The sequence below is a fragment of the Budorcas taxicolor genome, chromosome 3 (genome assembly GCF_023091745.1).
Source record: "Budorcas taxicolor isolate Tak-1 chromosome 3, Takin1.1, whole genome shotgun sequence".
NCBI lineage: Eukaryota > Metazoa > Chordata > Mammalia > Artiodactyla > Bovidae > Budorcas > Budorcas taxicolor.
Window position 1 is genome coordinate 78051957 of NC_068912.1, and position 112446 is coordinate 78164402.

At 39.1% G+C, this 112446-nt stretch overlaps 1 protein-coding gene across 1 annotated transcript; it reads right to left on the reverse strand.

Moving 5' to 3' along the window:
* Positions 1–477: 477 nt before the first annotated feature.
* IL23R (interleukin 23 receptor) lies at positions 478–61526 on the reverse strand. Its single transcript, XM_052638176.1, has 10 exons — positions 61457–61526; positions 56916–57212; positions 49896–50019; positions 37760–37920; positions 32748–32893; positions 26492–26648; positions 13135–13224; positions 10222–10327; positions 4766–4856; positions 478–1119 (listed from the first exon to the last, which is right to left on the reverse strand). The coding sequence occupies exons 1-10, from the start codon at positions 61524–61526 to the stop codon at positions 478–480; spliced, it is 1884 nt and encodes a 627-aa protein (XP_052494136.1).
* Positions 61527–112446: the final 50920 nt, after the last annotated feature.

Sequence of the window (112446 nt, forward strand, 5' to 3'; positions counted from 1 at the left end):
GTCACATTCTTAATACCTGAATAGAAAGTAGTAGGAAAAAAACAACACAGTAAACATGTAATTAATTGTTCCTCTGTTTCCATCCCTTACTTGTTTTGCTGTTTATGGGCTATATTTTTATCTACTAAGTAATAAAATGAAAGTTAAACTTGTTTTTTCTCTTGTAAGCAAATAGTAATAGCTCAATTTTAAAAACTATTTTCAGCATTTATTTCATTACCATGTATTTTGCATTATTTATCCTTCATACAGAGATCTGATTAGTGCCTGCAATGAGGAAAATTTGATATAGTTGAAACATTTTTAAAAATATAGAAGTCTTCTCTAATATTTCTGCCACTTTTGTGGCCATGAAGTATGTTTCATCTTTGGATCTTAATTATCTAATAAAAAAAGTTGGGCAGAATTAAATTTGTGTTGAGAGAGAGAGCCCTCTTCAGATTTCAAGGCAGGTTTTGACTACACAAATCTACTTTTCTAAGAGTGAAATCGATTGAAGTGGCTTTCCAAAATATTTTGTGGAAAGTAAGAATTAATAGATGGCAACTCTTTGTTCATGCTCCCCAGACAGGAGACAAATTCATCAGGCAGCAGGGTTTGTTCTGGAATAGTTTCATTCAGTAATGCATCTTCCAGAAGCATGGCAGTTTCCCCCTCTATTGAGTTTTGCATGTCTGGAGGACTGCATTCTCCTTGATTTAAAATGAGGCTTAATTCTTCAAGAAATAGTGCGTTGCTTAGTGAATTTGTACTTGAGACAGGAAAAGCAAAATCAGGATATTTTTTAAACCTGGCATTGTTTCCCAAGTTTAAGGAATCAGCTGGTGGTTCCAGAATTGAGGAAGCTGTTTCATCATCATTCCTGAGATGGTTTCCCCCAGGGAGAAAACTTGAAATCTGGGGTTTATACCCAGTGTTGAGATCAGGAATATATACAACTGTAGTGTTGGTGAGTAGTGACTTCTCCAGGCTCTCTTTTCTCTCCAGGCATCCTGTATTGTTTTCTTTCTTGTAGCCCATGGGTTTTTCTTCTGGGAGAATGATTTCGATCTCTGTAATCACCGGATCAACATATAGGACCTGTTCGCTGGAATTGTTATTCATAAATTCATTTTTTTCCTAGGAAGAAAAGACACTTTTATTTCACAAAAGACATTTAAAGTAGCAAACTGGATAAATAAGGACTAGAATTTTGCTTTCCCTCAACTTTCCTTTCCCCTTTGCTTTTCTTCATAGTGTTTCTCTTCTCATATGATTTCCTACTTTTGTTACTCTGCTCCATTCCAAAGGTTTGTTAAATTCTCCCAGGAAGGGATTGAAGGAAAGGAGTAATAAAGATAATCCATGTTGTAAGCACATGTCTTTATTTATGAATTTTAAAGAGAAAGAAGCCTTTTGCTTGTTAACTTGCATATTATCTCAGTGCCTTTTAAAATTTTGGAATATTTTATAATATTATAGAGCTTTACTAGAAGAAAATACTTTGTTGCTTAAATGAAAGCCACCTGATGCGAAGAACTGACTCATTTGAAAAGACCCTGATGCTGGGAAAGATTGAAGGCAGGAGGAGAAGGGGACAACAGAGGATGAGATGGTTGGATGGCATCATCGACTCGATGGACATGCGTTTGAGTAAACGGGAGTTGGCAATGGACAGGGAGGCCTGGCATGCTGCAGTCCATGGGGTCGCAAAGTTTTGGACATGACTGAGCGACTGAACTGAACTGAAAAGGGTACAGAAAATCCTGTTTTGCTTCCATTTGAGAATAAAGCTGTGGTAAATGCTTTGACAATTCAGACATGTCTGTGGTGATCAGTCAGGAGGGTGGGTGAAGATAATTTTTATTTGTATAAAAGCCTGATGACTTTTCTGGTAAGAGAAGGGCTCATGGCCTTCCACCTGATGGCTGGCTTCCTTGGGCAAGTAACTCCCACCCAACACAGTTATAAAATTATAGCTGCCCACTATGGTGGAATGTTTGAGTCCTTCCAAAATTCATATGTTGAAGCCCTGGGATGATATTAGGAGGTGGGACCTTTGGGAGGTAATTAGGTCATGAGAGTGGAGCCCTCATAAATAGGATTATTGTTCTCATAAGAAGAGACACAAGAAAGCTGATGTCTTAGTTTGCCATCTGAGGCTATAGCAAGAAGACAGCTGTCTGTAAGAGAACTCTCACTGGAACCACATCTGCTTGTGTCTTGATCTTGGACTTCCCACTTAAGCTGCCCAGTGTGGTATTCCATTGAGTGTCCTGAACTGACTAGACTACCACTTCTTAGTCTTTTGGCAGAAAGCAAAACCTCATCTGAAGGAAATCCTAAGGTTCTTTTCTAATTCCAAGAGCTCAGGATGGGAAGCAAGCTTTGCAAAAGGAAGACCTTGAATAAAGCAGAGTGAAATATCATTAAAATTTTTTCAACTCAGCCTCCCCAGGGCCTTTGCTAGGTTTGTGTTGGGAAGGGCAGACATATAGTCATGGATCAGATGTAATCAAAGGAAGTAGATTTGCTATAGTAAACCAAGAGGAAGGAGGTTTTTTCCCCTCTTCAGGTTGGCAGCTGAATGGAGAAGTACATAGGGGACAGACCACAATGAAGGACACAAAGCAAGGGCTATTCCAGAGTGAGGACACTAAAGGAAGAGAAGAATCTGATCACAGTGAGGTCAGGGACAATTGTCTGAGCCACAGAATGTTCCCAGTTCCCCAGGATAACTAGTGGGGGAACAAGACAGAATGACTAAGTGGAATGAATATAAGACCACAGGATTTATCAGCTGTAGTTTACTGACTGTGTACTTGACCTTCAGCCAGTTGTTAACTATTTACTTTATTCTATGTATGGGTTCAGTTATTCCAGACCACCCCTCCATTATGTACAACATTACCTCCTTTAGAGTCAACCATGTCCACACTCTTTCCTTTTAGTATCCAGTGACAAGGATCCCTCCTCCTGCTCATGGTAGGCCTTTCCTCCTCAACCCTTCATAGTCTTGCTTGATCCCACCTCTGCCACCCCATACTAGTCTTCTCAAGCCCACCCAATTTAGTACAAATACAATTCTGAGTCCATACTGCTCTGAAGCTATTGTTATACATAGGTTGCATCAGTACCATCAGTACTGAGAGCATTTGACCATGTGTCAGCATAGCCCCTTTCTTACTTCTCTTCCAGTCTACACTCATCAAAAGATGTCTCCACATCCATCCCCATTTCTTTATCTTCTATTCACTTCTAACTGAACCCCTGGATGGACCACCAGTGACTCGCTCCTTGTCATTTTCCATAGGCACATTACACTCCTTATACGCCCTCTACAAAGTCAGCACTGAGGACTTCTTGCTTCTTGACACTTTGCCCACCCCTCACAATGCTGATTTCTCACAGTAGTTTTCAAACCTTTAACAGTGTTCTCAACACTGGCTGTATAATGGATTCACATGGGAAACTATGAAGATGCTGACACCTGGCTCTCCCCACATCAGCCCTCCACCCCAAGATCCTGGCCTCCCCCCAGAGATTGTGGCCTGGGAATCAGGATTCTAAAGTGCAATCAAGGCTGAGAACTACTGCCTTAAGAACTCATCTGGGGCTCTGAAAGGAGTTGATTAGTGGGCTCACTAGATCTCCAGATAGAGCCACTTTTACTTGTTTTACAATACTTCTCTACTTCAACATCAGTTGAGCAGAGGGTCCCTAGGCTAAAAATAAATTTAAGCTTGAAAACTGCTGGTTGGCAGAATGAAGTCTGAGTTCCATGACAAGGCCTCCTGTGCCCTGATCCCACTCTACGAGCAGTGCTTAGTCGCTTCAGTCATGTCTGACGCTGTATAACCACTCTGCATTCCCCCATTATTCCAGCCGCTCCTCGCATCAAATGTTTCCACAAAGCCACACCCAGCAGGCTGTTCTCACCTCTGTACCTTTGCTCATGTAGCCTCCCTATTTTGAATGTTCTCTGTCTCTCCTGAGCAATTCCTTCCCATCTCTTAATATAGTTCCTCTACATTCTCATCAGGTTTTGTCTCATTTCTTTCACTATACTACATTGCTGCATTTCAATGCTTAGATGATGTGTCTGTCCAATTAACTGAGTTTTGAGCCCCTTGACAGCCAGGCCAGAGAGCCAGAAAGTATAAGAGCACACATGGCAGATTCTTTCCTCTCCTTCATAACCAGCAGTTGCTCCTTCAAAACCTGCAAGATCCCCTATTGCCTCAGGATCTTCCTAGGACAACCTTCTATTCTTTCCTGAACTGGAGACCTGGTCTACCCCTGGTGACACCATCTGCCACAGTCTCCTCACATCCATCTTCTTGAATTCCACTGGGTCTCAGGAGCAAAGTAGTATCTTCTTTGGGCTCCACCTGCTTCTCCAACTCGTGTAAAACAGAAGCCCCTTTGTGTCTCTGAGGCTCCTTCTATTGAGATTTTATTCCCTGTCCCTTTGATCTCTGGAGACACCTACCAATTGTTTGGCCACCAAGTAGCTCTGGCACCTGCCTTACAATCTTCTTCTTCACTTTTCTCTTTTGAATAGGATTGCTTCTCTCTTCCATCTCTCTTTCCTTCCCCTAACCCATTCTCTCATCTCTCTTAAGTATTATCTGAAATATGTACAGTTTTATTTCTGCATATGTTTATACAGTTGTGCAAATATGCACACACATTTATTTATTTGAATGGAAATTCTACTTTAACTATTGGACTGTGCTCTTGGTCTCAGCTGCCATTTAGTTTGTACTTAATGGTGTTTGGTTACCTGAAGTATTTTCACAACTTTACTGTTTTCCAATTGAGGAATATCTTCATAGAGCCATTTTGGTATTAGCAATAAGATTCTTCTTTTAATTCTAAAAAAACAAAAAATGACAGAATAAGTATCTTACTGGAGGACTGGTGCAGGCAATCATCTTGGAGATTAAGAAATAAACTAGAATAGAATGCATAATAAAAATTAAAATTTCCAATGCAGGAACTAAGATTTCCATCTCTTTAAAACTTATATGGGAAGTTGATTCAGTATTTTTTCAGATTTTCCTCTTCTCCATATTGCTCTGCCTCCAAGGAGTCGGAACATTCCAAAGCACTCACGCTAGATTCAAGATAAGCGGGAGAACCACCCAGGAAGTGAAACTATACACGTGTTAAATATGGCAAAGCATTATAAGTGGAGATGTTAGTGTGGAAAAGTTTGTAAAACTTAAGGGATAAATGTAAAACTTTCCAAGGGGAGCATAACCATAAAGAAATATTAAAGAAGAGAATGTCATATAAGAAAACTATAATATTTGAGCTCCTCTAATTGTAATGATTCTAAATAAGGTTGAGAGAGAGTGGTAGCCACAAACTTTCCTTATGTGGTCAGAGTAGGAGCATTGTATGGCACGGAGAGAATACCAGTTTTTACTTCACTTGTGTACTTATTAAGTATCTCTGTGGTTGTGTGACAGAAGGAAGAGGGAGAAGCCATGAACACTCCACTTTTCCTCCAAAGCTACCCCTTGGCACTGCCACTGTGGTGAAAGCACTTTCTACATTTATGAAAACATTGCTTTGAGCAAAGAGGTTGTCTTGGGAGTTTAGCTTGGGCTTAGAAGAGACTATAGTGAGCTCTGGCACATGTTAACAATGCACCACACAAATTGGCTTGCTTATCTGCTTATGCAGCTTCTGTAAGAACTTCAAATAATTAACAATCAAAATGGCTGCACAGACTCTGCTAGCTCAACTTGACCTTGAACTGTAGCATAAAGTAGTTTCTTTACATATATTTATACGTTTTATGGTTCAGTTTCTTTTACCGTTTCATATTCCTTTAGCATACCTAAAATTAGAACAAATTGGTAAGTTCATGATACTGTAGAGAAGTTTTTATACAGCATGCTGATACAGTGAGAAAAAAAATTCATTCAATATCACGGTAATCCAAGTCCATGCCCCAACGAGTAATGCTGCAGAAGCTGAAGTTGAATAGTTCTATGAAGACCTACAAGACCTTTTAGAACTAACACCCCTAAAAGATATCCTTTTCATTATAGGGGACTGGAATGCAAAAGTAAGAAGCCAAGAAACACCTGGAGTAACAGGCAAATTTGGCCTTGCAGTACAGAATGAAGCAGGGAAAAGACTAATAGCATTCTGCCAAGAGAATGCACTGGTCAGAGCAAACACCCTTTTCCAACAACACAAGAGAAGACTCTACACATGGACATCACCAGATGGTCAACACCAAAATCAGATTGATAATATTCTTTGCAGCCAAAGATAGAGAAGCTCTATCCAGTCAGCAAAAACAAGACCAGGAGCTGACTGTGGCTCAGATCATGAACTCCTTATTGCCAAATTCAGACTGAAATTGAAGAAAGTGGGGAAAACCACGAGACCGTTCAGGTATGACCTAAATCAAATCCGTTATGACTATACAGTGGAAGTGAGAAACAGATTTAAGGGACTAGATCTGTTAGACAGAGTGCCTGATGAACTATGGATGGAGGTTCATGACACTGTACAGGAGACAGGAATCAAGACCATCCCCAAGAAAAAGAAATGCAAAAAAGTAAAATGGATGTCTGAGGAGGCTTTACAAATAGCTGTGAAAAGCAAAGGAGAAATGGAAAGATATTCCCATTTGAATGCACAGTTCCAAAGAATAGCAAGGAGAGATAAAAAAGCCTTCCTCAGCGACCATTGCAAAGAAATAGAGGAAAACAATAGAATGGGAAAGACTAGAGATCTCTTCAAGAAAATTAGAGATGCCAAGGGAACATTTCATGCAAAGATGGGCTCAATAAAGGACAGAAATGGTAGGGACCTAAGAAAAGCAGAAGATATTAAAAAGAGGTGGCACAAATACAAAGAAGAACTATACAAAAAAGATCTTCACGACCCAGATAATCATGATGGCATGATCACTCACACTCACCTAGAGCCAGACATCCTGGAATGTGAAGTCAAGTGGGCCTTAGGAAGCATCACTATGAAGAAAGCCAGTGGAGGTGATGGAATTTCAGTTGAGCTATTTCAAATCCTAAAAGATGATACTGTGAAAGTGCTGCACTCAATATGTAAGCAATATTGGGAAACTCAGCAGTGGCCACAGGACTGGAAAAGGTCAGTTTTCATTCCAATCCCAAAGAAAGGCAATGCCAAAGAATGCTCAAATTACCGCACAATTGCACTCATCTCACACGCTAGTAAAGTAATGCTCAAAATTCACCAAGCCAGGGTTCAGTAATACACGAACCGTGAAATTCCAGATGTTTAAACTGGATTTAGAAAAGGCAGAGGAACCGGAGATCAAATTGCCAACATCTGCTGGATCATCAAAAAAGCAAGAGAGTTCCAGAAAAACATCTATTTCTGCTTTATTGACTATGCTAAAGCCTTTGACTGTGTGGATCATAATAAACTGTGGAAAATTCTGAAAGAGATGGGAATACCAGACCACCTTACCTGCCTCTTGAAAAAAGCTGTATGCAGATCAGGAAGCAACAGTTAGAACTGGACATGGAGCAACAGACTGGTTCCAAATAGGAAAAGGAGTATGTCAAGGCTAAATATTGTCACCCTGCTTATTTAACTTATATGCAGAGTACATCATGAGAAATGCTGGGCTGGAGGAAGCACAGGCTGGAATCAAGATTGCCAGGAGAAATATCAAAAACCCCAGATATGAGATGGCTGGATGGCATCACCAGCTAGATGGATATGAGTTTGAGTGAATTCCGGGAGTTGGTGATGGACAGGGAGGCCTGGCATGCTGCAATTCTTGTGGTCACAAAGAGTCAGACACAACTGAGTGACTGAACTGATGCAGATGACACCACTCTTATGGCAGAAAGTAAAGAGGAACTAAAGAGCCTCTTGATGAAAGTGAAAGAGGAGAGTGAAAAAGTTGGCTTAAAGCTTAACATTCAGAAAACTAAGATCATGGCATCCGGTCCCATCACTTCCTGGCAAATAGATGGGGAAACAGTGGAAACAGTGGCTGACTTTATTTTGGGGGGCTTCAAAATCACTGCAGATGGTGATTGCAGCCATGAAATTAAAAGACACTTACTTCTTGGAAGAAAAGCTATGACCAACCTAGACAGCATATTAAAAAGCAGAGACATTACTTTGTCCACAAAGTCCATCTAGTCAAGGCTATGGTTTTTCCAGTAGTCATGTGTGGATGTGAGAGTTGGACTGTGGAGAAAGCTGAGCGCCAAAGAACTGATGTTTTTGAACTGTGATGTTGGAGAAGACTCTTGAGAGTCCCTTGGACTGCAAGGAGATCCAACCAGTCCATCCTAAAGGAGATCAGTCCTGGGTGTTCATTGGAAGGACTGATGTTAAAGCTGAAACTCCAATACTTTGGCCACCTGATGCGAAGAGCTGACTCATTTGAAAAGACCTTGATGCTGGGAAAGATTGAAGGCAGGAGGAGAAGGGGATGACAGAGGATGAGATGGTTGGATGGCATCACTGACTCAATGGACATGAGTATGATAAACTCCGGAAGTTGGTGATGGACAGGAAGGCCTGGCATCTGCAGTCCATGGGGTTGCAAAGAGTTGGACACGACTAAGTGACTGAACTGAACTGAAATGAACTGAAGGAAAATGGGCAATGGGGCTGCTAAAACACTAACACAATTGGTTCAAAGTGATGAATTCAGACACTGCCACACTTCTCTTCAGACTGATTCAGGGGATTTATTTGGGTAGAACTTGAAGCACCTCAGATATGCAGATGACACCACCCTTAAGGCAGAAAGTGAAGAGGAACTAAAAAGCCTTTTGATGAAAGTGAAAGAGGAGAGTGAAAAAATTGGCTTAAAGCTCAACATTCAGAAAACGAAGATCATGGCATCTGGTCCCATCACTTCATGGGAAATAGATGGGGAAACAGTGGAAACAGTGTCAGACTTTGTTTTTTGGGGCTCCAAAATCACTGTAGATGGTGACTGCAGCCATGAAATTAAAAGGCGCTTACTCCTTGGAAGAAAAGTTATGACCAACCTAGATAGCATATTCAAAAGCAGAAACATTACTTTGCCACAAAGGTTCGTCTAGTCTAGGCTATGGTTTTTCCTGTGGTCATGTATGGATGTGAGAGTTAGACTGTGATAAAAGCTGAGCGCTGAAGAATTGATGCTTTTGAACTGTGGTGTTGCAGAAGACTCTTGAGAGTCCTTTGGACTGCAAGGAGATCCAACCAGTCCATTCTGAAGGAGATCAGCTCTGGGATTTCTTTGGAAGGAATGATGCTAAAGCTGAAACTCCAGTACTTTGGCCACCTCATGGGAAGAGTTGACTCACTGGAAAAGACTCTGATGCTGGGAGGGATTGGGGGCAGGAGGAGAAGGGGATGACAGAGGAGGAGAAGGGGATGACAGAGGATGAGATGGCTGGATGGTATCACTGACTCAATGGACGTGAGTTTGAGTGAACTCCAGGAGTTGGTGATGGACAGGGAGGCCTGGTGTGCTGCAATTCATGGGGTCGCAAAGAATCGGACATGACTGTGGCACAGCAGACAGACTTGAGGCACATTGAGAAGACTGCATAGGGAAAGAAAGAACATGGGCTTAGATATCAGCTGCCTCTGGACTCCTGGCTTAGTGTTTGGTGACCTTGGTTTGAGCACTTACCCTCTCTATCACCTCATCTAAATCATCTGTAAAATAGGTCACTCAGCTTTTCTGGCAGGATCGTTGCAAGGATTAAATGAATGACATTTGTAAAGAGTTTGGCATGGATAGATTCCCTGATGCTCAGTTGGTAAAGAATCCACTTGCAATGCAGGGGACCCCAGTCTGATTCCTGGGTGCCAAAGATCCCCTGGAGAAGGGATAGGCTACCCACTCCAGTATTCTCGGTTTTCTTTTGTGGCTCAGCTGGTAAAGAACCTGCCTGCAATGCGGAAGACCTGTGTTTGATCTGTGGGTTGGGAAGATCCCCTGAAGAAGGGAAAGGCTACCCACTCCAATATTCTGGCCTGGAGAATTTCATGGACTGTATAGTCCTTGGGGTCCCAAAGTGTTGGACACAACTGAGCGACTTTCACTTTCACTTTTTGGCATGGATGCATACTCATTAAATACTGTTCCTTTTATTTTGCCTTTTTCTCAAAAAGTGTTGATGAATGTTTAAAATAAGTCACATAGTTGACTCTATTTTGATGGTACAAATATATGGTCTAAATGAGAAAACAAATTCAACAAAAACCTACCCAGTTCGAAGCGATCTGTTAAATATCCCAAACAAAGATAGAACTGACAGCATAACAGCAAAGAAGACCATTCCCAATAAAAGTCCAATGTCTTGTTTCCCGTTGTCTGAAAGGAAAGAAAAATAATTTTAGCTATAATTTCCATCTTGGCTACCTGATGCGAAGAACTGACTTATTGGAAAAGACCCTGATGTTGGGAAAGATTGAAGGCAGGCGGAGAAGTGGGTGACAGAGGATAAGATGGTTGGATGGCATCATTGACTCAATGGACATGAGTTTGAGCAGACTCCTGGAGATGGTGAGGGACAAGGAGGCCTGGAATGCTGCAGTCCATGGGGTCACAAAGAGTCGGACACAACTGAACAACATGTGATACCAGAATCACTCTTCTCTCTTTCTGCACCAAGTGAAGGTCATTAATCTCAATGGGAACAGGAAGAAGAAATAAAATTAACCTTCACCTTGGGCTGTAAAGTGACTGCCATTCCAAACTGCACAACAATATCTTTTGTTTGAGAAGATTGGGTTCCATGGATCTGAGGTCAGTGGGTTTCTGAGGTCAGTGAGTCTCTGGCAAATGTGGTCAGTGTTAGACATTTTTTAATGAGCTTGTGCTTGCATATTTTATATTTAAAAAAGTGTAGTGATGAACCTCATTTGGTTTGTCTGACACAAGTGAGAATTCCCAATTGCTTGTGACAGAGGCTAAAGCTGGCCACAATCACAACTGAGGGTTTTTTTGTTTTGTTTAACCTTTTGTACAAGACCGAAGTTATGTACAGTTTGTCACCATTCTTCAAAATTTATTGTTCATGAATTTCTTCCTGCTGAAAAAGGGCACTCTACTTAGAGCAATATATAAGAGAGAAATTCAAATTGTCTTATATTTTGCACTGATATTTTATTTTAGAAACAATGCTTCTTTTGAACTTTGAAGTAGAATTAATCACCTGAAATCTTTAAATAAATAATATATTCAATATGTATTACCTGCCAGGCCCATCACATTTTCTCCCTGCTGCTGCTGCTGCTAAGTGACTTCAGTCGTGTCCGACCCTATGTGACCCCATAGCCGGCAGCCCACCAGGCTCCCCCGTCCCTGGGATTCTCCAGGCAAGAACACTGGAGTGGGTTGCCATTTCCCTCTCCAATGCATGAAAGTGAAAAGTGAAAGTGAAGTCGCTCAGTCATGTCCGACTTTTAGCGACTGCATGGACTGCAGCCTACCAGGCTCCTCTGTCCATGGGATTTTCCAGACAAGAGTGCTGGAGTGGGTTGCCATTGCCTTCTCTGCATTTTCTCCCTAGTACATGAAAAACCCTATTTTCTGTTTTCAAATGTAGACTGTAATTGAGACATGATTTGTCATATGGGAGTTGTATCTAAGCCATGCTGTGTATTGTCTCCTTCCATCCTCCTTCTTCCTTTTGACAAATGTTTATCAGATACTTACTACATGACAGGCACTGAATTGGCCCTACTCTAGTTATTTCCCAGCTGCACCTAACGTACACTTGGGGGTCTCCAGGCTGTCCAGCCCCTCTCTTAAAGCCATCTGGTAGGCTAGGGTCAATGTGGCTTAGTTCACTCCTAGTCTCTGTGGGGTATGGAGTTAGTGTTTTCCTAGGACTAAAATACTGCTGCTGAGAATTTCAAGCCACTAATGGGAGGACTGACTGCCAGACATTAGAGCCTAGAAGATGATGGAGAATCCCTAAGTTAACATGGGATCAGGTAAAGGAGTGTGAGGAGTAGAGCAGAGTGACCAAAAGTACAAGCCGAGATACCCGGGTTCCAATTAGATACTGCCATTTATCAGCTCTGTAACCTCAGAGCATAAACAATGAACTTGCCAAAGCTCAAGTTTCCTCTTCTGTGAAATGATGTCTACCTAATAGAGCATCCATGAGTTCCTAGCCTCCACAGTTCCCACAGCAATACCAAGGTGCTGGTCTGTGTAGGCATCTGTAATTAGGGATCTTTTCTGAACCTAAGCACTTGGCTCATAATTGATTCACATAATACAAAATTTAGAGTACCCTTACATTGCTTCATTTTCATAACGCTTACTGCCACCTTACTTTTCTTGTTTTGTTTGTTGTCTACCTCCTCCCAACACACATTCATCTATCTAGAAAAGAAACTTCATGAAGACGGGCTTTGTTCATTTTTTTCACTGCCGATTCCCCAATACTCAAAATAGTGACTGGCACATAGAATATGTGCCTGGCAACACAGAATATTTTTTTAATAAATAAATAAAAGTCCAAAGAACATCAATATCACCTGCAAAAGTTTTTATACCGTTCCTGCCATATTTCTGTGCAAGGAAATAAATGCTCCACAACCTGATCTCATATCTTTTTATGCCTAAAACATTTTGGTGTGCTTATCAATGGAAAAGACCTAGTCATACTAACAAATAAAATGGGAGCTGGTTTGTGTAAGAGAAGGAGCACAATAGACTTCAGGATTTGGAAAATCGGATTTGAATTTTAGTCCAAACAAGTTCCTCAATGTCTCTGAGTTCCAGTTTTCCCATCTGTAAAATAGACTCATAACACTTACCTCAAGAAGTTATTTTGAAGATTGAAAAAGATGAAGTACATGAAACTTTTAGCACAAGGTAAACACTTAAATAATGATATTTTTTAGGAAGAATTTTTGAGGTCTTGAGCCCCAGCACCAATTGAAATGAACATGTTTCTAACCCAGAGCAAAAGCCGGCAGAATCTACTTAAAACACTCCTTAAAATCAATTTTAAGTGGATTTTTGTTGGTTATTTTCCTATGTAAATCATGTGGCATATCTTACTGTCAAGAACTTATGCCTAACATGTGATTTTTCAATATGGAGCATTCAAATGAATGATTGCTAAGACTACTCAACAAACCTAAGCAGGATTTTCTTACCAGAAGTAAGGTGTTTTTTAAAGATGGAAGCAATTAGAAGTCCAGAATTCTGAGTATCATGTTGGAATGATTTCACTGTGACCTGAGGAACTTAAACAAAAGGAAAATAGTGTAAGCTTTTCATTCTTTGCACTCAGGTTACCCAGTTTCCTAAGAGAGTTTCTTTACTTGTTTGGAGATGAATAAAGTAAACCACTAACTTTAATAGACTGGAAAGATGGAGTAAAAGCCTTCTAGTATGTGTGTCTTTTCTTCTTTTCATTAAATTGGATAAATCCCAAAGGAGGAAACATTCAAAGGACGATAAAAACTACCTGGAGTTTGTAAGACTTCAAGATGTGTCCACTAATTTTATGAGACTTCTAGGCAACAAATACCAAGGAGCTTTATTTCATTCACTGACCCAGAAGAAAATGCCCAACCGGTCTCTACTTGATTCCTTCCAATAGGTGATGCAATAAGGTTCAGGTTTCCTTAAGCGCCTCCAAGATGTGACACTTTTGCCTTTGCATAATCTTCAAGATGCTGTTGGCAAACAACATCTTGGCTCCATATAAGAAACCCAGTTTTGATTAGCAGACACTTTGAAGTTATAACATAAGGGTGGAATGCCATTAATGACTTCCCTCTGCTCCTTCCCTGCTGGCAAGGATCCTGGCCAGCCCTGTCTACTCATAAAGGCTCTCAGAACATTGCTAATGAAAGCTTCTGACCAGGGTGGGGTCATCTAGCTTTCTTGAGAGCTAACTCATTTTCAGTCTGAACTCAAGAGTCCTGGAGCTTCCTCATCCACCTCCTCCCTCCTGATAATTAAAAGCTTCCAGAGGTGATTTCAAGGACACGATTCTCCCAGTTGATGGAAGATGTTCCTGAAAGTGGTTCTAAGCTCTGGATCCCCAAGAGGGCCTCAAACCCTGTGTATTCAGTCATTCTGATTTTAGTGTTCAAATTCTTCTTTTAAAAGAATTACAGTGGGGGTCAGGGAGAGATCACAACTTGAGATGTCCTTAACTGCTACAGGGATATCACAGGCTTTTATAACAAGCTATGTGGCTGGGGCAACTCTTTTTGACAAAAATATCACAGAGTTCCAATAAAAAGGTCCCTATGGGTCTTTGGAAATGATTATAAAAGGCTGATCTGGTTGTAAACACAGGCTCAACTGAAGAGGAGTTTTCTAAGACCCATGGGTAGGGAATTTTAGGAGATGAAAACATCAGAAAAGCCAAAAGTTCTTTCTTGTGTTTTTATCTTGCTTCTCCCCAGCAAGAGGGGAATGTTTCACTCTGAACTGTGCACGCTGCATGCTCAGTCGCTTCCGTCGTGTCTGACTCTGTGCGACCCTCTGGACTGTAGCCGACCAGGCTCCTCTGTCCATGGGATTCTCCAGGCAAGAACACTGGAGTGGATTGACGTGTCCTCCTCCAGGGGATCTTCCCAACCCAGGGATCGAACTATCATCTTTTTATGTCTCCTGCATCGGCAGGTGGGTTCTTTACCACTAGTGCCTCTTGGGAAGCCCTACTCTGAATTGTGACAAATCAGAAACTCTTTTTGGCTCCTCAGTGCTTCTGTAAATCTCTCTTTTTCCCCTGAGTGTGTGGTTCCATCACCAATGGCCAACAGCCAAGATTATTCATCTAATTTAAAAAAATATATTACATTAAAATGTAATACAACTTTTAGTTTGGCAGAATCATAGGTTTATAGCATATGTTGCTGGATTATTTTCATTTTTATTATTTTTGAATTAGCATTTTATTTAAAAATAATATATAATGTTGCTAGCTTTTAAACACAGGTTAATATAATTCTGTTGCATAAACTACAGGTGGTTATTTGGCAATGAAACATAAGTTATTAATTTGCATCACCTAAAAATAATTTTTATATCTTACTAGGGCTTTATTAGCCCTAATAGAGAAGAAACATAATCTTCCTTTAGAGTCTTTTGTTATCATAATTTCGAACTGGCCAGGTTAGAGTAATGAAGCCATTTAAAAACTGTGCTTAATTGTGAGAAGGTAATTTCATAAAGAATCATGTATCTGAAGTAAAACAATTATAAGCAAAATTGTCAGAGAAGTAATCAAGTCAATGATAAAATTTTTAAGCATGGGACTAAAATGAAGTCATATAGACTATATATTCTTCACAGCATACTGCCACCAAGTGGCTAGGTCATTTCTTTTAAAATCACACTTAATATTTTTCATTATAAAAGCAATAACTGTAAAAAGAGAAAATAATTTTAAAAGAAAAATAAAAGAGAAGGGAAAAAAAATGCCCTAACCCTTAATCCAGCTTCCACGACTAAAAACATTGTTTATATCAACTCTGATGATCAGTGTATTGCCTAAAACGCTGGAAAAAAAAATCTCATGGTATTTTTGTTATTTGTTTAATGTCTGTGGTATTGTCTGTAAAGAGACAGTTCTGTCTCTGCAGCAGAACATTAAATTATGGTTATTACTCTCACAGCACATATTTGAGTATACTCAGAAACCCCAGATCATTTCTAATTTGGTAAAAATTTTTATATAATTTATACACACTGACATTGGACACTAGAGTTACTCTTAACAGAAGGGAACGTGTTTATAGGGAGTTGAGAATTTTTTTTTTTTTTAAGATGTAGTTTCTTATTCTTGGACAAAACTAGAAGCATAACTGCATTCTTTGGCCCACTGAATACCAGCTTAATTTAATCAGATCTACTCAAAAGGAATTAACTTTTGCAATAATGTATTCCATCTGTGCCTTACGGATAATGTCAAACCAGTCTCCTCAGCCTTTTCCTCCACGTCTACCATGGGGCAAAATGTGTTTTGTTACTCTTTGAAAGTGATGCTTTATTGAGCACTAAGTACATTCCAGATAATGCGCTACACTTTACGTGCTTTCTCTCCTTTAATCCTTACAACAACCCCATCAGGCAGGCAACACTGTTGTTCTCATTTAAAGACGAGGCAACAAAGGCACAATAAGGATAAATGACATATCCAAAGTCACCTAGGCAGAGATCCAAGAGTAGAAATTCCTACCTGTTTCTGGCATGTGATTTATGCTGGTCGCTGGCCCCATTAATTAACAATCTCACTTTCTATCAGGATGGCCGCAGGTGGGGCAGCTCAGCCAGCCCAGCAAGCAGAGTTCCCCTGCTGAGACTTAGCCATTGTCCCTAGGGGCTGGCCAGTGTGTTAGGGCTGCCTGGCCTTGTAGGGCTCAGGACCCACCTGAAAGGCCTATGGTTGGACTAACCCACTGAGCACTGATTCTTAGACTCTTCCAGCCTGGAGTTATTTTCTTCTGAACACCAACTATTTTATTCAAGCTACGGTGGCTCAGAAAGTAAAGAATCTGCCTGCAATGCAGGAGACCCAGGTTTAATTCTTGAGTCAGGAAGATCCCCTGGAGAAGGGAATGGCCTCCAGTATTCTTGCCTAGAGAATTCCATGGACTGGGGAGCCTGGAGGCCTACAGTCCACGTGGTTGCAAAGAGTCAGACACGACTGAACAAGTAACAAACACACATGCTAACTACAGGATGCTTGAAAAACATAGGAGAGTATGAAAAAGAAAACACAATTTTGTATTTGTTCAAAAACTAGAAACAATCATTTTTTTTATATATTTGTTAACAGTCTTTGGTGTATATCTATGCCCTAGTGGAGATTATGCTCTTTACTAAATGTTGTATCTGGGTTTTTTTATTCAATAATACACCATGAACATTGAAAAGTTTTATTAAAACTTGTTCACAATCATCATACTACTGGCAATTAAATATTTCATCATGTTTATACTGTGTTTATTCTATCACTGTCCCATTGAGAAACTGTATATCTTGGTGATTTCAAATAACAGCTTTGGATTTAGATGAAACTGTTCAAATCCTGGCTCCATCACCTGGAGTTGCATGACCCTGGCAAATTACTTAACTGCTTTGTGACTCAGTTTCTTCATTTGTCAAATTGGATAGTAATAATAATTCTTCATTGTGAGGTTTGATGAGATAGTTCATGTAAAGTGCTTAGTACCATGGCTTATACAAATTAAAAGCTTAGTAAGCACTAGCTATTGCTATTACTGGACTTATAGATTGTTTCCAAATTCTTATTTTATAATTAGCTTTTAAATAAATTTTGTGCATCAGACTTCTTTTCATATCTCTACTTATTTCCTAAGGCTAGATTTCTATAACTGGAATTGTTAGGCCAAAGGGCGTAGATATTTTTAAGGCAGCTTTATTTTTGTCCTTGCCAGTCTTGGTGTTAGAGCCACACTAACCAAGACCTGCATCTTAGAGCTTTGACCAGAGCTGGCACAGGGCCCTTTCTAGACCTTTCCTTCCGAAGTTTCTAGGTATTTTAGAAACAGAAGTCATACTAAAGGTGTGTTTTTCAAGTTAGTGAAGGTTTTTTCCCTGTCTTGTTTGTCTTAAAACATAAGCATCTCCTTGTGATTTCTTTATTTTTATTCTCCTTATTCTAATAATCTCAACTGTTTCACAGCATTTACCTGCTATCGTCCTAGGCCAGTTTAGTTTTATGGTTGGAATTCAACATTATTTGGGCCAAGGGTAAAGATTTGACTATAGTCATGTCAGATGGCAAAGCAAAAGACAGTAGGCAGAACTATCAAATAGTCACCAGAAGCCCTGGGCAGAGAAAAGGATACGTCAGAATAAACTCTACCACGCCTTGAAAAACAAGTTGAACCATGAATCATTTCATGAGTTACCATGTTATCCTCGTATATTAAGGATAGGAGGTCGTGCCTAGACATATTCAAGGGATTATTTTCATGCTTATATTCCTTACAGTTGAGGGAGAAGAAGGTAAGAAATCTGGGTATGGCGGTCATATCATTAAAGAGAAATTATAAGAGAAGGAAAAGGTTAAAAAAATGGCAGCCACCTAAACATTTTCTTGAGTGACATGGATCTCACAGAGGTGAGGATCTGATATCAAAGTGTAGCAAACTCTATGCACAAGCATGGGCAGCTTCCAATTTTACCTAGTGGTTCAGGATTCTTCAAAGGTGCAACCTGGCTATCAAGCCCAGCATGTACCTGTTCCTTAGTCTGAACAGTCTAGTGGACATTTGCCATTTTTCAGTTGCCCAGCTGCAGGACCTACTTCTTTGTGGGCATCCTAGAGGAGGTAGGAGGCAGGTGGGGTTTCCCACTGTGGTAGCCTCAGTGGAGCAGAGAAACCCTCTCCCTACCCCATCCCACCCCCTTCCCAGCCAGCAAGTAGCTGAAAGCAGATGACCTAAGCCTCACTCATCAGATGCCCTTCTTATCCACTCACACATGGCTCCAGGAAATTACTTAGAATCCAATGTAGATGCGATAGCTATATCCAGAGTCTGGTAACAGCAGCACCAGTGGAGTATCTGGGGCACAGGGAAGCAGTGGCAGAGAGCACAGTGCCAGGTGCAGAGTCCTCACAAGATCTTCCCCGGCTAAGATTTTGGCTGTGCTTCTGGCTGCCCCCATCCCTTGGATCCTATCTGTGACCATTTTACCAGCCTTTCTACTACTTTCCAGCTGTCGTTCCAATAATTAATTCCTTTTCTGCTTCAGAAAACCAGATTTTATTTCTTTTGCTTACACCCAATCACCATGAAAAATTCTGTAGTGGGTAAACATTGCAATTTTAGGTAGTGGGTGGTTAGGTGAGGAGACATGGTAGGACAAATATTGACCATGCAAAGATGTCCATGCTCTAATCCCTGGAATTTGTGGATAGATTACCTTATATGGCAAAAGGGATTTGAGATGGGGAGATTATCCTATATTCAGAAGTGAAATTTCAAGGGTCTTTATAAGGAGACAGGAGGATCAGAGTCTGAGAAAGAGATTGGCAGATGCTATGCTTCTGATTTTGAAGATGAAAAATGGGGCTGCAAGCCAAGAAATGCAGACAGCCTCTAGAATCTGGAAAATGCATGAAACTGACTCTGAGAGCCTTCAGAAGGAGCATAGTCCTGCCAATACCTTGGTTTTGGTGCAGTGATGCTTATTTTGGATTGCTCACCTCCAAAACTGCTAGAAAACACATTTGCATTGTTTTCAGTTACTGAATTTATTCTAACTTCTAATAGAAGTGATAGGAAACTATCACAGGAGATTACGACTTCCTCATGGAAAAGCATAATCTTTATTCTCTATTATTTGATTGCAGACCTCAGAGAGATTGTGAAACTCTTATGAATTGTTCTTTATTCTACAAAACCCTGGTGGTTTACTAAGGACAGGACCCAAAGAAGATTAAATAAATCCAGATGAAGGATCTAAAATCATAAGTATTTCAAAGAACATTGTGTATATATGTTTAACCCAGCTTAGTAACCACAAACCTACAAATTTATAATCCATCTTAATATGAATGAATCAGAAATCTCTTAATTACAAATAACAGAATTTTTACAAAGTACACTCTGTGTGCCACTTCTAATTTGCATTGTATTTATTATCACCTATATCTGGTTCCATTGATATAACATTTGTTTTTTCTTTTTGAACCACTAAAATCCTGAAAAATTAATGAGAATCTCTGAGTCACTGGTAATACAACCAATGGTATTTTGTGAGAACAAAGAACAATGTGGTTTAATATCTTGCTTATACTTGCCTTCCTCTGGAGAACCTCCAGAAAAAAAAAAAAAAAAAAAGACTATGATTTCTCTGGGAAACTTTTCTACTGCAAGTTGTAATTCAACCAAGTTAATTAGTCATTGTGAAATGTAACTGCCCTTCCCTCAGGCCTCTAACTTGTCATTAAAGGGGTTAGAAGGCCTGTAACTTTTCTTCATGACAAAAGGATCTGTATTACAACAGAACTGAAAAACACTCCTGCCTAGAAGTCCTCTTCTCACAGTTTTTCACATCAGTAGGAGTGAAATTAGGAAATTCACGTTCATATTTTCAGTGCAAGTTTTCTGTGCCAACAAACTATCTTTTCCCTTTTGGTGCTATTTCTGCACTGCTTAATGACTCCAAGAATTGTTGCAGTGAATATCCAGGTTGGTGGTCTAGAAGCTCCAGTTTCAGCAGCCCCTGGAAATTTTCAGTGCCTCTGCTGAAACCTCATATCCAGAGGCAGAGAGGGCTAGGCCGAGGGGATAATTTGGAACGTGATGGTTCACTGGAGCCATGGCCCTTCATCCTATACTTCTTGAGATCCTGGGGTGCTCAGGGACTGAGGAAGTGGTGGGCAGGAGGAAAAGGAGGCAGAGGTGGAACCAGATAATACTAGAGAGAATGGCCTGAGATTCTCATGTACCCACCCTTTTTTGCCCCCCAAAACCATGTTACTAAGGCAATGGCTTGGGCAATCAGTTCTGACCCTCTTTGACCACACACTTCTCCCTCTTAAAGGGTGTGTCCAACCTCCAGAACACACTGCAGAAATACCACTTGATAGATGCTGCAGAAATACCACTTGATAGATGCTGAGGAATTGTATTTTTAACTGGTACCCAAGCATTTCTAATGCAGATGATCCTCTGCGAAGCACTGCTTCCAAGACATTTTACTGAACCAAGTTCCAGCTGGAAAAACACACTGTGAATTTCCCTATGGTGCCTTGTCTTGGGCAAGGTCACCTTTTCCACTTGTACTTTGTCCTTGTCTCTGACTGCCCTATCCCATCCCAAGGTTCCTATGGATTCATTCTCATCACTTTAACACAAACCTGCTTCCACATCTGGTATTCATGCCACAGTGGAAACAGTTGATAGCATCTTATGGTTCCCTCTTCTCTCATGTATTTGCATTTCATAACAAACATTAAAAGAATTAAAAGAAGCTCCGTTGGCATATTAGCTAATGTGTAGAGGAGGATTTCGTTAGGTGATCCAGAGGAGGCTAACAAGGGACCCTCTTAGGAAGGAGACCAGCAGAACTACAGGGTAAGTGCTGGAATCCTGCAGCCTGACTCATGCCCAGGTCTACCATTTACCAGCTTTATAATGTTCAGCAAACTTCTTAACCTCCTTGAGCCTCGTCCTCCTCAGTACAATTGGAATAACAGTTTTATAGGGCTGCAGTGATGAGTAAAATTCTTATCACAGTGCCCAACACAGAATAAGCATCCAATAAATGTTAGCTGTATTATTTATTATCCTGAAGTCACCTGGATTCAGCCACTGAATTAGCCTCTTGTTATTATACCAGGATAGAAACATAGTAGCCTCTAATACAGGGAAATTTGTCCCATGAAGTCTGAAAGTATATTCTGAGATTGATTTATTTTTTCTTTTTTAGTCCCCTCTTATCATTATCCATGGTTTTGCTTTCCTCAGTCTGTTACCCTGGTCACCTGGATCCAAAACTATTAAATGGAAAATTCCAGAAATAAAGAATTTTTAAATTTTAAACTGTGCACTATTCTGAGTAGCATGATGAAATCTTGCATTGTCCAGCTCCATCCTACCCTGGATATGAATGATCCACGAATTGGGCCTGTCAGGCACTTAGTAGCCATCGTGGTTATCAAAACAACTTTTCTGTATTATGGTGCTTATCTTCAGGTGACTCTTATCTTACATAATAAGGGCCCAAAGAACAAGCATAGTGATGCTGGAAATTTGGATATGCTGAAGAGAAGCTGTAAAGTGCTTCCTTTAAGCGAAAAGATGAAAACTCTCAATAAGGAAAGAAAAATAGTTCTATGCCAAGCTGTATGGTAAGAATAAATCTTCTGTCCTTTAAATTATGAAGAAGTAAAAAGAAATTTATGCTAGTTTTGCTGTCATACCTCAAACTGCAAAAGTTATAGCCAGAGTGTGTGCTGAGTGCTTAGTTAAGATGCAAAAGGCATTAAATTTGCACAATAAGTATTTTGAAATCGAGAAAGAAACTACATTCACACAATGTATATTATGTGTATATTGCTATAGTTCTATTTTATTGCCAGTTATTGTTGTTAATCTCTTGCTGTGCCTAATTTAGAAATTAAACTTTATGTTTATTTACAGGAGAAAAACATAGTATATATAAGGTTCAGCACTATCCGTGGATTCAGGCCTCCACTGGGGGTCTTGGAATATATTCCCCACCCATATGGTTGGGGGGGCTACTGTGTAAGGCTTTGTTTTCCATTGAAGTCTAAATACTCTAAGGATGAAAAAGCGAGTATGTCATTTAACCCTTATTATAATTTGGTTATACTATAAAATGATTTAATTTGGTTTCTTTTGGAGACCAGGTTTTTAAAAGCCAAGGAAAGGCACTATCCAAGGGAAAGTGATACAGAAGAATGCTAGGGTCTGCAGGAAAGCCATACCTACGTCACGATTTGTCCTGCGGTGCCATCTGTGCAAAATTTTGAAAACGCATTGTTACAAGGATGAATCTATTTAGTGGTACACAAATAAGAATTTTAGAGCACCAAAACAGGAAATTCTTCCATGAAGGGAGGATTACTGCCTGGACTGTGTTTCTTCATACTTGATCTTAGCCAAAAGGCCAAAAAGTGATGTTTCTTCATAAATAAATAAATTACCAGGAAAGTTTGGCCCCAAACCCCACTACTAAGCAAGTTAATTAAAGTATTACAGAAACTATCTTTTTATTTTTTCCATTATGAAGCAATTCAGACTTCGGTGGTGAGGTTTAATTCTTACTGCTTTGATTTATTGTTTGTTTATAATGCTGTGTGCTTTTGGTTAGACTTTTGCTTTGTCTGTCTTTAGGATTAAGGGATCTTTGTCTCCTTCACTGACTGAAGTTATGCAAGTACCTAGCAAGTGCCTGATATGCAGTATAGGACAAATGAACATTTCATGAACAGCTTAAAGGAATGACTGTTTTCATGGATACCTTTTTTAAAAAGCAATTGATATTAAAGATTTACTGAAAAGCAATTTGGCAACTTGCATTAAGCATCTTAAAATATGCTCAACTCTTGATCCAATAAGACCTAAAGGCAGAAGGAGAATTTATATGCAAAGCTATTCAAAGAAGTTTATTGATAAAGGAAAAATGCAATAACCTAGATATTGTTTAACTAGAGAAATGATTAAATTATATTACATCCATAAACTGAAGTGCACCCATTAAATAGGTTTTTTAAACTCAACAAGGTAGATTAAGTAAGAAAATCAGGATATAAAACAGGACTTATACCACAGCACCAACCATTTAAAAAATATGTGTATGGGAAAAAACTAGTATTAAATCCATTAAAATGTAAACAATACTTATTTCTAGGTTGCAGATTATAATAGATTTGCATTGCTTCTACAAATAGAAAAAAAGAGATAATTTTTCAAAATGATTTTATGCTAGCACTTTCCCTAACACATTTTTCCTGTATCTTGTTTAATGTGTCTTAGAAAGGAATTTGTACCAAGAGAATAGTTTACAGTTCCTCTTAGCTAACATGTTAGTCCTGGACAGATGCAAGTTTTCAGAGAGATTTAATTTCAGCTGGCATTTTTGCCTCTTGAGTGATTATTTTTCCCTTAGGAAATAAAGACTTTAAATTTAGAATTGTAGGGTAGCTGTGATGTCCCCATTCTTTCTGTGTGTAGCTTACAACCTTTACTTTTAAAGGAGAACATCTGTGGTTTGTGGTCCTATACAGTTGTCCATCGGTATCCATGGAGGATTAGTTCCAGGACCCTCTTTGGATACCAAACTCAGGGAAAGCTTGAGTCCCTTAACTAAAATGGAGTTTGTATTTGCCCTTAACCCATGCACATCCTTCCATATACTTTAAATCATCTCTAGAGTACTTAAAATACTCAATACAATAAAATGCTATGTAAATAGTTGTAAATACAATGTAAATGCTATGGAAGTAGTTGCTGCTGTTGTTATCAGTTTCTCAGTCGTTGGGACCCCATGGACTGCAGCACGCCAGGCTTCCCTGTCCTTCACCATCTCCTGGAGTTTACTCAAACTCATGTCCATTGAGTCAGTGATGCCATCCAACCATCTCATCCTGTGTCTTCCCCTTCTCCTCCTGCCTTCAATCTTTCCCAGCATCAGAGTCTTTTCTAAGGAGTCAGCATCAGATGGTCAAAATATTGGCGCTTCAGCATCAGTCCTTCCAATGAACATTTAGGATTGATTGCCTTTAGGATATCAATGACTGTTTTGATGTCCTTGCAGTCCAAGGGACTCTCAAGAGTCTTCTCCAACACCACAGTTCAAAAGCATCAGTTCTTCGGCATTCATTCTTCTTCATGGCCCAAGTCTCAAGTCCATATGTGACTGCTGGAAAAACCATAGCTTTGACTATATGGACCTTTGTTGGCAAAGTAATGTCTCCACTTTTTAATATGCTGTCTAGGTTTTTCATTCCTTTCTTCCAAGGAAGTAGTTGCTGGTGTGAGGCAAATTGGTTTTGTTTTTCAAATTTTCTGGAATTTTTTTTCCAAATATTTTCTGCCCTTCGTTGGTTAAATCCATGAAGGTGGAACCCATGCATGTGAAGAGCTGACTGTACTTGGAGGATATTTCTGTAAGTTGTTCCACTTCGAGGTACAATTGACCCCTAACACAAGGGTTGGGGTGCTGACCCTCCACATAGCCAGAACTCCTCGTATAATTTATAGTTGACCCTCTTTATTTTTGGTTCCACTGTATCCTGTTCTGCACTGTGAGTTCAATCCACCACAGATTGTGTAGTGCTCTATTATTTATTGAGAAATATCTATGTATAAGTGAATCCACCCAGTTCAAACCCATATTGTTAAAGAGTCAACTGTAATTACTTAAAGAAAGAAATCAATGAGATTGCTAAGGGCTGGTGGTAAGAAAACCTGTATTCTGCTTTAACTGCTCTTTACTCACTAGCAAGGAAACAAATCATGCTACAGTTTCCTCATTTGTAAAATGATGCCAATTTCACTATTAAATTTGTCTGATGTAAGTTCAAACACACTTATGTATACTATAATAAATGGTAAGAAAATGTTAATTATCAATTTGAATAATCTTGCTAAGCAATTCTAGATTTCATTAAAATAACTGGATTATCTACTAAATTCTGACTGTTCTAAAATGGTATCAAAAGTCTTAGGAATTTTAACAATATCAATTTAAGTTGGAATACCTTAAATTAAAAACTTACTTAAAAAAAAGAGAGAGAACTGATAACCCATATTGCAAATGATTCCCTTAATAATGTGTACATAGAGGGCACCAAAAGAACTTTTTAACCTTATCTTTGGCTCTATGGCTCCCTCTGCTTACTTGGTAGTCATTAATATTTACAATGTATGTCAAAGTGCTTTGAAAACATAAAATAATTCCAAGATGTTATATTATGTAAGAATGACATTAACAATGCTGTGATTACAAATAAATCCTTCCGTTCTGAAAAGAACATTTTAAATCTAGTGTGTAAGCTACCCACAGTACAGAAACATCTTCCAGATAAAGACTGGGACCAGCATGGAGTATTTTGACAATTACGATAGGTTCATTTTATTATTTACTTACAATTAAAAATAAAATCTTAGCCAAATAGACTTTATTTCTTAATTTAATTTTTTTTTGGAGGGTTGTGCTTGCAACTTGTGGGATCTTAGTTCCCCAACCAGATGAATTTATGCCCTTGGCAATGAAAGAGCAGAGTCCTAGCCACTGGACCAACCGGGAATTCCCTGGCTAAGCTTTTACAGAATAATGTTTAAATGACTAGAAAATAAACAGAATAATATTAAGAGCAGAAAAATATCTAAAAATAAACAATAGCTCAGCTAGGTTATACTGAGAAGAGAATTAAAAAATCTCATGTTGAAGTGTTTTAATTTTTTGTGTTTACTTTTCATATAGTAAGTAATCAATCTTTATTGAATAATTTTGTTTCTCCTAAGGAGAATATATTTTATCAGAATGGCCTAAATAGTGTACTGTAACTCTTACTAAACTCTTTTTTAAAACAAGGGTTAGGGGGATTACATGCCTGACAGTTACCCAGGATATTTGACAGCCCCCATCCCCTCTACCTCAAATCATGGACTCAGACACTCTGGGAGCAGCCACAGTGAACATGCATACTAAACAAGCACCCCCAGCTGGTTGTTACATCTTGAAATATTTGAGAACCATTACATAAATTGTAGTCAGCCTTAACAAAATCAAAGCCAAATAACAATTTAAATGTTATCACCTGCCCTAGTCAGTTTTGGTGATGGATAGGGAAGCCTGGCGTGCTGCAGTCCATGGGGGTTGCAGAGTTGGACATGACTGAGCAACTGAACTTAACTGACCTGCCCTAGAATAGTTTTGTCAATTCTGATAGAAATCAGGGAGGAAAAAAAAAAAAAAAACTTGGAAGAGAGACAAAAGTCAAAAGAAAAGCCGAAGAGATAAATATAGAAATACACTCACCTATTTCAGGAGTTTTATGAAAAAAGGGTGAACTCCAGGGCTGCCAGTACCTTTTACCTGTTTCTTGACATCTCACTTGAAATACATATGTAGCATTTGGCTGCAAGTAGAATTCTGACTGTTGCTCATATGTAAAATTGGTATCAAATTCTTTAACCTAAAATAGATCAATAACCATAGTGAAGTACCATAAAGAAATGATGCAGTAGGCTTTTAAAACAAACAATTATTAGTAGAAACATATGGGGACATATTATGTTCCAGACCCTTCTCAACCCTGGGGAAACAGAAATAGAGTACTTTGTATAAAAGATAGTCATAAGTAATCAAATACATGTTATTTAACCTTAAAAGTCAAATACACATTGCTTAGTGTCTGACAACTCTCTCAAGCTTTTAAATCTCAAGAAATTCCAGCACGTAATATACTCTTAATTTTGACCCAGCTGATTTTAATAGGATAAGAGGAGGGGAGACCTGATAGCTACTGTTTGAATTCAGTCCTTCTTCCCTTCCCCATCTGTCTGTCTGTTCCTGTCTCTCTGCAGTTGGGTATTTAGATCAATAATTCTTTCTGAGTGATGAAATCATTTCACTTGCTAATGATGACTTTTAGAAAAAATTACCTACAAACTAAGCTGTTCAATTGCTGCTTATTGCAGATCTATGCATTCTATAAGGATATGTATGAAAACAAAACAAAACATTTAAGATCGTTGAACTGTGAAAATCCAATGGAAGATAAGCAAAAAAAAAAAAAAAAAAAGCTGAGGGATTAACTTAAAAGTCATGTTTCTGGGGCGCTACAACCTGCCATAAAATATAATGAAAAAGGATCCCCAGACAAGCTGGTTCAGAAGGGAGAGAGAAACCAAGGTACTCACACAGCACATTAGTGTGTTGTAATAAGTGGATCTACTGGAAAACAGTGAGGCACAATTGAAAGTTAAGCATGAAAAAAGTCTAGAAAAGCATTTATTTATTAACAGCAATTGGAAGAAAGCAATGACCATGAAAGAGAAAGTTAAAACTATCACGATTAAAACACACAAACATGTACACACACACAAAACAGGGTATTCACATCATTTAGAGATTCTTCTGTTAAAACCCACTCTTAATATGTCTTAAAACTTGCAATACATTTAAATTGTAAAAATTATATAAAGGTCTGTTTTGGGACATCATGTTCCCTGAAAGATATCATTCCGAGTTTCCATAAGCCACATTTTTACCCATGGCTCCTGAAATTTTCTGTTCTTTTAAATTTGAGTAGAGGCTCCTGGGCTCTCCTGAGATACAGGAGAGATTTGACTAGTGCCAAAAGTTTAGCTCCCATATGCACTATTCTCCCGTATGTCTCTTGCCATTATATTTGTAGACAAGTCCTCTAAGAAGAGAAATACCCTAAAGTTACAGCCAGAATTCTAAAATAGAAAAAATTTATGGAACTGTTAAAAGTTGTTTCTGCTAAGAAACAAACCAGGTGACTCTTTAGGGCCTTGCAAGCTCAAGATGGTACTTCAAAATAATACTTTCAGAGGCTAAAATAGGCATTGAGAGAGAGTTGGGCTTAATTGTGTTCCGATGCAGAGGGTATGATCTCAAGTGACAGAAATATAACTTCATTTTTATAGCAGCTAATTTCTTTTTAAAGCCTCAGTTCTCAAGGTGGGAGGCCTGGAAACTTAATCTCCATCATTTTGAGGTACTGCTTTTCTTAGATTTACACCTAAGTTTCTGGGAGCATCCTTGGGTGAAGGGAAGACTCTCACCCTATTCAGCATTCTATAAACTAACTGCCTCTGACCCCACAGCCTGGAGCATGGCACAGGCTGAGGGGTCCTGCTCATTAAACATCTGAGTCTATACGTTTTTTGTTCTTCCCCTGTACCAACCCATTTCCTCCTCTATCTGCTCAGAAGCCTCTTTTTTTCCCATATTTATTGATTTTCGGTTGTGCTGGGCCTTCGTTCCTGGATGGGCTTTTCTGTCGCTGGGGCGTGCGGGTGCTACTGTCTAGTTGCCGTGTGGAGGTTTCTCGCTGCGGCGGCTTCTCTTGTTGCAAAGCATGGGCTCCAGCACATGTGGGCTTCAGTAGTTGTGGCGTGTGGACTCAGTAGTTGCAGTTCCTGGGCTTTAGACACAGGATCAGTAGTTGTGGCACACGGGCTTAGTTGCTCTGAGGCATGTGGGATCCTCTTGGACCAGGGGTTGAACCCAAGCCTCCTGCATTGGCAGGTGGATTCTTTACCACTGAGCCCCCAGGGAAGCCCTTGGAGCCTTTAGCTAGTGTTTGGTATGAGAGGGAAGGGGGTTGGGGATTGAGAAATCTATTTGTGACTAATCATATGTTCTTTTTGTTTTGGTTTTTTGAACTTTTTATTTTGTGTTGGGGTATAACTGATTAACAGTAGTTGTGATAGTCTCAGGTGAGCAGTGAAGGGACTCAGGCATACATATACATGTATCCATTCTCCCCCAAACTCCCCTCCCATCCAGGCTTCCACATAACATTGAGCAGGGTTCCATGTGCTATACAATAGGTACTGGTTGGTGGCAAATCACATGTTCTTACAAGTTTTCTGTCCTATACAAGCACTTACACTTTTGAAATGTGAAGGCCAAGGATTTGACCCTTTGCTATCTGCCCGTTGTTCTATTAGCTATTCCAAGAAAACAGTGGATGCCTGGTTTTGGGCAGCCTAGGACTAAGAAGGGTTTTTACATTTTTTTAATGGTTGAAAGAAAGTCCAAAGAAGACTATTTTGATGATGCATGGAAATGTGTGCATAAGTAAATTTTACTGGTATGCAACAATGTCCATTTATTTACATATTGTCTATGGCTGCTTTCATGCTATAAATACAGAGTTGAATAGCTGAGAAAGAGATCTTATGGCCTGAAAAGCCTTAATTGTTTACTATTTGGCCCTTGAATAAAAAGTTTGCCAATACCCTGATCTAGCTTCATCAGAGACTTGAGTCACCGTTAATTCACTTACTTGAACTTATAGTCAAGATTTCCCTACTTTACTGTCACTGCTCTTGGCACCATTAAAGGCAGATAATCATACTAATAGTTGATGTGTCCAAATATTATCTGTGTGAAGTAGACATTATAAATATCAATGCAAATACAAAAATGATTATGGAACAGCCCTGTCTTCCAGGGGCTCACAGTTAAAAGATGAGGAAATACACATGTAAACTGAGCAAATACTCCTGAGATATGGGTGCATAGGAGTGTGCAAAGATCGCCATTGAGAATTGTGAGCTCAAATTTTTATGCAAGTTTAAGGTATCAGGAAGACAGCTGATGAAGATAACCAAAGCAGATATTCTCCCCATGGCATCAGCCTTGCAGGTTCACCTGAAGGACTGGCTAATACCTTATAATATGTATGCAGCTTAGCTAAAAACAGGTGAAAATATCCTCAGTGCACTGATTCTGATTTTCAGGTGGGCATGTTTGGCTCAGCCACACCTGCTATGTGGCTCTCCTGGAGGTTAAGATGAAGAGTGGCAGTAACAAACAGCATTTACTGAACATTAACTATATTCCAGGTTGTGGACTAGCTTCTCTCGTCATTTAATCATCCCCACAACCATATGAAGAAGGGCATGGCAATCCACTCCAGTACTCTTTCAGGAGAATACCGTGGACAAAGGAGACTGGTGGGCTTCAGTCCATACGGTTGCAAAGAGCTGGGCATGACTAAAGCGACTCAGCATGCATGCTCACATAGCATGCACAACCATATGAGGTGGGTGTTTACCTTAGTCTTCTTTTAAGTGTGGCAGTAATGATACTCAGAGAAGCTAAGGAACTTGCCCAAGGTTGTATCTAGAAAGTGTCATAGCCCGCTTTGAACTCTAGAGCCTGTGCACTTAGCCACAAGGCTTTCTGTGTAACTGCCCACCACTTTGAAGTAAAGAACTTCCTTCCAGCAATTATCTGATGGAGGCAGAGCTGAGGTGGTAGGGCAAATCCGTAGTCCTTTGTATCTGCCTATTCTTCATGACTCTCATTTCCCATCTCCTTACAAGGAGGTAACGGTAACATTTTATGCATGATCCAGATGAAATTGATGGGTAACACATGTGGAAAACAAAGCTTCATTCTGGCTGTTACCAACTGGACTTGGGTCATCTCTGTGAATGGTTACATTTGGAGAAATTATGGTAAAAGGGATAGGATACAGATTTTGGATTGAAACCGGTTCCTTCATTTTCCAAAAATTTTTTGTGCCCAAAGTAATGTAGGGTCTGTGAGAGGTTCTTAGTTACCGTACTAATACTGTAAGCTTGGAGAACCTGGCTTAAGCTCTTTCAAGCCCTATGTCTTCATTTCTGTGATGGAGCTGAGACTACCTATCACTAAATATTGTGATAGAGATTAAATGAGGTAACAAATATTCTTTCAGCTCCTTCATTTGCCTGCTTCTGATAAAGAGAACATTTTGAGGAGTTCAAATTTACCTCTAAGTTACCAAGTTTCACAGTGGCACATGAAGCACCACCAGGGGGAGCAGAGAACAAAAGTTTCAACCAAAAAACGGTTTCTGAAAATCTATTACAAGATACTGATACTACAGCACCTTTCTATTTCCTAAGCATTCTTATAGCTTATTACTTCCTCCTACTTGTGCCAAATAAGGGAATTTCATATTCTTATGTCATCCTATGACCATGACACTACCCATGTGTGTGTTCACAGTCACTTCAGTCATGTCCTACTCTCTGCGACCCTATGGACTGGACTGTAGCCCACCAGGCTCCTCTGTCCATGGGGATTCTCAGGCAAGAATACTGAAGTGGGTTGCCATGCCCTCCTCCAGGGGATCTTCCCAACCCAGGGATTGAACCCAGGTGTCTTATTAGAGTAAAGCCTCACTCACTCAAAGTCTAAGATGAGAATTTCATTTGGGTTGTTTTCTAATTTACCTAAATTCCACATATGCAAAAGATTGGCTGTGAATTTTTTTTATTTTGCTCATCCCAGGCTTTATGCTTGGAGTTGCTGTGAACACAAATGCCATAATTATGTAGTTAAGGAATCCAGCAGGATCTTTATTTGGGTATTTACCAAGTGATGCAGAACATGGACTTGCATCAAAGTGTAATCTAAACAACTAAAATGTCACATTTCTCATTTAAATGAACAAGGGTAAATAAGCAAGTTGGCATTGGGGATTTAGAGTAGTTGTTAGAGTATGCGGTAAAGTTAGTATAGTTTTACCCTCATTTTTTTGACACTGCCTAAACATACTGCTTTCTATAGCAAACCAAAAGTTCATTCATGTTCAGAATGATGAAGGCTTTGGAGTCATGCTAATCATCAGAGAATAAACGTGTATCATTTCACTTAACTCCCTGAAAACTGACAAATTAATATGTGATACATAACTCATAATTAAGCAAAGCCATAAACTCCATTCCCTAATTATTTTGACTAAACTAGCAGCTACAGTCCATGGGGTTGCAAAGAGTCTGACACGACTGAGCGTGCGCATGTGCACGTGTGCACACACACACACACACACACACACACAAATGGCAGTTTATTGTACTTGAAAGTAATAAAATGGCATTTCTTTTCAAATACACCAAAATTGGTACTTTTTCCTCAGATTATTGTTCCCCTATAGTTCAAAATAGTGAGCTTTTATTATAGTGGTCACAGGTGCTGCCATGTGATATGATTTTTATTAATGAAACTTGCACCTTTGCCTCTCCTAAGACACTAACTTGCTAACTTGCTGCTGGTGTTTAAGGATGATTGATTTGCCTAGACATTCACTTTTTTTTACCTTATGCTCATTTAAAACTAATATAGTAATAAATCTTACATTTTGAATTGTGCATTTTTTCATTTAAAAAGAGATACCCATAAATCTGAAGCTCTTTTTGAACAAATTGTATTTTCCTGAATGCCTGGTAAATTTCAGCATAGAATACTTACATTTATATTCATAATCACTGATATAAATTTCACCCTGAGACACTGAATTATAAGTAGCTAAATAGATGAATCCCTCCTAGTTGGACATTTGTCTATTTACTGGTTTACAAAAGGCAAGGGACCTTTTCAGGAAACTCACCTCTTTATTTGGAAGCATCATTATTAAAACTAGAGTAGTTTGAATATCACACAAACAGTCAGATAAAAACATGTAAAATAGATCATTGGTCATTGACTTGGCTGGCTTTTCTTTTACTCACTTACATGTAAAAGGAAAGTAAATTTAGCTTACGTTCCAAGTTTGGTTTGTTGTAGCTTTGTATCTCATTTCACAGGAAACTTTTTCAATTGATGTTTGACTATTCCAGTGGATTACAGTCTTGGACACTGTAGTATTTATATCCTCAGCCCTGGAAATAATGGATGCAGAAGGTATCACTAGAAAAAAACATAAACAGAAATCCAGTAACTTAAAACTGCTTAGGAAGAAATTGGTATTTTTTTCATCAATATATAGACATGTTAAAACTCAAAGAGCTAAACAAAAAAACTCATGATCTAATTAATAATTAATGAAATTGTTCTTGTTTTCTAATTTATTATGTAGGAGAAAACTGCTGTTATTAATTAAAAGTCCATTCCACCCATTCTCCATTTCTTTTAAATGGAACTTTAACAGTCTTGTCTTTTCCCACCTCATGCTGCCTTATATGCCTAACTCATGAAATCTGAAGCCTGGCCTATTAACATAAGAGTATAAAAAAGAGGTAAAGAAGATATCTCTTCTTTCCTGTGTATGTTTAGGGAGAAATTATGATTTGCATCCAAAATTTAGCTCAGAGAATAAGATTTGGCAAAATGTTGAGTTGAGATCTTTTACAATCGTATTGTTATTCTCCTGTGTCATAGGGAAACTTGTACAAATATTTGCTCACTTGTTTTGTTAGCTATTAAAGTAAATCTGTACTTCTAACTTGAACAAAGTGTCTCACAAGACTCTAAGATTTTATAAATTATTGCTGTGTTGTGTGATTATGATTTTCAAAGAAAAAGAAAGTGAAGTTGCTCAGTCATGTCCAACTCTTCGCGACCCATAGACTGCAGCCTGTCAGACTCCTCTGTCCATGGGTTTTCCAGGTGAGAATACTGGAGTGGGTTGCCATTTCCTTCTCCAGAGGATCTTCCTGATCCAGGGATCAAACCCATGTCTCCTGCATTGCAGGCAGACTCTTTACCGTCTGAGCCACCAGGGAAGATCAAAAGGAAACTAAAATTTTCCGTTGATTTTCAAAAGGAAACCGAAATTCTAATGGTTAATCTTACTATTTTTCATACTAGGAGGCATGGTGTACCTGGAATCTCTATATTTCTAATCTGCAAATTATTGTAAATTTGTTCGGTCTGAATAGAATACAATCATTGGCATTTCCCATTTCTCCTATATGCATAATAGAACAATGAAAACCTATGACTTTGTTAGATGTATTTATTTTGGGATTGGCTAAAAAGTTCATTCAGGGTTTTCTGTACGATGGTACAAACTCTTGGGCCAATCCAATACTGATTTAACAAATCAGTGTGCTTTTAGGGGCCATTATTAAACTTAATATTCTCTATGAATTAGTTTCCTTTTATTCTAAGTTATAAAGTATTCTTTGGGAAAAATTATTGTTTTATTTTCAATGAATAATAAAGTTATGTGCACAGGTACATTATTTATAGAAAAACAGAAAAATTAAAGATTTGCTTTCTAGTAACACTGACCTAAAATAAAATCCTTGGGCTTAACCTAGCATGGTGATTTAGTTGCTCAGTCGTGTGTGACTCTTTGTGACCCCATGGACTGTAGCCCACCAGGCTTCTCTATCCATGGAATTCTCCAGGCAAGAACACTGGAGTTGGTTGCCATTTCCTTCTCCATAACCTAGCATAGAATATAAGTAATAGTAGTAGAATTAATCTAATTAAAGAACTTATGGTACTAAACTTTTATCATCTGAATTCCAGAGTTGATTTCCTTTTTCTATTTTAAGCTCCTTGTAATAAGAATCAGAATTCAGAGATTTCTAGAGTCAGGGAAGTGGATCTCTAGGGCTCTGAAACCGTTTGCGAATACTTAAACCCCTCTCAAGGCTATAAATTACACCCCATCTCTGAGTATAGCCTGCTACAAATATAACAACGCAAGCATTGTGAGATCTTTTTCCAGAAAGAAATATTCTGGGGAGGAAGAAAAACTTTTCTTAGTCCTATGAGAAATGCAGATAGAACGGTAAGTGTGGTTAAGATAGAGGCTTAGCACAGAGTAAATCAATACAAGAGAGATCTAAGGCTTCGGGTTTGCATGAGCTTATATTTGTCAAGTAATTATGAAATATGTACTTGACCATTAGTTTGTTATACAAGACTCAAAATGTTGAATTTTTTCTATCATTGCTTACAGTTCAAACATTTCCATCGGATCTTATTTGTTTTTTTTTCTAATGTCAGTTCCATCATAAGTGCTGTATCTTTAGTTTCCACTTAAATTGAAATAAAGAACCGTATTATAGTTGTCTGGTATCTTTCTAACAATATGTATTTTCTTATAATTATTCGCTGGCGAGAACTAATGTTCAAAATGGCAGCCAGAAGGCATTGCATTTTCTTTATTGAAACTCATTTCTCTATAAGAGAAGTTTAAGCATTTCTTTCACATGTCATTTTGGCAGTGTTTCTACACTGTTAACTCAGTCCTGCCTTTCAGCATACCTCCCTAATTTAATTAAAGCCCAATCCCATAGCTGTTGTGTGGAAATTACTCCCAGGAGAGTCCTCTGCTTCAATTTTATAGAACAGTTAATTTATCTAATTTGCAGTGTCTCATTCTTAAAGTGCCATAAATCAACATAGCACATCCAGTAAGAATCTAGGGGCTCTGTTGGGAGGGGCCTCCTACATTGTCAACCTGTGTTTTTCAATCTGAGTTTCTTAGAATCCATTTTGAGAGACTGAGAAAGGAGGAGGAGGGGGTGGATGTGCAGAAACTCCAAACAAGAGGCTCCCTGGTTTAGTGTGAAAAGATTTGAAGGTGACAGTCAGAGGAGAGTTTGGAAGGTGGGGGTGATGGTTAACTACAGCAAGTGAGCAAGTCTGAGATGAAATCTGGCTCTCCTTCTTACTAGCTATGTGGTTTGAGGAAATTATTTTATCTCTTTCTTTGTCTAAAAAATGGGCATAATGGTATCATATATGATTATTTCCAGAATTAAGTGTAATGTGCATGTTAATTGCCTGGAACACTATAGGTGTTTAGTAAATAGATACACTAAGATTGTAATAACAATGATAATAATAGCAGTAATACTACTAATGTTAATCTAGTTCCTAATATTGAATACTGCCAAAATGATACTGAACATGATAACTTTTAACCATTATTAAACCATTGAGGAGAACCTGTTTTTAGGGCTTCCCAGGTAGCTCAGCAGGTAAAGAATCTGCTTGCAATGCAGGAGATGCAAGAGATATGGGTTTGATTCCTGGGATGCAGATACCCTGGAGGAGGGCATGACACTCCAGTATTCTAGCCTGGAGAATCCCATGGATGGAGGAGCCTGGCAGGCTACGGTCCATAGGGTCACAAAGAGTCGGACACAACTGACGCAACTGAGCACGCACATACTATGACTGTATACTACCTCAGAATGTAAACTTACAAAAACATGTAGATCATGGTCCAAAGAACTATAACTCCAAGAATATACAATGCAGTAGAGTTACTATTCATCTCCATAGTTAGCAGTGTTTGTTTTCAAAGCCAATATTCATAGCCTAAGGATAGATTTTTAGACCAATCCTGTTATCATAGTTGAGACATCGAGATATTAGTTCCAACAGAAGACCCCAGTAGTCCCCAAAGGATACTCATGCTGTATCCTGAGGGGCGCCACATCCCCTAAATCGTTAATCAGCAGGAAAGTTGTCACACACATTGCAATGTGCTTTTAAACAAAGACAGGTTAGGAGTTGAGGATCCTGGAACTAGAAGCTTCCTAGCTCTGCAGCCTCAACTTGCCTCATGCTTGGTTTCCTCATGTATAAATTACATTATCTTCTACAAAATAGGGTTGTCATAAGGATTAAACAAGATAATGTATGTAAAAGCAGTTAGTGCTGAAGAAGTGTGCCATAAGTGTTTGCTACTGAAATTATCTTTAATAATAAAAAACAGGGCTAACTGGCACTAGAATCTGCAACGAGAAGGGGATTCACACTTGGTGCTCTTTGGCTGAACTCTGGCTTTAGGATTAGAATGTAGATGTAAAAGGCTCAAGGGCAATTACTTTTTGAATTTATCTTAAGGAGAAAAACAACTACTATGTAAAAATTCAGCCTAAAAGTTGTCCATAGCAGTATAATTTATGATGGTGAAAAACTGAGAACAGTAATAAGGGATAATTAAAGATTTTAATTAAAAATAAGCTTGTAGATTAAATTAATAGAAATATTTATTCTATATTGTAATTTTTTAAAAAGGCAAGTTCTAAAATACCTGATTCAAAAAATATTAACATTTTAATCTGGCTGGTATACACAAAGATGTCTATATAATTCTCCACAATTTTCTATGTTTTTTGTAGAACTTTTCAAACAAAAACGTAACTTTATTTTTTATTTTATTTATTTATTTATTTTATTATTATTTTTTTAATTTTAAAATCTTTAATTCTTACTATCTTATATATACTATCATGTAAGAATTGAATCGCCAGTCTATGTCTGACGCAGGATACAGCATGCTTGGGGCTGGTGCATGGGGATGACCCACAGAGATGTTATGGGGAGGGAGGTGGGAGGGGGGTTCATGTTTGGGAACACATGTAAGAATTAAAAACGTAACTTTAAAAATAGTGTAATATAGCAGTATACTGTAATTCTCACAACATAAAACTCATCAGACTTTATTATAATCCTTATTCGTTTCCATCATCCCCAGTAGATTGCAAGCAAGTACCTTCTTTGTCTGTCTTATTTTCCCTAGCCCTGAGAACTATGCTTGAACATAAGAAATTCTCAATAAATATTGTGAAAAGACACAATTCTATTGTGTAGAAATAAGACTGAAAGGATATATAAAACAAAGGCAGCCTCACTTATCTTTGACTTGTCTCAGGCAGCGGGTTATGGGTAATGCTTATTTTCTTTATCATGATTTTTTGGGACCTTTAGGGGAACTCCTTTCAGATCTTGACTTCATTTGATTAGGTCAGTGCAAATTAGTTGTTTATTTGTAAAGACATTACAGAATTTTTTATTCTTTACCTATATCGTCCAGATGAATTTGTAGTTGTTTCGACTTTTCCATGCCCAGTACATTTGAAGCTTGGACCCAAACCAAATACTTCTTTCCCTTTTGCAATGAATCAGTGGAGATGTTAATGTAACTTGAAGTGAGATATTCTTGCTCTTCTTCTGTCTCTAAACTTAACAAAAAGAGAAAGATTATGATCACCAGTTATGTTGAAGAAATTATTCCTCAATTTTTTGATGCTGTCTTTTTAGCTTGCTTACAGAATGCACTTTCACTTTAAAATGAATCAAAATTTGTTTCAGTTTTGAAAACATAATCAAGACCATCCAGGGTCACGGTGTGACTTTCATGGGCCCTAAGCACCTTTACCTTCATAAACCCCTTTTGCAAGTAAGATTAAAAAGTTTGTATATGTGTAGGTATGTTTTTCATATATATATATATATATATATATATATATATATATATATAATGTTTATATTTATATATATATTGTATATATATATATATATGCAAGCTCCAGCCCATGGGGTCACAAAAAGTCATGACTGAGCAACTGAGCATGCATGAGCACTTATATGTATATATATATATATATATATATATATAAAAATTATGTTTTACAACTGTTGATACAAAAGTAAATATATTAATGTCACATGTTAAAACACTTTCTTTGGCCTAATGGTTCATTTTTTTCTTGTGATTTCAAGTGAAATTAAACATTTTCATAGACTTCTGAAGGTATGGCAGGCCCTGGGTGTGCCTATTGTGCCTCTTTGGGGAAGTCAGCACTGGACATGGTTTGAACTAAGGGAGCTCCCTCTGGGGAGGGGCATTGCATAGGAGTTCCATGCAAAGGCTTTGTAATAAGGAATGCTAACTTTTGTGTTAAATAAGTATTCAAATGTGAAAATAAGATAATGGCAACTGTGTAAGCAGTAAGTAGGGCATCTTTGAATATTTTTCAGTTAGAGAAAACCACATACATGTTCTTAATTGGTTTGTGGCTAATTCTTTCATCACACATATTGAGACCACAAGTCAAAATGGAAATGTATTCTCAGACTGACATTAACTATAGCTACTAGGTAATTTAATTCTTCTTTTAAAGTCTACCTTCATATTAGCACCTAGACCACAAAGGACTATTTTAGATGAAAAATCCAATCAAAATGACTGACTAAACTTTAGGACAGTTTTTGCATACAACTGTATAGTACAAAGTTTCAAAACGTCTTCTGTGTTTTTCCTGTGCTAATTAATATATATAGCAGATTATTTGTTGAAGGGGAATTAGTATGATTTATATTTTTCTGAAGTTTCCATTGCACCTAGTCGTCGCTGCAGTTAATAGATTTTCTGTAAACACTGCTGATTTATGGTGATAATGATAAATAGTATCTTTTAAAATTTAATCATTCATTCAAAAGTTATTTAACATTTAACACCCACTATATTCTAAGCACTACTTTAGACACTGGAGCTACCATAATGGACAAAAAAGGTAAAGTCTCAACCTTTGTAGAGCACACAAATACATATATAATATGTCTTGTGTTGATAAACATTCAGAGGGAAAAAGGAAGGGGGTTAGGAAATGCTAGGATTAAGGGTGAGGGGGGATCTTTTTAGGGAGGAAGATAAGGGAAGACATGTCTGAGAATCTGAGAAGGTAGTAGTGGAGCAGAACAGAATCAAGAATTATGCCTTTCTGGTGGAAGCACATTGTAGGTGATGTGCAAAGGTCCTGAGGCACGTCCTTGTCTGTCCTGTTCAAGAACAGTAAGGAGGTCATTAAGGTTTGATAGACTGAAGGAGATGGGAAGGGATGAGATGAGATCAGAGAGTCCTAGATGAGAGGAGACTTATAAGGCACTGTAATGTCACTAGAGCCGTGGAAGGATCTCTGAGTGAAACGGGAGACTGAACAGAAGAGTGACGTCTGCGATGTGTGTGTGGAAAGGATTACTCTGACTATTTGAGAATAATAGACTGTAGCAGGGCAAAGGCGGAGGCTAGAGCACCAGTTTACTGACCCAGGTGAGAGATGACGTGGCTTGGACGAGACAGTGAAAAGTTAGTTTTTTAAACATAGGTGCAATAAGTTTTTCTGTCAGTTGAATGGGGGCATAGTAGAAAGAAATCTAGGAGGACTCCAGTGATTTTAATTTGAATATTGCAAAGGATGGAGTTGTTATTTACTGAGATAGGGAACATGAGTCTGAGGAGAGGGAACTTAGTATTTGGTTTTAAAAATATTAGCTTTTGGACATTGAGAGGAAACACTGAGTATGAAGTTACGTTAAATTTGGCTGCGATTCAAGAGAGATATGGAGATATGGACTGGAGATACAGATTAGGGAGTTTTATACCATAAATTTTGTTGGGATCTTTTAGATAATGAATGTAGATAAATATAGTAAGAGGTCCTAGGACAGAGCTCTGGATCACTGTTCAGTTTAGTTCAGTCGCTCAGTCGTGTCTGACTATTTGCAACCCCATGAACCACAGCATGCCAGGCTTCCCTGTCCATCACCAACTCCTGGAGTCCACCCAAACCCATGTCTGTTGAGTTGATGATGACATCCAACCATCTCATCCTCTGTCATCCCCTTCTCCTCCTGCCCTCAATCTTTCCCAGCATCAGGGTCTTTGCAAATGAGTCAGCTCTTCTCATCAAGTGGCCAAAGTATTGGAGTTTCAGCTTCAACATCAGTCCTTCCAATGAGTAATCAAGGTTGATTTTAGGACTGGGTTGATCTCCATGCAGTCCAAGGGACTCTCAAGAGTATTCTCCAATACCACAGTTCAAAAGCATCAATTCTTTGGCATTCAGCTTTCTTTATAGTCCAACTCTCACATCCATACATGACTATTGGAAAAACCATAGCCTTGACTAAACGGACCTTTGTTGACAAAGTAATGTTTCTGCTTTTTAATATGCTGTCTAGATTGGTCGTAACTTTACTTCCAAGGAGTAAGTGTCTTTTAATTTCATGGCTGCAATCACCATCTGCAGTGATTTTGGAGCCACCAAAAAAAATAGCCACTGTTTCCCCATCTATTTGCCATGAAGTGATGGGACCGGATGCCATGATCTTCGTTTTCTGAATGTTGAGCTTTAAGCCAACTTTTTCACTCTTCTCTTACACTTTCATCAAGAGGCTCTTTAGTTCCTCTTTACTTTCTGCAAGAAGGGTGGTGTCATCTGCATATCTGAGGGTATTGATATTACTTTACTAGAATAAAGGAGAATTGGCAAAAGAAACTGAGAAAAAGCATCCAGGAAGAACCAAAAGGGAGTGCTGTCCTGGAAGATCAAAGAAGTAAGTAAAAAGTTAAGTTAAATGTTCTTGATAGTAAATCTGCTGCTGCTGCTGCTGCTGTGTCACTTCAGCCGTGTCCGACTCTGTGCAACCCCATAGACGGCAGCCCACCAGGCTCCCCTGTCTCTGGGATTCTCCAGGCAAGAACACTGGAGTGGGTTGCCATTGTCTTCTCCAATGCATGAAAGTGAAAAGTGAAAGTGAAGTCGCTCAGTCGTGTCTGACTCTTAGCGACCCCATGGACTGCAGCCTGCCAGGCTCCTCCGTCCATGGGATTTTCCAGGCAAGAGTACTGGAGTGGGGTGCCATTGCCTTCTCCGGATAGTGAATCTACCCTTCCTCAAAAGGAAGGTCGGAATTGAGAATAAACTGCTACATCTGGCAATGGGGACGTCATTAGCAACACTGGTCAGACCTGGAAGTGGAGGGCAAAAGCTTGACAAGATTAAAGAGAGGATGAAAAGAGAGGAAGTAGAGGTGGAAAGGAGAAGGTAATGGCAACCCACTCCAGTACTCTTGCCTGGAAAATCCCATGGATGGAGGAGCCTAGTGGGCTGCCGTCTATGGGGCTGCAGAGAGTCGGACACGACTGAAGCGACTTAGCAGCAGCAGCAGAAGTGGAAAGTATGAACAGCTCTTTTTGAAGAGTTTACCATATGAAGGAGCAGAAAAATAAATTAGTGGAAGGGGGTGCCTAGGGAAGGCAGACGCTACAGCATTTTGAAAGCTGATGAGGAGATCCAGTAAAGATAGAAAAGGTGATGATACAGAAGAAAGGAAGGAACATTGCTGGAGCTTTGTCCTCTAGCAGGCAGACAGAGAAAGATCTAGTCTATAGGTGAGAGCTGGCCTCAGGGCAGTGGTCGTTCATCCACAGTAATAGAAGGGAAGACCTAGTGTGGGGTACAGATGTCAGTGTATCAGCAGATGAGGGAGGTTGTGGTATTTCTTATTACTCTTATTTTCTCAATGAAATAGGAAGTTAGTCATCAACAGAGAGGAAGAAGGGGGAGAAGATGTTGGAAACCAGAGATGAAACAGTAACAAAATAATTGCCTGGTTAGTGGGGGAATGACTTGACCAGTGAAGTGCCACAGGACTACTGGGTAGCTATCTGGGCTCAGCTGAAGTGAGCAATCATGAACATAAAGTAATATCAGTCAGTAAATTTGTATTTGTCCCCAGCCACGATTAGCTCTCCAAGCACTGATGTAGAACCAGTGAGCAGATGGATTTTAATATATGAACTGATTTTTAAGTCCTAAAAGAACTCAGTAGAAATATAACATCACAGCCTTAAATATATTTGGAATTATACCTATGAACTCTGTCTGGCTATTATGAATATGAATATGGAGAGAAACATGTGGCAAAAGCAAGCAGGTCTTAGTAGAAGAGTAACAATTGATTTTAGGGGTCTTATTAAAACTAAAGACCCTATTGGTCTTGCATGGTACCTGAAAATATACTATTGGTATTTTTCTAAATAGTTTATAAACTTGTCATGCACAGAGATGTTGTCTATTTTTTAAAAGTTTTCTAGCATTTAACATAGTTCCAAGAAGGCGTGAAATTCTAAATAAGTATTTGTTAAATTGACTTGAATAAAATAGAATGAAGGGCCATCACACACTCATTTTCATTCAACAAGTATTTACTGAGTACCATGACAGATATTGCAAGAGCTTCCATGATAAAGAAAGAACGTATTTACATGAAGCTGTTGAGGGTAACAGGACAACAGTAAGCAGTGAAGGAGGAAACAGACAGAGCTGGACTCCATCTTAGGCCAGGCTGTGAACATCAGGCTACACGGATGGTCACCCTTCCAAAGGACTCTGAACTTTGTGCCCGGCGTCTACAGAAATGGCATACCAATGGAAAATCAGACCCCCGGATAAAAGAGCCTCAGGACTTGTACTTGGACTCTCCGTTGCCTAAAAGAATATGCTAATTATCTCTGTAACAGAACAAAGTCGTAAATTGCATTATGTTTATCAGGTATGACTAGTCCTATTGATAAATGTCCACTGTTTATCTAGTCTTGTGACACATGAACCATGGGTTAACTTTGATCATATCTCTCTTTTACCTTGTCCAGACTAGTTTCTAGGAATTTGGAGAGGTGGATTTGAGCAAGTACACTTAGGGTATATAAGGTTTTCACAAAAAATGGTCGGGGTCCTTGGCTAAGAGGAGACTCTGCCTTGGGCCTGCCGGAGTAATAAACTGCACTCCGCTATCTGCACTGTCCTTCTGAGTGAGTTTGTTTCCCTGAACGGGTGGCTACAACAGTAGATGCTTAATAGCAGAGGGTTTTTTGTTTGTTTGTTTGATTTGTTTTTTTTCCTGTCACTACCCATTGGTGCAATACTTAGCAAAATACAAAGGGGTTGAGAAGAGTATGTGAAAGGTCATGTTTGTGGGGTCACCACAGAAGTCCTGTGCAGAAAGAAGATTCTTGAAACAACATAGACACAATTCCTCTGCTTTACAACTTCAACCCCACACCATCTGGGGGCCCTGATGGCCCCAGTGCTCCCATGGAGGGAATGCCATCTTTCTGCCACTGTGGAAACAAGTAGGTGGGCTGAGGTGAAATGCCTCTCTCTGTACATGATTTTACTGGAAAATAGAACCACAGGAGTTGGAAGTGAAACTTTGCAAATGCTGATATCTATGCAACTGCCAAAGTAGAAAATACCCTGAGAACTTCTCAGGGTATTAAAAAGAAGAACCTTTTTAAATCTGATACTACCTCAACCAGAAAATTCATTATAAGTCATCTTTTTCCTAGGGGGGAAAGGCCTTAATCATTAGTTAGAAATGGATTTCTGTAATTTTTTTCAGTTCATGGATGTGTTTTTAATTAATTGTAAGATGAACAGATGTCTGTTTTCTTTTCCAACTTGTATGTGGTTACAGGATCTCATTCTTTGAATTTGCTAGAGGAATATAATGGCAACCCACTCCAATACTCTTGCCTGGAAAATTCCATGGATGGAGGAGCCTGGTAGGCTGCAGTCCATTGGGTCGCTAGGAGTCGGACACGACTGAGCAACTTCACTTTCACGCATTGGAGAAGAAAATGGCAACCCGCTCCAGTGTTCTTGCCTGGAGAATCCCAGGGATGGGGGAGCCTGGTGAGCTGTCGTCTATGGGGTCACACAGAGACGGGCACGACTGAAGTGACTTAGCAGCAGCAGTAGCAGCATATTAATTTTTATGCTATCACTTCACTTCCTTTATGTCCTTTTTAAGATACAATAAAATTCCACTAATCTGGGCTCAATTTATTTAGAATTTGGGTTAGATTTGCCTAAGCTTGGCTATAAATTACTCTCTGTTTCAGAACAGACAGTGAAAAAAATGCCTTTTTAATATATAGGACCTTGTGTTATTATTATTCAACTTGATTGTGAAGGGAGGATACAGGAAATGTCCACTTCTAGTTATGAGAATGATCACTCGACACATGTTTATTGAGCATTTTCTAGATGCCAGGCCTCATCCCAGGCTAAAGAAATATAGCAGCAAACAAAGCAAGCAAAAATTCTTGCCCACATGGAGTTTATGTTTCTAGTTTGAATGACTTTAAAATGAGTGACTTTACTATTGATGTATGTACACCAGCTTGAAAATTAGTCTTACTTATTAGACCACATTTGACATTCCTTCTAGATAGTCATCTGCCTAAAGTTATTGTTACTTGAAAAGAAAGTAAATAAAGTTATTGCTTACGATAGCCTGTAAATGATCATTTTATGGCTTTACATTCATCTTCTCTCCCAAATCAGTCAGGTTTTGATTTTAGAATGAATCAAAAAAGTCTAGAGAGTCAGTCTTGAGTTTCACCGTAATGTTCTAACACTCTAACGTCATCTTTTTGTCAATTTATAAGTATTTCCTATTTGTGAGCCTTTTCTTATAATTTGCTTTCTTATAAGTTTTATAATACTTAGTTTTGTATTACCTATACTCATTTCTCAGGAGGCTAGGTTTTTAGCAAAGCTAAACAAATTTTCCAAGGTCACTCAGCTAGCAACTGTGGCAGATACTGTTAGATTACTAAACAGCATCCACCGTACTCCTCTCCTGGGTTCCCATCCAGATAGAGCAGATGTGTAATTCAATTCTGGCCAATGAGATGCAAGTAGAAGTCAGTGGGAGAATTTCCTTTTCCCTTCACTACTTTCCTGCCTGAAACTTGGATGAGAAGCCTAGATGTGCAGCATCCAAGGACTAGGGTCAATGCTCTAAAGACTGCAAAGAAGAAAGATAGAAAGAGCCTGGGTCCTTGGAGTACAATTGAATTAACACACTAGCTCTGCACTACCTACCACCAATGGCTTGATATAAATAAAGCCTTGTCTGTTTGGGTCATTGCACTTGGGTTTTCAGATATTTGTACCATTAAAGTCTTCTAACTGATATGTCTGTGAACTGGAAATCAAACATTAAAGTCTAAAGCTTCTGCTCTTTCCAATGGATATTTCTGATATTTTACTCTTTAATAAACCTAGTCTTTAGACTTTCAAAGTGACTTTTTGAGTACCAAGAACAGTTTCAGTCCTCATAACTACTGTAAGTAAACCTTCACTTGATAAAGTAGACATGTCCCTCAAAAACCACCATGTATAAATAATTTAGACATATATAATTGTCAATGCATTAATGGCTTTTAAAGAGATGTATAATAGTCTTATAAAATTGTGAGAACATTTTAATGATACTAAATAGGAAATTATGGGTGGTCGACAAGTGTTTTTTAAGAAACATATTTTTTCAAATTGTGTTATGTCTATTTCAAGTTTACCACACAGTCTCATTGCTAGGAATCTGAGAAGGCATATTAGCAAGATTTGAGAGAAGTAACCCATGCTCACTATGGTGACAATAATCAACAAGAAAATAGCAAATATTGACAAGAATGTGGGGAGGTTGGAATCCCAGATGGGAATGTAATGGTGTGGCTTCTTTTTTAAAATAATTTTTTAAATTAACTAATTTATTTTAAGTGGAGTATAATTACTTTCCAATGTTGTAGGGGTTTTTGCTATACGTCTACATGAATGAGCCATGGGTGCACATATGTCCCCCATCCTGAACTCCCCTGATGTGACTTCTTTAGAAAACAGTATGGCAGTATAAAAATGGGCAGAAGACCTGAATAAACATTTTTCCAGAGAAGATATACAAGTAATCAACAGGCACATGAGTAAATGCTCAACATTGCTAGTCGTTGTGTGCATGCTCAGTCGCTAGGTCATGTCTGACTCTGTGATCTCATGAACTTTAGCCCACCAGGCTCTTCTGTCCAGTGGATTTCCCAGGCAAGAATACCAGAGTGGGTTGCCATTTCCTTCAAGGGGTCTTCCTAACCCAGGGATCGAGATTACATCTCCTACATTGGCAGGCAGATTCTTTACCACGGAGCCACCTGGGAAGCCCAATGCTAATAGAGAAATGCAATTCAAAACAATAATGAGAGGGAATGCCCTGTGGTGATTCCTTGGTTAGGAATCCACACTCTCTGCCAAGGGCCTGGGTTCGATCCCAGCACAGAGAACTAAAACCCCAAAAGCTACATGGCAAGATCAAAAAAGCCCAACAGCTCTCCCTTCCACCAAATACCAATGATATATCACACCTGTCAGAATGGTTATTACCAAAAACTCTACAAATAACAAATGTTGGCAAGGATATGAGTAAAAGGAAACCTTAGTATACTGTTGGTGGGATTGAAAATTGGTGTAGCCATTATAGAAAACAGTATGGAGTTTCCTCAAAACACTAAAACTAACATATCATTCAGGAATTCCACTGCTGAATATATATTGAAAGAAAATGAAAACACTCATTCAAAAAGAGACATGCATCCTGATGTCCATATATATACAATGGAATATTATTCAGACATAAAAAAGAAGGAAATTATGCCATTTGTAACAGTGTGGTTGGACCTAGAGAGTATTATGCTCAGTGAAATAAGTCAGACAAAGAGAAATCTCTATTTTCATTTATATGCAGAATCTAAAACAAATGTATATGACAAAAAAAGAGATAGACTCACAGATATAGAAATCAAACTAGTGGTTACCAGTGGGGAGAGGAGAGAGGGAAGGGGCAAGATAGGGGTATGAGATTAAGATACAAACTATTATCTATAACATAAATAGACATCAAAATATATTGTATAGCATAGGGAAATATAACAATTATTTTGTAATGACTTTAAATGGAGTATGACCTATAAAAATATTGAATCATTATGTGGTACACCTGAAACTAACAAAATATTATAAATCAGCTATACTTCAATTAAAAAACAGTGTGGCAGTTCCTCAAAAGTTTAAACTGACTTAGCATAGGACCTCACCTTCATGGATCACAGCCTTGTTGTGGCAAAGGGGCTTGCGTAACTCATTGAAGCAATGAGCCATGCAACGGAGGGCCATGTAAGACAGACAGGTCATAGTGCAGAGTTCTGACAAAACCTGGCCCACTGGAGTAGGGAATAGCAAACCACTCCAGTGTTCTTGCCTTGAGAACATATGAACAGTACGATAAGGCAAAAAGATATGGTATAGGAAGATGAGCCTGCCAGGTCAGTAGGTGCCCAATATGCTACTGAGGAAGGGCAGAAAAGTAGCTCCAGAAAGAATGAAGAGGTTGGACCAAAGCGGAAACCACGCTCAGCTGTGCATGTGTCTGGTGGTGAAAGTGAAATCCGATGCTGTAAAAAACCATATTGCATAAGAGTTGAAATTTTAGATCCATGAATCAAGGTAAGTTGGACGTGGTCAAGCAGGAGATGGCAAGAGTGAACGCTGACATTTTAGGAATCAGTGAACTAAAATCAACGGGAATGGCAAATTTAATTCAGATGACAATTATATCTACTACTGTGAGCAAGAACACCTTAGGAGAAATGGAGTAGCCCTCATAGTCAACAAAAGAGTTCAAAATGCAGTATTTGGATGCAATCTCAAAAACAACAGAATGATCTCAGTTCGTTTGCAAGGCAAACCATTCAACATCACAGTAATCCAAGTCTATGCCCCAAGCACTAACACCAAAGAAGCTGAAGTTGAATGGTTATATGAAGGCCTACAAGACCTTCTGGAACTAACACCAAAAAAAGATGTCCTTTTCATCATAGGGGCCTGCAATGCAAAAGTAACAAGTCAAAAGATAACTGAAGTAATAGGCAAGTTTGGCCTTGGAGTACAAAATGAAGCAGAGCAAAGGCTAGCAGAGTTTTGCCAAGAGAACACACTGGTTATAGCAAACACCCTCTTCCAAAAACACAAGAGATAACTCTACACATGGACATCACCTAACGGTCAATACTGGAATCAGACTAATTATATTATTTATAGCTGAAGATGGAGAAACTCTATACAGTCTGTAAAAACAAGACCAGGAGCTGACTGTCATATCATCAGGCTCATATCATCATTTCCTTATGGCAAAATTCAGGCTTAAATTGAAGAAAGTAGGGAAAACCCCTAGACCATTCAAATATGACCTAAATCAAATCCCTTATGGTTATACAGTAGAGGTGATAAATAGTCAAGGGATTAGATATGGTAGACAGAGCGCCTGAAGAACTATGGATAGAGGTTCGTGACATTGTACACAAGTTCAGTTCAGTCACTCAGTCGTGTCCGACTCTTTGTGACCTCAAGAATCACAGCACGCCAGGCCTCCCTGTCCATCACCAATTCCCGGAGTTTATTACTTTCATTCAATTATTGATTTCAGTTTTAAAGCTGAAAGTCCTGTGTCCTGATAGCTCCCAAGCCAGGGAAGATGGTTGGTATATATAGACACCAAATTTAAGATTTGGGGTTCATTATTAATACTATCTTCCATGAATTTAGCGCTAACTCTGGATCTGGTATTACTTTGCTGACAAAGTCAAAGGTATGGTTTTTCCATATGTGGAATATGGATATGAAAGTTGGACTATAAAGAAAGCTGAATGCCAAAGAATTGATGCTTTTGAACTGTGGTGTTGGAGAAGACTCTCGAGAGTCTCTTGTACTGCAAGGAGATCCAACCAGTCCATCCTAAAGGAAATCAGTCTTGAATACTCATTGGAAGGACTGATGCTGAAGCAGAAACTCCAATACTTTGGCAACCTGATGCGAAGAACTGACTCATTGGAAAAGACCCTGATGCTGGGAAAGATTGAAGGCAGGAGGAGAAGGGGAAGACAGAGGATGAGATGGTTGGATGGCATCACCAACTCAATAGACATGAGTTTGAGCAACTTCTGGCAGTTGGTGATGGACAGGGAAGCCTGGCATGCTGCAGTACACGGGGTCGTAGAGTCAGACACGACTGAGCGACTGAACTGTACTGATGGACCTGGCATGGTGATTCACACTTTAAAAGTCAAATTCCACTTAAACAGAATTAACCTATCCATTAGGTTCTATTTTCAAGCCTATTTTAAAGATAAAGAAATGACAATTTGGAGAGTTTAAGTGCCTAAATCCTAGAAGGAGGAGAGAGCTGAGATTCAAGCAAAGATCCTTTTAAAACTGTGCTGTATCACATTAGGTCCTTGCCCAGTCACCTCCAATGAGTAAAAACAGCATAAAGATTATGGAACATATTACCTCACAGGGTGAAAATATCAATGGCCTGAAAAGTGTTTTGGTGGATTCCTTGATCGATATTAGGGAGTTGGGGATAGTAAAGATGCATTTAACATTTGAGGCAGATTTCTTGGATCCCTGCTGGAGGCACAGCACTGGCTGAACTGGAGTGGAATTGCTCAGGACAGACTGTTGAGGAAGGAACCTACCTCTTCACGTACACCACATACTTTGTGTCTATGTAGGTGGGCCTCCCAGGGTTCCAGGTACAAGTCATGTTGCCTGAATATTCATAAATGACACAGGTTACTTGGTCAGGTACATCTGGTGGATCTGCAACAAAATATATCACTTAGGAGCCACCACAGAAACATCAAGGTTTTTTATAGTTAGTTGATAATCATTCCATTTTATTTGGAAAACCAGGTCAATCAGCACTTGCCCCATTCCACCCCTTCCAGCTCACATTCCAGCCCATTTTGCCCTGAAACGTTGCTGCTTTCCTTCACATACTTTACTATATTCCCTCTTTGGGGATACTAAGGTGATAAGTTCTTCCCATCCAAAAGAATTCCGCCCCAAATTCTCTTCCCTCAGCTGTCAGTATATCTTTCTCCTTTTCACAATAGCTTTTTTCATTTTTGAAGTCCATTATGAGCGACTGAACAGAACTGAACTGAACTGATACTGGTCTTTTTCCTCAGTTCCCATATACTTTTGAATCCCAAACAATCAAGATTCAGACCCACAATTCCACCAAAACCACTGTTGTTAAGGTCATCAATGCCTTTCTAATCCACAAATCCCATGATTTCTTTATGGTCATCATTGAACTTGAATCTGCAAAATTTGCTATTTTGGTCTTTCCCACCTTGAAATCCAACCAGTCCATTCTAAAGGAGATCAGTCATGGGTGTTCATTGGAAGGACTGATGCTAAAGCTGAAACTCCAACACTTTGGTCACCTCATGTGAAGAGTTGACTCATTGGAAAAGACTCTGATGCTGGGAGGGATTGGGGGCAGGAGGAGAAGGGGACGGCAGAGGATGAGATGGCTGGATGGCATCACCGACTCGATGGATATGAGTTTGAGTGAACTCCAGGATTTGGTGATGGACAGGGAGGCCTGGCATGCTGCGATTCATGGGGTCGCAAAGAGTCAGACACGACTGAGCGACTGAACTGAACTGAACTGAACCTTGAAATCTCTCTGCCTTTTGGCTGTTGTGAAAGTGCTCTCCATGTTTACCCTCTACTCTAGCATTCCAATGTAAGGGGAGCAGGTTTGATCCTGGGTCAGGGAACTAAGATCCCACATGCCTCAGGGTGAAGCCAAAAAGAAAAAAAAAGTTTGATAGTCATACATACATACTCAACCTTTAAAAGAAAGGAAATTCTGACCCATGCTACAACATAGATGAACTTCGAAGACATTATGCTAAATAAAATAAGCCAGCCACAAAAGGACAAACACTATATGACTCTATTTATAGGAGATGTCTAGAACAGTTGAACTCTCAGAGACTGAAAGTAGAATGGTGGTGGCCAAGGGTTGAGGAGTTGGGAGAAATGAAGGGTTGTTGTATTGGGTACAGAGTTTCGGTTTTGCAAGATGAAAAAAGTACTGGAAATGGATGGGGGTGATGGTTGCGCAATGAGGTCAATGTGTATATACATCACTGGCATTCATAGAACTGTACACTTAAGAATCTTTTAAAAAGTACATTTCACTACAGTAAAGAAAGATTAAAATTTTTTAGGCATTCACAGAATTCTATTTCTAGTTTCTTTTTCTCTCTTCTCCCATGCCTTCAACTCTTTCTCTGAATGGCCAAATTTTGGAGAATATTATTAATTTTTGACTGCTACCATCCTTCCTTTTAAGAACTGACATCTTCCTCATTCCTAACCTCATCCCCACTCCAACCCTGTGCCAAGGGTTGTGCCTTGACACACAGAACTGTGCCCTTGACCTAGTCTGCCTGATCGAGTATTTCCATTGGGAATGAACCCGTGACCCAAGACGAACCAATCAGAATTATCCAAGGAACTTTTTCTGGGGCTACTGTAGAAGATGTGCTTTCTCCCTGCCTTAATTTACTGTCTCTGAGTGTCATGTAAGCTATGGGCTGTTGATGGCCATCTTGCTGTCATAGTGAAACAGTCTATTTAACAATGAAGCCAGCACAGGGGAAAACAAAACCCAAGAGATGAGAAAAGATGAGAGAGTTCTGTTGGAGCCCTTGGAGCTTCTAAAGCCTATGAAACCCCAACAAATATAGAACAGCATCTGGAATTTTCAGATACATCATCCAGTAATAAATTACCAAGAATCAAGATCAAAAAAGAAGTATGGAAATACTAAGCATTTACCATATGCTCACTTTTTAGGGATGACTCTCTCAGCTTGTGCCTACTTGTGCAATACTGCCTGGGAAACTGATTACTCAAAAAATGATATGAAAAATGAAAGGATGAAACTAATACAACATTGTTAATCAGCTATAAAATAAAAATTAAACAAACCAAAAAATAAACCAATAATTCTGTCCTGTTAAGGAAAGAAGAAAAATGAAAGTATGGGGCCTCAGAACAAATAAAAATACAGACATTTATGCACCTGAAATTATACCCAAAGATTTAGCTTAAACATAGATATATTCCTGTACTTCATCTATAAATCATCTACCAAAAATAATACTTATAAAATAAGAAATACATATATGGAAAAAATTTATCTTCATTACAAACTGAACCAGTAATAGATGTCATTTAAAACTATCAAATTGGCAAGGTTTTTGAAAAATGGTCATCCTTAGTGTTGAAATGGACTCAAGGAATCCTCTAACACACTGCTGGTGGAAATGCAAATTGGAACAACCTTTATCATAATCTGTAAAGCAGGAGTAATATCTTGCAACCGAGCAATTTTACATCTAGGAAAATTTTAGCATCCTTACTAAAATGTTCATAGATACACAAAAATATTTGGCTAAATTTTAGCATCCTTACTAAAATGTTAATAGATACACAAAAATATTTGGCTAAATTTTAGCATCCTTACTGAAATGTTCATAGATACACAAAAATATTTGGCTAAAAGGGTTTGCCTCTTAAAGTGTTGTTCATAATAATGGAAGAATTGGAAACCAGCTTAATTTCCCAAAATACATTCCTGAAATACAACCAAAAACAAAGTTATTGAAGACAATATAAGTATCTGGCCTTGGAAGCAACTCAAAATATGTTTAATTAAATAAGTAAGAGCCATATGATAAAATGAAAAAATAAGTTACAAAATAGTATAGTATAGTGGTCTCATTTGAGAGACAGAGAGATAAAGGGGTAGCAAGAGAGAGAGAGACAGAGAAACAGAGAAAAGAGGCAGAGACACACACACAGAGAAAGAGACTGAAACTAGAAAGACATATTCCAAATTATTGAAGATGGAGTCTGCTAGTAGTAAGATTATAAGATTACAGAAATGATGGGTATTTCTTTTTTGTTGGTCCAAAATGTTAAATAAAAACATTCTACATGAATGCAGTTTGATTTAATGATTTAAAAACGTATTTTCAGACAGTAAGAACATACTAAAGTGCTTTAAAACATTTTGATGAGTTGTATCATCAAACTGCAGTGGGGGAGAAATTGGGCTCCAAGTAAGATAAAATAAATCTTTAAGTTTTGCTTGAGCCTTTAGGAGGTAGGTGTAGAAACATAAATTTAAATCATTTTGGATACTGACTGACTTGGGGTCCTTCAGTGATTTGTGCTAAAGTTATTTTTTCCCTCTAGTTTCACAGTATCTTTGATTTGGCCATCATAAAAGACAACTGTCAGTCTTTTGGGCTACGTTATTCCACAGCATTTTCTTTGAAGTGAATACTCAGGGTTATGTCTGGTAGCTAATTAACTTTGTAAAAGAGCAAATAGATTAAACACTTATGTGCAAATAAACATGCTATTTGTTAATATGAAGCTATGTAAAGATGGGAATGTGAATATAGATATAAAATAAGACCAAATTGTTTTTAGATTCCATTGTGTGTGCTTAGTCGCTTAGTCATGTTGGACTCTTTGCAACCCCATTGGACCGTAGCCCTCCAGGTTCCTCTGTCTGTGGGATCCTTGGGCAAGAATACTGGAATGGGCTGTCATTTCCTTCTCCAGGTATCTTCCCAATCCAGGGATTGAACCCTCATCTCCTGTATCTCTTGCATTGCAAGCAGATTCTTTACCTGCTGGGTTATTAAATGTCTGTGGGTAAAAACCTGCTGTACAGCCAGATACGAGAGAATACTCTGCTCTCTCCTGCCCATCACATATCTCCCCTCCTACTGGGTCCCTTACTATTCACAAGCCATGTTTCTTATTAATTCAAAGTTTAGCCAAGGATCGTTTTCAACTGAGGGCTTCTTGACAGCAGAGTCTGTGATCCCCTCCTCTCTGAATTGCTATCGTTTAACACATTTTTGGTGCATACTAACCACTAAGTAAAGTGTATTTCATGGCTTGATTGGTTTGATTAATAAAATGATAATGAAGAGAATTTAAAATGAAAAGAAAGACAATGCTTCTGGCAAAGATCTCTTCATAATTCCTTACCCAAAGAGTGCACAGACTGGCCTATTGTGTCACTAATAAGACTGAGTAGCAATGTTAAAGACGACTTTTCAGGGCCTTTTATTGGATAATAAGTCTACTTTCATCAGATGATAAGTAGAGATCAAAGATGATTAAAATTCAAGTTCGATATATTTAAACTTTTTAATGATTCAGTGGAAATATGACTGTTTCATGAATAGTTTAATTTGGTATTTTTAAAGGAATAGAGAAATCTTAAAGTGTTTTATTCCAGGACTGGTGTGACTCTGATAGAATACTTTTCATGATATGTGTACACTTACAGATAGCAATCTAAGAAGTCTAAGATTATGGCTAAAAATGAAACTGTGATAATAGTTTGTATTTCACAAATTACACATCAAAGTATGGAACTTTTAATGTTTGGATATCTTTTTAGGAAAAGCAACGACTCCTTTATCTTCTCTTTCTTTTGTATGATTTGTCTCCAGTCTAAAAAAATGCACATAATCATTTTGTTCAGAACAGTGATGATAAGTTGACACGGTAAAGCTCACAGGAAGAGTATCCTGTAATCAAAGTGATCCAGTGAAAGCAGTGTGATTTCTAGAATACCACAAAAACCCTCAAAAACCTCTACTTGACCTACTTCAATAGGAAGTTTTGTTTACTAAGAATGTAGAGCCCAAGAACATGGGGGTTCTTGAACTCAGGGCTTTGAGTAAATTCTTACATGGCAGTTACACTTTCACACTCATAACCAGAGATCTATGTAAAAAGTTCCCAAATCACAGAGTAAACAAGTGGAAAGGGTAATGTTCTTTCTAAGCAGCTGTCAGCAGAAAATGTAAGTGCTTCTAACGTGTTGTCCTAGAAGGGAGGAAAAGGCCATTCCCTGGCCCTGAAAGAGCCTGGTGGTTGTGTTTGGGGGCAGGAGGCCTCAGCCAACCCTGGAGAGTGGTTGGGCATCACTGGTCACTCAAACTGCAACACAGGGAAGGAGGCCACACTTCCGCCTCCTTTCTTACTCTGACTTAAAATTAAAACTAACCTTTCCCCACAACCATGACAGTTGCTCATTTGTTCTCCAGTGAAATATTCTCTCAACAACCCACCCCCCAACCATCAAGGATAAGTAGGAATGTAACTAAGCAAGAGGGTTACTCTTGTTTCCTGAGGATGCGGACAAGCTAAGAAGTCCTCAGACATCAGATAAGATGTCTACTTGTGGTTTCAGTTTCCACAATTTAGGGCAAGTTTAGCATGTTATTATTATTTTAAGGCCTAAATTTTTTCTTTAACTCCAAAACCTATTAATTTCCTTCCTCAGTTCACCTCTGCTACTTCCTACAGCTCTTCTTTGTTGAAGCAAGGAGGTCAAGTGCCCAGCAGGACAATGGCCTTACTTTAAAGAAAAAAGCCTCCTTCTCAGACACTCCCTTTAGGGACAGGTAGAGGTTGCCAGGTGGACTTGGTCTGTCTAGGTGAGGACTGGAGATGAGGAAGAACTCAGATTGGATTCTTGAAAGTATGGAGAAAGGGAACGTAGCAAAGCCCCAAAGCCCTCTATCTTTCACTAAAAATGGGCCCAGATGCTGTAGGGAATGAAACTCTAGATTAAACCAGTACTGAAGTTACTGATTTTTCTTTTGTAATAGTAGAACGAAGAATTAAGTGTATAATTATACAGGCCAGCCCATATTACTACAGTAACTTAAACACTTTCAGGATACTATGAACACACATTGAAGTTAGCAAATGTTTTTAAAATTAACAATTCATTTTTTTCTTAATAATTATAGCAACAAACACAATGATTCACAATTGGGGCAGTGGCATTAGGAGCAGGGAATTGTATCAAAATCACCCCATGTTTTATCAAAAGGCTCCATTTAAAAGGGCTCAGGCACATTAATATTATAGTTTAAAGTATATAATACACTTTTAAATAAGTTATTGAAATTTGATGTTTACCATGACCAATATGATTAGCTTCATTTTACAGACATGGAATTGAGGCACAGACTGGTTAAGCAACTTTCCTGAAGTCACACAGCTGGTAAGAAATATAGCAGAGATACAAAGCTAGTATCGCAACTGTTTTTTCCTTCCGAAATCTTAGCCTCAAAATTTCTCAATGAACTCTCCTTCAAGGTTGATATTAGTTTGGAAAACAATGTGAAGTGAAAAATAGTTGAACATAAAAACACTGAAAATCTGAGGGTGCTGCCTTTCACATACCTGAAAACCTGTGTTCGGCCACGCTAGTGTTAAAAAATTGTATTTTGAATATGTTGGCAACATTGAAAAGTTTGTAGAGTTCACATTGAAAATTTACACTTCTATCTTCTTTGGAAGAACCAAAAGATCTAAGAATACTGAATCCTCAGAGATGCTGAAGCTGGACACTGTGCTCAGTAAACTATCCATGTGTTTTCCTCTCTGCACAGATTCCACCAGCTTCTTAATGCAACATTTCACCAACCTGGCTCCTGGAGACATTCAAATTTGCAATACCTACATTAAACTAACAGAAGAAGTGAAGTATATTAATTTGCCTCCGTTTTTAGACAGTATTGGTAGTTACCAGTTAATTGTTAGGCTAACTTTCACTTGGCTTTTGAATGTACCCCAACACTTACATCCAGAAGAAATGTCTTTTCCACATATCAGTGTCTCTGGAAAATATCTGGAACATTCAGCAGTACAGTACACAAAGGCTTGTGGCTCCACAAAGTTGTTATACCAAAGGCGAGCTGTTGTTTTATTGATTCTTGTGATATGAAATCTTTCTTTGATGCCATTTTTATAAAAATAAAGTTTCCTTGGTTGGCAGTTCTTAATTGCTGCTTGGCAATATATAGAGATATTCATACCCATCTTAAAAATTGTGGCAGGTTCTACCCAGATGTGTCCAGAGCAGTTTATATTTGTAATCCCTGGAAAACAAATAGATAAAACAATTAATTCCATGTAAAACATTAAAACCAGATACACAGAAGAATATGCTTTGCATTTAAAATTGTTTTTGACTAATGGAAGAGTTAGACTGTGAAGAAGGCTGAGCGCCGAAGAATTGATGCTTTTGACCTGTGGTGTTGGAGAAGACTCTTGAGAGTCCCTTGACTGCAAGGAGATTCAACCAGTCCATTCTGAAGGAGATCAACCCTGGGATTTCTTTAGAAGGAATGATGCTAAAGCTGAAACTCCAATACTTTGGCCACCTCAGGCGAAGAGTTGACTCATTGGAAAAGACTCTGATGCTGGGAGGGATTGGGGGCAGGAGAAGAAGGGGACGACAGAGGACGAGATGGCTGGATGGCATCACTGACTCGATGGACACGAGTCTGAGTGAACTCCGGGAGTTGGTGATGGACAGGGAGGCCTGGCGTGCTGCGATTCATAGGGTCGCAAAGAGTCGGCTATGACTGAGCGACTGAACTAAACTGAACTGAATGGATTAATTAGTCAAATATTCCATTCAAAATAATCCAGTCAAAATAATTAGATTGCAGCCATGAAATTAAAGATGCTTACTCCTTGGAAGAAAAGTTATGACCAACCTAGACAGCATATTGAAAAGCAGAAACATTACTTTGCCAATAAAGGTCCATCTAGTCAAGGCTATGGTTTTTCCAGTGGTCATGTATGGATGTGAGAGTTGGACTATAAAGAAAGCTGAGTGCTGAAGAATTGATGCTTTTGAACTGTGATGTTGGAGAAGACTCTTGAGAGTCCCTTGGACTGCAAGGAGATCCAACCAGTCCATCTTAAAGGAGATCAGTCCTGGGTGCTCACTGGAAGGACTAATGTTGAAGCTGAAACTCCAATACTTTGGCCACCTGATGCAAAGTGCTGACTCATTTGCAAAGACCCTGATGCTGGGAAAGATTGAGGGCCGGAGGGGAAGGGGATGACAGAGGATGAGATGGTTGGATGGCATCACCGACTTGATGGACATGGGTTTGGGTGGACCCCGGTAGTTGGTGATGGACGGGGAGGTTTGGCGTGCTGCAGTTCATGGGGTTGCAAAGAGTTGGACACGTCTGAGCGACTAAACTGAACTGAATGGAATAATTTCCACTGGAAAAGAGTTTTAGGACTCAGTGTATCCTTTAATTGCTTAGCTTATCAGTGTATTTTTTATCATTAGGACTCAGTGTATCATTTAGTTGCTTAGCTAATCATTGGGTTTTTACCATGTTCTGTTGATGTTCGACAGCATTACACAAGCCTAGAGTTAGCTTTCAGCTTTTCAGCTTCTCTAGCAGTCTAAAGTGCAAATATAATTAGCTCTTCTATTTTGAAGGTGAGGAATGAGGCATTTTGAGGCTACCTTATGTTTCAAAGGTAATATTAGAAATAACAATTGGTAGTGAAGAATCCAAACCCCATTCTTCAGCTACTGTCTTTCCTTCTTTTATAGATAAGGGCTACTTTTATTAGAAAATTATGAGCTTAATGAGTGAAATCATACTCGTACTAGTTGCAAAAATTTATTGTTTGACCATCACTTAAAATTCATCATTAATTTAAAAATATGAGGAAATGTTCAGAATATATTTTTAAGTTGAAAAGCAAGTTGCAAAATAAAATATTTAATATATGCTCGATGTTAAGAATAAATAAATGAATTAAAGATACACTAAGATATTATCAATGATAATCTGTGTGTTAATTTTTATTTTTAATTGAATATTTCTGTGTTTTAAAAATTATATAATAATGTATTATTTTTATAGCCAAAAGACAATAAAGGCATTTTCATGAACTCAAATGACAATGTAATGCAATATCAATTAAGTTAAATTCACATCAAGGAAAATTCATTGTAGGGTTTTTCTAAATATTCTAAATTCTAAGCATTAGAATATCTTAAAACCTTATCAAAGTGATAATTAAAGGCCAGTATTTAATTGTAAAAGTCCTTATCTTTAGAATTCAAAGCTTAAAAATTAACTTTTATATTATAAATATAATTGAATATGTCCATTTATGTAGCATTCACATATAAATTATAAATATTCAAATGTTGAAGTAGTGATAAAAATAATTCCATCATTACCAATAGGAATTTGAAGCCAAAGACATGAAAAGAAGTTTTAAGAAAGGATCTGACTGCTTTGCCATGCTGAGTCACTGTCCAACTCTTTGTGACCCCATGGACTGTAGCCTGCCAGGCTCCTCTGTCCATAGATATCTCCAGGCAAGAATACTGGAGTAGTTTGCCTTGCCCTCCTCTGGGTGATCTTCCCAACCCAGGGATCAAACCCACATCTCTTATGTATCCTGCATTGACAGGCGTTCTTTACCACTAGCGCCACCTGGGAAGCCCCTACTGTTTTAAAGAAGTTCAACAATTCAAGTTCAGAGAAACTGTTTCTTCAGCACCTTAAAAAATATGTGAATACTATCATGAAACGTGAGTAGTGTTTAAGAATACACAGAAAATATTAAAAGTGTCAGAAGACTTCAAATTTGGATAAATGTTGTTTTGGTTTTAAAAAATAGAATAAAAAAGAACCCCAGAAACACCGGACTGCTAAGCTTCACAACATTTGGGAATGAATTAGTAAGTCAATGATTTTTCAGTACCTAGAAAAAGAAATCAGTAATCGGCAGGAGTCAACTTGGATAATGTAAGAATAAGTCATACAAAAGTATGTTAATTTCTCTTTTTAATATGTTAAAATAAGTCATACAAAATATGTTAATTTGGAGGGTATTGGTCAGAAAAATGCTAAACATAGTGTATATTTTTTTTAATTTCAGCAAAACTATTTAAAAGGGGGTAAAATATCATTCTAGTAGAAAATTTGGAAAAGATAGTAAAAATATTACAGCAGATTGAATAATTTCTAATGAACACCTGGAAAGTCTCTAATGCCATGTCATATGGACTTGTCTTATTTCTCTATACTTCATATTAATCACTCAGATGTATAAATGGGCTTCCCTGGTGGCTCAGATGGTAAAGAATCTGCCTGCAATGCAGGAGACCTGAGTTTGAACCCTGGATTGGGAAGATCCCCTTGAGAAGGGAATGACTACTCACTCTAGTATTCTTGCCTGGAGAATTCCATGTATAAACAGAAGTCTGACTTATCATTTGCATATTTCCAGAAGCTGGAAAAAGTAAATGATAAATGATGTCTTCTTTCTACGAAACCTTCTTGGATACTGTTGGTCTGACTCTGGAAGTGTCTGATATCTGCTGGAGGGATTCTAGTTCTCATGGTGGGACTACTATATGTCTAATATAAGTTTGTCCCAACCTGCAGAAGATAGTTTTGCTTTTGTCACTATTCTGAGTAAGTTGCATGATTTGCAAAGCTTTCTTCAAGATCTTGATGTTGCTTGTGTGTGCGTGCATGCTCAGTCACTCAGTCGTGTACAACTCTTTGCAACCCTATGGACTGTAGCCTGCCAGGTTGTCATGGCCTCCTCCAGGGAATCTTCCCTACCCAGGGATTGAACCAGCATCTCCTGCATCTCCTGCACTGACAGGCGAATTCTTTCACCACTGAGCCACATGGGAAGCCCGTGGTGTTGCTTATCTCTTAGTAAATGAGTCCCTCTTGCCTGTCCAGGATGCTATGCCCCCAATAGAAACTCTCAAGAGCCAATGGCTGTCCTGCCTGTACTTCTGATGATCTCCCACCTCCCACTCTTAAAAGCTGTGTATGCCTTTGTCATAATGCCAGCTGCTTGTGTGAATTACAAAATAAGAATAATAATAGCACATAATACTACTGCACAAAGTTGTTATGAGGAAGACAAGGCTTAGCACAGCACCTAATACAGAGTAATCATCAATAAGTTGTTTGTGGAATTGAATAAAATTCAAATGTTTGATGAGTTATATAAGTTAAAAATGTTCAAAGACAGATTATGCCAAACCAAAATAATAAACTCCTTGTGGAAATGTTGATATTAGAATTAGACCACTTCATGGAAATTTTGATGTAAGAATTAGACCTCTGTCAAGATGCTTGGTAAAGGAATCCTGCATTAGGAGGGAGGTTGGACTCACATTTCATTCCACATAATTTTATGTGCATATAATTTTTCCCAATATAATAATTTTTATCCTTCAGATATTCAAGCATAATGTCATGAACCTAATAAACACTCAGTATTTTATTTGAATAAAAAATAACAATAGGTACTCAAAATACTATACCTCCATGACACCAACTGAAGCATATGTAGAGAGCTATTACCACATCCCAATGAATTGTGACCTGGTTCATGCCTGAAAGCAGAAAAAATTCTTTGTCGCTCTCTAGAAAAATATGAAAAATGTTTAAACTGTAATATTTTAATAAAATACTAAAAGGCATAACATTTTTTCTAGCAGTTGTTTTTCATGAGAAACTTTAATTAGGAAGAAAGGAATGAAGGAAGAAAGGATGGGAAGGGAGAAGGAAACAGGGCAAAGAAGAGTCACTGGGGTGTGAAGAGGTATAATAAGGTGGAGGAGTAAAGCAAAAGAATGGAATCTTATACTCTTCAAAAATCAGTGTGAATTACCTTCATAGTACATTTTGACCCTTGATGAAATATAATTCCTCCTGATCTTGTCTCTCTCATCAGAAATCTCTTTCTGCTCTAACTCATGATCATCAAGCCTTCTCCTGACCAGGTTCACATGTCTATCAAGCTCCAGAAATATTAGTTTTTCAGGAAAACCCAAAAAGGTCAGAACTTCCAGAAAAGAAAAGCATTCAAAATGAAGAAAGAGGAAGTGAGACAAAACCTTATATGTTATCACCAGTTAGATTTATAGAAATCCCCTTTATCTGCAGAAAGTTCAAAAGAAGCACATTATAGAAATTCCAAACAATATTGCCATTAATTTACATCTGGAGTAACATTATTCAGTTAAACAGTTACATGCATTGTTAAATAATTAAGTTATTCAATATCAGCATTATTCAGTTATTTTTATCTGTTCAATTAAACCTGAGCCTTTCATATAAAACAACAAAAACTCATAACTCATCAAATGGCACACAATATTTCATTTTTAAAAACTGAGGTCCCCAATGACTTATGAATATAAAGATCCCTTTCATGATTTGTTAACAATAGTAGATCTTCTCTTTGTAAACAATAGGCAAAAGGAATTCTGAAATATTCCTAGTTAGGAGTTAACTACTCACCTAATATAATATACACAATAATATCATTTAAAGTGATATGATGTTAGATAATATCACAGATTCAGCTTCTATCATAACTCTGTATGAAATATCATAAAACTCATGAGAGAAGACAACTTGGCCCATGGATTTCCAAAAGGAAATATAGCTGTTTTTGAGTATTCAGAGATCATTATCTCTTTACCTTACGACCTGTTTGAAGCACATAATTCCCCCTCAGAGCCAGGCTGCTGCCCTCGTGTCGGCGTCACGTCTTCTTTCCTCACTGCTGCCTGTCAATGATCACTTCAGGTTTTCAGTGGTGAGGCAAATGGAAATATCTACAAAGCTCCGACCTACATTTCAGATTCTTGAAGAGGAACTCAAAACTGTCCAACTCAAAATGACTGGTTCTTATGTCATTAATTGGGAAAACCCAGATTACTGAAAGTGAACTACTTTGTCAGTACTTTTTTTTTTTTCCTCACCTTAATGTGAAATAATCTCATCCAAGAAACAGAACACATATTTATGTTTAATCTATCAAAATCTTTGACACCAAAGATACAATGTTTAGTTTTAATTTGCAACCAACATTGATATCCATTATAAATCCATTACTGAAGAAAAGAAAGTTTAAAAGCTACTATTGACCATTCATTTATTTAATAAGCATTTTTGAGCATCTCATATGTGCCAGGTATTGTTTGGGGCATTAAAGATATAAAGGTGATTAACTACAGAACAGCTGCTTTATATATTGCATTGTTTATAATGATAAAATTATAGATCAGTGGCTTTAAACTATTTATTCATGGTTTAACGGGATTCTAAAGTGAAAGTCCTTCAGTCATGTCCGACTGTTTGCAACCTCATGGACTATACAGTCCGTGGAATTCTCCAGGCCAGAATACTGGAGTGGGTAGTCTTTCCCTTCTCCAGGAGATCTTCCCAACCTGGGGATTGAACCCAGGTCTCCCACGCTGCAGGCAGATTCTATACCAGCTGAGCCACTAGGAAAGCCCTAACAGGATCCTAAGACCAAATTTAAAAAAAAGTATCAATTATGTGGTTAGTTTCTAGGAAGCATCACCAGGAGACCTTGTGGCACACCTTTTCTTCTCACCTCCTTATTTGTTCTACATGAGTATCTTTTCACTCTTCGTTCAGCTTTCTATTATAAATGACAGTTAATTTACTCATTTCCTCCACAGTGAATTTCTTGAAGTCAGAAACTCCATATTGTCTTTTTAGTTTTTGTATCTTTAGTCCGTAGCACATTAGAATATTCTGGGGGAATATTTAAACATTCCTATGCTCAAAATTATTGTACCCAATGAAATCAGAATTTCTGTAAGTGGAAGCTGAGCATCAATATTTTTTAAAAGCCTCTCCTGGTGATTATAACGAGCAGTCAGAGCTGGGGACCACCAGAATACACGAATAAGAGTGTCTTTGATTGTCAACTGGGTTTTAATGACTAGTAACAATTTTCTAAACTATGAAGAAGGGTATGGGAAAACATTTCACATACCAAGAACAGTGGTTTGGGACTGGCAAGTTGTTTCTGTAGGCTGAAGGATTTGAGCTGGAAAAATTAGATCAGTGGCAGAATATAATGGGCTTTGTATTCCTGTCCGTCCTCCACGCACTCAGGTGCACATCACCACCTGACTGTTGCTGGTCAGGCTGTTGTTCAGTTGGTCGGTTGTGTCCAAATCTTTGCGACCTCATGGACTGCAGCATGCCAGGCCTTCCTGTCCTTCACTATCTCCAGGAGTTTTGCTCAAACTTATGTCCATTGAATTGATGATGCCATCCAACCACTTCATCCTCTGTCACCCCTTTCTCCTCCTGCCCTCAATCTTTCCCAGCATCAGGGTCTTTTCCAATGAGTTGACTGTTTGCATCAGGTGGCCAAAATATTGGAGCTTCAACTTCAACGTCAGTCCTTCCAATGAACATTCAGTGTTGATTTCCTTTAAGGTTGACTAGTTTGATCTCCTTGCCCTCCAGGGGATGCTCAAGAATCTTCTCCAGCACCACAGTTTGAAAGCATCCATTCTTCAATGCTCAGCCTTCTTTATGATCCAACTCTCACATCCATACTTGACTGCTGGAAAAAACATAGCTTTGACTCTATGGACCTTTGTCAGCAAAATAATGTCTCTGCTTTTTAATATGCTGTCTAGGTTTGTCATAGCTTTCTTCCAAGAAGCAAGCATCTTTTAATTTCATGGCTGCAGTCACCGTCCACAGTGATTTTGGAGCCCAAGAAAATAAAGTCTGACACTGTTTCCATTATTGCCCCATCTATTTGTCATGCTCGGCAGGCTACACAGCTGAAAGAAACCAAACAACAACAACAACAACAAAACCCCAACTTCCTTTATCTGAAAGTGTCAGAGATAACAAAGGTTGTTAGGCAGAGAAATTCATAATCAAGTTGGATCTTAGAAAGATATTTCTAATTACTGCATGGAGAATTGGATGAGGATAAAGAATCCAGTTAGGAGGCTATGGAAGAGCAGAGGCTGATGAAGACCTAAGGCAAAGCAAAGGCAGTGAGAACTGAGAGGAGGAAACACACATGAGAGCTCCGGGAAGTCCCACTCAACAGGAGTTGTGCAATGAACAACCTGTGTGTGGGGCTAAGAATTCAGGAGCACAGGGCTTGACTCTGGTGGCCATTTTGCTGACTCAGTAAATAACAGTATTAACTGAGCACACAAAAGTGAGGGTGGGGAAGTAATGAATTTGGTTCTGATCATGCTGATTTGAAGGGGCCTCCAGCATGTTCAGAGAAGACTGTCTCGTAGGCTGTTGGAGACACTGGTAAACTTGAGAGAGAGGTTTGAGCTGGAGATCTAAATTTAGAAGATTTCAGCATGTCAGTAGTATTAAAGGTAAAATTAGAAAAAGAGAATTCAGAGAGAACATCCAGAGAGATAAGGGAAAGGAGCAGGAGGCCAGAACCAGAAAATCCTGACCAAAGGACAGAAGAGATACAGGAAGAAGTGCATGACGAGTATTAAATGGTCAGAGATTGAATATGACAGGAACTAAAAGGCAGCGTTGAATTTGACAACAGTCAGTACCCCCTGAGAGTAGTTTCAGAAAAGAAATGAAGGTAGAAAGAAGATTGAACTGAGTTAGAATAGAAAATAAAGGAGAGGGCATCATCTAGCATTTCAGGAATTGGGACAGTGGAAATGGGATTGATGGATGCGCACTGCAAATCAGTATCCACTTCTTTATTGTAATGGGGGCTGGTGGTGGTTCTCAACCCGCTTTTCAGATATTTTCCATGCATATCTTTGGTGAACAATCCATTCAAATCTCTCCTGTTTTTGTTGTTTAGTCACTAAGTTGTGTCTGACCTTTTGTGACACCATAGACTGTAGCCTGCCAGGCTCCTCTGACCGTGGGATTTCCCCAGGCAAGAATTATTGGAGTGTGTTGCCATTTCCTACTCCAGGTTCAAATCTTTAGTCCATTTATATTGGTTTATTGTTTTTCTTATTATTGAGCTCTGAGAATTCTTTACGTGGTTTGAAAACTAGCCCTTTATTGGACATGTGTTTTGGCCTAGTCTATGGCCAATTTTTTTCATTTTCTTACCAATATCTTTTGAAAGAAGTTTTTGATTTTAGTGAAATCCAATTCATTAATTGCTTTAATAATTTTTTCTTTTTTTGTCTTGTTAGCCTCTGCTTATATTTTCATCAGTGGATCAGTATATAGTCTTGACTTATGTGTGTTTCTGTTTAAAGACAATCTATATTGTTGACTAGCTAACATCAAACTCAGGGTCAGCAGCCGTATAACTCAAACCTGAACAAAGCTTACCTAACACAGATGTTCTTTATAATGTACATTGCAAACTTCTTGCACTTTAGAGCACTAGACAATACGTTAGGACTGTATTTGGGGGCCATGTTAAATAGTGAAATCATCAAAAAAGAAAATCACAAAATGTGAAAAATGTAGTACTGAATAGACTTGGGGCTTCCCAGGTGGCTCAGTGGTAAAGAATCCACCTGCAAATGCAGGAGATGCCAGTATGATCCCTGGGCCAGGAAGATCCCCTGGAGAAGGAAGGGCAAACCCACTCCAGTATTCTTGCCTGGAAAATTCCATGGACAGAGGAGCCTGGTGGGCTAACATCTATGGGTTTCAAAGAATCAGACACAACTGAACATACACACCAACACACATAGGTAATTATACACAATATTTTATTTTCAGAAGTTTTCTATTTTGGAAGGTGTCTTTTAACTGTCTCATAAGCCCACAAGTAATAAATCTGGTTTATTTCCTAAAAATCACACCATTTCAGGTTTTTCTCTAGCATTGGTAAAAGTTTGGAATGGTTGTTGGATAAGGGAATGAAAAGGATGATTGAGTGTCAAATGCATGATCTTGAAAACCACATATTAAATTAGTAAGTATATTTTGAGTTACATCACAGGGTAAATACATTATACAACATTTAGATTTTTTCCAACTTAAAAAAGTATTCTTTAGGGAATTTCAAAATGGAAGGAAACAACGTAGTCCTTATGCATTTGTGCTTTTCTATAAATTTACCTGCCTATTGTGGATTGAAAATATCCCCAGTTTCTGTGTGCATTGGCAACAAACATTGTCATAAACTAACTGACCACTATTAATAGAAGGAACTCCTTGAAGTGGATTGGTTAGGATCTTCCAGTTTAAGAAGTACATCTGGACCAAGACCTGAAATGTTAAGCTGTTGCCTAGCAACACTGACCCAGTAAGGAAGAGGCCTAGAGGAACCTATCTTGCCTCAGAACTCAGATGCCATATATGGGGGAATGAGAAGAACAAGGAATGGACTATTGATCCTTGAAATGGGAACTTAATGACTCTCTAACTCTGATTAGAGGTGGAAAACCTACCACCTCTGTATAGGGAAGTGATATGGCAGTCCCAGCATTTTTCAATGGGCCTGGCTTAGAGCAGATAATCTCATTAGAGAGGAAGACTAGGGAACTCTTGAATTTGTGCTTGCATAGCAGGTGCACTATTTCTACTTTGATTATTACATTTCTTTGAAGTGGCTTTAGTAGGGGAGAACCTCTGAATATTATCATGTGTAAAGCTCCTAAGCCATCCCTTTGAATGTACCACTAAATATGCAAATCTCATTAGGTAGACCTGATTTCAGTTCAGTTCAGTTGCTCAGTCGTGTCTGACTCTTTGCGACCCCATGAACTGCAGCACGCCAAGCCTCCCTGTCCATCACCAACTCTCGGAGTCCACCCAAACCCATGTCCATTGAGTCGGTGATGCCATCCAACTGTCTCACCCTCTCGTCCCCTTTTCCTCCTGCCCTCAATCTTTCCCAGCATCAGGGTCTTTGCAAATGAGTCAGCTCTTCACATCAGGTGGCCTAAGTACTGGAGTTTCAGCTTCAACATCAGTCCTTCCAGTGAGCACCCAGGACTGATCTCCTTTAAGATGGACTGGTTGGATCTCCTTGCAGTCCAAGGGACTCTCAAGAGTCTTCTCCAACACCACAGTTCAAAAGAATCAATTCTTCGGCACTCAGCTTTCTTCACAGTCCAACTCTCACATCCATACATGACCCCTGGAAAAACCATAGCCTTGACTAGATGGACCTTTGCTGGCAAAGTAATGTCTCTGCTTTTTAATATACTGTCTAGGCTTTGGCATAGTCAATAAAACATAACTTTTCTTCCAAGGAGTAAGCATCTTTTAATTTCATGGCTGCAATCACCATCTACAGTGATTTTGGAGCCCAGGAAAATAAAGTCAGCCACTGTTTCCACTGTTTCCTCATCTATTTGCCATGAAGTGATGGGACCAGATGCCATGATCTTGAGTTTTAATCCAACTTTTTCACTCTCCACTTTCACTTTCATCAAGAAGCTCTTTGGTTCTTCTTCAATTTCTGCCATAAGGGTGGTGTCATCTGCATATCTGAGGTTATTGATATTTCTCCCAGCAATCTTGGTTCCCACTTGTGCTTCCTGCAGCCCAGCATTTCTCATGATGTACTCTGCATATAAGTTAAATAAGCAGGGTGACAATATACAGCCTTGACGTACTCCTTTTCCTATTTGGAACCAGTCTGTTGTCCCATGTCCAATTCTAACTGTTGCTTCCTGACCTGCATACAGATTTATCAAGAGGCAGGTCAGGTGGTCTGGTATTCCCATCTCTTTCAGAATTTTCCACAGTTTATTGTGATCCACACAGTCAAAGGCTTTGGCATAGTCAATAAAGCAGAAATAGATGTTTTTCTGGAACTTTCTTGCTTTGGGAGGCTTAAAATTTGTGCCATAATAATCTAGCAGTTCTGTATGGAATAAGGAAATCAATGTCATGAAAGGATAGGGAGACTGATGGTTGGTGGGATGAACTGATTTTGAAGGAGAGAAGATGACAACAGCTACCCGCTCTTCAGAGGAAGTCCCCTAATTCATGGATATGCTCAGGGCAGATATTTGTACATATCTGCACAATTGTTGGTAGCTAGGATACAGTGGTATAGCCCAGTCTTTCTCTACACCTGGGTGGAAAACAGGTATCCCCATTTGAGAGGGCTTATCTCACTACAGTGACTAAAGTGTGACTGGATCCCTCCTCACTGTCTGCCTGGGGCAAGACACATATCCACCCTCCTCCTTGGGCAGTCACCAGTAAATCCAAGATGACAGGAGAGGGCCTGTAGAAACCGCAATACAAATATGAGATAAAACAGGAGGGCTTCTTTTTCCTTAAGCAAATAACAAGGGTTATGCTTAGAAACAGGCTTCCCCAGTGGCTCAGACGATAATGAATCTGACTGCAATGCAGGAGACCGGGGTTCAATCTCTGGGTCAGGAAGATCCCTTGAAGAATGGAACAGCAACCCACTTCAGTATTCTTGCCTGGAGAATCCCATGGACAGATGAGCCTGGCAGGCTACAGTCCATAGGGTCGCAAAGAGTTGGACACGACCAAAGGACTAACACTTATTTATTACTTACACTTTGAAACAATTTATCAATTCATGGTAGAATGAAAGTCTAATTGTTTAATAGATGTTTGGTTAGGTATGTGACTTCCTTCTCTCAACTCCTTCTCTAGACAACCAAAAAGGAGGCAACTGCATGGGTTGACCCCCTGAAATTAAGGGTGAGACAAGAAAAACCCACTGGGACTATGGACAAAGCTGTCCAGTAAGCCAATCCTCAGGCCTCTTTAAGGTTGTTTCTGTATATACTGCATTAAGGGGCTTGAAGTTTGGGTAAAGAACCCTTTTGTGTTCACCAGTGTACTGATATTTGTATGTGTAATTGAAGTGAAAAACTTATTTGGATAACTGACAGTGTTACCCTGCCCTTCTGTTGTTACAGGCCTAATAAAGGGACTACATGTTCCTTAAGTGCTTGTATGTGACATCATAGGCTGGCTAGGGGTTGTGACTACAGAAGAGGATATTAATGGCTTTCAAGGACCCTGAAGTAGGAAAGAAGATTGTGTTTAAAAGTTACCATAGAAAAGGATAAAATGGTAATAGAAAGATATAAAAGCAGGGGAGCAGAGAGGAATACACAGGAGCCTCAGGTTCACACTTCTGCAAGCTTCTACCCTGAATGCCAACTCTTATAGGGCAAAGTTTACCTGATCTGGGTCAATGACTCAGGCCCAGGTTCTCACCTGTTCCCTCCAGTTCGATCTTACACTTGTGACTCTCAACTAGATTTTATGGTACCAAATAACTCTGATTTCCCTGCAGATCATTAAATCTTTTGCCTTTTTATGGCACCAGCATGCCTCTTTCAACTGCCCCTACTGCTACCCCATCACTGTGCAGTGGGTTTGGACCATACCATATCACTTTGCTCCACCAGCAGTGCCCAGCTCATCTCTGGGTATGCTCTACTTTTTAGCACTCACAACTGAGTAATTACAAAAAGTACAATTTCAGGTCCACAGTTTTAATTTAAGAAGGTAACAGAAAATATTATTCATTTCAGAAAACTTTTTATCAAAACTGTTGAACTTGTTTTTCTAACTTCATGGTCTTGAGATTATGTTTTAATTATCTTGACAATACTTTTACCTGGAAAAACTCATTCTTCAAATATGCCAGAGAAAGGAGGTGTTATCACTTTATTAATTTTCTCAACTACTGAATTAATAGTGCCATTATTCATAAAGAGTTGTATAGATTCTTTGAAAAGAAATAAATACCATAAATCTTTTGACTCATCCAAAGGACAGTGCCTACATGCAACTGCTCGACATTTCTCAGTATCAAACACCTTATGGTTCATTCAGCTCTGTCAGAGGAATGGGTGCTACTGGCTGAATCATCACCATTTCCTGTGAGGTGTGCATTAAATGTCAACTCGACCTTATTTCCTATAAACTTTTTAGAGACTTAAGAATGCTCAGAAATGGAGGTGAACTCAAAACCTTCAAAGTACACACTGCTATATTCAAAATGGATAACCAACAAGGACCTACTGTATCACACATGGAACTCTACTCAATGTTTTATGCCAGCCTGGATGGGGTGGGGGTGGAATTTGGGGTAGAATGGATACAAATATATGTATGGCTGAGCCCCTTTGCTGTTCACCTGAAACTGTCACAACACTGTTAATCGGCTATACCCCAATACAAAATAAGAAGTTTAAAATTGAAGGGGAAATCCCACTGTCAATGTACAACTGTAGCTCTTGGAGACTTCACGCATACTTTTAAGATCAGTTTCAAGATTTTTAACTTCCTAATGTGCCTTTTCCTAAATCTGATTTCTCTGAGAATGAGCTGGATTCATAATAGTCACTCTTTCACTTCATAGAATGGTAGCGCTCCAGCCCAAATCTCGGCATTGTGCATGACCCTGGGTATAATTAATGCTAGGGTATTAAACAAACAGAGAAATGGGAGTACTGGTTTCAGGGAGAACTCTTTGAATAACTAATCAAGGCACTTTAAGCTCATAAGGTTTCTGATCTTTTCCTGCATTGCATACATATTTTAGAAAAGTGAAGCTTATTAAAATACCAGTATTTCAGCCCATGTTGACTTACTCTGAATTTTAGCCAATTTGGGATATTTGGGCCCATTTTTGGAATAGCCTGAATGCTGAACACCACATCCTCTTAAATGTAAATAAGATGCTTGATGGACTATGATTTTTTTCTAGATACATTGGATAAAATTCATGTGTAAAATTTTACTTGATTTATTTCAGATTTGCTGTACTTTATTGAAGGAAAAGAAGACTGATCACCAAAGAATTGATGCTTTCAAATTGTGGTGCTGGAGAAGACTCCTGAGAGTCCCTTGGACTGCAAGGATATCAAACCAGACAATCCTAAAGGAACTCAACCCTGAATATTCAGTGGAAGGACTAATGCTGAAGGTGAAGCTCCAATACTTTGGCCACTTGATGAGAAGAGCCAACTCATTGGAAGAGGCCTTGACACTGGGAAAGATTGAAGGCAAAAGGAGAAGAGGGCAGCAGAGGATTAGTTGGTTAGATAGCATGACCAACTCAATGGACATGAGTTTGAGCAAACTCCTGGAGACAGTGAAGGAGAGGGAAGCCTGGTGCACTGCAGTCCTTGGAGTCGCAAAGGATCGGATATGACTTAGCAACTGAACAAGAACAACAATTGAATAAGGTAGCTAAAGGTCGTGTTATCAGACTATATCATGGCATATTTGTTCCTACTCAGGCTTATCTTGCTTATTTCATCTTATAAAATGTTCAATAATTTCTATTGTCTATTTAAAAGGAAGTAAACTCTTTTCGACTTGTGTTTAATATTTCAGAGGTTCATTTAAAAATATGCAAAAGGGTACATAATTTTTAAAGTTTATTTTAAGGGTATTTAAGGAAAACATTTGTAAGACTACTATACTATTGTTCACCTGTGCTCAGTTCAGTTCAGTTCACTCGCTCAGTCATGTGTAACTCTTTGCGACCCCATGGACTGCAGCATGCCAGGTTTCCCTGTCCATCACATCTCCCAGAGCTTGCTCAAACTCATGTCCATTGAGTCAGTGATGCCATCCAACCATCTCATCCTCTGTTGTCCCCTTCTCCTCCTATCTTCAATTTTTCCCAGCGTCAGAGTCTTTTCCAAGGAGTCAGTTCTTCATATAGGTTACCAAAGTATTGGAGTTTCAGCTTCAGCATCAGTTCTTCCAATGAATATTCAGGACTGATTTACTTTAGGATTGACTTGTTTGATCTCCTTGCTGTCCACGGGACTCTCAAGAGTCTTCTGCAACAGTACCATTCAAAATCATCAATTCTTGAGTGCTCAGCTTTCTTTATAGTCCAACTCTCACATCCATACATGACTACTGGAAAAACTATTGCTTTAACTAGACAGACCTTTGTTGGCAAAGTAATGTCTCTGCTTTTTAATATGCTGCCTAGGTTGGTCATAGCTTTTCTTCCAAGGAGCAATCATCTTTTAATTTCATGGCTGCAGTCACCATCTGCAGTGATTTTGGAGCCCCCCAAAATAAAGTCTCTCACTGTTTACATTGTTTTCCCCTCTATTTGCCATACACTGATACTATACTAGCCAAACAAAATCCATATGTGGAAAAATACACTGAAAAGTGGTTTCTTTGGATTAGGAAATTATGGATACTTTTTCTTGCTTCTGCTTTTCTATAACTTCCTATTGTTTAGGATGTGCATATTATATATGATAATTTTTAAACATTGAAAAAATACTAACCACATTAAGAACTAGGAAGTCTTTAAAGGGAAAGATATAAAAAGGAGACTCTTTCCTAGTCACTTCTTAAAATATGAGGTAACTGGAGGGAATTATATGCCTACTGATAGGTAGATTTTATTATGGGAATACCAGACCACCTAACCTGCCTCTTGAGAAATCCGTATGCAGGTCAGGAAGCAACAGTTAGAACTGGACATGGAACAACAGACTGGTTCCAAATAGGAAAAGGAGTGCATCAAGGCTGTATATTCTCACCCTGCTTATTTAACTTCTATGCAGAGTACATCATGAGAAACGCTGGACTGGAAGAAACACAAGCTGGAATCAAGATTGCTGGGAGAAATATCAATCACCTCAGATATGCAGATGACACCACCCTTATGGCAGAAAGTGAAGAGGAACTAAAAAGCCTCTTGATGAAAGTGAAAGAGGAGAGTGAAAAAGTTGGCTTAAAGCTCAACATTCAGAAAACGAAGATCATGGCATCCAGTCCCATCACTTCATGGGAAATAGATGGGGAAACAGTGGAAACAGTGTCAGACTTTATTTTTGGGGCTCCAAAATCACTGCAGATGGTGACTGCAGCCATGAAATTAAAAGACTCTTACTCCTTGGAAGGAAAGTTATGACCAACCGAGATAGCATATTCAAAAGAAGAGACATTACTTTGCCGACTAAAGTCCATGTAGTCAAGGCTATGGTTTTTCCTGTGGTCATGTATGGATGTGAGAGTTGGACTGTGAAGAAAGCTGAGTGCTGAAGAATTGATGCTTTTGAACTGTGGTGTTGGAGAAGACTGTTGAGAGTCCCTTGGACTGCAAGGAGATCCAACCAGTCCATTCTGAAGGAGCTCAACCCTGGGATTTCTTTGGAGGGAATGATGCTAAAGCTGAAACTCCAGTACTTTAGCCACCTCATGGGAAGAGTTGACTCATTGGAAAAGACTCTGATGCTGGAAGGGATTGGAGGTAGGAGGAGAAGGGGACGACAGAGGATGAGATGGCTGGATGGTATCACTGACTCGATGGACGTGAGTCTGAGTGAACTCTGGGAGTTGGTGATGGACAGGGAGGCCTGGCGTGCTGCGATTCATGGGGTCGTGAAGAGTTGGACACGACTGAGCGACTGAACTGAACTGAAAGTGGAGGGGGAAGAGTTTTTATCCCATTAAATTCTCCTTCATTTTTCTATCATCTTCTTTAACAGACATCTTGAGACTTTAGTGACTCAAAGAAAAGAAGGCTGTACCAGAAATGCAGTAACAGTAAATATTTTCAAAATTGAGGTATAATTGACAAAATTGCATATAAAGTGTACAATGTGATGATTTAGTCTATGTATACATATGTTAAATGATCATCATAATTAAGCTAATCAGCACATTAATCACCTCACATAGTTATTCTTTTATCCTTCTTCTTTGTGTGTGTGTGAGTGTATGTGAGAACACTTCAGATCTAGTCTCTTAGCAAGTATGCAATATGGTATTATAAATATATTCACCATGCTGTACATTAGATCCTCAGAAATTCTTCATCTTATAAATAAATGTTTGCATCCTTGGATCAATATCTCCCCATTTCCTCCACCCCACAGCCCCTGGGGGGCTTCCCTGCTAGCTCAGTTGGTAAAGAATCTGCCTGCAATGCAGGAGACCCCAGTTCAATTCCTGGGCTGCGAAGATCTGCTGGAGAAAGTATAGGCTACCCACTCCAGTATTCTTGGGCTTCCCTTGTAGCTCAGCTGGTAAAGAATCTGCTTACAATGCTGGAGACCTGGGTTCCATCCCTGGACTGAGAAGATCCCCTGGAGTAGAGAAAGGCTACCCACTCCAGTATTCTGGCCTGGAGAATTCCATGGACTGTATAGTCCAAGAGGCTGCAAAGAGTTGGACAGGACTGAGCAACTTTCACTGTCACTTCACTTTCATAGCCCCTGGGAACTACCATTCTACTCTCTGTTTTAGGAGTTTCATTGTGTGTGTGTGTGTGTTTGATTCCTCATATAAGAGATACCCAACAGTATTTGTCTTACTTTGTCTGGTTTATTTCATTTTGCATAATGTCCTCCAGATTCATCCATGTTGTTGCAAATGGCAGGATTCTGTTCTTTCTCATGGCTGAATAATGTTCCATTGTATATACACATCACATCTTTTTTATCCATTCATCTTGACACATAGGTTGTTTTTGTATCTTGGTTATTGTATACATTGTGTATAAAGGCAATGAACATGGGGGTACAGTTATTTCAAGATACTGATTTCAGTTTCTTCAGATATATACCCAGGAATGCAATAGCTGGATCATATGGTAGTTCAATTTTTAATTTCTTAAGGAACCTCTATACTGTCTTCCCATTGTGCATTCCATCATCAGCAAGATGATCATTAACAATGAGCTGATGGCCTCCCTGGACCAGCTGATGCAGACAGCGGTGATGCGCCACATTGAGCCCACCACTCAGCAGAACCTGGCCCTGCAGCTGGCTGAGAAGCTGGTCAGCCTGGTGGAAAACAATGAGTGGTATTTGACCACAAGCATGGTGGGTACCTGTGGTCACTACTTCGGAGACCAGAAAGATGGCTACTGCAAAAACGAGGGCTACATGCACCAGGATGGCTACGGCCAACAGCAATCTCTGACAGCCTACTGACGGCTTAACTTCTGTCTATAATGCCCTAGATCATTCAATCTTTAAGTCCAGCTGCACCCAGCCATTAAAGGTCTATTTAGAGTTGCTACAGTTCCTGCTTGGCTGCATATCACCAGAGATGATTAGTTTATTTACTAATCATATTCTTAATTTTCTACCATGTGACAGTCACAAAGCTCACGATACAGGGATGGCTTGAACATATCCCTGACTTCAAAGAGCTTTCTGTTCTTTGACATTTGACAAAAAATTGTAATAACATGTGATAAGTTATAACAGTGTTGTTTTAAGGTAGTAGACATATTGAATAGGACTTCCCTGGTGGCTTAGCCTGTAATCCAGGAGACCCAGGTTCAATCCCTGGAAATCCCCTGGGGGAAAGGAATGGCAACTCACTCCAGTATTCTTGCCTGGAGAATTCCATGGACAGAGGAGCCTGACAGACTACAGTTCATGGGATCACAAAGAGTTGGACACAACTCACATACACACACACACACACACACACACACACTGTCTTCCATAAAGGCTGTACCATTTTACATTACTACCAGCAGTATTTAAGGCTTCCTTTTTCTTCACATCCTCCCTAATATTTGTTATTGTTTGTTTTTTTGATAAAAGTCATTCAGCAAGTATAAGGTAAAATCTCACTGTGGTTTTGATATACATTTCTCTCATGATTAGTGATGTTGAGTACCTTCTCATTTACCAGTTGGCCATTTGTGTATATTTTTTTGGAAAGATGTCTATTCAATTTCTCTGCCCATTTTTAAATCATATTGTTTTTCTGCTATTGAGTTCTATGAGTTCTTTATACATTTTAGATATTAGCCCCTTATCAGATATATAGTTTGCAATTATTTTCTCTCATTCCACATTTCTGCCTTTCCTTTGTGTTGATCATTTTCTTTGCTGTGCATAAGCTTTTCAGTTTAATGTAGTCCCACTTGATTATTTTTGATTTTGTTGTGTGTGCTTATGGTGTCATATCCAAAAAAATCATTACCAAGACCAATGTCAAGGAGATTTTTCCCTATGTTTTCTTCCAGGAATTTTATGGTTTCATGTCCTATATTTAAGTCCTTAATTAATTTCCATTAATTTTTTGAATGATGTAAGATAGAGGTCTAATGTCATTATTTTCCATGTGGATATCCAGATTTCTCAGCACCATTTATTGAAGAGACGTTACTTTCCCTATTGTGTATTCTTTGTCAAAGACTACTTGATCGCATATGTATGAGTTTATTTCTGGGATATTTCTTCTATTCCACTGGTCTGTCTGTTTTTATGCCAGTGGCACCATGTTGTTCTTTTTTTAATATTTAGTTATTTTTAATTTAAAAGGCATCATTTAGATACTCCTCTTCAATTTTTATGTTTATGTGCTCAGGGGGGATTTGCTGGTACATCCAAACAATGACTGTTGTTGTTCAATTACCAAGTCATGTTCTACTAACTTACACTTTTAGTTCAACCATTTTAATACTCCAGTACTCAACATCCATCAGCTTCTCAAAGTGACATTTCAACTTAGTGCTGGAAAGAATGCAGGAATGGACTTGAAAATTCAGTGTATAAGAAAACATACTATGTTCTATTGTCTAGTCTTCATGAAGCTTATATTCTAGCATGGGGAGACAGTAAGTAAAATCAATAAGTGAATTATAGTTTTAGATGGTGTTACCATTTGGAGAGAAATAAAGTAGGAAATGCAGACAGAGTTCAATGTGTTCAGAGAAGCTCTTGCTGGACTGGGATGTTTGAGCGAAGATCTGGTGGGCTTGAGTGAGGGACTGTGGGTTTAATTGAAGAAGTGTGCTTCAGACAGGAAGAACAGTGGAGGGGACAGATAGGGTAAGAAAAGAAGCTCTGGGCTGCTTTTGAGTACAAGTAAGGAAGCCAGTGTAGGAGGAGCTTAGTAAACAAGGGGAGATGAAAGTGGGAGATAAAATCAGAAGGAAATGAGGATAGAGAAGAAACTGTCATGAAGGGGGTTGGTGGGTGATAGTGTCAGGCTGCGTGGGCTTTCAGCTCTTCTGTCAGTTGAGATGAGAAGCTATTAGAGTGTTTTAAAGAGAAGAATGACCATGATTTGACTTCAACGATTCTGGCCTAAGCGACTAGAAAAGTTGGGTGAAATGGCCATTAGTTGAGATGGGATAAAATATCTTCTTCAAGAGGAAGATATTTTGCAGAGGAATGGGATAGGGAATTTGGAATTTATTCTAGGACATGGTAGCTTTAGAATGTCTATTAAGCATCCAGACAGGGATGTTGAATAGCCAGTTGGTCATATCAGTCTAAAATTCAGAGGAGGGATACAGATGAGATACAAACATTTTAGTGTCTTCTGCACATACAGAGAATTTAAAGCCACAGGCATGAGTGAGATTACCAAGAAAGTATATGTAAACTAGGGATAGAAAAGGGAAGAAGTTCCTAGGACTAAGCCTAGAACATTCCTATGTAAAGATACAAGGAAAAATAAACCAAGGCAGATTTTCTATCTTTAAGAAAGTTACCTGAAAAGTCATTTACCTATGACTGGAAAAAAGAATTAACTGTATATATCACAAAGCTAAAGAATCTTAAAGCTAAAATAAATCTTAATCCAAAGGATGATCAAATTCAACCTGTTGGCCTTTTGGCAACAAATATTTTGACCTTTAAAAAACTAGCTGACTCATTTGTTCAATTTAATTTAGGAGTTTAATTTCAGTCAAATGATGGAAAATGATTGAACTATGAACCTCCAGCATAAAGTAGGTGGATTAGAGTAAATATGGGCTAATTTTTATGAGAGAGGGGATCTAGTTTTAACTCAGGGGTTTGGGTGAGGTACCTCTTAATTCCACACATATTTACTGAGTGCCAATTATGTGTAATACTTGTAAGAGAATTATTGGGGAAATACAAATTTAATTAAAACACTGTCTTTGGGACTTCTCTGGTGTTGCAGTAGATAAGAATCTGTCTACCAATGCAGGGGACATGGGTTCGATCCCCGGTCTGAGAAGACTCCACATTCCTTGGAACAACTGAGCCCATGGGCCTTAACTACTGAGCCCAAGCTCTAGGCCTGAGAGCTGCAAATACTGGAGCCTGTGCACCTAGAGCTGCGCCCCGCAGCAAGAGAAGCTGCCGCAGTAAGAAGCCCACAGCCCAGAGCAGCCCCCACTCGCCACAGCTAGAGGAAGTCCCTGTGCAGCAGTGAAGACCCAGTGCAGCCAAAAAGAAACAAATAAGCACAAATTTTAAAAGGAGAGAGGCTGTCTTTTTCTTCAGAAAGATTACAACATAAAAGTGGAGAGTGAAGCAACTACAATAAGAGGCACAGAGAGGCAGAAATACTTTACGGAGGTTCAACTTAAAGAAAGTGATTCTCCATTAGGCTCCAGAGAGGACATGACATTTCAGATAGCCCCTGAATTATGGGAAGGATGAGATTTGACAGAAGATATAAAATAGGCAAGGACCTGGGGGTGGGAAAGTTCAGGAGTATGCTTCACTGGTGGGTATTTATGTCCTCAAACCGTTGTTATTCCATCCATATTTCTTTCATTTTTTTTTTCTTCCAAATGGAGAAGCAGAGATTACACATGTAAGTATGTTTGATTGCATTAAGAAAATCTGTGTATATTTCCACATCTATCTTCATGGCAGTATTATTCACAATAACCACGAGGTGGAAGCACTCTAAATGTCCATCAGTGGAAGAATGGATAAAGAAAATGTGGTAAATATATATAATGGAATATTATGCAGCCCTAAAAGGAGGAAATTCTCTCATATATGCCAAGGTGGATTAACTTTGAGGACATAATGCTGTGTAAAATAAGCCTGCCACAAAAAGACAATAATTCATAATTCCACGTTTGTTGTTCAGTCACTAAGTTGTGTCCCCACTCTTTGCCACCCCATAGACTGCAGCATGCCAGGCTTCCCTGTCCTTCACTATCTCCAGGAGTTTGCTCAAACTCATGTCCATTGCGTTGGTCATGCTATCTAACCATCACATCCTCTGCTGCCCTCTTCTCCTTTTGCTTCAATCTTCCCCAGCATCAGGGTCTTTTCCAATGAGTTAGTTCTACACATTAGGTGGCCAAAATATTGGAGTTTCAGCTTCAGCATCAGTCCTTCCAGTGAATATTCAGGGTTGATTTCCTTTAGGATTGACTGGTTTGATCTCCTTGCTGTCCAAGGGACTCTCAAGAGTCTTCTCCAGCACCTCAATTCAAAAGCAACAATTCTTTGGTACTCAGTCTTCTTTATGCTCCAACTCCCACATCCCTACATGACTACTGGAAAAACCATAGCTTTGACTATACAGATCTTTGTCGGCAAAGGGGTTTCTGCCTTATAATACACTATTTAGGTTTGTCATAGCTTTTCTTCCAAGGAGTTAGCATTTTTTAATTTTGTGTCTGCAGTCACCATTTGCAGTAATTTTGAAGCTCAAGAAAATAAATCAGTAACTCTTTCCACTTTTTTCTTTTCTAGTTGCCATGAAGTAATGGGACTGGATACCATGATTTTCCCTTTTTGAATGTTGAGTTTTAAGCCAGTTTACCATTCTCCTTTTTCACCTTCATCAGGAGGCTCTTTAGTTCCTGTTCACTTTCTGCCATTGTTGTGCTGTTGTTAGTCACTCATTCATGTCTGACTCTTTGCAACCCAATGGACTACAACATGCCAGGCTTCCCTGTCCTTTACCATCTCCAAGAGCTTGCTCAAACTCATGTCTATTGAGCTGGTGATGCTATCCAACCATCTCATCCTCTGTCATCCCATTCTCTTCCTGCCTTCAATCTTTCCCAGCATCAGGGTCTTTTCTAAAGAGTCAGCTCTTCACATCAGGTGGCCAAAGTGTTGGAGCTTCAGCTTCAGCATCAGTCCTTCCAATGGGTAGTCAAGGTTGATTTCTTTTAGGACTGGGTTGATCTCCATGCAGTCCAACGGATTCTCAAGACTCTTCTCCAATACCACAGTTCAAAAGCATCAATTCTTCACTGCTCAGCCTTCTTTATAGTACATTTCTCACATCCATACATGACTACTGGAAAAACCATAGCTTTGATTCTACGGACTTTTGCTGGCAAAGTAATGTCTCTGCTTTCTAATACACTGTCTAGGTTTGTCATAGCTTTTCTTCAAGGAATAAGCATCTCTTAAATTTCATGCCTGCAGTCATCATCTGCAGTGATTTTGAAGCCCAAGAAAATAAAGGCTGTCACTGTTTCCATTGTTTCTCCATCTATTTGTCATGAAGTGATGGGACCGGACACCATGAGCTTCATTTTTTGAATGTTGAGTTTTAAGCCAGTTTTTTCACTCTCCTCTTTCACTTTCCTCAAGAGGCTCTTTAGTGCCTCTTCACTTTCTGTCGTAAGGGTGGTGTCATCTGCATATCTGAGGTTACTGATATTTCTCCCGGCAATCTTGATTCTAGCTTGTGCTTCATTCAGCCTGGCATTTCGCATGATGTAATCTGCGTATAAGTTAAATAAGCAGGGTGACAATATACAGCCTTGATGTACTCCTTTCCCAATTTGGAACCAGTCCTTTGTTCCATGTCCAGAACTGTTGCTTCTTGACCTGCATACAGGTTTCTCAGGAGGCATGTCAGGTGGTCTGGTATTCCCATCTCTTTCAGAATTTTCCACACAGTTTGTTGTGATCCACACAATCGAAGGCTTTAGCATAATCAATGATGAAGAAGTAGATGTTTTTCTGGAACTCTCTTGCTTTTTCTATGATCCAATGGATGTTTTCAATTTGATCTCTGGTTCCTTTGCCTTTTCTAAATCCAGCTTGAACATCTCAAAGTTCTCAGTTCATGTATTGTTTAAGCCTGACTTGAAGAATTTTGAGCATTACTTTGCTAGCATGTGAAATGAATGCAATTGTGTGGTAGTTTGAGCATTCTGTGGCATTGCCTTTCTTTGGGATTGGATTGAAAACTGACTTTTCCAGTCCTGTGGCCACTGCTCAGTTTTCCAAATTTGCCAGCATATTGAGTGCAGCATTTTAACAGCATCATCTTTTAGGATTTTTAAATAGCTCAGCTGGAATTCCATCACCTCCACTAGCTTTGTTCTCAGTGATGCTTCCTAAGGCCCACTTAACTTTGCGCTCCAAGATGTCTGGTTCTAGGTGAATGATCACACCATTGTGGTTATCTGGGTCATGAAGATCTTTTTTGTATAGTTCTATATATTCTTGCTACCTCTTCTTAATATGTTCTGCTTCTGTAGGTCCATACCATTTCTGTCCTTGATTGTATCCATCTTTGCACAAAATGTTCCCTTGGTATCTCTAATTTTCTTGAAGACATCTTTAATCTCTCCCATTCTATCATTTTCCTCTATTTCTTTGCATTGATCACTTAGGAAGGCTTTGTTACCTCTCTTTGCTATTCTTTGGAACTCTGCATTCAGATGGGTATATCTTTCCTTTTCTCCTTTGCCTTTCACTTCTCTTCTTTTCTCAGCTATTTATAAGCCCTCCTCAGACAACCATTTTGCCTTTTTGCATTTCCTTTTCTTTGGAATGGTCTTGATCACTGCCTCCTGTACAGTGCCACGAACCTCCATCCATAGTTCTTCAGGCACTCTGTCAGATCTAATCCCTTGAATCTATTTGTCACCTCTACTCTATAATCATAAGGGATTTGATTTAGGTCATACCTGAGTGACTGAGTGATTTTCCCTAGTTTCTTAAATTTAAGTCTAAATTTTTCATTAAGGAGTTTATGATATGAGCCACAGTCAGCTACCAGTCTTGTTTTTTGCTGACTGTATAGAGCTTCTCCATCTTTGGCTGCAAAGAATACAATCAATCTGATCAGTATTGATCATCTGGTGATGTCCATGTGTAGAGTCATCTCTTGTGTTGTTGGAAGAGGGTGCTTTCTATGACCAGGGATTCTCTTTGCCAAATTCAGTTAACCTTTGCTCTTCTTCATTTTCTACTCCAAGGCCAAGCTTGCCGGTTACTCCAAATGTCTTTAACTTCCTACTTTGGCATTTGTCCCCTATGATGACATCTTTTTTTGGGTGTTAGTTCTGGAAGGTCTTGTAGGTCTTCACAGAACCATTCAGCTTCTTCAGAATTAGTGGCTGGGCATAGACTTGGATTACTGTGGTAATTAGATACATTAGAGAGTATCATCTGAATATCTGAGGTTGTTGATATTCCTTCCAGCAATCAGGATTCCAGTTTGTGAGTCTTCCAGTCCAGCATTTCGTGTGCCATACTCTGCATATAATTTAAATAAGCAGGGTGACAGTATACAGCCTTGATGTACTCCTCTCCCAGTTTTGAACCAGTCTGTTTTTCTGTGTACAGTTCTAAGTGTTCTTTCTTGACCTGCATACTAATTAAACTCAAAGAAACAGAAAGTGGAATAGTGGTTGTCAGAGAAAGGGGCAGTTGAAAAAGAATTGTTGTTCAGTGGATATAGAGTTTCAGTCTCAAAAGACTGAAAAGTTCTAGAGATCTGTTGCACAACAGTATGCAAATAGTTAACACTACTGTACTGGGTGAGCTTCCCTAGTGGCTCAGTGGTAAAGAACCCCCTGCAATGCAGGAGATGCAGGTTCAATCCCTGGGTTGGGAAGATCCCCTGGAGAAGGAGGGCTTCCCTGGTGGCTCAGACGGTAAAAGCATCTGCCTGCAATGTGGGAGACCTGGGTTTGATCCCCTGGGTTGGGAAGATCCCCTGGAAAAGGAAATGGCAACCCACTCCAGTACTCTTGTCTGAAAAATTCCATGGACAGAGGAGCCTTGTAAGCTACAGTCCGTGGGGTCGCAAAGAGTCAGGCACGACTGAGCGACTTCACTTCACTTCACTTCCTGGAGAAGGAAATGGCAACCCACTCTAGTATTCTTGCCTCAAGATTCCTCGTGGACAGAGGAGCCTGGAGGGTTACAGTCCATGGGGTTGCAAAGAGTCAGACATGACTGAGTGACTAAGCATGCACGCATTGTACCGCATACTTAAAAATGGTTAAGATGATAACTTTTACAAAATATGATTTTTCACCACAAGTTTTTTTAAAAAAGGAAAAGAAAATATGTGTATGGCCAATACTCATTCAATTGCAAGCCACTAAACTCCGCCAAAACAGCTTAGTTGAACAAAGGAGAATTACCAGTTCAGAGAGCCAAAGAATGTAGCAAGGCCTTAAAAACTGCAACCAGAAATTCTAAAGAGCCCCTAGGTGTCACTCTTCACCTCCTGACTCATCTTTCTCTCTGCAAACCTTTCTCTACAGGGTGGCCAACATAGCTAATTCCTAGGTTTTACACCTTGGACTTTCTGCCAGAGTGCAAACACACTCGCCCTCCCCCGCCCTCCCCACCACTGAATGTTCTCTTCCACGTTCAAAACACTGAGAAGAGCTGTAAGTAGCCCATTTGGCCTCTGGACCAACTATTGACAGGATCTTGTATGAAGATATTACAAGGGGTCAGATCTTATAAGAAGAACCTGGTAAGTTCTGTGGGAACAGTGTGCTTGGGAGTGGGAGGTAATTTGTTAGCCATTACTTAATGCTGTATACAAAGCACTGAAACAACCATCATTTATTTCCTCAGCTCTGCAAGTTGGTTGAGAAAGCTCTCCTTCAGGTAGTGGTGACTCGGGTGGCTACACTTTGGTCATCTACTTCTTGGGACAAGTAAGAGAGCCGGAGCACATGGGAGGCCTCTGAAGTTTAGTCTCTGAACCATCCTAACCCTGCCACTCCCGCTCACATGCCACTGATCAGTGCCAGCCACATGGTTAAACACTAAGGCAAGCACAGAGAAAAACTTACTGCCCAAGTGAAGCTACAGTCAGAGTTTGATGCAGAGAAGGGGAAAGGATGGGGCTAAATCATTTAATCTGTCACAAGGAGTGAATGTGAAAAACAGTTTCCAGAGGAAGATTGGATGATGGGCAAACAAGACAACAGGAGTCCTGTATAGTGTTATTGTTGTTGTTTTTGTTATTTAGTTGCCAGGTTGTGTCCCACTCTTTTGCAACCTCATGGACTGTAGTCCATCAGTCTCTTCTATCCATGGGATTCTCCAGGCAAGAGTACTAGAGCAGATTACCGTTTCCTTCTCCAGGGAATCTTTCCAACTCAGGGATTGAACCCAGGTCTCCTGCACTGCAGGCAGATTCTTTACCATCTGGGCAATCAGGGAAGCCCAGCAAATAAAGTAATATTAAATAGTAGATTTTATCAACCCCAAAATGCTAAAATAGAAAGCATGGGACGAGAACTAATTAGCCCTAACAATGTAACAAGGACTATACTAAGAATTTTATAGATATCATCTAAAAGGAAAAGCAATACAAAATGTTATTAACCTGAAACAATGTCATTTTGACCATAAACTCTGCTGCTGCTAAGTCACTTCAGTCGTGTTCAACTCTATGCGACCCAATGGATGGCAGCCCACCAGGCTCCCCCATCCCTGGGATTCTCCAGGCAAGAACATTGGAGTGGGTTGCCATTTGCTTCTCTAATGCATGAAAGTGAAAAGTGAAAGTGAAGTCGCTCAGTTGTGTCCGACTCTTAGCGACCCCATAGACTGTGGCCCACCAGGCTCCTCCGTCCATGGGATTTTCCAGGCAAGAGTGCTGGAGTGGGGTGCCATTGCCTTCTCCGATAAACTCTCCTAGGTTGCAAAGAAAGTGTCCTTGAGAATTCCAGGTTAATAACCACTTTTCCAGTTGGTGCTTCTTTAAGAGTAGGTCACACCTTATTAAATTTTCTATGAAGGCACCAGGATGGATGGATGGAAAAGAGAAATATTCTGGAGCCAGAGAAATCTAAGTTTAAATTCAAGTTTGGCCACTCATTAGTTGAATCACCTTAGACAAGTCACAAGACCATTTTCTGTTAGTTTTTTTCACTGTTAAATGTGGGTAATAATATATACCATATAGGATTTGGAGGAGAATTGAGTAAGATTGCATCTATAAATGTATATCACAGTGTCTGGCACATAATTGTCTGATCAATATTGGTTTCTTGGTTATGGTGATAACAAGTAGAATAAGGCAAGATTTCTGTCTTGAGTTCAATGCTGTGCGCCTTTCCACACTAAAATCAAATCAAATAGAATGGGAAAAGTCTCAAATAAAATGGAGCACAAGTTTACATAAGGAAAAACAAATTAAACATTGAGGTCATTAGTGCTATACTTGAAACCAGAATTCAATTAAAAAAAAGCAGTGTGTTTTGTTAACTATTTTTGCCAGGAGAATCTTCTGGCAATCTAATGGTGAGAGTTTCATATCTCAGTCAGTAATGGGGCACATATAGCATATTGTTTGTTTTTTTAGCCATGAGACATGTGGGATCTTTTTTCCCTGACCAGGGATCAAACCCACAACCCATACATTGGAATCCCGTAGTCCTAACCACTGGACCAACCAGGAAAGTCATTATTGTTAAATTGCTAGAGTACAGTGGCTTAAACACTGAAGAGTTTAACACATCTTTCAACCAATCACAAGTTACAGGTGTGATTCAATTTTTTTTAACTTAGGGAGAAATATTAACTTTGTCTTCAGTAGCTAACCGACTTTCTCCTTTAGGATATTTCTTCCTTGTGCTTCTTTTCTTTACAGTATTAGGAAATCAAAGTGTTCATACTGGTAAACACATTGTGAAAAGACAATTTATAGTATAAATTAGGTTGTCAATTTTCTACTTTCCTGTTTGATAGAGTATATCTTGGATGGTTAATTTAATCAGCTTGTCTTCTTTAGATAACTTTATATTTCCAGTTGCTGCAGCTTTGTTTACATGAACCTTTATATTTTGCTGAGATTTCCTTCTTAGGTTAATACTAATCAGTTGTTAAATAAAAGTATGATTTAATATGTTAGCATTAAACATTTGTGCATGTTTCATACTAGAAACCAGTAGAAAACTTCATTAATCCAGAGCACAGCATTACTCAATAGAAAAGAATTCTCAGAAAATTATAGAGATATTCTTTAAAAAAAAATTTCAAATTGGAGTTGCAAGAAAAAAATGACAAAACAGAGTAACTTTTAAAACGGTCATTGTACTCCAAGGAAGCATATATTTTCCATGATTTTTTCCCATTACAAAAAACTCTGCAAGTCTAATTTTCATTTCTTGAACAATTTGTTAACCTCATTAGATCAGATTGTAGCAACCACAAATTATATACTACAGCACATTATTTTCTTATTAGATAGCTATTTTAAAATGCTGCAACTTCAGCTCTTTTTACTCTATGTCATTTTCCCATTGTGAATATAAGGCAGATAAAAACAAGAAAAATATTTTGTATCATTTTGGTTTGCTTGTATTTGCAATAGTCAGAAATTTTTTTTTTAACTGTAACTGCTAGGAATCCAATTCAAACTATTTAAAATAAAAGTGGGAATTTGTGGGAAAAAGAATATAGCCCACTTGTGGAACTGATGGAATTTCTGTGAGGAGCAGTTAACTTCAGGTATCTCAAGGAGAGAAACTTCCAACTTAACACAACCAGGACTTTCTCTCTTTCACGCCATTCGTCTCTCATCTGCTTAATTCTTCTAGGCTTTATTTTCTCGAAATATTTTCCACATAGAATCCCCAGACTACAACTTTCTTATTCTGTACCTCAAGAAAGGAGTCGTTTCTTGAAGAAAATCTCTGAGAGGAACTCTGTCTGCCCTATCTTGGAGCCTATACTTAATCCTTTAGAACAGTCTCTTGTCCTAGAGAAAGGAGATACTGTGATTGACCAGAACAAGATCCCATTCTCATCCCTCTAGGCTAGAGTGGAATGATGTGCTACAGTTGACAATCCAATCACAACTCACTGGAAGGGGGTCAGGGCAGTTTCCCCAAGGAAAATGGCAGCTGTTAGCAAATGGAAGTGGGAGGAGATGAGTATTCTACACTTAAATAAATATATGAGTGAATAGCTTTAGTCTTAAGTCCACTAGGATCTGGGCTTGTCGAACCTCTTTGATTTCAGCCTTCTCTGGTCACGTCTGCAGGTCTGGTGGGATTCGCATTTTAGGCCCTGTGTACATCAAGCATCCTAATGCCTCTTCAGAGAAATTTTAATCCAAGGGAAGGGAATGTCACGGCACAGAAGTATGACTTAAGGACAGTGGACCAAGGATAAAGGAGGAGAAATGAATGTGAATTTAGCACTATTTCTATCTATCACTCAGATTATTTAGTGGCCCAGCCCCAGCGGATGTTTGGGGTGATCACTGTTTGACAGTGATCTTTGTAGGATGATGAAGTGCAGGAGATCAGCAGCATTCATGACAACTTCCACAGGGACCTGAGACTGCACGCCAGTGTAGACATCTGCACTCTCAACATCTAGTAGCAGCAACATTAGCAGAGGTGTCAGCAGGCACCGGTAACTGTGGCAAAGGTGTGGAAGGCAGCAGATTATCACTTTGCCATTGCACGCATAGGGGGCATGATCACATGAAGCTATAATAGCAGAGAAGGCGATGACTGAACTAAGCTGAAATGTTCTTTGGTCTGACATGATGATGACTGGAGCCACAGGTATCTGTGGTTCAGCTGATCTGGAACATCCAAGATGATTCATTCATGTAGGTGGCTGGCAGCTCATGCTGAATGGCATCTGGGAAATCGTCTCAGAGTATCACAGCCAGAGAATGCAATTTTGTGAATATTTCAATGATCTTGCATTCCCAGCAGGCTATCTAGGAATATCATTCACACATTCATGAACATATTAATTCATTCAGAAAATATTTTATTATTCAATATGTGCCAGACACTGTGCATGCATGGTAGGGAAGATACTAACATGAATATGACAGTTAGTAAAATAAACACAGATAGAGGGAAAATAGAGCTACCGTCCAATGGCATAAAGGCTAGAAAAGAGGGAGGCCATGGGAGCCCAAGATAGAGGTGATGGAATAAAGTGTCAGGCAAGATTTCTTCCTGAAAGGCAACAACTAAGTTGAATTTCACAAGATACATGAGAGAGGCACTCCCTGAAGGATCACCATATTCAGTTCAGTTCAGTTCAGTCGCTCAGTCGTGTCCAACTCTTTGCAACCCCATGAATCGCAGCATGCCAGGCCTCCCTGTCCATCACCAACTCCCGGAGTTTACTCAGACTCGCATCCATCGAGTCAGTGATGCCATCCAGCCATCTCATCCTCGGTTGTCCCCTTTTCCTCCTGCCCACAATCCCTCCCAACATCAAAGTCTTTTCCAGTGAGTCAACTCTTCACATGAGGTGGCCAAAGTACTGGAGTTTCAGCTTCAGCATCATTCCTTCCAAAGAAATCCCAGGGCTGATCTCCTTCAGAATGGACTGGTTGGATCTCCTTGCAGTCCAAGGGACTCTCAAGAGTCTTCTCCAACACCACAGTTCAAAAGCATCAATTCTTCACAGTCCAACTCTCACATCCATACATGACCACAGGAAAAACCATAGCCTTGACTAGACGGACCTTAGTCGGCAAAGTAATGTCTCTGCTTCTGAATATATTATCTAGGTTGGTCATAACTTTTCTTCCAAGGAGTAAGCATGTTTTAATTTCATGGCTGCAATCACCATCTACAGTGATTTTGGAGCCCCCCAAAATAAAGTCAGCCACTGTTTCCACTGTTTCCCCATCTATTTCCCATGGAGTGATGGGACCAGATGCCATGATCTTAGTTTTCTGAATGTTCAGCTTTAAGCCAGCTTTTTCACTCTCCTCTTTCACTTTCATCAAGAGGCTTTTTAGTTCCTCTTCACTTTCTGCCATAAGGGTGGTGTCATCTGCATATCTGAGGTGATTGATATTTCTCCCAGCAATCTTGATTCCAGCTTGTGTTTCTTCCAGTCCAGCGTTTCTCATGATGTACTCTGCATAGAAGTTAAATAAGCAGGGTGACAATATACAGCCTTGACGTACTCCTTTTCCTATTTGGAGCCAGTCTGTTGTTCCATGTCCAGTTCTCACTGTTGCTTCCTGACCTGCATACAGATTTCTCAAGAGGCAGGTCAGGTGGTCTGCTATTCCCATCTCTTTCAGAATATTCCACAGTTTATTGTGATCCACACAGTCAAAGGCTTTGGCATAGGCAATTAGGCAGAAATAGATGTTTTTCTGGAACTCTCTTGCTTTTTCCATGATCCAGCAGATGGTGGCAATTTGATCTCTGGTTCCTCTGCCTTTTCTAAAACCAGCTTGAACAACTGGAAGTTCACGGTTCACGTATTGCTGAAGCCTGGCTTGGAGAATTTTGAGAATTACTTTACTAGCATGTGAGATGAGTGCAATTGTGCAGTAGTTTGAGCATTCTTTGGCATTGCCTTTCTTTGGGATTGGAATGAAAACTGACCTTTTCCAGTCCTGTGGCCACTTGCTGAGTTTTCCAAATTTGCTGGCATATTGAGTGCAGCACTTTCACAGCATCATCTTTCAGGATTTGAAACAGCTCAACTGGAATTCTATCACCTCCACTAGCTTTGTTCGTAATGATGATTTCTAAGGCCCACTTGACTTCACATTCCAGGATGTCTGGCTCTAGATGAGTGATCACACCATCGTGATTATCCGGGTCATGAAGATCCTTTTTGTACAGTTCTTCTGTGTATTCTAGCCATCTCTTCTTAATATCTTCTGCTTCTGTTAGGTACATACCATTTCTGTCCTTTATCAAGCCCGTTAGAAAGCAGAATAAAGGGCATCTGGGGACCTGGATGAATTGAATATACGGTTGAAGGAGTGGCCAGTGAGATGTTATTGAGCTTATCAAGGATTTTGTAGCCCATGCTGAGAAGACTGGCTGTTATCTCTTGGGGAATGGGAAGCCACTTAAAAATGTTAAGAAATAACAGAGTATTAATACATTATTTTAAAAGGGTCAACCCAGCTGGCACAGTAGAGTGTGGATTGAAGGTGGTTGAAGATGGAGGCAAGAAGATGAGTTATTTAGAAAGCTATAGGAGCTGTCCCAATTAAAGAAACAATGAGAGTTTAGCCTAAGGCACTATGGAAAGAACTGAGAGGAAGAAGAATTAAGGAGGAATGAAACAATTTGGTAATTGATCCATCAGATGTGAACAGTGAAGGAGAATAGAGGCATTTATTGGCATATGGCTTGTATCAGTCAGGATAGGCTAGGATCCACAGTGATAACAGCAAACTCTGAAATCTCTGGAACTTACCACATTTTCCCTTAATGATACGGATTATGTAGCTGTGCCATCTGGAATTCATGGCCACAACTGAGGGGAAATAAAAGACTGAGAACACAACTTCTTTAAGTGCCTTATCTTGGAAGAGACATACATAATTTTCATTCCCATTTCATTGTGCAGAGCTGGACAGATGATCCCAACCTAGTGGCAAGGGAAGTAAGAACATGTTTAGAAACATGTATACTTGGTACTGCTCCTGTTAAGTGTGAGTTAGTGGTATGGACTCTGAAAACACACTGCCTAGGTTTACGTCTCAGTTCTACTCACTAGCTACGTAGCTGTAGGAAAGTCTGTTTCCTCACTTGTAAAATGGTTTCGTGATAGTACTTACCTCATAGGCTTGTTTTGAATATTAAATAAGGTTGATGCATATAAATGGGCTTCCCAGGTGGCACTAGTGGTTAAGTGTCACCTGCCCGTGCATGAGACATAAGAGACATGGGTTCAGGCCCTGGGTTGGGAAGATTCCCTGGAAGAGAGCATGGCAACCCACTCCAGTATTCTTGTCTGGAGAATCCCATGGACAGAGGAGCCTGGAGGGCTACATATAGTCCACGGGGTTGCAAAGAGTTGGACATGGCTGAAGTGACTTAGCATACATGCATGCATATAAAAGACTCAGAACTTAATTAATGATTTTAATTATTATTATTATTCATATTAAAATTACTCCAATATTTCATTTTCACTGACCAAGTGCAAGGGCAGAAGGGTGTGAGACAGAACAAATTTAGGAAGGGACATAATTAACGAGTAGACATGTTGAATTTGCAGTGTTTGTGGGGCCTCCAGTGGAAATGTTTAATAGGCCATCACAAAATGAATGGAGTTTCAGAAGAGATGGGGCTGGGGAGATAAACCTAGGAATCATCGGTAAATAAGAGATGACTTAAACTTTGGAGATGGACGAGATGCTTAGGAGAAGTGACTAGGGTAAGAGAAAAGAGCAGTGTGAAGACAGAACCCTGGATAACACTAACGTTTAAGAAGTGAGAGGGAAAAGAAGAGCCTGGACAGGAATGATCAAATCAGCAGGAGGAAGCCAAAAGGAAGTAGAAGGGAGTTTGAGAGAGTGTTAGTTCTTTTAGAATTATAACAATTTGTCAATGTTTAACTTAACATTTAGTTCAAAGAATAAAATGGTATTTGATATAAACTATTAAATTTAATTATTAGAGTTTTAAGTAAATCATTATAAGTAGCTTAAGAAGAAATGTAAGTATAACACAAGAAGTAAATATATAAGAATTTTCATAATTATCAACTTTTATAATGATTTTTTGTCAGCATTTTGATTAGAAAGACAACTCTTAATAAAAGGAAGATCTTCCTGTTTCAATAAGGAATGTCAATGTAAGGAGACAAATCAGACCTTGGTGGCAGCAAAAAGTAAAGAGAAAGTGGTTGAAACATTAATTCAATAGTTTCACTGCATTATAATCGTAATTTCTTTACTCTATAGTAGGTATAAAAATGGGCAGGGGCTGAAGGAGAAGGGACACATTGCAGAAAGAATCTTTCTCAAAAACCTACAGTGTAGTCACAGTAGCTTAATCTCCAACTGGAAAACAGCACATTTTGGGGAAATTGTTTTGCAGCCCTTATCATGAGATATTTCGTGTCATTTCAAGTCATTATAACTGTTTTTTGTTTGTTTTTTTTTAAAGAAAACTTTGGTATACTGCCATCAAGTGGTAAAAGGGTATGTGAAGTAAGGGAATATCATTTTTCTCTTCATTTTATTCTTTTGAATCGATGGCTCAACAGGTAAAGAATCCTCCTGCAATGCAGGAGACACCGGAGATGCAGGCTTGATTCCTGGGTCGGGAAGGTCCCTTGGAGGAGGACATGAAAACCCACTCCAGCATTCTTGCCTGGGAAACCCCATGGAGAGAGGGGCCTGGTGGGCTACAGTCCACAGGGTCTCAAAGAGTTGGACACGACTGAGCTCATGGCCAGGAACCTACTTTATTATTTACTGGTCCCTGCGGCTGACTCTGGTGATGCATGCATGCTAAGTCATTTCAGTTGTGTCCAACTCTTTGCAACCTCATGGACCATAGCCCGCCAGGCTCCTCTGTCCATGGAATTCTCCAGGCAAGAATACTAGAGTGGGTTGCCATGCCCTCCTCCAGGGGATCTTTCTGACCCAGGGGTCAAACCCAAGTCTCTTATGTCTCCTACACTGGCAGGTGGGTTCTTTACCCCTTGTGCCACCTGGATGCTATTATCCTATTTTGAATTTTTCACACCATTATAAAGAATGTTATACCAACAACATTGTTCCTAATTTTTTGTGCATTTCTATGATTAATTTCTAAATATAAATTCTTACAAATGAAGTTGCTGAATCAAAGTTTATATATATTTTGAAAAATGTCCTACAAATTGTAAATCAACATTCTAACAAATCATACTTCCACTGGTAGAGCATAGGTGTGCAAGTTTCTCTTTCTTTCCCCAAATTGCCAATATGATAAGGGGAAAGTTATATTTTGTAGGCTTAATGTATGTGGCTCTGAATATTTTGTTGATAATTAAAAATATAATTAATAGTTATTTGTAGGTGTTTTGCAAATGAACTGTTTAAAATCAATGCATTTTCTTTTCCATTATTGTGTTTGTCCTGTTCTTAATGATGCTTAAGATTTTTGAGATACCTTCTGTTTATACATGTTGGGTAATTTTCCAAGTTTAACATGTTTTGATGGTTTTGGACATGCAGAAATTTTAAATATTTATAAAGTTAGATTTTATAATCTTTTACTTTAAAAACTGTGCTTTTACCTGTAAATCAAGCAAAACATTTTAAGATATTATACAAAAGAATATGTTTAAGGTTGTGTTCTATTATACAGAGTGAAGTAAGCCAGAAAGAAAAACACCAATACAGTATACTAACACATATATATATGGAATTTAGAAAGATGGTAACGATAACCCTGTATGTGAGATAGCAAAAGAGACACAGATGTATAGAACAGTCCTTTGGACTCTGGAAAAAAAAAAAAGTTGTGTTCTTTAATAGGAAGAAAAGACTTATAGGGAAAAATAATTTAAATATTTGAGAATATGTGCTTTCTTAGTACTATAAAATCAAGTTCAGGTAGCAATTTTTAATTGTGTTGTATGGACTTTGTGGGGATAGGGAGAGGGCTGGGGGGAAGAAACATAATGAAAGTGTTGAATATCTGTTTTTGCTTGGCATCGGGCCTGGTGCTTCAGATGGGTAAATGATTTAATTCTCAGACCAGCCCTATGAGATCATTAATCTACCTATTTTACAGTTTCCGTTCACTTGACAAATATTTGTAGAGCTCAGTATCAATTTTTAGATATCCTTTCATAGGAAGTGAAAAAAATAAGCCCAAACTTCTCTGTGCACAAAGAGGATTTATTTTATTATGAAAAAGCCTGACAGTAGTTGTAACTTCCATGGTAGCTTAACTGGGGTCCCTAACTGGTCTCTCATGAGTCACGTGCGTCTCCCTAAACCAATCACTGTGGTCAGGGGGTTGTGGTCAGTAGTCTCATTGGCATAGCATAAACAACATGTTTCCCCTTTGGAAACTTGGAGTTGAGTGAGTTCTTAACAAGTGCTGAGGGAGCAGTATGAACCCCAAGGCACAAAGATATGAAAACCTGAAACATCTGAAAAATTTACATGAACTGATAAGGTTGTCATTTTGTGTGCCAGGGGTTGGCCCAAATTTTAAAAAAATCAGAGCTCTATTCAGCATAAATGACTCAGATGGTAGATATTTCCATATCCATATTCTACACTGTGTAATTTGGGCTGTGTTCTGAGGGCAATATCAAGGCCAGGAAGGGAACTGAAACTGCACAGATGAGACACTGACCCAGCCAAAACTCAGAATGGGACTTGCGCCCACAAGTTGGGACTCGAACCTACTGTCTTTTGATTGAGATTGCACACTAGGTTCCAGGACTTAATGAAGCTCTGGTTCTTTATGTCAGTGCAGAAGGAATTTAGTGAGAGGCAAAGTGATAGGTAAGAAGTGGATTTATTTAGAGAGATACACATTCTACAGACAGAATGCAGTTCATCTCAAAAGGTGAGAGCAGCCATTTTAAATATGGCAGGTTAGTTTTTATGAGCTGCGTAATTTCATAGGCTATCAAGTGTATGGGTTGTTCCAACTGTTTTGGGAAAAGAGGGGATTTCCAGAAATTGAACCATTACCATCTTTGTGGGCTTTATGGTCAGCCTTGTAACTGTCCTGGCACCAGCTGTTGTGTCATTTGAGCATATTACAATGAGCATATAATGATGGCTAAACATCTACTGAAAGTCATCTGAAAGTCATCTTCTGCCATCTTGGGCCTAATTGGTTCTAACCAGTTATGTTGTCTCCCTAATGGCTATGCCATTCTTTTAAAAGTTGTGCCCTGTCTCCTTCCCTCTTGTCTTAGAACAAAAGGAGATTAAAAACAGGAAAGAATCTCAGGGTAGAATAATACTTGAGGAGAGAGCAGAGGAATGGGAGTTCACAAAAGAGGGTAATAAGAATATTCTCAGTGAGGCAAGGGAAGTAGAAAAGAGTAGCAGCCCTTGAGGCTAAGGGAAGGGAATATTTCAAGGAGCCAGAAGTCAACAATGTCAAATTCAGAACTGAAGTCAAATAACATCGGGTCTGAAAGATGTCCATTGGATTTGCAAATGAGAGTGAGGAAACTAAGGGGCCAAAGAGTTCATTATCTAGAAGTAAGAGAGGTGATGGGCTAAAGGAATGAGAGTTTGTGATCTAGGACAAACTGGTAAAGCTTAAGATTTCAGAGTTACAGTTTTATTGGACAATGAAGTAAAAAAGCTTTAATCTAGGAGGTGAATGAAAGAGTGTTGAGGTGAATGAGTGTTAAGTTGAGACACTGATTCATAAATTTAATATGAAGACTGAGAAAGATCTCAATTCCATAAACGTAAGAGATTTGTTAATAAGTTGGTGTGGAGAGATAGTTGAACCTCATAAAAGAAGGCCTTTCCTAAAGAAGAAGAAAAATAAAGGTGTGAGGGGGATGATAGGCAAGTTGAAGAATACTGACACTTCTCCCAGGCCTCATGGTTTGTGTGGGGCAAGAAAAGAGATGCTCCCATTCCAGAGAGGAAAGAAGGTGGGGATGGGAAAGCAAAGGATTTCACCATTTTTAAATGGCTAAATAAATATCTGGATATTATTTAAACAAAATATAGTCAATATTTAGTAAAGACTATATAATAAAGAATCTCTTGCCCAAAGAGAAACTCTGGACTTTGTTCTTGGCTTCTGGGAGGTTATCTCTGGGTCCTAGTATTGTGCCTGATAGAGTGTCTTTGTTTGCCTGGGGGCCCTGTGTCACACTGGATAATCCAACAATGTGATTCAGGGTGGAGGGCTGTCTACTCCTGCATAGTCTTGTGGGGGCTGACCACTTAGTCTAGTGGGGGATGACCACTCTAGAGAGAACAACAATGTGACTTAAGGTAGGGGCTCTGGATCAGTCAACCAATTGAGATTAACTATGGGGGGAAAGGAGTCAATCATGCTTATATGATGAACGTTTAAAAGCTAAAAACTCTGGACACAAAGCTCAGATGAGCTTCCCTGGTTGGCCGTGTTCCTTATATATTATCATACATCAGTACTGGAAGAGCAACCTCTTTCTGACCCCAGGAGAAGAACAAAAGAATCTCTGCATGCGGCACTTCTCCTGGACTCTGTCCTGTGTGCTTTTCCTTTGGTTGATTTTAACTTGTATCCTTTCCCTATAGTCAACCCTAATCCTGACAATAATGGCTTTCAGTGAGTTCTTTGAGTCCTTCTGCTAATTATTGAAGCTGAGGGTTCAAACTTGGTGTCAGAAGTGAGGGTGGTCTTGGAGAAGATGCCCTCTAACTTTATGGATGGCCTAAACACCTTGCAGTAGGAAAAAGTCTGCAGATATCACTTTCTTTGCTTTCTTATAGAATACAGTTTATGTTCTAAGACATTGCATACTTTTAAAATAACGCATTTATTATATTCCTTTACCCAATATTTATCTATAATAAGTTCATGAACTCATTCAGTAAATACCTGTTGAATTTAACTGAGAGTAATTAAGGAAGTAATTAAGGAAGTTAGGAAAGAATCCATTTAAATTGTTTCTGGTGTACATTTTACCAAATGTTTTTTTATTAAAGAGAAAATACTTTCTGCTATATTATTAATACTTAGTTCAGTTCAGTTCAGTCACTCAGTCGTGTCCAGTTCCTTGCGACCCCATGGACTGCAGCACACCAGGCCTCCTTATCCATTGCCAACTCCTGGAATCTACCTAAATCTACCTCAATGTCCACTGAGCCAGTGATGCCATCCAACCATCTCATCCTCTGTCATCCCCTTCTTCTCCTGCCTTCAATCTTTCCCAGCACCAGGGTTTTCTCAAATGAGTCAGCTCTTCACATCAGGTGGCCAAAGTATTCGAGTTTCAGCTTCAACATCAGTCCTACCAATGAACACCCAGGACTGATCTCCTTTAGGATGGACTGGCTGGATCTCCTTGCAGTCCAAGGGACTCTGAAGAGTCTTCTCCAACACCACAGTTCAAAAGCATCAATTCTTCAGTGCTCAGCTTTCTTTATAGTCCAACTCTCACATCCACACATGACTACTGGAAAAACCATAGCCTTGACTAGATGGATCTTTGTTGGCAAAGTAACGTCTCTGCTTTTTAATGTGCTGTCTAGGTTGGTCATAACTTTTCTTCCAAGGAGTAAGCATCTTTTAATTTCATGGCTGCAGTCACCATCTGCAATGATTTTGGAACCCAAAAAGATAAAGTCTGCCACTGTTTCCACTGTTTCCCCACCTATTTGAATAATTGTATAATTTTGGGCAAATCACATGATTTCTTTGAGTTTGATCATTTCTAAAATTGAAGATAATACCTTTCCCATACATACTAATTAAAGATTGAGGATTAATGAAAGAGGAAGGATAGAATGAGAGATGTTACTAAAAATTTCTAGTCTACTATCTGGCACATAGTTTGTATTCCATAAATATTAACTGATATAATGATAATATTCCAAGAATTTTATATGATTCATGCTTTATAAATTTCATTGACTAAAAATTGTTAAGTAGCTAACATTTCTGAATTCAATTTTCCTTTTTTTAAGACACTAATTTCATCTTTGTGCAAATTTGAGGTGAAGGGATTACAACAATATTAGTCAAATGTTCACTAGAAACTAGTTACCAATCCCATAATCATTGCACTTCATGAATATGGTTTATGAAATATGATAGAATTAAACTACCTTGTATCTTTTATCATTGAAAATCTTGTATTTAAATAAATCGATTCCAATGTTTTCATACATTGGTGGTGAATAACAATTTCTAGCTGTCTTTTGATTACTACATAATCAAAACTATATTTATTTTTGTGAAGTTCTGTCATTGCCACTAGCATGGACTTGTGATGATTAATGCTGTTTTCTAAAGCTTTTGCTTCCATTTTGATTTGCATCAGTTAAGGCACATTCCTGAAATACTTTTCAACACAATTCATGACTAAAAAGTTAATCATTGTTGTAGAAAGTTTTCACCATTCTTGATCAAATCAAGAATGTTTTCAAGTCAGTCATTTTTAAAGTATGATTCTGTTGTGTGTGTGAATAGGGTAGTGTGTGTGTGTGTGTGTGTGTGTGTGTGTGTGTGTGTAGCCAAATCTGCTACACAACCTGTAAAATACAAGGGTGATTTTACCAATAACATGGGCAGTTTCATGGCCTTAGGAATAAGAATGAGTTTTTTTTTTTTAAGTAAGAAGTCATGAAAAAGCAATCTTTCATCAAGTATTCAAAACAGGCTGTCAACTTCCATTCAGAGTTGCAAAGTGCAAGGAGGAAACTTTCTTTTTGAACTGTGACATTTCCAGAAGGAAATAAAGAGAAGCAGAGTCATTGTCCCCAGTTCTTTGTACTTCTCTCCTTTCCTTAACCTCTCTCTCCTTCCACTCTTCAGCATAATAGCTTTTATATCCTTAAGGATTTGGTGAGTCACTTTGGATCTTAGTTACAAAAGTATGTGGGCAAAATCCCTTGAAGGCAGAGACCTTTTCAAGGCTAGGAAAGCTCAGGAAACTGTTTCTATGGACACAGGACGCATAGCCAAGGGCCTGAATCCGGCAGAAAACAGTTACCGGAGCCAGAAGAGAAAAGCAAATAGGTGCGGTTTGGGGAGGCGGAGGCGTTGCAAGTTTGAAAGCTAAAATTTGTATGGAGATGGAAAGCGAAATAAGAAACGCATGCTTTTAGGTCTTAGGCCCTTTCCCTCCCCAGCCGATAACAGAGCTTTCTCCGCCCCGCCGCTCCCCCAGGATCTGGCTGGGGAGGGACTGGGCGCGAGGCGTCCCTATCACGCTGGGCGGCGGAGTTGCTCCCAGCACAGCTTCCCAGGTGAGTGTGGGACACAGGTGGGAGGCAGGCCTCAGGGGCTTCTCCCAGCTTCCTTGAAAGGACTTTTGCCTCTTCTATACTTAATTTTAAGGAGTTTCCTCAATCACAACATCTTTGATATTTTGGTTTGCTATTAAAGGACCACAGGCAGAGAGTATTTGCGAAGGGCTCCCTGATTTCCAGGTACCCGTGAGCCTCTTCGCGCGGCCCTCCTGAGATGCAGGCTCCCGGGGAAGGTGAACTGGAGGACCCGCATGAAGTGCGGGCGGGCTCCAGGCATCATAATCGGTGCATTTCAAACTTCCAAAACAGACAGAACGGCTGTGGATGGGGCTGGTTGGAGTTGATCACTCCAGCAATAATTGTGATGCGATTTCAAATTTGCCAATAAGTCCTCCTATTGTAATCTCATTGGTTGCTCACAATGGCACTCCCCAGAGTTTATACACATACTTTTAAAACATCTTTGATATTTTTCGTCGGAAGCTTACCATCCAACCTCAAATTGGTGACAGGCAAATTTTAGTAATGTTTGAAAACCAAGAGTCAATTTTCTCCCCTGCTCTCATAACACAAAGGGACAAGAAATTAAATAGTATGGATCTATGCACAGAGGCCAGGATTAATCTTTAAATCTTCTAATAATGATTTTTAAAGTTAGTTCTCATTATTTGTGGGGTGTGTTGGTTTGCTAAAGCTGCCACAACTGCAATACCACATGTCATGGTCCATGCGCGGGTTGGAAAAGAATTTCCAGACATGAGGCAGAATGAAAGGGAAATAAAGTTTATTACAGTGGGAGATGCTGTTAGAACAGTGGGGAAGCTCAAGGGAGAACCAGCGTTGAATAGGGGTCCTTAGTCTACTTTCTACCCAGGGTACAAGGAGTGGGATAGGGACCTTGCAGGTCATTTGCTTATTGGATGAGGGAAGTAAACTGGGTGGGGGGAAGAATAAGCAAATACCTCCTCCCTATGGAGTAGGTGGGGAGACAGGTTATACTGTTCCATTAATAGTTACAACATGGGGGAGGGAAGGACGATAAGGGTCTGGTTTTTCCATTCCTGCATTCCAAGATCCTCCTTGGTTATCTGCTCCTTTGTCCTTGGGTCACCACACCACAGACAGTATGACTTGAACAACAGTAATTTATTCCTCACAATTCTGGAGACTAGAAGTTCAAGATCAAGGTGTCTGCAGGATTGGTTTCTTCTTAAGCTTCTGTCCTTGGCTTGCGGATGGACCCCTTTTCCCTGTGTCTCACCTGATCTGCCCTTTGTGCATATTGTCTGTGTCCTAATCTCCTCTTCCTGTATGCCACCAGGGACAGTGAATCAAGGCCCACTCTAATGACCTCATTTAAACTATTTTAACTTAATTGCTTTTTAAAAAATAAAGGCTCTCCCTCCAAAAACAGCCACACTCTGAGATACTTGGGATTAGGATTTCAACAGGCAGATTTGAAGGTGACATAATTCAGCCTGTAATATGAGTCAACATTTTAGACTAAAAAAAAAAAAAGAATTCTCCTGTGTCTGTACTTGGAATGTGAGGTAAAGAAATTTAGCCAGTTACCTCAAATGGAGCAAAACATGATCACTTAACAACAAGTGCTTTCTAGGTGCTCAGTACAGTGTTTAGTGGGGCTTCCCAGGTATCGCTAGTGGTAAAGAACCTGCCTGCCAATGCAAAAAACTTAAGAGGCGTGGGTTCAATCCTCAGGTCAGGAATAGCCCCTGGAGGAGGGCATGGCAACCCATTCCAGTATTATTGCCTGGAGAGTCCCATGGACAGAGGAGCCTGGCAGGCTACAAACCATGGGGTCACAAAGAGCTAGACACGACTGAAGCAACTTAGCATGTATGCACAGTGTTTAGTGGTCTGTGTCAGGTTCAGGTATAAGAGGTCTTTCCTGCAAGGAGTGAACATATTACCTGATGAAGCCAGATAAAAGAGTAAATGTTAATTTGAGCCTCCATTTTCTGGATAGTTGCTCAGTCCAGCTCTTTAGTTTGAGTTTAAAGCCACTTTCAGTTTTCTTTAGTTTTTCTTTAATAGGAGATGTTTGCAACTTGCTGAAGAAGACTTCTTAGCAGAGCCTATAATATTGGCAGCATTGGGCTTTTTGTTTGTTTGATTTTTGACTTTTTTTCCAGTTCAAAAGTACTGTTAAAATGAATTAATGCTTTTTAAAAAGTAACTTTTTAGTTTGATATTGTTATTTTTAGTAATGACTCAGTCTCTGATTGCTTATAATGTTGGCCTTACAACCTTGAAATTGTTTGTTGATGTAGCCAAGTCTTTGCAGTGAAGCCAGCGGATGATTTACTTTGAGAGTGACTGGGGATTTTATTCTGCCCTAGTTGGCAAGTTCTCTATTTCATTAGGTTCTTTTTCAAAAACCTGTCATTACTGAGCCAGTAATCAAGAACATAAATCTCAGTTTCCTTTGAAAATAATTTTACCAAGTCTAGATTTGGCAAGAACCAAATCTTATAATTCACTCAACTTCATATTTCATCCCCAGTAAATCATCTTGAATTAATATCATCCATCACAGATACACTGGGATTGCTCCGCATAAAATGCTTTATTCAGAGACATCTCCAAACTAAATGATAATTTTCAGATCCCAGTTAGGTGTAAAATCCTTTTCTGGTGCTGAGAGTCAAAGCAGGTAAATCAATTCTTATTTTAAATGAGATTTAACACAGTGAGGCAGAGATTTGTCAAATGGTAAGTCTCTGTACTACAATGTGCCAAGTTCTATCATGAAGGACAAAATACAATAGCACATAATAAAATGTAACTGTCAGTGGGACAAAGAATGAGAGAATGTCAAGGAGAGTCTTGGAAAAGAGCTTGCCTTTACATTGCTGTGCTGTGTGCTCATTTGTGTCTGATTCTTCGTGACTTCATGGGCTGTAGCCTGCCAGGCTCCTCTGCCCATGGAATTCTCCAGGCAAGAGTACTGGAGCAGGTTGCCATTTCCTACTCCAAGGGATATTCCCAATCCAGGGGTTGAATCCATGTCTCTTGTGTCGTCTGCATTGGCAAGTGGATTCTTTACCACTGTGCCACCTGGCAAGCCCACCTTTATATTAGGAGTTGAGAAAGGATAGGCTTTTGACTAGAAGACATTAGGAAAGAACATCCCAATGAAATGAAAAGCAGGAATGAGACTTCTCTAGTGGTTCAGAGGCTAAGACTTTGAGCTCCCAGTGCAAGGGGCCTGGGTTCAATCCCTAGTCAGGGAACAATGATCCCACATGTCTAGTTTTCATGTTGCAATGAAGACTGAAGATCCTGTATGCTACCATTAAGACCCGGCACATGCAAACAAATAAATATTTTAAAAAGAAAGAAAAAAAAGCAGGAGTGAAGGACATGCTTGGAAAGGTGCAGATGTGTCCCAGAAAAGAAATGGTAAAGCATGGCAGGAGAAGATGGGTTATGGGGGAAGTTAACTGGAAAGTGGAGTGAGCCAGATCCTGGACTGTTTTCTTGAGCTGTTCTGTATGTCATCTGCAGAGCTTGTGTGTTACTCTGCAGATATTGGGGAGCAAACTAAGGTTTGAGGGCTGGAGCTAGACCCAATCAGTGTCAGTGTTCTGTTTAATTAAGCCAGCTCTGATGGCATTTTGAAGTACCAATTGTTGAGGGATGAGGAGGAAAGTTAGGGTCTGGCAAATTAGGGAGAGTAGAGTGCAGTAACTGAGAGAAGGGAAAATGAACATTTTAAGGTCTTAAGGAAGACAATAGCATTGAAAGTAAAAGCCAGGATCATCACTCACCTAGAGCCAGACATCCTGGAATGTGAAGTCAAGTGGGCCTTAGAAAGCATCACTATGAACAAAGCTAGTGGAGGTGATGGAATTCCAGTTGAGCTGTTTCAAATCCTGAAAGATGATGCTGTGAAAGTGCTGCACTCAATATGCCAGCAAATTTGGAAAACTGAGCAGTGGCCACAGGACTGGAAAAGGTCAGTTTTCATTCCAATCCCAAAGAAAGGCAATGCCAAAGAATGCTCAAACTACCACAACTGCGCTCATCTCACACACTAGTAAAGTAATGCTCAAAATTCTCCAAGCCAGGCTTCAGCAATACGTGAACCGTGAACATCCAGATGTTCAAGCTGGTTTTAGAAAAGGCAGAGGAACCAGAGATCAAATTGCCACCATCTGCTGGATCATGGAAAAAGCAAGAGAGTTCCAGAAAAACATCTATTTCTGCCTAATTGCCTATGCCAAAGCCTTTGACTATGTGGATCACAATAAACTGTGGAAAATTCTGAAAGAGATGGGAATAGCAGACCACCTGACCTGCCTCTTGAGAAACGTGTATGCAGGTCAGGAAGCAACAGTTAGAACTGGACATGGAACAACAGACTGGTTCCAAATAGGAAAAGGAGTACGTCAAGGCTGTATATTGTCACCCTGCTTATTTAACTTCTATGCAGAGTACATCATGAGAAACTCTGGCTGGAAGAAGTACAAGCTGGAATCAAGATTGCTGGCAGAAATATCAATCACCTCAGATAAGCAGAGGACACCACCCTTATGGCAGAAAGTGAAGAAGAACTACAGAGCCTCTTGATGAAAGTGAAAGAGGAGAGTGAAAAAGCTGGCTTAAAGCTCAACATTCAGAAAACTAAGATCATGGCATCCAGTGCCATCACTTCATGGCAAATAGGTGGGGAAACAGTGGAAACAGTGGCTGACTTTATTTTGGGGGGCTCCAAAATCACTGCAGATGGTGATTGCCACCATGAAATTAAAAGACACTTACTCCTTAGAAGGAAAGTTATGACCAACCTAGACAGCATATTTAAAAGCAGAGACATTACTTTGTCAACAAATGTCCATCTAGTCAAGGCTATCGTTTTTCCAGTAGTCATGTATGGATGTGAGAGTTGGACTGTAAAGAAAGCTGAGTGCTGAAGAATTGATGCTTTTGAACTGCGATGTTGGAGAAGACTCTTGAGAGTCCCTTGGACTGCAAGGAGATCCAACCAGTCCATCCTAAAGGAGATCAGTCCTGGGTGTTCATTGGTAGGACTGATGTTGAAGCTGAAACTTGAATACTTTGGCCACCTGATGCGAAGAGCTGACTCATTTGAAAAGACCTTGATGTTGGGAAAGATTGGGGGCAGGAGGAAAAGGGGACAACAGTGGATGAGATGGTTGGATGGCATCACCGACTCAATGGACATGGGTTTGGATGGACTCTGGGAGTTGGTGATGGACAGGGAGGCCTGGCGTGCTGTGGTTCATGGAGTCACAAAGAGTTGGACATGACTGAGTGACTGAAATGAACTGAACAGAAAGGGCTTGTCAGTTGGGGTCAATGTAGCCTCACTGTACATGGAATTATGTGAAAGACTATTGTCCATTTTAACCCCAAGATTCTATGGGTTAGATTTCTGTGACCACATAAGAACTCTCCATTCCAGAAAGGAGCATTTCCCAGCAACTGTAAGTGTATATAAGATTGCTTCAGGTGTATCTATGCATATTTAAGAAATAAGATAATCTCTTTCACCCCTAGTTAATATATCATTGAAAGGCAGATGATTAGATCTATTTACTTGAATACAAACTAATTTTGTCTTTTGATGAGTCTCCAAATGACAACCCACTCCAGTACTCTTGCCTGGAAAATCCCATGGACAGATTAGCCTGGTAGGCTACAGTCCTTGGGGTTGCAAAGAGTGGGACATGGCTGAGCGACTTCACTTTCACTTCCTAGTGTGGCAACATCATAATGCTTATTAAAGTAGCATCAAACTGTCTCCCTAAACACTGACTATATATTCAAGACCGACACTAACACCTTATGAGACAATGAGTTTTAGTTTTTGTTGACTGAACTCAGAAAAAGAATTGAATAAAAAATTGGGAAGTAAAACTATGAGAAAATTAGAGAAGAAAAGGAAAAAAGATAATAGATGACATGGTACAGAAGATATTAAATTTCTGAGTTAAACTAGAATATACTGAATTACTGGATTAAATAGAAGATACTGACTTGCTGAATAAATTCTCTTTGTTTCCCAAGTTCCAAGCATTTAGTTTGGGTATAATTGAAGAAATATCTTGTGAAGTAGGCCATCAGACATATGGAGACCATTGGTGATTGCATGGTGACGGGTATGCAGAAAAAAACAAAATGATATGCATATGTGGAACATGCATTTTCCAGAATTTACAGGTAATCTCATACATTTTATCCCTAACCAGTAAGTGTATCATTACTTATATTTACTTCTTTCATTTTTCAAACACTTTATGTGTCACTTGCATTCACTCAGTTAAACCTCGTTGTGCCATTTCATTGGGATGTTCTTTCCTAATGTCTTCTAGTCAAAAGTCGGTTTTTCTATTATTCCGTTTTTATGAATGGGACAATACAGAGAGGGTAGGCAACTAGCCCATAGTCACACAGCTGGTAAGTAGCAGAGCCAAGGTTCCAAACCCCAGCAGCCAAATTTTAGATTTCATGTTCTTAACCAGTATACTATGTTGCCTTTCTAAGTTTGAAGGTGGGAGAGAAAGCAATGTTTTTTAATGTTATGGCTTTATCTAGGAGAACCTCAACAGGACTCTGTGAAAGATTTATACATACTCATAAATGTAAATGCAGACTAAAAGCAAGCATCAGTTCAGTTCAGTTACTCAGTCATGTCCGACTCTTTGAGACCCCATGGACCACAGTACATCAGGCCTCCCTGTCCAGCACCAACTCCCAGAGTCCACCCAAACTCATGTCCATTGAGTCAGTGATGCCATCCAACCATCTCATCCTCTGCCATCCCCTTCTTCTCCTGCCTTCAATCTTTCCCAGTATCAGGGTCTTCTCAAATGAGTCAGCTCTTTGCATCAGGTGGCCAAAGTATTGGAGTTTCAGTTTCAACATCAGTCCCTCCAATGAACACCCAGGACTGATCTCCTTTAGGATGGACTGGTTGGATCTCCTTGCAGTCCAAGGGACTCTCAAGAGTCTTCTCCAACATCACAGTTCAAAAGCATCAATTCTTTGGTGCTCAGATTTCTTTATAGTCCAACTCTCATGTCCATTTATGATTACTGGAAAAACCATAGCCTTGACTAGATGGACCTTTGTTGACAAAGTAATGTCTCTGCTTTTTAATATACTATCTAGGTTGGTCATAACTTTTCTTCCAAGAAGTAAGTGTCTTTTAATTTCATGGCAGCAATCATCATCAGCAGTGATTCTGGAGCCACCAAAAATAAAGTCTGCCACTGTTTCCACTGTTTCCCCATCTATTTACCATGAAGTGATGGTACTGGATGCCATGATCTTAGTTTTCTGAATGTTGAATTTTAAGCCAACTTTTTCACTCTCCTCTTTCACTTTCATCAAGAGGCTCTTTAGTTCTTCTTCACTTTCTGCCATAAGGATGGTGTCATATGCTTATCTGAGGTTATCTTGATTCCAGCTAGTGCTTCTTCCAGCCCAGCGTTTCTCATGATGTACTCTGCATAGAAGTTAAATAAGCAGGGTGACAATATACAGCCTTGACGTACTCCTTTTCCTATTTGGAGCCAGTCTGGTGTTCCATGTCCAGTTCGAACTGTTGCTTCCTGACCTGCATATAGGTTTCTCAAGAGGCAGTTCAGGTGGTCTGGTATTCCCATTTCTTTTAGAATTTTCCACAGTTTATTGTGATCCACACAGTCAAAGGTGTTGGCATAATCAATAAAGCAGAAATAGATGTTTTCCTGAAACTTTCTTGCTTTTTTGATGATCCATTGGATGTTGACAATTTGATCTCTGGTTGTTCTGCCTTTCATTTACCATTTTCCATTTCCTCAATGGCTGGTGGTTATTCATTTATTCAGGTTGTTAGGTATTCGGGATGCCAGGATGAGTTAGATCTGCCTCTGGCCTTCAGTAAACAGTATAGAGTGGGGATGAAGTATATCAGATGCTCTAGGAGAGTGTGATTAAAGAACTAGGACAGCAGTATACACAGACTATCGTGTGAATGTAGACATTGGACATCTAAATCACAGTTTATCACGAATTCCTCTCAGCAGAGGTGTTATTTCTATTGGATCTTGAGGGATGCATTGGACTTAGAAATACAGAGAATGGATAACAGCATTGTAGGCAGAGGAAATAGCAAAGACAAAGCAACTAGTGAAGGAAAATACAACACATTCAAGGGCTGCAAGTTGTTCATCAGGACTGGGATATCAAAGATACATGAAGAGAAGGCCGGTGAGGTTCAAGACTTAGTCAGAGGCCAAACCTTGAGCCTCTTAGGATAAATCAAGGAGTGTGACCTTTGTTCTGAAATCTATAGGGAAGGGTTGGAGTGTAATCAGGGAGGCATGTGATTGTATTTTTCTTGAAAAAATAATTCAGGCAAAAATAAGAATAAAACGGATGGGATGGAACAAATATTCAAAGATATTTTGAAACTGTTGCATTAACCTGGACAAGTTATGGAATCTTACACTGAGATAAATAGCAATGTGAATGGATAAGAGGAAAAAAACTGAAAAGATATGTAGGATGTAGAATATACAAGAGAAAGTGATTATTATATATTTAGAGAAAGGGTAGGAAGGAGTTTTCCCGGAGTGTGTTAGTGTTAGTCACTCAGTCGTGTCTGACTCTTTGTGATCCCATGGACTGTAGCCCACCAGGCTTCTCTGTCCATGAAATTCTCTGGGCAAGAATACTGGAGTGGGTTACCATTCCCTTCTTCAGGGGATCGTCCCATCCCAGGGATTGAACCCAAGTTTTCTGCACTGGCAGAAATGCAGGCAGATTCTCTACTGTCTGAGGCACAGGGAAGCCCTAATTAATTGTAAATACCTCTATTCTTAAGCTCAAATTATTCCCTAGTTTGATTCCCATCTCTTAGCCAAAATTCCAGTGATGTAAGCTTTTACTTTATCTATAAACCAACACAGAAAATTTGCCATTATCCTTTTTTAAAATTTTAATTTCTAGTGAGAGATACCTATCTTCTACTCTGTTGTACTCAAAATAGGAAAACATTTGAGAGTAATGGGAGCCATTTACCTAGCAGAGAATTTGAGAAGCAATCAGGAGAGAAGACAAAATGAATATGACAGAGCTTCTGATATTTATTTTCCATTTGTCTCTTAGTAAGAAAAGCCTGATTTTCACCTGACTGTATCACAGAGATAAAGGGACTGCAAGTCCCAGCCGCCTTTTTAGCTGGGTGCAGCTGTTTTACTATGGCTATTCCTAAAGAGTGGTGACCAAATTCTGGTTTGGCGAACAGCTGCATTAGAAGGGCTTTAAAAAATATATTCCTGGCCTTTGCCTCTGTAAATCCTAACTTAGTGGGTCTGAGGAGGTAACTGGGAATTTGTACTTCTTGAAACCGTTTGAGTTCATTCTGCTAAGGATTGAAAACCATTACAACTCCTAAGTTTGTGGGCTGGATGCCTAAGATATAATCTATGTGATAATAAAAGTTGGAAGAGATTTTTGGCTAAGGGAGCAGGAGGACGGATTTACTTTTAGTCCTACATTTGGGCCACCTGTGGGAAATCTGGACTGAGTGAGGTATATAGGTTGGAACTGAGAGGAGAGATTTTGTTTGGAAATAGATGGTGGTAGATGAAGCCCTGAGTTTGGGAGGTCATCCTGAAAGAATATATGGAGTAGTGGGACAATGGCTGAACATTTAAGAACACTAGTATTTAGGAAGTAGTGTGAGAAAGAACAGCAAGTTGAAGATATTGGCAAGGAATGTTTAGAGAAGGTAAGATGATAGGACTGTTGTTATAGAAACCAAGAGAAGGGAGACCTGTGGAAAGCAGTGGTTAACATTAGCAAAAGTTTAAAAAACTCAAATAAGATAAATATGAGCAAAAAAGTATCCACCTATTTATAAAATGGTGACCCTGGTAACTTATGGGAGCAGATTTAGAGGAATAGGTTAAGAAGTCAAATGATGACCGACAGAAAGGAAAAGGGATGTAAAAAATTAGAAAACCTCAGTATAAACAATTATCTTAAGAATTTGGCAATCAAGGGAAGATGAGAGAGAAAGTGATGGCTAGTACGGAGAATAGAGGAATTTTTTCCTTTTTTTAAAATAGAAGAGCCCTGAGCATGCTAAGGAAAAGGAATTGGTGAAGAAAAACAATAAAAGATAAAAGGATGAGGAAATAAAAAATGGAAATAATTCCTTTAGGTGGCTAGAGATAGTAGAGTGTAGGGTATATGGGAGGAATTAGCTTTGGATGGGAGAGGCAACACTTCTATTAAAATTAAAATACAAATGAGATGGCAATGGATGGATGCCAATGAGACTTTGGTATGAGAAGTGGAAGTTACAGAAGTTCTTACCTGATGGTCTCTATTCTTTTTGGTGAAATATGAGAGACTGTTGCCTTGCCTAGGAAGATGGGTGTCACAAGAAAAATGTCTGGCAAGAGACAACTCACTTAGATAACTTACTGTGATAGAATACCTCACACAGTATGTTTCATGTAATGGAATTAGCAGCTAGAAGCCAAATGAAATGTTTATCATTAAATGAAATTGTATGCTGATAGAAATAGAATAATAAAGTAGAATTTATGCCCATAGAAGTAGACATATGAAACCGAAGTATGAAGCCAGGATGCTGGTTTAAAATAGACATTAAAATTAAAGGTTAAATCAAGAAACGACAGATGGTCAAACTGAGGGACATTTAATATAATCTGGATGCTCTTGATTAAAAGGTTAGTTTTTACTTCATGTAAAAGCAGCTGGGATGCATCATCATATTACACCTGGTGGTCCTTTGCTCTCAACATATACTTGAAGAGACACAACTAGGTTCTTGATACCCCCAGAATGATGATGAAAGCAAGCAAGCTAGTCTGTGGTGTTACCTCCCGTGCACTCTCCCCCAGCGCCCTTCATCCACTGGTAACCACTGGCATGTTGCCAAAGGGCTGTGAAAACTTTTGCAAGCTAAAAAAGGGAATTTTGCCTCCAAAATATGAAAATGAGACTGCAAAACTGAAACTAATAACATTCTGTCAGTTTCATTGTCAAACTTCATATTCTTCACTTCAAAAAAACTCATAAGCACAGTGATTTGCCAGAAATCATATCATAGCTGAATAATTTGCTCATAGCAAAATAATTTTAAATCAAAAACATAAAAATTTCCTTCAAATTACAGCTTTCTATGTGTGTGTTTATAAAAAAATAGAACCATGTGGCATAGCTTAAAATGTCTGATGTGATGTTGAAGATGAGGGACTGTAAAAGCAAAAGGCATAAAACATTTTACCCTTTAAAAGCCCTGCTTTCTATCCCTCCCACTGTAAGCAGCAAGTCTCCATTCCCTCATAGAATTTACATCTTCCTCAAACTGGGAAATTAATTCCTTTGGTTCTTCTAGTTATTTACCTCTGTGTATTTTATTTAGAAACAGAAATCTTTGTCCCCACTAAAATAAATTTTGGTGAGAATTATAGTATCCTTCCCCATATTTGAAGTCATATTATGTTTAAGAGGGGCTTTCCTGATAACTCAGCTGGTAAAGAATCCGCCTGCAATGCAGGAGACCTGGGTTCGATCCCTGGATTGGGAAGATCGCCTGGAGAAGGGAAAGGCTACCCACTCCAGTACTCTGGCCTGGAGAATTCCACGGACTCTATAGTCTACAGGGTCGCAAAGAGTCGGACACGACTGAGCGACTTTCACTTCACTCTATGTTTAAGAGAAACACAGAAGCTAAAATTCCTGGAGGTGTTTTTAGGATATATATAAGCGGGGTGGTTTCTAAATCTGAGAAGACAGTATACAGTGTCCAGATAATCTCTAATTTCTCCCCTACTCTCCTGTAGAAGACCCAGAGAATCTGAGGCATTCACAGTGTGCTAAAACCTTTACCCTACATCTCTCTTTCCCAAGCTGCAACACAAGGTTATGTGGTTCATACCAAGGCAGGCTATCTGCATAGCTCACAAAAGTCCTTTGTCACATAGGATTACATACATCATGGGATGGAGGTGGAGTATTTAGATATAGCACAATGTCAGAGGGCTTGGTGGGATGGTAAGACACCAGCAGAGCGTCAGGAATTCAGCACAATAGATGGTAAAGGAAAGAAAATAGAAACGACAACTGAAAGAAACCAAGTACAAAATAATTTGAGCTTTTGGCACAGGGTTCTTAATTCTTGTCTTTTCATGTTTTATTGCCTCTGTGTGATGTTGACTGAATAATATACACTATAGGAGACAATGCATATAAAGTTTTTGAGCTAAAAAGAATCTTAGTGTAGACATTGATGTTCACTAGAAATATTGATGAATTCAATACTTTCTGTGAAGTTTTACAGACATTTAAATAAATGTCACTGGAGCCCATTCAATTCAGTGAACAAAAATGTGTTGAATGCATGAATGTCTATTCAAATTTTTAAAATAAATAAATAAAGTAGAGGGAGTTTTGGGTTGGTATTCCTGATGCTTGCTTCCACTCTGCCCCTAGATATTTGTATTGCATTGTAAGGTACTTTGTGGCTTTTAATTTTCTCATCTGAAAATGGAAATAAATTAGAAGTGGCTAATATTCAAGTCCCTAAAACTAATGTGGACCATCTGAGCCCAGATGAGATTTGTTGCAAATTAATTAACTGGAAATATGAACTATTATGGCAGCAGATCCTTCCCAGCTTGGCTGCTGCTCCTTCTGTGTGACTGATTGCCTGCTAAGTGCTGTATTAACAGTCTTGGATCATCGACCAATTTAATTTGAATGTAATTAATTCTATAAATGTGAGCTCTCCTTATTTACTTTCATTAAAATTAAATCATGACAAAAAGAAGATATATATCAAACTGCATGCCCTTGCTTCAGGTATGAGTCACATCTGGTTCTCATACAGTAATCTTGAACTTTCTTCAACTCACCTTTAATCATGCTTTTAAAA

Excerpts from the sequence above, each read along its gene's own strand:
- IL23R (XM_052638176.1), bottom strand. The coding sequence starts at position 61,526 with ATGAACCAGGTCACAATTCATTGGGATGTGGTAATAGCTCTCTACATA. Across the intron at positions 13,225-26,491 it reads TCATAAAACTCCTGAAATAG|TTCCTCAGGTCACAGTGAAA; the intron begins GTGAGTGTATTT and ends CTTTTGTTTAAG. Across the intron at positions 10,328-13,134 it reads TAAAAAACACCTTACTTCTG|ACAACGGGAAACAAGACATT; the intron begins GTAAGAAAATCC and ends CTTTCCTTTCAG.